This window comes from Quercus suber, unplaced genomic scaffold (genome assembly GCF_002906115.3).
Source record: "Quercus suber isolate HL8 unplaced genomic scaffold, Cork oak 2.0 scaffold_555, whole genome shotgun sequence".
Classification (NCBI taxonomy): domain Eukaryota; kingdom Viridiplantae; phylum Streptophyta; class Magnoliopsida; order Fagales; family Fagaceae; genus Quercus; species Quercus suber.
The window spans coordinates 56,651-200,829 of record NW_027070003.1 but is presented as its reverse complement, the minus strand read 5'-3'; the positions used below and the strand labels follow the sequence as shown (position 1 = coordinate 200,829).

At 34.8% G+C, this 144,179-nt stretch overlaps 10 protein-coding genes across 11 annotated transcripts; 9 read left to right on the top strand and 1 right to left on the bottom strand.

Moving 5' to 3' along the window:
- Positions 1-4,097: 4,097 nt before the first annotated feature.
- LOC112039355 (uncharacterized) lies at positions 4,098-11,514 on the top strand. Its single transcript, XM_024072230.2, has 10 exons — positions 4,098-4,322; positions 5,290-5,456; positions 5,573-5,637; positions 6,626-6,666; positions 6,794-6,882; positions 6,970-7,083; positions 8,162-8,239; positions 9,050-9,115; positions 9,900-9,980; positions 11,180-11,514. The coding sequence occupies exons 1-10, from the start codon at positions 4,193-4,195 to the stop codon at positions 11,312-11,314; spliced, it is 966 nt and encodes a 321-aa protein (XP_023927998.1). The 5' UTR covers positions 4,098-4,192; the 3' UTR covers positions 11,315-11,514.
- A 4,836-nt stretch (positions 11,515-16,350) lies between these two features.
- On the top strand, positions 16,351-20,576 carry LOC112039368 (transcription factor bHLH47). Its single transcript, XM_024072247.2, has 5 exons — positions 16,351-16,697; positions 17,287-17,395; positions 19,227-19,345; positions 19,548-19,675; positions 19,904-20,576. Exons 2-5 carry the CDS (start codon positions 17,328-17,330, stop codon positions 20,282-20,284), a joined length of 696 nt encoding a protein of 231 aa, XP_023928015.1. The 5' UTR covers positions 16,351-16,697; positions 17,287-17,327; the 3' UTR covers positions 20,285-20,576.
- A 2,454-nt stretch (positions 20,577-23,030) lies between these two features.
- On the top strand, positions 23,031-26,348 carry LOC136063685 (transcription factor bHLH47-like). The gene is made up of 4 exons (XM_065764404.1): positions 23,031-23,165; positions 24,999-25,117; positions 25,320-25,447; positions 25,676-26,348. The coding sequence occupies exons 1-4, from the start codon at positions 23,098-23,100 to the stop codon at positions 26,054-26,056; spliced, it is 696 nt and encodes a 231-aa protein (XP_065620476.1). The 5' UTR covers positions 23,031-23,097; the 3' UTR covers positions 26,057-26,348.
- A 19,139-nt stretch (positions 26,349-45,487) lies between these two features.
- Positions 45,488-46,635, top strand: LOC112039343 (uncharacterized). The gene is made up of 2 exons (XM_024072213.2): positions 45,488-46,207; positions 46,291-46,635. Exons 1-2 carry the CDS (start codon positions 45,488-45,490, stop codon positions 46,633-46,635), a joined length of 1,065 nt encoding a protein of 354 aa, XP_023927981.2.
- Positions 46,636-66,297: 19,662 nt separating this feature from the next.
- LOC112015363 (uncharacterized) lies at positions 66,298-67,462 on the top strand. The gene has a single exon (XM_024047763.2). It carries the CDS (start codon positions 66,312-66,314, stop codon positions 67,161-67,163), a length of 852 nt encoding a protein of 283 aa, XP_023903531.1. The 5' UTR covers positions 66,298-66,311; the 3' UTR covers positions 67,164-67,462.
- Positions 67,463-76,162: 8,700 nt separating this feature from the next.
- Positions 76,163-78,083, top strand: LOC112015368 (expansin-A10). Its single transcript, XM_024047772.2, has 4 exons — positions 76,163-76,270; positions 76,354-76,486; positions 76,587-76,899; positions 77,308-78,083. The coding sequence occupies exons 2-4, from the start codon at positions 76,357-76,359 to the stop codon at positions 77,609-77,611; spliced, it is 747 nt and encodes a 248-aa protein (XP_023903540.1). The 5' UTR covers positions 76,163-76,270; positions 76,354-76,356; the 3' UTR covers positions 77,612-78,083.
- Positions 78,084-82,594: 4,511 nt separating this feature from the next.
- On the top strand, positions 82,595-99,462 carry LOC112015362 (nuclear pore complex protein NUP214). Its single transcript, XM_065764392.1, has 14 exons — positions 82,595-83,199; positions 83,707-83,875; positions 87,499-87,635; positions 88,527-88,639; positions 89,247-89,386; positions 89,978-90,128; positions 90,296-91,358; positions 91,648-91,800; positions 94,113-94,170; positions 95,219-95,352; positions 95,438-95,562; positions 95,803-96,148; positions 96,740-96,932; positions 97,042-99,462. Exons 1-14 carry the CDS (start codon positions 82,786-82,788, stop codon positions 98,967-98,969), a joined length of 5,124 nt encoding a protein of 1,707 aa, XP_065620464.1. The 5' UTR covers positions 82,595-82,785; the 3' UTR covers positions 98,970-99,462.
- A 12,548-nt stretch (positions 99,463-112,010) lies between these two features.
- Positions 112,011-120,232, top strand: LOC112015370 (nuclear pore complex protein NUP214). Its single transcript, XM_024047774.2, has 3 exons — positions 112,011-112,192; positions 116,699-116,892; positions 118,210-120,232. The coding sequence occupies exons 1-3, from the start codon at positions 112,127-112,129 to the stop codon at positions 119,810-119,812; spliced, it is 1,863 nt and encodes a 620-aa protein (XP_023903542.1). The 5' UTR covers positions 112,011-112,126; the 3' UTR covers positions 119,813-120,232.
- A 1,098-nt stretch (positions 120,233-121,330) lies between these two features.
- LOC112015366 (RGS1-HXK1-interacting protein 1) lies at positions 121,331-126,624 on the bottom strand. Its single transcript, XM_024047766.2, is given in 8 exon segments — positions 121,331-121,600; positions 121,715-121,773; positions 124,457-124,521; positions 124,609-124,742; positions 125,086-125,138; positions 125,923-126,000; positions 126,162-126,228; positions 126,327-126,624. Coding segments are annotated over 8 exon segments (777 nt in total). The 5' UTR covers positions 126,558-126,624; the 3' UTR covers positions 121,331-121,510.
- A 1,989-nt stretch (positions 126,625-128,613) lies between these two features.
- LOC112015359 (uncharacterized) lies at positions 128,614-135,567 on the top strand. Of its 2 annotated transcripts, XR_010625302.1 has the most exons (7): positions 128,614-128,979; positions 129,091-129,284; positions 130,441-130,759; positions 132,768-132,863; positions 134,748-134,805; positions 134,916-134,968; positions 135,072-135,567. XR_010625302.1 is itself a non-coding variant. In XM_024047758.2 (6 exons), exons 1-5 carry the CDS (start codon positions 128,725-128,727, stop codon positions 134,769-134,771), a joined length of 888 nt encoding a protein of 295 aa, XP_023903526.1. In that variant the 5' UTR covers positions 128,614-128,724; the 3' UTR covers positions 134,772-134,805; positions 134,916-135,567. The 2 variants fall into 2 exon arrangements, 1 of the variants encoding a protein (XP_023903526.1); XM_024047758.2 differs by having other exon boundaries at positions 134,916-135,567.
- Positions 135,568-144,179: the final 8,612 nt, after the last annotated feature.

Sequence of the window (144,179 nt, the reverse complement as noted above, 5' to 3'; positions counted from 1 at the left end):
GTGTTCAAAATGTTGGATTTTTGGCTTGGGTGTGGCTATGTTTTTGCGTTGGGATTTTGGGGCTTCGGGTTTTCTATGGCTGGATGTGTGTGTGTTGTGTTGGCAGTGGTGTTGGTGGCTTGTGTTAAGCTATAAAACTCCGGCCATGGCAGTCATGGAATTTCGGCCATGGCAGTGGTGTTGGTGGCTTGTGTTGAGCTTTGAAGCTCCGGCCATGGGGTCATGGGTTTGATTCAGAGATGGAGAGATCGGGTGAGGAGAGAAGACAAAGTTTTACACCAAGATCGGGTGAGGAGAGAGGAGAGAAAGTTTGCTGAAAAATATATATATATATATATAGTGACGTGGCGGGTCAGGATTGGCTGGCGTAAAACACGCCTTTTATGCCAGCTCTTGACCTAATATATTCTCAAATAAAAAAGAGATCTTTGGTGTAAACTCATCGACCCTACGCCACATGATGGTAAAGATAATACTATGTGTACCATTAGAGCCTTTATGGCAATGGCGTAGCCACTTGAAGACTGAGGGGGTCTAGGCCCCCCGGGGGGGGGGGGGGGGGAAATTTTTGAAAAAAATATAAAAAAAAATTGAAAATATCCTAAATAATTTGAAAATTTTTAAGTAACTTTATTATTTTGGCCCCATACCTAGTAATATACATATATATTTAAGAAAGTCTAAAAATAAACATAATTTTCGTTTAAATAAAATACAATCCATAAATACATATATCAACAAAATACAATAATTAAACGGCCAAAATTGGGAATTAACCTTGTTTCCCAAACAATATAATTAGTAGGCACTATTTTCAAACTATATATATTACTAACATCTCGAGTTTAAAAAACTTGATTTAGGGCTATAAATCGAGTCTCAGAGATTCGATTTTTATGGTCTAATCACGTCTGATGTGGCATTTTTTCCAAGTGGTGTCCACCTGAAAATCGAGTCTCTAAGACTCGATTTATAAGCCGACCCTTTACATAACAACTATAATGTTTTAAGCACACCCTTTACAACCACCTTCTCATCAAAGAAAAAAAAAAACACAAACAAACTAGAAATAGAAACATGGGTTGTAGTCAGTCGAAGATTGAGATCGGAGTGGGTGGCTTCAGATCGGCGTGGGACCATGGGTGGGTAAGTTTCAAGTCGGCGTGGGTGGCTTCAGACCAGCATGGGTGGCTTTAGCTCAACGTGGGCCGTGTGTGGTCGTGGGGTGTGGGTGGCCGTCCATGCTCGTGGCTAGCAGTGGGTCGGGTTTAGATCACCGTGTGTTGAAAAAGCTAAGTAGATTGGGTTTTCTTGGTGGATTAGTTCAGAGATGAAGAGATTAAGAGACAACATTTATGATAGCTCTTCGCAATTCAAGAGACCCTTTGGCTCTTCTCCTGAAGACTCGTAAGTTTCTTTCTCTGTAACTTTGTTTTTTTTCAAAATTTTTGGTTTAACCTCTCTTATGTGTTTTGCTTGGTGAGTTTCTCTCTCTCTTTCTTCTTTGATGAGAAGGTGTAAAGGGTGTCCTTAAAACATTATACCTATTTTGTGGGTCGGCTTATAAATCGAGTCTTAGAGACTCGATTTCCAGGTGGACATCACATGGAAAAACGCCACATCAGACGTGATCAGACTATGAAAACTGAGTTTTTGAGACTCGATTTATAGGCCTAAATTAAGTCTTTTAAACTCGAGATGTTAGTAAAAAATATAGTTTTATAATAGTGCCTACTAATTATATTGTTTGGGAAACAGGGTTAATTCCCAATTTTGGCCCTCTTAAGGAGTGTAGGTTACATTTTTGAAAAAAAATGTTTAACTTTTATGTTATTTTATGTTTTGCGACTTTGCCCATTTCATAATTGATTAAAGATATTAAATCGATTTGTCAATCTTGTCTCAAGATTGTTTAATTTTAATTAATAAACTTTTGTTTATAGCACATATTGAGTTATAAAGTATCGTACATTATTATTTTACATTTCATATACAAAATATATATATATATATGGCCCCCCAAAAGATATATTTCTGGCTCTGCCACTGCTTGATGGGGCTATCATTGTGGGCACAACATATCTGTTAAAGCGTCATGTAAAGTAATACGAAGACTTCTACCACTAAACCACTCCCACAGTTTTTAATTGGTATCCAATTAGTTTCATATATTAGCTTCTCAAATTATCCAATGAAATTAAAAACTGTGTCTTTGTTCAAATGAAGAAATTCTGTGTCATGTACAATAAGCTATGTTGTGATATGGCATTATGGATGTTTAAATGTCAATGGCCTTTCTTTTTCTTTTTCTTCTTCTTCTTCTTCTTTTGTTTTACTCCTATTTTTGATAATTCAATAGTTATGAAAAGATTTAAATCCTTGACATCTTCCTTGTAAACTTCATTTCAATACAAATAAGAGAATAAAGAAATAAAAGTTTGAAAACCCTGAAAGATAAACTTAACAAATGCATAAATTCTTAAGTTTAAAGTCGAAGTTTCACTTGTCTAATCGTTTCACAGAAAATAAAATAAAAATTAGATTATCATGTGTAACAGACACTCTATACTTAGAGCATAATCACCATATTTTTCTTATCTAAATCATTTATATGTGCCAAGAGTCTTGTAATTCAATTGACATCTCTTATCGTTCCAACAAGAATATTTATGGTTTAAATTATTAAAAGAAAACAATCGAGGAATGAAGAGAATGGTCTATTTCTTTGTGAGAAAAAGACTGAGACTTGAGAGACTAAAATAAATGCTAAAAGATGAGTTTTCCCTCCCCAAAAAAAAGGGTAGAGTCATGCAACCCAATATTTCAACATGCCAAGTATGGATTAATCTAAATTTTTAAAACTAAAGTAAACTTTTGCCCCTAACTTTGAAGTTGTTTTCCTTTTGGTCAATGTTTTAAAATTTTACTTTGGCCATTCATATTTGACCATATTTTTGTATTGATGATTAAGGTTGTTCACAAGTTTGGCCAAGTCGAGTTTATATCCAACTCAAGCTCAAACCCAATCACTTGAGGCCTCCAAGAACTGCACCCGCTACTGATTGGGAAGAAGAGTCAATTTGGGCGAGTCGAGTCTCTTCGAGTATTGGTTGGTTGTCATTTGGTGTCAAGAAAAAGCAAATTTGGTTGAAATTTCATTGGGTCTCGCCAAAATCCTATTGAATTTTGGCGAGATCTCGCTTGATCTGGTTCATACTGAAAAAAGAGGCAAGAATAGGCAAAGAACAACAAAATTTAGTGCGTGGAGATTAGTCAGGTTAGTTGAAATTGGGTTTTCATGTAAGAACTTGCCAACCAACCGTCTGTGATTGATTTTTGGAAGGCAAAGACCTGTTGTCAATCATCATAGGCAGCTAGTCAATCGATTTTAGGGTCGAACCAATTATTTTGGGCAAATGGGTTGGTTCCACGAGTTGGTTGAATAGCCCTATTGGTGACGTTGTCTATATCGATAATACCTAGCATTATATGGGTGACACGTGCTAATGAACTGATGCCATTTATCTATCACTTAATGGTTAGATAGATTATTAACATAAATGGATGACAAAAACAATATAAAAAAAACTTACTATATGATCTATAAACTTATATTTTATGTATAATTTTAAACTACAAAAATTTATAATTTAAACAATTTATTGATGACATAGCTATTGATATTTAATTTTCAAGAAATTTTACAAGAATAGAAAAAAAAAATATAATCTAATAGTGAATTTGTTAAAATTCACTTTAAAAAATATATATATATATATATATATTGAATTAGACTACAACTAATTTTGTAAATAAACTTTATCCTAAAAGTTAATAAAATGGACAAGAAGTCTTTAACTCTAGTCTTTTTTTTAAAAGGTAAGAAATCACAAGGAAATTAAAAGAAGTAAAGCCTTTATATGGCAATCAAAAAATTTTTTTTTTTTTTTATAAGAATATGGCAATCAATTATCAGAAAATTAAATCAACAGTAACGAAAAAAAAATCAACAGTAACGAATTTATGAAAAAAAAAAAAAAAAACATGTTTCCAGCTGGAAAAAAAAAAAAAAAATCAAAAACTGTCCATGTGACTGTTGAACTTCTTCTTCACGGCCAGTTCATCAGCCCCTCACACACGTTACGAATATTTCCACCCTTTAGTCTCAAATGGGTGTATATAGCAGTACATCATGATCAGAGGACACAGATCAATAGTGAATAAGAATCACTCAAAAACTGTAGCTCTCATCTTTGTCCCCTCTGCTTTCCTCTTCTACTCTCTCTTCAACATGGCTTTCCACAACCAACCTTCATCTTCAGGTGAATTCTTTTTTTTTTTTTTTTGGAAACTTTCTTTTTTGGCAGTATTCTCTTTATCAATCTAATCAAAAACCATATTTGCAAATTTAATGATGTTTGGTTCCATTCTAGTTTGTGCTATTTTGGAAATTACCCACTTGCATTAAAAACCCAGATTTATTCATTCATTGTTGTTGTTGATTTTCTGCGTGATTGGTGGGCTAAGATTTTTTTAGTGCAAATTTCAGTTACTAGAAACTGGTACTTTTATATGCACTATTGATTTAGTTTGTTTTTCATCAATCTAATCAAAACCCACGATTGCTTATTTAATGATGATCTGTCGGTTTCACTCTACTTTATGCTATTTAGGAAATTACCCACTTGCATTAAAACCAGACCATCTTTTATTTTTCTCATTTGTATATTGTTATTGATTTTCTGTGTGATTTGTGGACTAAGATTTTTATACAGACTTGAATTTACCGGCTAATATTCTTTTTTGCCCCCAAAAAAAAAAAAAAAAAAAAGATCTTATGTATTTATGCAAATTTCAGTTACTAGAAGCTGACATTTATATGTGCACTATTGAATTAGTATTTTATTAATCAATCTAATCAAAACCCAGAATGACTTATTTAATGATGCTCGGTTTCATTCTACTTTATGCTATTTAGGAAATCACCCTCTTGCGTTAAAACCCAGACCATCTTTTATTTATTTATTTATTCATTATTATTATTGATTTTCTGCGTGATTTGTGGACTAAGATTTTTATACGGACTTGAATTTTTATACAAATTTGAGTTAGTAGAAGCTGATATCCATATATGCACTATTGAGTTAGTATTCTATTAATCAATCAAATCAAACCCTTAATTACTTATTTAATTTGAGTTACTAGAAGCTGATATATATATATATATATATATATGCACTATTAAAGTAGTGGTGGGTTTATGTTTAACTTGGGAGAAACTTGCATCAGATTCTGTAATTTCGAATGACGAGCAGAGGTCGAGGTTGTATGATAAGATGGAGAGGGATTTGGATGAGAACGGGCCTGCTTTTCTTAAACAAGGCGAAACATCTCAGTCATTGTCACTTTCGGATATTTTCACTTTGAAGGATGGACATGTAACACCCGTACTTAAGGTATGAATCGAACAAATCAGCTTTTTTTTTGGATTACATGGTACTACATTGTTAATTCTTGTTTCAATTGAGTGAGCAAATGATGGATTGCCTCTTTTGTGTGTATGTGTGTGTAGGCAGCAAACCCTCCTGTACGGGCTACTGTTTTGTATCTGAGCACTGAATACTCAGTGCACATCTCGTAAGCATTTCATTTTCTCATAATTCATGCTATTTTAGTTTGTTGTATGTTGTTATATGTTTGATCCGTGTATTATGATTTATTTTTAATGAATCTGTGTATTGTTTTTATTGTGATTTATTGCTAAGAAAATTTTGGAAGCTTTTAGTTTTAGAAATGATTGAAACTTAGGTGATTTAGTGAGAGTGAAAACACTGGGAATTGATGCAGCCATATAAAGTTCAAGTCCCTATTCTTAGGACTTGCCTGATATTCTTAGAAGTTGAGATGGCCAAACTAATTCAAACATGTTAATTTTTATTAGAAGGTGGCCAGTGGCCACTGTTATATGGCTTTCTATCCTCTGATTAATTGAATTCGCATGCTTCTTGGGTGTAGGAATGCTGTTTATCAACAGCTTTCTTTTTGTCAGCAGCCTTGTGATTGCAATGGGCAGTCACTTGTCATCCTTTTTGGGTTACTTACAGAAAGGGTTCCATCCAGCTTCCAATCTTTTCTCGGAAAAATCAACATAACTGAATGGATTTATTATGATATTGCATACATTATGGCCTGATAATGATGGATGCCATTGATGGGATTAATTATGCAAACAATTAGCATTATTTTAATATTTTTGTGCTTTTGATTTACATTTTTTTTTTTTCATCTATAAGATTATATAAAACACATGCGAATTAGTTCGTTAAAACCCATTAATCATGATGACGTTTTACTTGCAGTCCTGAAAAAATATAAATTTGAGCATCATAATAATAACATAATTATTAAGATAGTAAAAAAACTGTGGGGAAAAGGATGAAATTTCAGTTTTATATATTTTTTAATCACAGTGCCATAATTTTTACATTAGCATCTTAATCTCATAGGAAGTTTTATATAGTTTTTTTTCTTTTCTCTTTCCTTTTCAAATTAATACATGCTTGCTGCAGGGAGCAATTATATAGTAGTTTATTTTTTAATTTCACACATGCTTTGATTGCCACAGGGAGGCTGTGAAACATATTTTTAATCCGTACTTTGATAAAGGTAAGCTTTTAAATTGCTTACTTTTTCACATATGTGTTATTTGAATTTGAGTTGTGGTTACATTTTTAAATAAAATTATATTTTGTGCATTTTTTTTTTTTGGCATTCTTACCTGTATTTTGTTTAGCAATCTGGTTTCAGAACTCCAGCATGTACCATTTTAGCATGTTTCATGCTTCACATCATATTACACCTGTTCCTGCTACTGAAGATGAGGTAAACTTCCTTTTAGCGGGATCTTATGTTTCTATTTAATTCTTGTTGGAGTATCATTTGATTCTTGGACCTATTTTGGTTTTTCAGATAGAAGTGGAAGCAAGTGCTGTTCATGCTGTTGCAGATGATCTCTGTCCTTTAAAAATTGTTTTAGACAGGGTGGTTTTAACCTCAACTGGTGTGCTTTTGGGTTGCTGGCAGGTTACTTTCTGAACTTTTCTACACTCTTTGGGCTTTCTGCTACCTTTTGATGTAGCTATAATAGTATATTTTCACCCCTTAAAGTTTGGATTTTTGAAATTCTAAACCCTATTTTGGATGGAAACATAATGATTTCATGTAATTCCTAAGTCCAAACCTTAGTTGGTTAAATATAGCAATTGAAAATTTGCAGTCTTAATTGTGACAGGGCCAAATCACATGAGGGAAATTGTTTTTACCCTAAAATTTTTATACATCTCAATATGAGTTGCAACTTTGCTCTTTGGAATGGTGGTGTTAATTTTTTAGTTGACAAACATATACTACACTGCAGTACGGAATCATGAGAATTCTCCCATGTGATTGTAATAGCTGCAATTATATTGCAACTTCTTGGAATGTCATCCTTAGTTTGAGTAATATGAATTCCTCCATGAGGAGTGGCAGAGTGGGGTTGTGGGCAGAGTTAAAACAGCAACCAGTCCAACATAGGAGGTGGCGTATGATCTACCCTTACAGTGTTTAAGCTCTTGAAATTTCTTAACCCACAAAATGCAGAAGAACCTATAAAATGATTTTTTAAACTACTTTTTCACAATTCTATTTATTTTCATTTGTGGGTTTCTGAGCCAGAAATTATGATTTAAAATTGTTGTTGTCTGTTTTTTTTTTAATAATAAATTTCACCACTCACTGCTCAAGCTGAGCTATTACTTGGTGACAAAAGAAAAGTCAGTTATAACTTTGGCCTTCTTATATTTACCTCAGGGAGAAATATATCAATGTTTTTGCCAAAGCTTTATCTATAGTTAAAGGTTTTAAAACTTAAGCATTGAATTTTCATCTTACAAATCTTTTGTTTCCGTTAGTGGATGAATGTTACCATCAGATTGGTTAATAGCTAGGGAGATCAACCAGGTAAAGAAAGTCCTTTTATGTGGGAACCACTCTGTGTGTGACTGAAATTTTTAAATAGTATAGTTTTTGGAGAATTTCACTGTGAATCTAATGACTGAAGGATTTTTCTAGGTAATGAGATGTATCAACAGTTCATATAATGAATTATTATTTAATATAGGTAATCTCTGGGACAGATCCCATAATGATTCGTGCCAAGCTGAGGACTGCACTTCCACATGCGCCAGAAAAGCAACTTGTAAGAATAATATGAATCTCTTAATTCCTGTTGAAGAAATATATATATAATCTCAATGGCTTGAGGTATGAAATATGAATGTTTCATGCAGGGATTGTTCAGCACTTATTATTTGATGATTGATACTAGGATATTGACTCTTAAGATTTGCCATAGATGATTGTAACTGTTGCTTGACTTATGAAATTTTATAGGGCCTCTTTTTTCCTGGTCTTTATGGCTTACAGCCTAAACAGATACCTACATGCTTGGTTTGGTGTCTAAGGAGGCCATGGCCCCCCAGAAGTTCAGAACGTCCTTTCTGAAAAAAAATTTCATTTCCCTTTCTTAGAATAAGTTTGAAATGTCTTTTCTGGGACTCCTTTGTATGCCCCCCAAGGGCTTGAGTTCTAGAATTATGTATGTAAAAAGAAGAGGCCCTCAAAAATAATAGAGACTTCAAATCCCAAATTTGACGTTATCCTAGGCACTTTTCAAAAGAGCATATTTTTCTCTATGGCCTCACTTAAGGAAAACCCTTTTTGGTACGCTACTGCCTGGTGTTTTTTTAGAATATAGTGGCTGATAACATATGCATCCAATAATGTTGGTGTCCTTTTAAAAATAAAGTGATGGTGATTTATCCTTTGTTGGAACTCACTGCTGCATGGTGGGTCCTATCTTTATGTCCTGGCCTTATTGGTGCCTTATTCAATAGTATTGGTAGATGTAAACTGGATATCTTCTCTTCCTCAGGTTAAGTGGTGATACAATAAATGATGAGTATGTGGTTGCTATCATTTTCTAATCAGCAGTCTTTTTCTGCTACAGTATGATGCTGCTATTCTTCACACATCATTTGCAAGGCTTCTGGGACACCCCGCAGCAACTCCAATGGTAGTACATCATGAGTATCTCTGACTTCTTTTTGCATCTTAAGTCAAGATCAAGTTAGTGCTTGACACCACTCATTTTTTTTGTTGGGTAGAAACTAGAAACTAGGAAGGGATACTGCATTTAACTGAAAAGTGGCAATTGCAATTAACTAAGAAGTATATGCGTTGGCTGTCTCAGCTCTAGTTTATTAGAATCCTATTGAAACAAATGCTTGACATGCAGTATACTTTTCATGTCAACTTGGCACACCATACAAATGCAAAAGATATCAGCGCATTTTAGTGCACATGCAAGACAACTTGCACAAGGAATAAGCATTACTTTCATGGATTTGAACTATAGATTAGTTTATGGGTAACATTGATATGTTTTCTGTTTTTTATTTTGAACCCCTTTTTTTATAATAATTTTATGGGAGGTGTTTTGGGATGGAAAATGGCAGGTACAGGATTTGAGCAAAAAACAGAAGTAACAACTGAGCTTGAAATTATAGTATATACCTAAAGGAAAGAAGGCATCGGATGTAAAAGTCCAAAAAATCTTTCTTACTAAATTGTGTTTGTGGTCATGACTTGATTACTTGTAAGGAGTTTGATATAAGTGTCTTGGAAAATCTGGCATTTTGATCTCATTCAAAATGAGAGTTCAAGGAACATCTGTCAACTTATCAAAAAAAAAAAAAAAAGGAACATCTGTCAATTCTCATGTTAAGATGAATTGCATGTATATTTTCTTTTATGTACTTAGTTCTAAGTTTGACTCTCGCAATTGTTGTCATATTTAGGAGCTGCATAAAACTTCAGATGAAGTTCAATTCTTCCATGACCTAGTTGCTAAGCTAAGCAATCAAATCCGTGGAATGGAGGTAAGTTCTTATGTTTAATTATGATTGGCAGTTTATATTTGAAGTTTTGAATTACATAGTTGAAGCTGAATTGGGCTTTTTTTAGTAGGATGCAGTGCTATAGTTTCACCAATTTCTGTTTCTACTCATGTTAAAAGATTCCATTACGTGGGAATTTTAAGGCATATATTTGGAAGAATCGTTGCATGCGACCATGTATAAGTAACCTTCACTTCTTAGTCATCTGATAGTCTTTTGTGAATGTGGCATACCATTTGATGATCGCATCTAGGTCATATTGTACATTCCAGTCTGGTTGAGACATATATGGAATTATGGATTATGGGTTTACAGTTTCCCACTTTTCTTTCAAATCGATTTGAAGTACACCTTTTTCACAGATGTTCCCTGGTGGTTTTTTATTGTACATTCTAGCACTCACTATAATGATTTTCATTAGTAAAGCGTATATTTTCTGGAATAATGGCAACAACCAGTATGTCAATATCATTGGGACTGTATTATCCTTCCTGTGAAATTAAGTTGAAACTTCATTCTATATTTTTTGATAGTTTTGACTTTGAAAGTGAAAAATTATTCTAGAAACAAAAGAAGAAAAAGGTGCCTGCATGGTAGAATTGCTCTATGTCAGCACCTTTCATTCAAGGTAGATATTTGGTTATAGTGAATAGAAGATTCTCATAGCACTTCCTTTGCATTTTCAGAGACAAATCATTCTAACTTTTTATCAATTGGGGATGTATTCTCCTTTTCAAGATACCTTGTTGACAATAATGGTGGAAGTAAATGTTCAAATGGACATTTCTTGTGATCACCAAGCAACTTCTTTTTTTCCTGCAGCATCCTATAGAAGTTATCCATCTAGAGTCCTAGCACAGCTTTGGGATCAACTTTAGGAAGAATGACCTCAATAGCCACATTAGTGATATAAAATCTACCGCAACATAGACATGTTGAATTTTTTTTATTTCAACTTTGATGGGTTTTCAACTTTTGTTACTCTTCTGGTAATTGCTTCAAAGTATTTACCATGACCACCTAGACATCAGGACTACAGACTTCACATAAATGTTTACAACTTTTATACTTCTGGCAAGGCACATCCTTAGTTTTTGCAAACTCTTATTTTGATTCTTTTAATGATTTTTTTGCATGAAATTTATCTCTCATACGGTGGCATTTGGCCTATGAATATTCAGGCTGTGGTGTCTGAGCTCTGGTATGTGGAGGAATATGATGTGCTTGCTCTTGCATTGGATGGAAGAACGAAGATTCGCAGGTTTCAACTTGGCTGCTCAAGAACCCAAGATTCCAAAGCTGACAAACATAATTAAAAGCATATTTCATGGTATATATATATATATATAAACATATCAAAAGCATGTTTCATAGATTTACAGGATCTTTCACGATGGAAGTGTGTATTTAAATATACATTTTCGGTTAAGATGGTCCTAATATTAGAGAATCTCGTCATGGCTTACATTTCATGTCTCATTTCTATATTATGTGAGTATGCTTTTTGTTGAGTGTACATGTGTGAGTAAAGTTTCACATTAAATAAATATTAGAAGAATGAGTAGTTAATATAATATAATTAAACACATACTTATTAGGCCTAGACTTTTTGGGTTAAAGTGTATCTCTATATATTATATTAATTATTTAAGAAAACTTTCCAAAATGTTTATTTCTCCAACAAATGGTATTAGAGCTCATGGTGGTGTGGAGCAAAGGTGACAAAGTTATCAAGGTTCCTTTCGCAGTTGGAGCAGGAACGGGGTGTGTGTACTTGAAACCCTTTCGCAAATGGAGCATGGTGGGTTCCTTTCATAATTAGAGCAGGTACGGTATTTACACTAAGCAAGTCTATAAAGCCCACACAAACGATCTTAAAAAAAGCCCAACAAATAAAAGATATGTAGGGTTGACACATGAAGGCCCATGGATGATATACTAGTAAAGGAAAAAGGCCATTAGGTAAGGGGGAACGAGTAGGACTTATTCATGGCCCATAGAGAGGCAGAGACTCACGTGAGGGGAAGATTGTTGGGTGTACATGTGTGAGTAAAGTCTTACATTGAATAAATATTAAAAGAATAAGTAGTTAATATAACATAATTAAACATATACTCATTAGGCTTAGGCCTTTTGGGTTAAAGTGTGTTTCTATATGTTATATTAATTATTCAATGAAGCACCCCAAAGTATTTATCCCCCCAACACTTTTGACCCCAATTAAATTGTTGATTGAAAATCCCAAAATTAAGGAAGCCATCTTCTCCAAATCGCTCAAATCCCCAATACTTGATGGTTTCTAACCTCATTTTTCTTCTAGAGATTTTGGGATATCATAAGGAACATGGTTTTTTTTTTTTTTTTTTTCATAACTTAAATTTTCCGGAGCAGGAAAATGCCATGTAACCTTAACTTCATCTCCATCCTCCTCTACCTCACCCAAAAAATTGATCACCCTGAAAAGGTAACCAATTCTCAAACTCATTGGTACTCTTGGAAGTGTCACTGGTGAATTTTGGTTAAGAGAGAACTTTCCTCAAACAATTTCATTCCCCCCTAACCTCCAAAGCCAACTTCATTCCTGAAGGGAAAGGGAAAGCTAGGAAATCATTTCATTCCAAAGCCAACTTCATTCCGAGAAGGAAAGCTAGGAAATCATTTCACTCCATGTTAGTCTTCAAAAGTAAATAAAAATATATGATAAAAGTTGCATCTTTAATGTTATGATTACACCAAGTGAATGTGTGTATATATAATCAACATGTTATATATATCTTGCCTTATATTATATAATATGTACAATATCATATCATATATTATATAACAGGTTTGACTACACCAACTTTCATATTTTATATATATAATATTTCTCTTTTTGCTATGTGACATTCTGTAGTTCTTAATATGGTTATTAATATAGTTTGCTCTAAGCGAAAAAAAAAAATGCAAGAGTTTAAAAATACTATTTTTATTAGAATTTTATTGCCCAAAGTTTTTTTCAATTAAACATAAGTACTACACGTCAGAGAGCTTGCTTTGGCTATGTAACGCATTATAAGTACATTAATATTATTGGCATAGATTGCTTTAAATAAGATTTTATTATGAAAGTTTCAAGAAATATAAATATTATTCTAATAAAAACCCAATTCCAAAAATCTTTAAAAATTAAAAAAAATTATTTTTAATTTTTAGTGTGCTTTCGTTATTATTTTATTCTCCAATTCTAATAATAGTATTAAAATATTTGTAGTTACACCTGCACCAGAGGAGAATGAAGTTATAGTAAACTTTATAATAAAAAAAAACTATTGTCAAATTTAAAACTATAGTGTTTTGTGCGCATGGGATTAGTATCACTCCATGATAATTGGCAGCAATATAGGAGTATTATAATTGTTGTTATTGTGTGCTATTGTATGTGGAGGAATATGCTACATGTGCATGACTTGAGCACAGTCAGCTAGCCTTTTTCCACTCTATTGCTTATAGTTTTAAGTGCGTTGTGCATTGGTGGATTGAAATGAAAAATGATGAATACATACTTGTGGATAGCACACGCTTTCTTTGTACGAGTGTGACAAAACCATGACAACAAAGTACTGCAATATAATAATAGCATGCTCTCTAATCAATACAAGTTTTAGATAAGTATGGTTCTGTGTGTATGCCACACTCCCTCTTGTGGGGAAGTTAATATTTGTTGGAATAGTATCCACAAATCAATAGGTGAGATTGAAAATGTTAGAATGAGAACTAGTTTATTTATTTTGAATTGAGTAAAACTATTCAAGACTGAAGAGATTATCTATTGTACAAAAAATTAAAAATTGAATTTTGTATGGGTGCTTTTAGGCCATTTGTTAATGGATTATTTTAAGAAACTTTTAATATCATTTTTATGGGAAATATAAAAAGGTAAGTTTCATTTTTTTTTCTTTTTTTCCTATAAAGAGTTTCTAAAAATATTTTCTAAATCAATGCTTTGAGGGCATTCGTTAACTTTTCCCTTAAAACTCTAATTGTGAAATTGGGAAAAGTGAGAGTTATTTAATGAAACATTAAATTATAATAAAATAAATTTGCATTTCTAAAATTTATAAAAATTGTGGCAATTTTAAAACAAAAGTTGAAATCATAATTTTTAGGTTAAAATTGTGAGTTAAAAGCATTATTTTAAATTCTTTCTTAAACATGTTAACATGAAATCATGATTTGAACTTGTTTTTTAAAAAATAATTAAAAAAAAAAAAGCTAGAAGTTTCAAAAAGCAAGATGGTCATAAATTGTATTTTAGTAAAAGAAGAAATGCACTTTACTCTTTGTACTTAGAGCAACATTACTTTGCATTTCTAACCTTTCCAATATTACACTTTATGCATTTGTGTGAGAAAAGTGAAAGCATTATCAATATGTGTGACACAATTTGGAACCCTATGCTTTAAACATTCGATTTGTCACTATTTAGTACAAAACACACACACAACCTAGTAAAATTAGCACTTTCAACTTGCTCTCTTCCTATTCATTTTGCTTAATATATTAAATATATAATTAGGCTTCTTTTTATAGTATCTTTTGAAATTATGCTATCAATAACATAAAAATGCTACTAAGTGTATATTTGGTATTAATTTATTTTATTTTATTTTATTTTGTTAAAATATGCTTAAGTATTCTTGTATTCTCAATAAAATGAGAAAAAAAAAATGAAGTTTCAAAAAGTTGTACGTAAGAGCTAAAACCTAACTAAAAATGCTGGACACAAATGAATACTAAATTAGAATATAATAAAAGAATTAAATTAAAATATATATCATCTTTTTTGTGTTGTATTTTACATTAAAGCGTATCATGTATTTTTTACATATGTATTTATACTTTTTTGTCTCAATTTTATTCTTATAAGATATTTCAAAACGTTTTGTAAGGTATGAATAAATAAAATGCACATGAAATCCAGATAATATAAAATAGTCTTGCCCAATGGGTAAAAGACTAGTCTCACTCCACTATTTGTTCTTTTTTTTCTTTTTTTAATACAAAATACTATTTTTTGTAGATAAATGATATGTCCATAACATTTCATAAAAAATTATAAGTGGTAGATTGTTATTAGTTATTATAGATGGCAAAAAAGTAATTTAAGTAATAGATTCGAATTAGAACCAATAATAACTTACTATCTATAATTTATTGGTTTCTCAAAAAAAGAAATCTATAATTTATTGTGAATATAACATTTTTCAATGCTCAAAGGACACTGGTTTATTAAATTTTAAAAAAATATATAAAACTAGTTTTTTCATAGCTTTTTAGAGTTTGTTTATTTGGAAGATTTTTGTTTTTTTTTTTCAAAACAGTATAAAAACAATTTTCAATAAATTGAAATTGAAATTAGTTTTCAGATAATAATTTTTATATTGTATGTGTTTGGTTTCCAATTTTATGAACAATTCTCAAAATACTAAAAAAATGAAAAGTGTTTGGTAGACCATTCCTATTTTTGAGCTTTAAAAAAAAGAAAAAAAAAAGTAACGTGTAAAATATGTAGCTTACTTCTTTTTTTGTACGGATAATGATAAGGAAATAAAGCTATATACTTTTTTTTTTTTTTTGGATAATGATAAGTTTTAAATTTGAGGTGTGAGAATTTCTTTTTGTGGTAAAATTAAGCTTGTTAATGTAAGAGGTAGAAGAGTTTGGATAAATATATAGGGTTATTTTTTTTTTAATTTATTTACAACTATGTCATTAAAAACATTTTCTTTATCTTAAAAAATGTGTTAGCCGTATTCAAAATCCTATTTTAAACAAGGAAAAATAGGATACAATTTCCTGAAAACTTTATGTAGAAAACATAATCCAAAAAATAAATTCAAATGTGGGACTCACCATTTTATGGATGGCAAAAAAAAAAAAAAAAAACTATATTTAAATACTCTTACCAAACATACTCTGATATCAAAATTTTTCTCAAATAATTTATTAACAAATTTTAGATTTATGAATAAGATCGTTAAACATATTTAGCTAGTTTAACCCAGTGGAGTTGGTTGAATGTTTGGACACTCGGTCTCAAAGTGATTATCTTGAGTTTAATTAGGAGTTTTTTAGTTCAAGTCCGAGCACTAACATTTTAAAAAAACTTCCTAAGCTAGCGATTTCCCTACTATGGTCTACCCGTCACAATCAATGATTAGTTAAAGGAATTTAGCCATGAGGGGGGATCCATATCCAAATAGCTAGAAGACAGACAAAGAAAGAAAGAAAGAAAGAAAGAAAGGAAAACTGCACATGGCGAGCTGTGTGTGTATGTGAGGTCACATAAAAACCAAAACAAAAACGCTAATACACACACACGTCCTGGTTCATTGCACCAACCCGCCACGCGCTCTCGTGTGTCTTCAACACTCCTGCCACACACGCCCACTCCTTCTTTTTCTTTTTTCTTATTTTTGTTCTTTCTTTCTTCCTTAAACACCTTACAACCTACGCTCTTTTTTTTTTTTCATCTCTCTCTCTCTGTCTCTGTCTCTGAGTTTTTGTTCTTTAATCTCCTCGAAAATTCTACGATCCATTTCATCTGTACTATTTATTTATTTATAAACAAAGGTTGTTAGGGACCGTTTTCTTGTGGAACTGTTTGTGGGTTTGACTTGTAGACTTCCTGGCCTTTGGTTTCTTTTTGATCTCCAGGTATCAATAATTCAATATTGTTAGCTTTTGCTTTTTGATCTGTGGTTTTTTTATATTTAATTTGCTTGGGGTTTATCTTGTGATTTCATTTCTGGGTTTTTAGCAACTTTTCTGTTTGGTTTCTAAGAAACTGGAATCTTTTTAGTCATTTTGGTTCCAATCAATATGTAGAATTAATCCAAGTCTTGCCCATCTCTTTAATGGGTTCCATTTTTTTTTTTTTGGGTTCTCCTGGAAATGAACCATAAAAGTTTTTATTTTTTATTTTTTTGGTACTGAAAATGAAAAGGATACATAGTTTTCTGGGAAAGAAACCAAATAGAAGCTGATCGAATTAAGAAGCACCCATGTTTGGAAAATAAACAAAGTCTCTGTTTTTTTACATAACTGTTTGATGCATATACTGTAGAATAGTAAATTAGATAATTTTTCTTTCTCCAAAAAAAAAAAAAGATAATTTTTCAGTCATAATATGTATATATAGGTATGTATGTATGTATGTGCGTGTGTGTATGTCTTTACTCTTTTTTATTTAGTTATCTGCAATAATAAAACAAGAAAGTTTGACTTTTTTGGTTTGTGATTTTAGGGGATTGATCCTTAGCTGGATTTTAATTTATTGGGACTAGCATGAGTTCAGAGGCTCAAAGTCCATTGGTGGACAATGTCAATGTGGTGACGGAGGACTCCATAGACAGGTAATTTGCTTATAGATCCTAATTTTGTTGCTGGATGGTAGTGTGATTCTAACTATGAGATATATGTTGTAATTTAAGCAGTGCATCTTAGTGCTTGAATTATAGATTGATGGATGATGTATATTGAGTAGTATGGAATGTACACATGTAGTTACTACATGGTTGGTTTTCTCTATTTGTTAACTAGTGTACATGAAACTGCAAATTACAATTTAAGAGAATGTTTTACTTGAGAGAAGGTATTATTAAAATTAAATGCAATTGGGTATAAAATGTATAGACCTGTAAGACTTTAATTAGGAGAATGATGTTATGGGTTGGACATGCCTTACAAATGACCAGTTATATGAGTTTACTAAATTATTGCAATATAACTCAATTCTTTTGGTGCTCCCACAAGCCCCTTCCCCAACGAATGAAAGGTTAAAATGTAATTTTCCAATTGTTAAGTTATAGGTGCACCTAGATCCTTTGGGTCTTGAATTTATGATGTCACCCTCCACCTATTCTTGGGATAGAGGAGGAGGTGCTGTTAGAGCCAGAGCTTATTCTTATTAAAGGTATACAATTTAATGAAAGGTTGATGTCAATTAGGTGCCATCATTCATTTTGAGAAATTTGTGAGTTCTCTGTTAATTTGCAGTATACCGCTGGGAAATTTTCAATATCCTTTAAAGTTGGTGGTAGGTGGATTATATCTTGTGTAAAAAATAAAAGGAAACCTTAAATATGCTTTGACAGAAAAAAGAAGCGACGAACATTTATGAACTTGAAATTAGTTTGCCGTAAATAACTTTCTATCATCCATGTCAAGGAGGAAGAATAAGAATAAGAATAACAATTTGATTCAACCCCATTTCTGAAGAATAACAATTTGATTTAAAAATTTTATTCCATTTTTGATTTTGTGCATTCTATCTCTGTTTGATTTGTTTGTATTTGTTTCTAGTATAGTCTGTTCATCATCATGAACATGACATACTTTTTTTTAATGAAGATGCCTGTTACCTATAAAAAAAAGGGGGTTTATGTGATGTTATGCTGGCTTAGATTGTCTTCATGATTTCTCCAAATTCTGGATTCACCTTTTCTGTCAAGCTCTAATTCAAATTCATAGTGTTAATATGAGGCTACTGGGGGCTCTATCTATCTAAAGGAGGTATGGACCCCTCCCATAGTATGGTATGGTACGATTCAGTTGAGGAACCCACCTTTCTATCACATGCAACATGAAGAACAAACTCTATATCTATTCAGGCTATGTTATCTTTGTTTACCAACCTTTAGACATCTTGACATTGTCTCAATCTTTTCATCTATTACTATTAGCTAGTTTTTATTTTGCATTCTTTAAGGCCCCCTTCATTTATGTTTTCCTTAATACTTTTGTTGGAGTAGCACACTTGAGTTATATTTGGATGCATTGTTCTGCATAAGCAGGCATCTTTGGCATATTCCTACAGATGCTAAATGCTTATAACTTTTTCCTAGCAACATACGTTTTGGCAATAACCAGTGTGCATGCTAAGTTTTTGAGACTAGTTGGTTATAACACATCTAAGTGCTTAGCCCGTCAGGGGTGAAAAGCCCTTGGATTACCAAGTAACTAGTTCTGGCGGGTTGAGTCAGTTACCCATAGGAGTTTGATTAACAGTGAAGATTGTTGTACAGTATGCTTTGCGACGTGCAACTAATCTGAGTGAAGTTCTCCTATGTCATCAAAAAAAAAAAAAAAAAAAAAAACATCTAAGTGGCTTCACATGGTTTGCATATTTGGATGAAAATAGCTAGGGCACCTTGTGTAGATGCCTTAAAGCTGTTTGTGTCGCAGGGATTGTCCTGGCAAAAAGAATAAGGGGAAAGTTCCTAAAAGAATACAAAAAGCCGAGAGGGAGAAATTGAAGCGTGAACATTTGAATGATCTATTTCTCGACCTGGCCAGTGCTCTTGGTAACTTCCATTCTTCTCATGATATTTCTTTGCCACCTACATGTTTTAGATTTATAAAATTCCACTGTCAACATGTTTATTCTAATCAATCTTATAGTCTTGATTAGCTTTTTGGTCTTCAGTATATAAACAGCAGATGTTTTTGTGTGATGATGGATCATGGTGATAGATCATTACTTATGTCAAAAATTTTCTTGTGTAGAACTGACCCAACAGAACAGTGGAAAGGCCTCTGTACTTTGTGAAGCTACTCGACTGTTGAGGGACTTGTTAAGCCAGATTGAGTGCCTCAAAAAGGAGCACACATCTCTCTTGTCTGAATCTAAATATGTAATTTCCTTAACTATCTCTGACTGATCTCTGGTAAATAGTTTTATCCCATGTGTGACGTTATCCAGTTTAAGTGGTCGAAACATAAGTTCATCCATTCAAGTTGTATTTTTATTTTCTACTAGTTACTTTGAGCTGATCCTCAACCGTTGTCCTTTTTGTGAAAGAGGCCTGTTAGTCTTGAATTGCTAAGAAGAAACTATATGAAATTAAAGTTGTCTTGAACAGGTGACCGTTGAGAAGAATGAGCTGAGGGAGGAGAATTCTGCCCTAGAAATCGAGATTGAAAAACTGCAAAGTGAACTAGAAGAGAGAATAGCCCAATCTAAACCCGACTTGAACGTACCACCTCCCGAATTTCAGCAACCAGAACTGACTTCACATTTCCCGGGAGACTGTGTCAGATTGCCTGCTGTTGAACCCTCATCACAGCAAGTACCTGCTGTCTTTGTCCTCCCCATTTGTCCAGAGGCATTGCCTGATGTTACCCAGCAGACATTTAAGCCCAACTCAAATCTGAGCAAACCACATGCCAGGTATCCCACTCCAATGGATTCATGGCCATCCCAACTTCTTGGGGAGCAACCAACAGCAAGGAAGGAATTTTAACTTAGTGGTAGCAATTCCAATACTGGGGAAGGTGGCCTTGAAGGCATTTAAAACTTTGGGGGTGCTCACTAGTCTGTAGCTTAGCAGTTCCTCATTATTTTTGTTTTGGGGGTGGGGGGGAATGTTAATTGGTCATGCATCAGGAGGTTTGTGTATCAATATAGAGAGTGGTTATTAATAGTGTCCTTGATGTGTAGTGGCTAATGTTTGATGTCTGGCCACAGCAGGTGGTGGCTGCTCACCAATGCATTATAATTAGAAAAAGTTACAACATAGTGGGGTTTACTCATTATTTGTTGACTGGTCCATGTAACCTCTCTCTCTCTCTCTCTCTCTTTCTCTTCTGGGTTATTGTAGGTAATATTTTTTTTTCCCCCAAAATTACAAAGAAACATTGAGGACATAGCTAATTACAGAGTCTACTTAAACCAAATAAGAATAATTAACCTGACCATTATATTAAAGAGTATATAGACAAAGACAAGACAGGTAGTTCATAAAAAGAGAGAAAAAAAATCTACCTATTTGTTTAGAACTTATTCCACAAGTTTTACAATTTTAAACATCACTCCAATTTTCATCCTTACCTTATAAGCGTAACTACTTGTCTCTTGGCACTCTTGCGTAAGCTTAAGAAAGGAAAAATTGGTGAGCAGTTGAAAAATAATCCATGCAAGGTTATGAGTTTTAGCTAATTTAGGCTGGTGATCTTACAATATCACTGCAAATATGGAGAATTAATAAGAACAATAGAGTTATAGTTGTTGGGCCTGAATTTTTGAGCATATCATGTCTTAATGAATAACATTTTACGACTTAGATGCCGTGTAGGAAGCATATGAAAACATACCTTCAGGCCAACATAAATTTAAGTTCAGCACCTATTTTGATCATTGCACTAGTGAGTTCTAGAAAAGGAGTTAAACTAGAAAGTGAATATCATGGAACACCCTTCTTTTTTGAAAATTTTCTTCTTCACGATGAGTGCTCAACTTATTGGGGCCTAAAAGAAGGTCGTTGTTTATGTTAAGAGTACCAAGAGAGCTTTTTCTAACTTGATCTCTCCTAAGCAACAGGTAACCAATAATGTTTTCATTGTTATTATGAATAATTTTAAATTTTTTTTTCTAGTAAAATGTTTGCTCTTTTGCTCTTTCTAGTAAAACCTAAGTGAAAATTTTTATTTTCTTTTATAGATGACAAAATAAAATATGTTTCAGAATTTTAACCATGATCATGACATATTTTCTTCATGAGAAATATAATATAAAATATGTTTTTTTTATATTTAATATGCTTGGGGTTTATTTTGTGATTTCCTTTCTGGGTTTTTAGCAACTTTTCTGTTTGGTTTCTAAGAAACTGGAATCTTTTTAGTCATTTTGGTTCCAATCAATATGTCAAATTGGAATTAACCCAAGTCTTGCCCATCTCTTTAATGGGTTCCAGGGTTTTTTTTTTTTTGGTACTGAAAATGAAAAGGATACATAGTTTTTTGGGAAAGAAACCAAATAGAAGCCGATCGAATTAAGAAGCACCCATAGTGGGGTTTATTCATTATTTGTTAACTGGTCCATGGAACCTCTCTCTCTTTTCTAGGTTAATGTAGGTAATATTTTTTCCCCCTAAAATTACAAAGAAACATTTGAAACGTAGCTAATTATAGAGTCTACTTAAACAAAATAAGAATAATTAACCTGACCATTATATTAAAGAGTATATAGCCAAAGACAAGACAGGTTGTTCATAAAAAAAGAGAAAATAAAAATCTCCCGATTTGTTTACAACTTGTTCGACAAGTTTTACAATTTTATATAATTTAATTTGCGTAGGCAAGGGTACAGTTGTTGCAGCTGTTGGTTAGCACTGGGCACAGAGGCCAGATATGAGAATATGCCTCTGTTGCTATGTGGCACTGGCACTGGGCTTGTTAGTGAGTGTTGCGTAGCTATAATAAAAGCATTGGGCTTGCCATATGCTATCCCTACTCTACCCTACTTCTAATACATACTTTTTGCATTTTGTCCCCAACCCCATTGCCCACTTTCTTTTGTTTCCACTCTAAATTTTATCCTCATTTTTGGGAACACCTTAACTTTGTCATCTGTAGACATGGCAAAATGGGCGGATCGGGTCAGGTTCGGGTCGGGTCAATCGGGTCGCGGGTCAAAACGGGTCATTTTTAAACGGGTCAAACGGGTCGCGGGTCAAGTCGGGTCGCGGGACGGGTCGAGTTGACCCGTATTTTTCAAACAAGTTTGTTTTTTTGGAAATAGATGCAATTTGTCAATTGTTTTTGAGTTCTTTAACTGTGATTAGATTCTCATTGGTGATACTGTTACCGCTTATCAATTACTACTAAACACTTGATACCTAAATTTGGTGCAACTCTTGTTCCAGCTTTCTAGAAGCTAATCTTAGTATAATTTTTGATCTGTTTAAAGTAGGAAGAAAAAATGAAGGTGACAAGTAAAGAATAACAAACTATAATAGAGTACATAACATATTAAGTGAAGAAGAATAAGTAAATATTTTATAAGAATTACATCTCAATCTCAATTTACTCAACGTTGGTAGACGTGGCAAAACGGTCGGGTCGGGTCGGGTCGGGTCGGGTCGGGTAAAAAAAAAAAAAGATAATTTTTCAGTCATAATATGTATATATAGGTATGTATGTATGTATGTGCGTGTGTGTATGTCTTTACTCTTTTTTATTTAGTTATCTGCAATAATAAAACAAGAAAGTTTGACTTTTTTGGTTTGTGATTTTAGGGGATTGATCCTTAGCTGGATTTTAATTTATTGGGACTAGCATGAGTTCAGAGGCTCAAAGTCCATTGGTGGACAATGTCAATGTGGTGACGGAGGACTCCATAGACAGGTAATTTGCTTATAGATCCTAATTTTGTTGCTGGATGGTAGTGTGATTCTAACTATGAGATATATGTTGTAATTTAAGCAGTGCATCTTAGTGCTTGAATTATAGATTGATGGATGATGTATATTGAGTAGTATGGAATGTACACATGTAGTTACTACATGGTTGGTTTTCTCTATTTGTTAACTAGTGTACATGAAACTGCAAATTACAATTTAAGAGAATGTTTTACTTGAGAGAAGGTATTATTAAAATTAAATGCAATTGGGTATAAAATGTATAGACCTGTAAGACTTTAATTAGGAGAATGATGTTATGGGTTGGACATGCCTTACAAATGACCAGTTATATGAGTTTACTAAATTATTGCAATATAACTCAATTCTTTTGGTGCTCCCACAAGCCCCTTCCCCAACGAATGAAAGGTTAAAATGTAATTTTCCAATTGTTAAGTTATAGGTGCACCTAGATCCTTTGGGTCTTGAATTTATGATGTCACCCTCCACCTATTCTTGGGATAGAGGAGGAGGTGCTGTTAGAGCCAGAGCTTATTCTTATTAAAGGTATACAATTTAATGAAAGGTTGATGTCAATTAGGTGCCATCATTCATTTTGAGAAATTTGTGAGTTCTCTGTTAATTTGCAGTATACCGCTGGGAAATTTTCAATATCCTTTAAAGTTGGTGGTAGGTGGATTATATCTTGTGTAAAAAATAAAAGGAAACCTTAAATATGCTTTGACAGAAAAAAGAAGCGACGAACATTTATGAACTTGAAATTAGTTTGCCGTAAATAACTTTCTATCATCCATGTCAAGGAGGAAGAATAAGAATAAGAATAACAATTTGATTCAACCCCATTTCTGAAGAATAACAATTTGATTTAAAAATTTTATTCCATTTTTGATTTTGTGCATTCTATCTCTGTTTGATTTGTTTGTATTTGTTTCTAGTATAGTCTGTTCATCATCATGAACATGACATACTTTTTTTTAATGAAGATGCCTGTTACCTATAAAAAAAAGGGGGTTTATGTGATGTTATGCTGGCTTAGATTGTCTTCATGATTTCTCCAAATTCTGGATTCACCTTTTCTGTCAAGCTCTAATTCAAATTCATAGTGTTAATATGAGGCTACTGGGGGCTCTATCTATCTAAAGGAGGTATGGACCCCTCCCATAGTATGGTATGGTACGATTCAGTTGAGGAACCCACCTTTCTATCACATGCAACATGAAGAACAAACTCTATATCTATTCAGGCTATGTTATCTTTGTTTACCAACCTTTAGACATCTTGACATTGTCTCAATCTTTTCATCTATTACTATTAGCTAGTTTTTATTTTGCATTCTTTAAGGCCCCCTTCATTTATGTTTTCCTTAATACTTTTGTTGGAGTAGCACACTTGAGTTATATTTGGATGCATTGTTCTGCATAAGCAGGCATCTTTGGCATATTCCTACAGATGCTAAATGCTTATAACTTTTTCCTAGCAACATACGTTTTGGCAATAACCAGTGTGCATGCTAAGTTTTTGAGACTAGTTGGTTATAACACATCTAAGTGCTTAGCCCGTCAGGGGTGAAAAGCCCTTGGATTACCAAGTAACTAGTTCTGGCGGGTTGAGTCAGTTACCCATAGGAGTTTGATTAACAGTGAAGATTGTTGTACAGTATGCTTTGCGACGTGCAACTAATCTGAGTGAAGTTCTCCTATGTCATCAAAAAAAAAAAAAAAAAAAAAAACACATCTAAGTGGCTTCACATGGTTTGCATATTTGGATGAAAATAGCTAGGGCACCTTGTTTAGATGCCTTAAAGCTGTTTGTGTCGCAGGGATTGTCCTGGCAAAAAGAATAAGGGGAAAGTTCCTAAAAGAATACAAAAAGCCGAGAGGGAGAAATTGAAGCGTGAACATTTGAATGATCTATTTCTCGACCTGGCCAGTGCTCTTGGTAACTTCCATTCTTCTCATGATATTTCTTTGCCACCTACATGTTTTAGATTTATAAAATTCCACTGTCAACATGTTTATTCTAATCAATCTTATAGTCTTGATTAGCTTTTTGGTCTTCAGTATATAAACAGCAGATGTTTTTGTGTGATGATGGATCATGGTGATAGATCATTACTTATGTCAAAAATTTTCTTGTGTAGAACTGACCCAACAGAACAGTGGAAAGGCCTCTGTACTTTGTGAAGCTACTCGACTGTTGAGGGACTTGTTAAGCCAGATTGAGTGCCTCAAAAAGGAGCACACATCTCTCTTGTCTGAATCTAAATATGTAATTTCCTTAACTATCTCTGACTGATCTCTGGTAAATAGTTTTATCCCATGTGTGACGTTATCCAGTTTAAGTGGTCGAAACATAAGTTCATCCATTCAAGTTGTATTTTTATTTTCTACTAGTTACTTTGAGCTGATCCTCAACCGTTGTCCTTTTTGTGAAAGAGGCCTGTTAGTCTTGAATTGCTAAGAAGAAACTATATGAAATTAAAGTTGTCTTGAACAGGTGACCGTTGAGAAGAATGAGCTGAGGGAGGAGAATTCTGCCCTAGAAATCGAGATTGAAAAACTGCAAAGTGAACTAGAAGAGAGAATAGCCCAATCTAAACCCGACTTGAACGTACCACCTCCCGAATTTCAGCAACCAGAACTGACTTCACATTTCCCGGGAGACTGTGTCAGATTGCCTGCTGTTGAACCCTCATCACAGCAAGTACCTGCTGTCTTTGTCCTCCCCATTTGTCCAGAGGCATTGCCTGATGTTACCCAGCAGACATTTAAGCCCAACTCAAATCTGAGCAAACCACATGCCAGGTATCCCACTCCAATGGATTCATGGCCATCCCAACTTCTTGGGGAGCAACCAACAGCAAGGAAGGAATTTTAACTTAGTGGTAGCAATTCCAATACTGGGGAAGGTGGCCTTGAAGGCATTTAAAACTTTGGGGGTGCTCACTAGTCTGTAGCTTAGCAGTTCCTCATTATTTTTGTTTTGGGGGTGGGGGGGAATGTTAATTGGTCATGCATCAGGAGGTTTGTGTATCAATATAGAGAGTGGTTATTAATAGTGTCCTTGATGTGTAGTGGCTAATGTTTGATGTCTGGCCACAGCAGGTGGTGGCTGCTCACCAATGCATTATAATTAGAAAAAGTTACAACATAGTGGGGTTTACTCATTATTTGTTGACTGGTCCATGTAACCTCTCTCTCTCTCTCTCTCTCTTTCTCTTCTGGGTTATTGTAGGTAATATTTTTTTTTCCCCCAAAATTACAAAGAAACATTGAGGACATAGCTAATTACAGAGTCTACTTAAACCAAATAAGAATAATTAACCTGACCATTATATTAAAGAGTATATAGACAAAGACAAGACAGGTAGTTCATAAAAAGAGAGAAAAAAAATCTACCTATTTGTTTAGAACTTATTCCACAAGTTTTACAATTTTAAACATCACTCCAATTTTCATCCTTACCTTATAAGCGTAACTACTTGTCTCTTGGCACTCTTGCGTAAGCTTAAGAAAGGAAAAATTGGTGAGCAGTTGAAAAATAATCCATGCAAGGTTATGAGTTTTAGCTAATTTAGGCTGGTGATCTTACAATATCACTGCAAATATGGAGAATTAATAAGAACAATAGAGTTATAGTTGTTGGGCCTGAATTTTTGAGCATATCATGTCTTAATGAATAACATTTTACGACTTAGATGCCGTGTAGGAAGCATATGAAAACATACCTTCAGGCCAACATAAATTTAAGTTCAGCACCTATTTTGATCATTGCACTAGTGAGTTCTAGAAAAGGAGTTAAACTAGAAAGTGAATATCATGGAACACCCTTCTTTTTTGAAAATTTTCTTCTTCACGATGAGTGCTCAACTTATTGGGGCCTAAAAGAAGGTCGTTGTTTATGTTAAGAGTACCAAGAGAGCTTTTTCTAACTTGATCTCTCCTAAGCAACAGGTAACCAATAATGTTTTCATTGTTATTATGAATAATTTTAAATTTTTTTTTCTAGTAAAATGTTTGCTCTTTTGCTCTTTCTAGTAAAACCTAAGTGAAAATTTTTATTTTCTTTTATAGATGACAAAATAAAATATGTTTCAGAATTTTAACCATGATCATGACATATTTTCTTCATGAGAAATATAATATAAAATATTTTTTTTTTATATTTAATATGCTTGGGGTTTATTTTGTGATTTCCTTTCTGGGTTTTTAGCAACTTTTCTGTTTGGTTTCTAAGAAACTGGAATCTTTTTAGTCATTTTGGTTCCAATCAATATGTCAAATTGGAATTAACCCAAGTCTTGCCCATCTCTTTAATGGGTTCCAGGGTTTTTTTTTTTTTGGTACTGAAAATGAAAAGGATACATAGTTTTTTGGGAAAGAAACCAAATAGAAGCCGATCGAATTAAGAAGCACCCATAGTGGGGTTTATTCATTATTTGTTAACTGGTCCATGGAACCTCTCTCTCTTTTCTAGGTTAATGTAGGTAATATTTTTTCCCCCTAAAATTACAAAGAAACATTTGAAACGTAGCTAATTATAGAGTCTACTTAAACAAAATAAGAATAATTAACCTGACCATTATATTAAAGAGTATATAGCCAAAGACAAGACAGGTTGTTCATAAAAAAAGAGAAAATAAAAATCTCCCGATTTGTTTACAACTTGTTCGACAAGTTTTACAATTTTATATAATTTAATTTGCGTAGGCAAGGGTACAGTTGTTGCAGCTGTTGGTTAGCACTGGGCACAGAGGCCAGATATGAGAATATGCCTCTGTTGCTATGTGGCACTGGCACTGGGCTTGTTAGTGAGTGTTGCGTAGCTATAATAAAAGCATTGGGCTTGCCATATGCTATCCCTACTCTACCCTACTTCTAATACATACTTTTTGCATTTTGTCCCCAACCCCATTGCCCACTTTCTTTTGTTTCCACTCTAAATTTTATCCTCATTTTTGGGAACACCTTAACTTTGTCATCTGTAGACATGGCAAAATGGGCGGATCGGGTCAGGTTCGGGTCGGGTCAATCGGGTCGCGGGTCAAAACGGGTCATTTTTAAACGGGTCAAACGGGTCGCGGGTCAAGTCGGGTCGCGGGACGGGTCGAGTTGACCCGTATTTTTCAAACAAGTTTGTTTTTTTGGAAATAGATGCAATTTGTCAATTGTTTTTGAGTTCTTTAACTGTGATTAGATTCTCATTGGTGATACTGTTACCGCTTATCAATTACTACTAAACACTTGATACCTAAATTTGGTGCAACTCTTGTTCCAGCTTTCTAGAAGCTAATCTTAGTATAATTTTTGATCTGTTTAAAGTAGGAAGAAAAAATGAAGGTGACAAGTAAAGAATAACAAACTATAATAGAGTACATAACATATTAAGTGAAGAAGAATAAGTAAATATTTTATAAGAATTACATCTCAATCTCAATTTACTCAACGTTGGTAGACGTGGCAAAACGGTCGGGTCGGGTCGGGTCGGGTCGGGTCGGGGGTCAAAATGGGTCACGGGTCAAACGGGTTACGGGTCAAACGGATTGCGGGTCAAATGGGTCGAGTGAAACAGGTCTGACCTGTTTTGCCATGTCTAGTCATTTGTTTTACTTTAATTTTTGAAGAAAAAGTAAGAAGTAAAGTAAGAGGTAATGTAATGCAGTTAGTTCACCAATTTTTTGGTTTTATATTTTCATATTTAGAACACAGTTTTTCTAAAATTGTATTTGAAATCAGTTGTCAAAACACAATTTTACTGCATTTTTTGTTTAACGCCTGTTTTAGAAAATAAGTTCTCAAAACTAAAAAATGAGAAAATGGTGTTTGGGAGCAATTTTGCGTGTTATAAGAATTGAGAACCGACTTAATTTAGTTCTCATTTCTTATAAAACACTAAAAACTTAGGCCCTGTTTGGTACACTATTTCAAAAAAAAAAAAAAAACACATGTTTTTAAACAACATTACATGTATTTTCACACACTTTTTCACCCACACATATTTTCACACATGTTTTCAAACAATAAAACACATATTTCTAAGTGCATGTACCAAACGCCTCTTTATTTCCTATTTTCAGTCTTGTATAGTAAAAGTTGGATTCAGATTTTTGAAAACAGGAAAACATTTGCCAAACAACATTTCTCTTGGTGGAGCCCATGATTTTTAGAAAATGAAAACAAACAAGTTGAAGACACCTTCACCGAGGCAAAGAGTATTGAGTTGGAATTTCAGCCAAAATGGGAAATTAGCCATAATTTTTAAACATTATAATTAGTAGGCTAAGTTTTCAAACTATATTTTTTACTAGCATCTCAAGTCTAAGAGCCTCGATTTAGGGCCTATAAATCGAGTCTTTGAGACTCGATTTTCATGGGTTGATCACGTCTGATGTGGTATTTTTTTCCACGTGGCATCTACCTGAAAATCGAGTCTCTAAGACTCGATTTATAATCCCAAAATAACTACAAAATATACTCAGAAGACCCAAAATACAGAAACAGCAAAAACGCAGAAAGAAAGAAAAAAAGAAAGAGAGAGAGAGAAGAAGAAGAAGAAGAAGAAGAAGAAATGGAGATCAAGCTCAAGCCGACCTAGGCCGCGCCAAACCCAGGTCGCAGCGCGACCCAGGTCGGCGCACGGCCCAGGTCGCAGCGTGGCCTGGGTCTCGCACGGCCTTTCTGTTTTTGGGTTTTTTTTTTTTCCTCTAATGAACACATATTTTCAGAGTAACTGAGGTCACTAAAGAACTCGAAGAAGTCGATGGAATCATTGTTGTTGTTGTTGTGGTTGTTGTTGTTGTCGAAAATAATATTTTCTTTGTTGTTAAGGTTAGAAGTCTTCGATGGAATTAGTTGTGGTTGTTGTTGTTGTCGAAAATAATATTTTCTTTGTTGTTAAGGTCAGATATGGATGTAAATCGAGTAGATCAAGTCTTAGAGACTCGATTTACAGGTAGACACCACGTGAAAAAAGTGTCAACTCAGACCCGATGAGAACATGAAAATCGACCCTCAAAGACTTAATTTAGAGGCCCTAAATCGAGTCTCTTAGACTCGAGATGCTAGTAAAAAATATAGTTTGAAAACTTAGCCTACTAATTATAATGTTTAAAAATTATGGCTAATTTTCCATTTTGGCTTGGAATTCCACACCAAATCCCTATTATTCTTTAGAAAATAATTTAGAGCCTATTTGGTTAAAATTTTTTGTTTTATGTTTTCAAGTCTAAAAAATAGTTCTAAAAAATTGTAAGGAATAAGTTTTCAAACACAGAATTTTGCCTCATTTTTTGTTTGGTACCTATTTTAGAAAACAAGTTCTCAAAACTAAAAACAGGAAAAATGATGTTTTATATAAATTTTTAGTTCCCAAAATTACATGTTATTTTGACAAAAGTAACAATATAAAATTGTTAGGACTACAAAAACCCTCTTAAACAAACCCCATAAATCCACCACCGTGACTACGTCCTACCACACCAAAACAAACCTAGAAATCTCTATATTAACAACCTAAAATCACAAAAATCATATCATTAGATATAGTTATGTCCTTAGAAAACACCAAAATTGTTTCATGTTTTGAATTTGGAATTTTGAAATTTTGAAAACCAAAAACTGAAAATACTTGTCAAACAATATTTCTCTTTATGTGGTCTAGGGACGGAGTTAGGACTTGAAGTTAGGAGGGGCAGCTTTGTTGTTAGTTGCACGTGGCGACTCTAGCATCTGAATCAGTTGCTTAACAACTAATTTTTTTTTTTTTTTTTTTTTTAATGTATGCGTCCAACTATGGACAAAATTATTTTGTTAAAATTTTTTTAACGGGTCATGTTGTTCGTTTTGGGTAAAATTGGTTGATTGAGTTTAATTGTTTTTAACTTTATTGGTAATTTTTGTTGTTGAATAATTTTTTTGGGCTTACTTATTTTACTTTAGATTTTAATCTGGCCTTTAAAAAGAGAAAAATGCTTGAATTACAAACTTTTTTACAAATTATTATTGTGGTGAGTAATTATTAGTAAGTAAAAATGCGATGTGTAAGTGATAAACCCGTGTGCAAACCAATAAAATTTTACTACCGCAACAGTTGTAAAAATGTAATAGAAAAGTTTGTGACTAGAGTAGTACTTTTAAAAGAATCAATGATAATGTTAAGTGGGGTAAAGTGTGATTTTATATAACAAAATTGCTAAAATGAGTGCCTATATATATTAATTTAAAAAACAAAAATAGGGGGGCCACTGCGCCCTCGTCCAAGTCTTCCTGACATGGTCCACAGTATTTCTCTTTTATTTGTGGTATTCTTTTGGTGAATAGTTTCTGAAGGTACTATTGATAAAGATGCTGTCTGGGTTTATTTGATGACCTAGGTGGAGATTTCAGAGATGTGTGTCCCAATTATGGAATTTTGTTCTTCACTTTTCAGTGCTGCGATCTTTTGTGCAGCGATCTTCACCTATTTTAAAAAAAACAAATGTATTATATGTTCACATTATTTTCACAATATGACAAGTTGTTACTGGTTATTATTTTTGGGGCAAAAAAGTAATCTTAGTATTAGGTTTAAATTTGAACCAATAACAACTAACCATCAATGATTTGTTGTAAAAAGATTGCAAAAATATTATGAATGTAGTACCTCTCTCCCTTAATATAATTTTTACTTTATCTCCCCTCCAAGCAAAACATTCTCGGACCAACAAATTTAAATTTCCGTACTGCATGGATAGATTTGGTACGTGCCACCTGTCTCACCTCGACAGGTTTGTAACCTAATTTTTATATTATTATTATATAACCTGGGGATCCAAATCCCTTTAAAGCATCTTCTGCCCCACCTTTTCTTAAAGCTGCTTCTTCTCCACTTTGACCTGCTTCTTCTCCACTTTGAGCTCCTCCTCCTCCAAAAATGCCATCCGTTTCTTTCAAACCAACCCTCAACCCCCACAAATTCCATTTCTCCAAAGCTCCTCATCAGAACTTTCCTTCTTCCTAACTCTATTTCTCCAAATCTGCATCTCATAGCAACTTTACTTCTTCCTTGCTAAGTTTTCCAAATAGTTACAACTCATGCTCTTTGAGTTTAACCAAGAAATGTTATTGCAAAGTTGGATTGTACGAGCATTGGGTATCCTCTCCCTTTTCTCTCTCACTACAAAAAAAAAAAGAGTCTATCCCAGCGTTTGCAAAAGCACTAGGATAGCCCTAAAAAGCGTCGGAATAGGCCAAAAATGCCTATCTCGGCACATTTTTCCCTAGCGCTTTAAACCGTCGCTCAATGACAGTTGGTATAGGGTCGCCGGACCTGTACTAGCACTTTTCAAAAGTGCCAGGATAGGTCTCGACGCATTTTAGACCTTGTTCTAGCTTTTTTTACATATATCGGGATGGTTTTGAGCAACAGCTTTGAAAACATGTATCGGCGTATTTCAGGGCCTATACCGACACTTTTTAATTAAAAAAAAAAAAAGTGCTAGTATAGGTCTATCTATACCAGCGGTTTTATAACTGCCCTTATAGGGTATTTATAAAATATGAATACAACTTATACCAATGCTAAAGCGCTGACATAGGCAGTACCTATTCCAGCATTTTCGAAAGTAATGGTATAGGTCTTCAATGGATAAAATAACAAGGCCTATACCAGCGCTTTTAAAATGTTGTAATAGGCCTTGCTTATGCCATACCATATTACAGCAGTTTGTAATTAAAGCGCTACAATAGGGTTTTATTTATTTATTTATTATTATTATAGTACCTGTAATGAACCTACAATTCATAACACATGTAATCTATACTTTATAGAACCTACAATTCATATTTTCCAATAGCAAATACAATACCACTTTAAACCAACAAACCAAAAATATTTAATTACATCATATTAATAATGAATTGGTTTAAAGTGGTACAAACACACACCCCGACAGGTTTGTAACCTTAAATTATATTATTATTATTATTACATTGGGATCCAAATCCCTTTAAAGCATCTTCTGCCCTACCTTTTCTCAGAGCTACTTCTACTCCACTTTGAGCTCCTCCTTCTCAGAGCTCCTCCTTCTCAGAGCTCCTCCTCCTCCTTCTTCTCAGAGCTCCTCCTCCTCCAAAAATTCCATCTGTTTCTCTCAAACCCATTCTCAACCCCCACAAATTCCATTTCTCCAAAGCTCTTTATCACAACTTTCCTTCTTCCCAACTTTATTTATCCAAGTAATGGTATAGGTCTTCAATGGATAAAATAACAAGGCCTATACCAGCGCTTTTAAAATGTGTAATAGGCCTTGCCATACCATATTACAGCAGTTTGTAATTAAAGCCTACAATAGGGTTTTATTTATTTATTTATTATTATTATAGTGCCTGTAATGAACCTACAATTCATAACACATGTAATCTATACTTTATAGAACCTACAATTCATATTTTCCAATAGCAAATACAATACCACTTTAAACCAACAAACCAAAAATATTTAATTACATCATATTAATAATGAATTGGTTTAAAGTGGTACAAACACACACCCCGACAGGTTTGTAACCTTAAATTATATTATTATTATTATTACATTGGGATCCAAATCCCTTTAAAGCATCTTCTGCCCTACCTTTTCTCAGAGCTACTTCTACTCACTGACCCCTTTCAGAGCTCCTCCTTCTCAGAGCTCCTCCTCCTCCTTCTTCTCAGAGCTCCTCCTCCTCCAAAAATTCCATCTGTTTCTCTCAAACCCATTCTCAACCCCCACAAATTCCATTTCTCCAAAGCTCTTTATCACAACTTTCCTTCTTCCCAACTTTATTTATCCAAGTAATGGTATAGGTCTTCAATGGATAAAATAACAAGGCCTATACCAGCGCTTTTAAAATGCTGTAATAGGCCTTGCTTATGCCATACCATATTACAGCAGTTTGTAATTAAAGCGCTACAATAGGGTTTTATTTATTTATTTATTATTATTATAGTACCTGTAATGAACCTAAATTCATAACACATGTAATCTATACTTTATAGAACCTACAATTCATATTTTCCAATAGCAAATACAATACCACTTTAAACCAACAAACCAAAAATATTTAATTACATCATATTAATAATGAATTGGTTTAAAGTGGTACAAACACACACCCCGACAGGTTTGTAACCTTAAATTATATTATTATTATTATTACATTGGGATCCAAATCCCTTTAAAGCATCTTCTGCCCTACCTTTTCTTAGAGCTACTTCTACTCCACTTTGAGCTCCTCCTTCTCAGAGCTCCTCCTCCTCCTTCTCAGAGCTCCTCCTCCTCCAAAAATTCCATTTGTTTCTGTCAAACCCACTCTCAACCCCCACAAATTCCATTTTTCCAAAGCTCTTTATCACAACTTTCCTTCTTCCCAACTTTATTTATCCAAGTAATGGTATAGGTCTTCAATGGATAAAATAACAAGGCCTATACCAGCGCTTTTAAAATGCTGTAATAGGCCTTGCTTATGCCATACCATATTACAGCAGTTTGTAATTAAAGCCTACAATAGGGTTTTATTTATTTATTTATTATTATTATAGTGTCTGTAATGAACCTACAATTCATAACACATGTAATCTATACTTTATAGAACCTACAATTCATATTTTCCAATAGCAAATACAATACCACTTTAAACCAACAAACCAAAAATATTTAATTACATCATATTAATAATGAATTGGTTTAAAGTGGTACAAACACACACCCCGACAGGTTTGTAACCTTAAATTATATTATTATTATTATTACATTGGGATCCAAATCCCTTTAAAGCATCTTCTGCCCTACCTTTTCTCAGAGCTACTTCTACTCCACTTTGAGCTCCTCCTTCTCAGAGCTCCTCCTCCTCCTTCTTCTCAGAGCTCCTCCTCCTCCAAAAATTCCATCTGTTTCTCTCAAACCCATTCTCAACCCCCACAAATTCCATTTTCCAAAGCTCTTTATCACAACTTTCCTTCTTCCCAACTTTATTTATCCAAGTAATGGTATAGGTCTTCAATGGATAAAATAACAAGGCCTATACCAGCGCTTTTAAAATGCTGTAATAGGCCTTGCTTATGCCATACCATATTACAGCAGTTTGTAATTAAAGCCTACAATAGGGTTTTATTTATTTATTTATTATTATTATAGTCCTGTAATGAACCTAAATTCATAACACATGTAATCTATACTTTATAGAACCTACAATTCATATTTTCCAATAGCAAATACAATACCACTTTAAACCAACAAACCAAAAATATTTAATTACATCATATTAATAATGAATTGGTTTAAAGTGGTACAAACACACACCCCGACAGGTTTGTAACCTTAAATTATATTATTATTATTATTACATTGGGATCCAAATCCTTTAAAGCATCTTCTGCCCTACCTTTTCTCAGAGCTACTTCTACTCCACTTTGAGCTCCTCCTTCTCAGAGCTCCTCCTCCTCCTTCTTCTCNTGGTATAGGGTCGCCGGACCTGTACTATCGCTTTTCAAAAGTGCCAGGATAGGTCTCGACGCATTTTAGACCTTGTTCTGGCTTTTTTTACTTATATCGGGATGGTTTGAGCAACAGCTTTGAAAACATGTATCGGCGTATTTCAGGGCCTATACTTGCGCTTTTAATAATTTAAAAAAAAAAAAAAAAAGGCGCTGGTATAGGTCTATCTATACCAGTGGTTTTATAACCGCCCCTATAAGGTATTTACGAAAATATGAATATAGCTTATACCAACACTTTTAAAAGTGCTGGTATAGGTCTTCAATGGGTGAAATAATATGGCCAATACTAGTGCTTTTAAAATGCCATAATAGGCCTTGCTTATGCCATACCCTATTCCAATGGTTTGTAAAGCTTTGCAATAGGTTATTTATTTATTTATTTATTTATTTTTTTAATTATTATTAATTTTATAGCACCTGTAATCTATACTTTATAGAACCTACAATTCATATTTTCCAATATCAAATACAATACCACTTTAAACCAACAAACCAAATATATTTAATTACACCATATCAATAATTACATCCCAAATATCTAGATTATTATACAAAAAATAATACATCCCAAGTTTATAGAATTTTATAATAAAGTTTCCAACTATAACATATATAGATCAAAGTTTAAAACTTTATTATAAATATCAAAATGTCCAAGTAGTTACTCCAAAATAAGGTCCACCGTCTACATCATTATCACCTAATGCGTGTCATCGGATGATACGCGGTTATCACTGAAAGAATGGACATCCGCTGCCAAATCATCATCACCATCCTACAATATAATAAATGCATAATGGATTAGTTTACATCAATGTATTAGCAGTTTGTTAGTACCACCATTAAATCACATCTATTTATAATTATTGTGAATGTCGAATTTTATATCAATCTATAATATAAAACTCATGAATCCATGCAGTTAATAAATTCAAAACAACATTAAAAGAAAAAAAACTATAGCTTTGAATAGTTTACTAATGAGATGGTTTTATCTCCTATCATTTTGAATAGTTTTGGACATTTTTTGCGTTTATAGGGCATTTCGGTCACTTTTTTTATTTATGGGGGTAATTTGGTATTTTTCAAGTAATCGAGAGTATTTTGGTCTTTTTCGATGTTTTTTTGGGGGGTAATTTGGTCATTACTTAAGTTTTAGGAGGGTATTGGTCATTTATTATGAGAAATCTCTAGTCCACCGCTTTTCAAAGCGCCGGGATAGGTATGCCCCATAATGGAATGGAGTAGTCCTATTCCAGCGCTTTTAAAAGCACCAAGATAGATCTCCTCAATAAGGAAATAGAGTAATCCTATCCTAGCGCTTTTAAAAGCGTCGGGATAGGTATACCCCATAACGGAATGGAGTAACCCTATTCCAGCGCTTTTAAAAGCGCTAGAATATGGTTAACTTATATCCCAGCGCTGTATGGACAGATTTGGTACGTGCCACTTGTCTCACCCTGACTTTGTAACCTTAAATTATTATTATTATTATATAACCAGGGGATCCAAATCCCTTTAAAGCATCTTCTGCTCTACCTTTTCTCAGAGCTGCTTCTTCTCCACTTTAAGCTCCTCATTCTTCTCAGAGCTGCTTCTTCTCCACTTTGAGCTCCTCCTCCTCTAAAAATGCCATCTGTTTCTCTCAAACCCACCCTCAACCCCCATAAATTCCATTTCTCCCAAGCTCCTCATCACAACTTTCCTTCTTCCCAACTCTATTTCTCCCGATTAGCATCTCATAGCAACTTTTCTTCTTCCCTGCTAAGCTTTCCAAATAGTTACAACTCATGCTCTTTGAGTTTAACTAAGAAATGTTATTGCAAAGTTGGATCGTACGAGCACTGGGTATCCTCTCTCTTTTTCTCTGTCACTACAAAAAAAGGGGCTATCCCAGCATTTGCAAAAGCCTTGGGATAGCCCCCAAAAGCGCTGGAATAGGCCAAAAATGCCTATCCTAGCACTTTTTTTTCCTGGTGCTTTGAACCGCCACGCAATTACAATCGGTATAGGGTCGCCGGACCTGTACCAATGCTTTTCAAAAGTGCTAAGATAGGTCCCGGTGCTTTTCAGACTTTGTTTTGACACTTTTATTTGTGTCGGGACAGTCCTGACTAACAGTTTTGAAGACCTATACCGGCGGATTTCAGGGCCTATACCTACGCTTTTTAATATATATATATATATATATATAAAGCGATGGTATAGGTCTATCTATACCAGCAATTTTTATAACCGCCCCTATAGGGTATTTACGAAAATATGAATATAACTTATACCAGCACTTTTAAAAGTGCCGGGATAGGTATACCCATAATGGAATAGAGTGACCCTATTCCAATGCTTTTAACAACGTTGGGATAGGTTAACTCTATTCCAGTGTTTTTAAAAGCGACAGGATAGGTCTCCTCCATAAGGGAATAAAGTTATCTTATTCTAGTGCTTTCGAGAGCGCTGTGATAGGGTTAACCTATTATAGCACTTTAAAGTGCTGAGATAGGTTCTTTTCAAATGAGAAAATGATTAAAAAAAATATCGGTAATTTTGACCTATAGCGGCGATTTGAAAATGCTGCAACAGGGCTTCCTATACCAGCGGTTTTGGAAACCGCCGCTATAGGTCTCATATTGCAGTGATTTATGAAGCGCCGGTGTTGAAATGCTGTAATAGGATTTCCTATACCAACAGTTTCAAAAAGCACTGCTATAGGCTTCTGTATTATGGTAGTTTTTAAAAGTGCCAGGAAAAAAACACTACAATAGGACGATTTTTTTGTAGTGTCTTTGTTCTTTTTTCTCTCTCTTTTTCTGTGTTTTTCTGTGACGAAGCCGCTCTTGCAACTATTTCTCCTACCATGTATTGTGTGTGTATATGTATATTATTATTTTCCTGTCGTGAACATAATACAAATACAATAATATTTAGATATTGTTTTGTATGTTTTTGTTTAGATTCGGGTGTAATGTGAAGGGATATAATATAATATATATTTGGGGGTATTGATATATTTTTATTAGGGCATTGCTCCAAATTAAATAAAAAATAAAAAAATAATTCATGTTTCTATTGTTCTTGATTACTGCTATTTGTAGTGGGTTTCGGATTCATTTTTCTTTGATTTGAATTTTATTTATTTTAGAACATAATATATATTTGCTATTTTGTTTTTTTTTTTTCTTAGCTGTTGGTTTGAAGTTTGTCTTAGGTTGTTGTGTGTTGGAGTTAGTGTTGTGGTGTATGTATGTCTCTGGTAGTGTGTGCTGTATAGTATTTGTAACCTTAAATTATATTATTATTATTATTATTATTATTATTATTATATAACCTGGGGATCCAAATCCCTTAAAGCATCCTCTACCCNATAGGTTAACTCTATTCCAGTGTTTTTTAAAGCGACAGGATAGGTCTCCTCCATAAGGGAATAAAGTTATCTTATTCTAGTGCTTTCGAGAGCGCTGTGATAGGGTTAACCTATTATAGCACTTTAAAGTGCTGAGATAGGTTCTTTTCAAATGAGAAAATGATTAAAAAAAATATCGGTAATTTTGACCTATAGCGGCGATTTGAAAATGCTGCAACAGGGCTTCCTATACCAGCGGTTTTGGAAACCGCCGCTATAGGTCTCATATTGCAGTGATTTATGAAGCGCCGGTGTTGAAATGCTGTAATAGGATTTCCTATACCAACAGTTTCAAAAAGCACTGCTATAGGCTTCTGTATTATGGTAGTTTTTAAAAGTGCCAGGAAAAAAACACTACAATAGGACGATTTTTTTGTAGTGTCTTTGTTCTTTTTTCTCTCTCTTTTTCTGTGTTTTTCTGTGACGAAGCCGCTCTTGCAACTATTTCTCCTACCATGTATTGTGTGTGTATATGTATATTATTATTTTCCTGTCGTGAACATAATACAAATACAATAATATTTAGATATTGTTTTGTATGTTTTTGTTTAGATTCGGGTGTAATGTGAAGGGATATAATATAATATATATTTGGGGGTATTGATATATTTTTATTAGGGCATTGCTCCAAATTAAATAAAAAATAAAAAAATAATTCATGTTTCTATTGTTCTTGATTACTGCTATTTGTAGTGGGTTTCGGATTCATTTTTCTTTGATTTGAATTTTATTTATTTTAGAACATAATATATATTTGCTATTTTGTTTTTTTTTTTTTCTTAGCTGTTGGTTTGAAGTTTGTCTTAGGTTGTTGTGTGTTGGAGTTAGTGTTGTGGTGTATGTATGTCTCTGGTAGTGTGTGCTGTATAGTATTTGTAACCTTAAATTATATTATTATTATTATTATTATTATTATTATTATATAACCTGGGGATCCAAATCCCTTTAAAGCATCCTCTACCCTACCTTTTCTCAGAGCTGCTTCTTCTCAACTTTGAGCTCCTCCTCCCCAAAAATGCCATTTGTTTCTCTCAAACCCACCCTCAACCCCCACAAATTCCATATCTCCAAAGCTTCTCATCACAACTTTCCTTCTTCCTAACTCTATATCTCCAGATCTGCATCTCATAACAACTTTCCTTCTTCCTTGCTAAGCTTTCCAAATAGTTACGACTTATGCTCTCTAAGTTTAACCAAGAAATGTTATTGCAAAGTTGGATTGTACAAGCACTGGGTATCCTCTCTCTCTACAAAAAAAAAAAAAAAAGGGGCTATCCCAGCGTTTGCAAAAGCGCTGGGACACCCCAAAAAGAGCTAAAATATGCCAAAAATGCCTACCCCGGCGCTTTAAATTGCCGCGTAGTGACAGTCGGTATAGGGTCGCTGGACCTATACCAGCACCTTTCAAAAATGTTGGGATAGGTCCCGGTGCTTTTCAGACACAGTTCTAGCACTTTTACTTGTGTCGGGACAGTCTTGACCAACAGTTTTGAAGACTTGTACTGGCGGATTTCAGGGCCTATACCTCTGCTTTTTAATAATAATAAAAAAGTGCCAGTATAGGTCTATCTATACCAGCAGTTTTAAAACCGCCCCTATAGGGTATTTATGAAAATATGAATACAACCTATACCAGCACTTTTAGAAAAACTGTGTTCTAAATTTGAAAACATAAAACCAAAAAATACTGCATTACATTACCTCTTACTTCTTACTTTTTGCTCAAACATTAAAGTAAAAGAGATGACAAAGTTAGGGTGTTCCCAAAACGAGGATAAAATTTAGAGTGGAAACAAAAGAAAGGGGGCAATGGGGGTGGGGATAAAATGCAAAAAGAATGTATTAAAAGAGGGTAGAGTAGGGATAGTAAATGGCAAGCTCAGTGCTCTTATTATAGCTGCGCAACACTCACTGACTTGCCCGGTGCCAGTGCCCCACAGCAACAGAGGCATATTTATCATATCTGGCCTTTGTGCTTAGAGGAGGATTTAGGGGTGTTTGCCTTTTGACATCATTTCTTTAGAACTTGTCTTTTAAAAAAAAATTAAATTAAAGAAATCGTTCTAAATTGGAGAATTTTTTTTGCAATAACTAAAATTGAAGAAATCGTTGTAATAACTTGATATCAATTATTTTGCAATCTATTACAATAGAAATTTCAAAGTGATAGCTTATTGCAACAAATATATCATTGCAATAGCTAAATATAAATTATTTTACAATTTATTGCAATGACAAACCTGAAGGTTCAACAAATATATTATTACAATAATCTAATAGTAACCATCTATTGTAATGAAATATGTGAAACAATTATCTATTACAATGAAAATATTGTTGCAATAACTTAACCCAAATTATTTTTGTCAATTATTTTCAATCTATTGAAATAAAATTTGTAAAATAATAGCTACTGCAAGATATTCAAGGTAATAAATTGATAATTGCAATCGCAAATATATTATTACATCAAAATTGTCATTAAGATATTTAAAGTTTATTGCAACAAAATTTTTTGTAGCACAAAAGTATTACCGCAAATTTTATTGCAACACCTTGCGTAAACTATTGCTATAACTCTAATGTTATTGCAATAAATTTTTTTTTTTTTGGTAATAAACATTTTTTGGTTGTAGTATCCTGGTCCTCTTAATTTCTTTAACATGGTTCAAAAGTTCAAACTACTAAAGAAGAAAGAAGAAGAAAAGCAAAATGAATTACATTAACTTCATCAAAGGCTATGGCAAAGTACACAAGACATCGAACTCCAACATCAATCTCCAAGCCCAAACACAATCACTATCAACATAATACAATTGTCAAAATGAAATAAAACTACATAAAACTAGGGCCAGACAACCATCGAAAACATCATAAGAACTAAAAGATTTCATAAAGAAAGAAATTCATGCATCCTGTGTCTAAAAACTAGGGCTTGTCTAGATCAGCCAGACTAGTATTTTTTTTCCAAGTCGCTTTCAATCACTAACTAATACTACTTTGCTTCTAATGGTTGAATAACATTTCTTCGTTAAAGTTAGAGAGCTTGAGTTGTAACCATTTGGAAAGCTTAGGGAAGAAGGAAAGTTGTAATGAGATGCAAATCTGGAGAAAAGGAGTTTCAGAAAGCTTAGGGAAGAAGGAAAATTGTGATGAAATGGAGCTTTGGAGAAATGGAATTTGTGGAGGTTGAGGGTGGGTTTGAGAGAAACGGACGGCATTTGGCGGAGGAGGAGGAGCTCAAAGGTAGGTGAATAAGTGGAGAAGGAGATATAAGAAAAGGTGGTGAAAAAGTGGAGAAGAAGCTCTGAGAAAAGGTAGGGCAAAAGAAGCTTAGAGGAAAGGTGAAAAGTGTGTTAAAGGGATTTGGATCCATCTAGGTTATATAATAATAATAATAATGTAAAATAAGGTTTCAATATTGTCACAACAAATCATAGGTGGTTAATTGTTATTGGTTCAAATTTAAACCTAACACTAAGATTACTTTTTTGCCCTAATAATAATAACCAGTAACAACTTGCCATATTGTGAAAATGATGTGAACATATAATACATTTGTTTGAAAAAAAAAGTGAAGACCGCTGCACTAAAAAGTGAAGAACAGAATTCCATAATTGGGACACACATCTCTGAAATCTCCACTTGGGTCATCAAAAAAACCCAAACAGCATCTTTGTCAATAGTACATTCGGAATCTGTCCACCACAAGAATACCATAAATAAAAGAGAAATATTGTGGACCATGTCAAGGACGGAGGGAGACTTGGATGAGGGGGCAATGAACCCGTATTTAAAAAAAAATTAATATATATATATATATAGGCACTAATTTTAGCAATTTTGTTATATAAAATCACATTTTGCCCCCACTTAACATTATCATTGATTCTTTTAAGAGTACTACTCTTGCCACAAACTTTTTTATAACATTTTTACAAACTGTTGCGGGAGTAAAATTTTATTGGTTTGCACCTGGGTTCATCACTTACATCGCATTTTTACTTACTAATAACCGCTCACCACATTAATAATTTGTAAAAAAAATTGTAATTCTAGCATTTTTCTCTTTTTAAAGGCCAGATCTAAAATCTAAAGTAAAATAAGTAAGCCCAAAAATATTATTCTACAACAAAAATTACCAATAGTAAAGTTAAAAACAATTAAACTCAATCAACCAATTTTACCCAAAACAAACAACCTAACCTGTTAAAAAATTTTAAACAAAATAATTTTGTCCATACTTGGACGCATACAAAAAAATACCAAAAAAAAAAAAAATAGTTGTTAAGCAACCGAGTCGAATGCTAGAATCGCCACACGCAACTAATAGCAAAGCTGCCCTCCTAACTTCAAGTTTTGACTTCGTCCCTGGACCACATAAAGAGAAATATTGTTTGACAAGTATTTTCAGTTTTGGTTTTCAAATTTTCAAAATTCCAAATTGAAAATGTAAGGAGACGTTTGGCAACCTAAACCCAAAATGTATGGGATCTTGGCCTAGTGAGCCCAGTATAATAAATTTGTAAAGAGTGAGTTGGAGAATTAGGCCCTAATGAATTTGACAACAGCTAGTATGGATTTAAAAGATGATTAAGCACGAACAAGGAAAATAGAGCTGAATCTATTTACTGTCCAAGGAGATCTTTATATATATATATATATATAAATCAATAACAAAGGGGTATAAATACGATTTTGGTTGCTACAGAACTCTTTTCATATTTTTCCAATCCCTCTCTCATGGAGGGTCTCTCATATTATATAGCTCCCTTTTGACCATCTTGATCCTATACTTGTTGATCATCTGAGCCCTGACTTGAGTGTCTGTCCCATCAGACACTCTCTTTGGTTTTTTGTGAGTCGTAGTAGCTAAGGCAACATTGTTTAGGGTCTTCTTCACATAAATGCAGCCAAAAAAGTAGCTGCAGTGTATTTAATGTGATGGTAGCAGCTTTTCCTTAGATATTTCTAAGTTCCCATCACCCTTATACGTGTATGATGCACGTCCTTATCGCTAGGGCCTCCTGGAAGGTCATCTTGATTGTTGGAATACATATTTAAGCTGCATTCATCATATCCGAGGAGAAGTTCCTCCTCGGACCACCCTCCATTCGTTCCTTACTTATGAGACTTTAAAATTAGAAACCCTCATAACTATTTGTCTTTTCTCAGACCATTTAATGTCTTCGAACCAAGCCCAAGGCCCAATATATGATTCTGGGCCCCTATCCCTACAGAAAACATGAAACAATTTTTTGGTGTTTTCTAAGGACATAACTATATTTAATGATATGATTTTTGCGATTTTAGGTTATCAATATAGAGATTTCTAGGTTTGTTTTGGTGTGGTAGGACATAGTCACGGTGGTGGATTTATGGGGTTTGTTTAAGTGGGTTTTTGTAGTCCTAACAATTTTGTATTGTTACTTTTGTCAAAATAACATGTAATTTTGGGAACTAAAAATTGATATAAAACATCATTTTTTCAGTTTTTAGTTTTGAGAACTTGTTTTCTAAAATAGGTACTGACGGATATTTGAGAAAGGTCGTCTATAGTAACGATGATCTATTCTGCGTCTTTGTAGAGACGAACATAGGGGCAAGATCCCGTCATCACAATTGGCAAGGCATATGCACATTAATAGCACAGCTAAGTGCCAGCCAGACAACTGGCATTCTATAACTACACTGGGACAGTTGCAAGAATAGGAACGGTGCAACGATCATCCGTTACGTCTTAACTGAGACTGTCATTGCCCATTAAATGCAACGGTCAGAAGAGAAACGCTCGACCCAGCATTTAACGAACATAATTACACCAACCTAGAAAAGGATATAAAAGGTGAGCCCAGGGCAAAGGTAAGGGACAAGCAACAAAACACGAGAGAAAAGAGAACTGTGAGAAAGTTAAGTTTGGGATTACATAATCTGACTTAAGCATCGGAGTATTCCCAGCTAGCCTCACGCCGGCGAAGTTACCCCTTTGCTTTCTTCTTATGTTGACAGCAGGTCCCAGAGGTCGTCCATCGCACTGACGAGGAACATACTAACGAAGCACATTTCCTGCTTCATCAGTTTGGTGCCGTCTGTGGGAAGCGACCATCGTGTTCCTACCAATAAAGTTCCAGTCTAGAGATGGACAACGAAGCAGTAACGCCTCTAGACCCCGTGGTGATGGCTCAACAAATCCAGGCTTTGACAGCAAATGTGCAGGAGTTAATGAAGCAAAACGAAGAGCTGAAACGACGAGCCCGTCTAGAGGGAAGCAACACTTCGCTTCATCGGTGGAGTCGAAGCAAGCATGATGAGGAAACCAGTAGCTCTGCGAATAGCAAGGGAAAGGATGCAACAGAGTACATTGGATAGTCTATACCTAGCAATGACAGTTTGATGCAGAATCTAAGGAAAGAGCTCAATGAAGTGAAAAATGCCATGAAGGGAAAGACGGCAATGAACTTGGATGGCATGCTGAAACGAACGGACTCGCCCTTTACGCCCAGTGTCTTGGAGTGCCCCCTACCTCCAAAATTCCGTCTGCCACAACTAGAGTTCTATGATGATATAAAGGACCCCCTTGACCATATAGGAGCCTTCAAAACCATCCTGAACCTGCAACAAACCCCGGACGAGGTTATCTGTAGGTCGTTCCCTGCCACCCTTAGAGGGGTCGCAAGAGTTTGGTTTAGCAAGTTGCCAGCGTCTTCCATAAAAAATTTCGAGCAACTCAGTGACTCCTTCATTCACCATTTCATTGGCGGACAGCGGCACAAAAGGCCAACCTCTTACTTGCTAACAATAAGACAACAAGAAGGGGAGAGCTTGAGGGATTATATGAAGCGGTTCAATAAGGCAGTATTGGAGATCTACGAAGCTGATGATCAGGTCATCATGACTACCTTCCAGGCAGGGCTCAATAATCCCGACCTTATCTTTTCATTGGGCAAAATGCCACCAACCTCCATGACGGATCTACTGTTCAAAGCCCAGAAGTATATGAATGGGGAGGAAGCCCTTACGGCCAAGGGCTTAATGGGAAAATGGAAAAAGGACGAGACCAGTGAGTCTCATGGTAAGAAAAGGGATCGCAAGGACTCGTATTCAGAGACAAAGGCCAGCAAGAGTAGTCTTGACACCTCGAGGAAAAAAAAAAATTCACTCCATTGGTTATGCTTGCAGACAAAATCCTAATGCAGATAAAGGACGAGCCAGGGTTGAAGTGGCCAAAGCCATTGAGCACATCCTCGAAGAAACGTGACCCAAAGAAGTATTTTCGTTTTCATAAGGATCACGGTCATTATACTGATGAGTGTCACGATCTGAAAGAACAAATAGAGGAATTGATCCAGCGTGGAAAGCTTCAAAAGTTTGTTAAAAGGGATCATCAGCCTCGACTAAGGGCTGAGGATAAAAATCATGACAATGCGAAGGACGATAGACGAGATCATCCAAAGCAAGTCGTGGGAGAAATACAGACAATAGCTGGAGGGCCCGTATTAGAAGGCTCATACAAGTCTTTAAAGAAGACGTATTACAGATAGGTCAATAGTGTTCATATGAAACATCCGTCCCAGAAGTATTGACGGTCCTATGATGACGACATCACATTTTCTGAGCGAGATGCGAGTGGAATAAAGTAACCTCATGATGATCCACTTGTCATCATTTTGGGGGTGGAAGGATTTGCCACAAGGAAGGTGCTAGTGGATAATGGAAACTCGGCAGATATAATGTAAATGATGGCCTACCAACAATTGAAATTGGATCCTAAGAGGCTTAGATCCTTTAATTCTCCACTGGTCAGTTTCAACGGAGATAAAATTTACCTAAGGGGAATCGTCACGTTATCCATTACGGCTGGAACATACCCAACGCAGGTGACAATTCAAGCAAATTTCTTGGTCGTTGATTGCCCGTCGTCCTATAATGTCATCTTAGGATGACCCACACTGAACAGGCTCAAAGCAGTAACATCGACTTACTGTTTGAAGATGAAGTTTCTGACTCCAAACGGGGTAGGTCAGGTATATGGAGAACTATTGGCTAGAGAATGTTATCAAGCAGTACTGGCTTCAAAAGAAAACCATGCATGGGTAATGGAAGAGGAACCAAAAGAATCGTCCTAAGAGTTGGAAGAAGTGCACCTGGTAGACGGGGACACGACGAAAGTGACAAAGGTGGGGATAGGACTTAGCATCGCTTTGAAAAGCAGGATTATGGAATTCCTCAAGCAAAATCTAGATGTCTTTGCTTAGAGCCACGAAGATATGCTGGGGAGAGAAAATGAGGTCATCGAGCACAAGCTGAATGTCGACCCTGCCAAAAAACCCGTCAGCAGAAATGACGAGTTTTTGCCCCAGAACGGAACAAAGTAGTTATGGAAGAAGTAGAGAAGCTTTTGACAGCTGGATTCATTAGGGAAGTATATTATCCCGAGTGGTTGGCCAATGTCGTCATGGTGAAAAAGTCCAACGGGAAATGACGCATGTGCGTAGATTTTACAGATCTCAACCGAGCTTGTCCTAAGGACAGTGTTCCCCTCCCTAGGATTGATCAGCTGGTGGACTCAACGGCAGGCCACGAGTTATTAACTTTCATGGATGCATTTTCAGGCTATAACCAGATCCGCATGAGTAAGGAAGACCAGGAGAAAACTGCATTTGTTACCTGTCAGGGGTTATATTGTTACAAGGTCATGCCTTTTGGCCTGAAGAATGCAAGAGCTACATACCAAATGTTAGTAAACCAGATGTTTTGTAAGCAAATCGGAAGAAATATGGAGGTTTACGTTGACGACATGCTCGTAAAGAGTAGAAAAGCAGAGCAGCGTCTAGACGATCTCAGGGAAACTTTCGATGTGTTAAGGAAGTATCAAATGAGGTTGAATCTAGTCAAATGTGTATTCGGGGTGTCATCTGGTAAGTTCTTGGGTTTCATGGTCTCGTAGAGGGGCATAGATGCTAACCCTGAAAAAGTCAAAGCCATATTGGATATGACGTCACCAAGGAGTGTGAAAGAAGTTCAGAAGTTGACAGGACACATAGCAGCCTTAAACAGGTTTGTGTCCAGAGCGACAGACAAGTGTCTCCCATTCTTCAAGACTCTGAAGCAGGCTTTCCATTGGATAGACGAGTGCGAAGTAGCTTTCCAAGCTCTCAAAAGTTACTTATCCAAACCGCCATTGTTAAGCTTGTTCGTCGAGGGGGAAGATTTATTCTTATACCTTGCCTTCTCTGAAACAGCAATAAGCTCGACACTTATTAGAGAAGAAGTCCAAGTTCAAAGACCAGTTTACTACACAAGCCAAGCTTTCCAGAGGGCAGAAGCAAAATACCCCAGGATGGAGAAGCTAGCCTTTGCTTTGATTGTTGCGTCAAGAAAGCTCCGTCCTTACTTCCAAGCACACACGATACTGGTAATGACGGACCAACTGCTACGAAAGGCCATGGGCAGGCCAGATGCAGTAGGGAGAATAGTTCAATGGGCGGTAGAATTGAGCCAGTTCGACGTTGATTACAGGCCTAGGACAGCAATTAAAGCCCAAGCACTGGCAGATTTCGTTGCTGAATTCACTACAGTCGACCAAGATCCAAAATTAGGACATTGGATGATATACATGGACAGATCAGCGACATCGGGCATAGGCGGAGTAAGTGTGATTCTCTTCTCCCCAGAAAATGACATCATCAAGTACGGGGTAAGACTCTAATTCCTTGTGACAAATAATGAAGCAGAATATGAAGCCGTCTTGATAGGCCTGCGGTTGGCAAAGGCTTTTGGAGTAAGGAGCCTGATATTGAACTCTGATTCGAAACTTGTGACCGGACAACTGAACAATGAATACGAGGCTAAGGAGGACAGAATGAAGAGGTACTTGGCTTTGGCTAATTAGTTAATTTCTAACTTTGATGATGTCAAGATTATCCAGGTGCCCTGGGAAGAGAATTCTGAGGCAGACGAGGTTGCTAGACTGGCATCGTCAAATACCAGCAAAGGACGACCAGATTTGTTGTTGGAAATACAGTATCTCCCAAGAACAGGAACGGCGCAACGGTTATTCGTTACGTCTTAACTGAGACTATCATTACCCATTAAATGCAACGGTCAGAAGAGAAACGCTCGACCCAGCATTTAACGGACATAATTGCACCCACCTAGAGAAGGATATAAAAGTTGAGACCGATGCAAAGGTAAGGGACAAGCAACAAAACACGAGAGAAAAGAGAACTGTGAGAAAGTTAAGTTTGGGATTACATAATCTGACTTAAGCATCGGAGTATTCCCAACTAGCCCCACGCCAGCGAAGTTACCCCTTTGCTTTCTTCTTGTGTTGACAACAGGTCTCGGATGTCGTCCATCGTACTGACGAGGAACGTATTGACGAAGCACATTTCTGGCTTCATCAAGTACCAAACAAAAAATGTGGTAAAATTGTGTGTTTGAAAACTTATTCCTTACAATTTTTGAGAACTATTTTTTAGATTTGAAAACATAATTTTTTTTTTTTGACCAAATAGGCTCTAAATTATTTTCTAAAGAATAATAGGGATTTGGTGGGGAATTCCAACTTGATACTCTTTGCCTTGGTGAAGGTGTTTTCAACTTGTTTGTTTTCATTTATAAAAATCGTGGGCCCCACCAAGAGAAATGTTGTTTGGCAAATGTCTTTCTGTTTTCAAAAATCTGAATCCAACTTTTATCGTACAAGACTGAAAATAGCAAGGTTTTCAAACCCGGATTAGACCGGGAGGTCGGATCGTGAAAATCGGGAACCGGATTGAAATCCAGTTTTTTAAGCATAAAGAACTGGGCATATGTGACAATTCCGTGAACCCCTACAACCGGGGTTGGACCGCACGAACTAGTGGCAAGAACCATGCGGTCTAGCCCCTTAACAATTTATTTTATTTTTATTTTTATAAAAACAATTTAACACAATTTTATTCTACTTAATTAAATTATCCATTTCTTACAAGGAATAAAAAAATTATAATTAAAATCTTTCAAAAATATTCAACTTTACTTCAAAAATTAATCATAAATTTTAATGTTCTCATGGTTATTATTTTATTTTATTAACTTTCTTATTTAATTATTAAATATATGCTTGAAAATCATTAAATTTCCCTCATATATATAGATATATTAGTCAATTTTGCTAGTTTTATAAATTTAATATCTACATTTAGGCTTTAATTAATTATTAAATTAATTATGACGTCACCACGGTTCGACCTTGGTTCGACTTCAAAAACCTTGAACCTCTCCATTTTACGGTTCAATGAACGGTCTGAGTTTGAAAACCTTGGAAAATAGGAAATAAGTTTTTAGTGTTTTATAAGAACTGAGAACTAAATTAAGTCGGTTCTCAATTCTTATAAAACACAAAATTGCTCCCAAACACAATTTTCTACCCACACAAAAGACATGAAAACACACAGCTAATGTTGCCATGAATCTAATGAACCGTGGCACTGTCAATTAATGAAGGGGTGTAGTGGTGGAATTTGTTACAATTTCTTGTCCTAAGGACTGCGGGCTGAGGCTATCTAAGTAACACCCTCTGCCTTCACCTTTTTTTCAAAATCCGAGGGCCTCGTTCATGGCCTAATGCAAATGACGTACCATATTATCATTTACTGAAATTAGTAGAGATATGCATTGTTACTACATACTTGATCCTTATTTTACCAATTCAGATCTGATCTCCATCCTCCCACACATATGCTTGCTACTTTTTTTCTTATTTTATTTATTTATTTATTTTGTGAGAGGAATATGCAATAAAACTGAATGTAAGAATTACACTATTCTTTCAATGTGGTTGGTTATAAATAAATACAAAGTAAAAAAAAAAAAAAAAAAAAAAAAAAAAAGGAAGAAGATAATTTACTTTAAATAAAATTCTACCACCAAATTTCAAGAGTTTCAATTAAAAACTATACTTCAACCAAAATTTTACTACCAAAAGTTTTAAGAATTTTTTTTAAAGTTATATCTTCTATATATATATATATATATATATATTTTTTTTTTTAGTGATTCGAGCTTACACAATGTGCTTCCGTCACATAATTTAAAGAGTGTTTTTTTTCCCTTTTCCCTCTCTCTTTTTAGTTTGATTATGTCTCGTATCTTTTAATTATATATATATATATATATATTAGTGAAACGTTTTTTTCTTAAATTCACGTGGGGTTCTTAATTAACTTATGCATTTTAGCATATTATCAGTAAAGAGAGAGAAAAAAAAAACCCTAATTTTTGAACAAAAAGTAAGAAGTGAGAGGTGATTTACCGTTACCAATCCAATCCAATATTAGCTGTCTCCATCATATCGGATGTTATTAGGCACCTCATAAGAACTTTGTATTTGTAGAGTGACCATCGCACTAATGGTGCTAGGTGATAATGTCATTTTTTAAAGAAATAAATAAATTGGTCCATGTTAGATTATTCACTATAAAAAATGAGCAGTATTATGGTACTACAAATTTTACTACATTAAGTACATTTTTTTTTCTCTAAAAAAAAATGCTACAAATTTTTTTGAGAATAACATTAAGTTACAAATCTATGTGACACCAATAAAAAAAATGCAATTCAAATATTCATTTATGAGGTGGTTTAAGCCCATTAATAATATTTATTATTATATTAGTTTGTAAGTATTATGTAGTAAAACATGTAGTACTTTTTTGCACTTTCCATTAAAAATATGCCACTTTATTAGAACAGTGGAATAAAAGTTAACGAAATGACATAAATTAATAGTTATATAATGGCAAAGATAACCAAAATGGCCCCAGATGATGGGAACTGTTTCCCTCTAAATTAGTTTGGAAAGAAGAAAAAAAAAAAAACCCCTTCAAACTCCTTATATATTTTTATTTGATGTGAATTTTGAAAATCTAACAATTAGATTGCATGTTCTTAATTATCATATCTTCCATACTTGCAAAATTTCAAGAAGATCAATAACTATCTTATTAATTAAATGTTTAAATTTCATATTTTTGTATTATAAAATTATGCATTATAAAAAAGTGATTGACCAAATAGTAAATAAAATCCGATTTAAACGAAATTTTACATGAACATTAAAAACATACAATCAATGGTTAGATTTCTAAAATTCAATCAGAAAGCATCAAATTAATATAAGGCACATCGGACTTATAATGGGAGGCAATTGATAAGGATAGAAATAAGATAAATAAGTACACGTTAGTTGAGTCCAACTTAATTAGAAAAATAAGTATTGAACACATATCTTGGACAACTCTTGATCTCAATCAAGGTAAATAGTGAAGGCAATAATTATGTACACGAAGAAGGTTAAAAATAACTAACAATCTCAGCTAATATGCCACCATTATTCAATAAACGGGCAAGACATAGCAAAGGTAACACATTGAATACTAGTAAACGCTCTAAGTTAATTTCCAAAAAAATGGTAATCTAACAAAACACCAGTGTGCTTCCTATTGTTTTTCTCATTATAGGTGTTCATTGCTCAAGTCAAAATTGCACCATAATTTGCATCATCAACTACCATGAGATAGTTTTTTTTTTTTTTTTTTTTTTTGAGATAATATAGTTAGAAGACACAAGGGTTGCACCATAATTTGCATCATCAACTACCATGAGTTTTTTTTTTTTTTTTTTTTTTTTTTTTGAGATAATATAGTTAGAAGACACAAGGGATATGAAAGGAGGGAGTGAGAAGACAAGACTTACAACATTAGCACTTTCTACCATGAGATAGTTGTGTCAATAATCTTGCACACATATTGAATAATTAATTCGGATATGAAAGATATAGTGATCAAAAAATCCAATTTGAAATGCCAATGATTTAAACTCGTAACTTAGATGTCAAAATACCAAACCTACCAATATGATCATACTAGTCTCTCAATGCATATTTAAACAAAACTTTTTTTAGAAAGATATTTAAACAAAAACTGAGTGCCTTAACTTGAAAGATAAAAATAAGAATATGAAATAATAGCTCCAAATGTTCGAAATAGAAAATTGTCCAAACTAGTAATATTAGATATTTTGAGATATAGTACAAAGTACACACACAATGCATAGAATTTCCTATTAAAAAATGCAAAGAATTGGTTGAGTCATATCTTACTATGTTATCCAAAATTTGCAATCCGCTACACTTGGTTTAGTTCTATCTATCTATCTTCTTCTAAAAAAAAAAATCTTCTTCTCACTCCTTTTTATTTACTTATTTTATTTTCCTTTTTTGGAGAGAAGAAACACCAAGATAATCATCTGATCTTGATGTAGAAACTGCTTAACAGGTATTACAGCATTGCCAAAAAATTAACTAGTATTACCATAAAATTAAATAAGAAGAAGAAGAAGAAAATAACATGTCTTTTTCTTTTTTCTTTTATTTATTTATTTAAGATAATAGTATACTAATGGTCTAATTCTACCAAGACTCAAATTACTAGTGGTATATTCCCTCAAAATAAAATTACTACTGTTCTTCCACACTCAAGCATCAGAACTTCGAAAGAAGAATACAATCTCTAGGATTTGGAATGATGAAGGAACTTGGTGTGAAGACAAAGATAGCATAGCTGCGGCTGCCATCTCTTATTTTGAAAACATTTACACCACCTCTAACCCAAGGCAGATTATGGAGGTTACAAGTACAATACCTACATGGATCACAGCTGAGATGAATTCAGAACTTACAAGGGATGTAACCAGAGAAGAAGTCTGGTCAGCCTTTCAACAAATGCACTCAACCAATGCTCTTGGACCAGATGGTATGTCTGCTATCTTTTATGAAAAATATTGAAATGTTGTTGGTACAAATGTTACAAATATGGTGCTCAATGTCCTTAAATATTTCTAAGGCTGAAATCAACAAACCAATATCACACTTGTGCCGAAAACCAAAAACCCCACTAGAATGTTAGAATTTTGTCCAATTAGTCTGACTAATGTTGTATATAAACTCATCTCTATAGTCCTTGCCAATCACCTTAAAGTTGTTCTCCCGTATATTATATCTGAGAATCAAAGTGCTTTCCTTTCAGAATGTTTAATTATAGATAACATTCTTGTTGCTTTTGAATTGATGCACTACCTTAAAAATAAAAGGGATGGAAAAAAAATGCTTCATGGCGGTCAAATTAGATATGAGCAAAGCTTATGATAGAGTAGAGTAGAGTTTTATAGTGGAAGTTATGCGAAAGCTTGGATTTCATGAAAAATGGATTGATTGGATTATGCATTGCATTTCTACCGTATCCTATTCTGTGCTAATTAATGTCATTGCGCATGGCAACATAGTCCCTTCAAGGGGACTACGCCAAGGTGACCCACTATCATCCTATGTCTCTTTTGCTGTGTATAGAAGGTTTCTCGGCACCAATCAATAATGTAGCAAACAATCAAACCCTCAATGGTCTATCCACTTGCAGAGGATGCCCCCAAGTCACTCACCTCTTCTTTGCGGATTACAACCTCTGTTCTGCAAAGCGTATTACCATGAAGCCCACAAGCTTGTTGAAATCTTGGAGCATTATGAAGCAGCCTCATGACAAAAGATTAACGCTAACAAATCCTCAATATTTTTTAGCCACACCACTGACCAGGAAACTAAGAATGAGGTCTTGAACATTCTGGGACCTATGCAAGACACAAGACATAGCAAGTATCTTGGCCTTCCCTTAATTATTGGAAAATCCAAAAATGAAGTTTTTGCAGAAATCAAGGAAAAAGTGGGGAAAAAGCTTTCGGGGTGGAAGGAAAAAATGCTTTCTATGGGTGGGAGAGAAATTCTTATCAAGGCAATAGCCCAAGCGGTCCCCATATATACAATGAGTTGTTTCCAATTACTAAAGGGCTTATGTGAAGAACTTGAAGGCATGACGAAGAATTTTTGGTGGGCCAAAGACATCAAGAATCGAAAATAGCTTGGGTGGTATGGAAAAAGATGTGCAAGTAAAAACTAGATGGTGGTGGGATTTCGTAACCTCCAGGCTTTCAACCTTGCTATGCTAGCAAAGCAAGGATGAAGACTTCTAGCTAATCCTAGCTCCCTTATTGCCCGAATCTACAAAGCGAGGTACTACCCTCATGGAGATTTTTTGAAGGCAAAGTTAGGCGGAAATCCATTGTAAACTTGGCGAAATATTTATAATAGCTTAGAAGAGGAACATGGTGGAGAGTTGGTAACTGGAAGATGATACACATTTGGGAAGACAAATGGCTCCCCACACCAACTACATATAAAGTTGTTTCTCCCATTCAGATTATTGATGATTGCCCTATGGTCTCCTCCCTCATTAACAAAGACACAAAGTGGTGGAAAATTTTCATGCTCAGAAACCTATTCTTGCCCTTTTAAGTGGAAATGATTCTTAGAATTCCCGAGTTACAATCTTCCTGAGGACAGCATTTTATGGACTAGAAATAGAAGAGGTGAATTTACTGTCAAGAGTGCTTACTATGTTGCACTCAAAATGATCGAAGCACCTGATGAAGGTGAGAGCTCCGCTGGTGATGTTAGGACCCCACTTTGGAAAAAAAATGTGGCATTTGAAGATCCCCCCAAAGATTAGGATATTTTCTTGGAGAGCTTGTATGAATGCTCTGCCCACTCTACAAAATCTTAGGAGAAGAGGAGTCAATACTGATAAGCTTTGTCCCCTCTGTAATGAATCTATCAAATGCACCACACATGCCCTCTTACTTTGTGAGAAGGAAAAGGAAGTCTGGAGTAATTGGCTGGCATGCCAGGTTAATCTTTTGGCTGTGAATCAAGATGTCTCAGTTATTGCGATGAAGCTGCTGGCAAATGGCACCACTGAAGACCTTGAAATTAACCTTTTTTGTCACTGCGTGGTCAATTTGGTACAACTAAAACCAAGTAGTGCATGACTCACAGGGTAGTCCAGCAGAACAAATTTGGGGAACTGCCAAGTGTCTCATTTATGATTACGAGGGAGCTATCACTGCCACCCTCTATTAGCAGCAACCTGTCATTGTAGGTTGGGCAGCACCACATCCTGGCATCCATAAAATTAATGTGGATGGATGGAGCAACATCAGAGGATGGTAGACAATCAAGTATTGGTGTAGTGATTAGAGATTGTAGAGGATTGGTAGCAGCAGCGTCTTGTAATCAACTACCCGCTACTTACTTAGTGGAAGTGACACAGACAATAGCTGTGGAGGCAAGGATTTTGCTAGCTAGAGAACACTGCAGCTCTCCCAGATTATAATTGAATCTATCTAATGCACTTAAAATTGTTGAATCCATTAACTTGGGAACCACTATTGGAGAAGCAGGTCATGTTGTCCAAGGTATTCAGTCTTTGCTGGGCTCTTTTAGTAATTGGAAGATCCAACACCTGAAAAGAGATTACGATGGTGTAGCACGTGAATTAGCTCATTTTGCCAGATCGTCTGGATTGTCACAAACATGGATTTTCATAATGGCTTCTAAGCCGCCCTGGGCCTTGGCAATGCATTTTGGTTCACTTAAAATATTTTTAATTGGAGTTATGAGTGCCCTTAAAATATGTGCATCATGGAACAGTTTATTTATTTCAAAATAGCCCTGTATCTCTGGTAATGTATACAATTTAAAACCATTTAAAACCATGGCCTCTGTAATGTACACAATTTATTTCAGCTTCTTCATAAGACTGTAAAGAACTTATAATCTGATTTCAAGCCCTCTAGTTATGACAGTTTTGCATTGACTCTTACAGTAAAATTTTTGAGTAAATTGGAGAAATCGGTGACCAAAAAAAAAATCTGGAATATGAAGAATATACTAGTACTTGTGTCATTCAATTCCAATTATGTGGACCGTAGCGGTGGTTCTTCCTAACTTCGATTCAAATTTTAATATTTCTAGGTACTAATTGTTAAAACTTATAACATAATTTTGGCTCTTAATTTTCATTTTGTACTTGACCAATCTGGTTTTCTTGCCTCACAGGTGGTTAATTGGAGGTATCTCTTCACCTTAAGCAAGAACAAAAAGGTCGTTTTGTGTGTGTAGTGTAGAACTTGACAGGGATTTCCAATTTTTGGATAGTTGGGCATGCCTGCGGGTCAAACATGCAGTAAAAATCTATGTTGGTTTGCCGAATTCTCATCCCTCATTACTCAATTCTCATCACTCATTTTACTCACTTTTGCTGAGACCCACATCATTTCTACTGGTTTTCTTTCTCACTTTCCATCACTCATCAAAACTCTAAAAAAGAGCTCAAAATGAGTTAGAGTAAGTGAAAATGAGAACACAAATTAAGAGTTTCTGAATTATGGATTATGAATTACAATGGAAATGTTGTAATTCTTCAGAGCCAAGTGGGTTCGACTCGTAAGTCAAGTCACACCTTTGCGATTTGAAAGCACCATACTAGGTCCAACCCGAAAAGAAAAAAAAAATATTGTTTAAGAAGATTGTTGATACTGTATTTTGTCCAACTCTAAATTTTGATAGAAGTTTAGCCCTACATTAAAGGATTTCATGGTTTTAATGGTTAAAAACAATTTTTTGCTGATTTTTATCAATTCTTATGGTTGGCTAAATTTGATCGAGCTTAAATTGAAATCTAACCATGTAATTAAACTAATTTTGATGTTATATTTAAAACCATGAAATTTCATGTAGTTTGATTGGTCATGAGCGAAAACCACACTTGGTTTGAATGAGATATCATTAATTGAACAAAATTACTCATGTTATATTTAATTGTAGAAAAGTACATAATTTCCTATGAAATGAATGCTAAGATTTTAGTGTAATTTTGAGGAAAAATTGGTACTAAATATACCATTTAGGAAAAAGTGTTGTGAAAATACGCGTTATGTTATTTAAACAATACAACCATACAAACCCTAATTTTCACTAGGTCACACATATGATTATTTGTTTTTTTTAACAACCAAATTAATTTCTTTTATTTAATAAGCATGTCAAGATTTATTGGGTTTGTTTGGTTGTATTATTTAAACAACAGTTTTTGTTGTTTAAACAGCACAACACATATTTCCATAACACTTTTTCACTCATACCTATTTTCACAATATTTAAATAATGTTATTAAAATAATATTACCAAACCGGCCCTAAATTATTAAGTAAGTCCATGTTCTAATCCTTTGCACCATCGGTGAATTAAGAGTTATGTAGCCTTTGAAAAAAAAAAGTGTTGTGTAGCCTTAAACCTAGGAGAGCCCATTTAAATAGATATGTTTCTCCCGTTTCACATGTTCACAAAGATAGAACAACAATCTGCCAACTTCCTCCTGCCAACTTCCTGTCCAAATTTGGAATTTTGCTAAAAGATATCTTCAAGACTTCAAAAGCGCCTCAACAACTTTCTCTTATCATCAGTCTCTGACAGATAAAAAATGGACAAAACCCCCTCTTGGGGTCTTCAAAATCAATGTTGATGGAGCTATGTTTGAAAATGGCAGAATGTCTAGTGTTGGAGTAGCTATTAGAGACTCTACTGGAATATATGATCATTGTTGCTTGGTGCAAATACCTTCAAGGTCAATACTCTGTGATAGAAACAGAAGCTCTTGCTATAGAGTGTGGTGTCCTATTAGCTAGAGATATGGAGCTTTCTCATAGTATCGTTGAATCTGATGCCTTAGCTACTATCCAAGGAATCTCAGTAGCTGAAACTGAGGGCAGCCTCGATCATGTGTACCAAGGAATCCTCACCATTCTCTCCTCTTTTAGTAGTTGGAGTATTAAGCATGTGAAGAAGGACTACAACAGAGTGGCACATGAGCTTGCTCAATTTGCAAGGAAGAATGTAGAGGTGTGCAAAAAACGGACAAACTGAAAAAACCAGTTGAAACTGACCAAACCATTGCCAAAATTTCGATTCAGTTTTGGATTGATTCAATTTTGGTTTTTGGTTTTTAATTTTTAAAAACCGAAAATTTCGGTTCGGTTTTGGTTTTAGGTTTGAATACACCAAACTGGCAGAAACCGAACCGAACATATTATAATATATTTTACATAAATTTTTTAATATAAAGTCTATATTTGCAATTTGGGCCTCCGTTAGGTATTATTTTTTTTTTTTTTTTTAAAAAGGCCTCATGTTAGTTTGTACATTAGTTGGGGCCCCAGCCCTTTCATTTTATTTTAAAACATTAGGCCCATTTGGGCATTTTTATTATTATATATATTGTGATCAGATCAGATCAAATCCGGCCTCTACATTCTATGATTCTTTCTACTTGGGGCTACCGGCTTTTGTGGGTAGAGCAAAGAAACAAAGTTTGTTTATATCAAGGAAAGAATATAGAAGAGACTTCAAGGATGGAAGGAAAAACTCCTATCACAAGTAGGGGGAGAGGTGCTAATAAAATCCGTGATCCAAGCCATCCCAGCCTACTCTATGAGTTGCTTTAAACTCCCTAAAGGTTTGATAAAGGAAATTGAGACTATGATCCGTAAATTTTGGTGGGGCTACAGTGGTGATAGTAGGAAAATCCATTGGGTAAAGTGAGAGCGTCTTTGTCAAGCTAAGGAAGTGAGAGGCATGGGTTTCAAGGAGATTGAGAAATTTAACGAAGCTTTACTAGCCAAGCATGTATGGCAGATGTTAAAAAACCTGGAGTCACTTTGCCATAGAGTATTTAAAGCTAGAATTTTTCCAGATTGCTCTATTCTTGAAGCCACTAATTCGACAAATGGCTCTTATGCATGGAAGAGTGTTTTAAGTGCACAGGATGTGGTACGGAAAGGCATGGTTTGGAGAGTAAACTGGTGAGTATAAAGGAGGACAAGTGGCTGCCAGGCAAAGTTTATAGAACAGTGAGTTCACCGCTCCCTTCTATTCCCCCTGATGCAAAGGTGAGTATGTTGATTGATACTGAGACTGAAGCCTGGAAAGAGGAGGAGGTCAGACACATGTTTCTGCCTCACGAAGCCAAAAATATATTGAGTATCCCCCTAAGCACTAGACTGCCCCAAGACAGTATCATCTGGTCTAAAAATCCTTCGGGTGTATTCTCTACTCGAAGTGCATATCAACTGCTAGCTAGTGATGCTTTAGCTAGCAGTCCTGGTAGCTCAAATCCGCACCCCCAGCGTCTGCTTTGGGGAGGTGTTTGGACGCTACGAACTCCCAATAAGGTGAAGCATTTTATTTGGCGAGCCTGCAACAACTCACTCCCAACGATGGACAACCTTTTCCGCCGCCAAATTGTGGCCTCTGACCGCTGCAATATCTGTAAAACCCACCCTGAAGACATTCTGCATGTAGTGTGGGGCTGTACAGAGGTGGCCAACCTTTGGAAAGCACTCACCTGGGCTCAACATGCGGTCTCCCCTCCACCGGGGGATTTCACTAACCTTTTCCCTAGTTTTTTGCAGGTCAGGGACGATTATGGGGTAGAGTTTTTCGCAATCACATCTTGGTTGCTCTGGAACAGACGAAACGCAATTCGCCTTGAGCGCTCAACTCGCCCACTGAACCAAGTGTTGTCCGTAGCTGGTGAGATGATGCGCGAATTCCTCGATGCCCAGGATGAAGTCTCAATGACACCTCAAGATTCAACTCAGCCTCACTGGAGTGCCCCGACACAGACTCGGTATAAGGCCAACTTTGATGGTGCTCTGTTTTCATCCACTGACGCAGCTGGCTTGGGTGTGGTCATACGTGACAACGTAGGTGCAGTCATTGGTGCACTTTCTATGCGTATCCCGCTCCCTCAGTCAGTGGCAACAGTGGAGACACTAGCTTGCAGACGTGCAGTCCAGTTCGCAGTCGAGATCGGCCCCCATGAAGTGATATTTGAAGGAGATGCAGCAGTGGTCATCCAAGCAATTAAGAACAGAGAAGCAGACCAGTCAGCGCATGGTCACATAGTTGGTGACATCCAAGACCAAGTTTCCCTTTTAGCTTTTTCTGATTTTTGTTTTGTCCCTCGTTCATGTAATAGAGCAGCTGATGCCTTGGCTAAACGGGCTAGAATAGGTCCTGAATTTCAAGTATGGTTGGAAGACTATCCTGAGGACATAGCCCATTTGGTTATGGCTGAAGTATCCTAATTTTCTTTTGGTTTCAATAAAGCCCAGCCCAGGTTTTGGGTATGGTTTCTCCAAAAAAAAAAAAATCATTGTTATTTAAAAGTTAAAACCCATTAGATTAACTAATTACGATTAAACTAAATAAATTTCTATTAAACTAATTAAACTATAAAAATAAAAGTGGGAAACCCTACCCTACATACCCCCACACAGCCACACTTTTTCAGTTTTCTCTCCCAGAGAGCAGCACACTCCACTCTCCAGTCCCTCTCTCTCACGGTCTCTGCCTCTACCGCCGCCTCCCCAGTCCCTCACACAGAGCAGATATCTACAGTCTAGAGTGATAGATCGTGTGAAGGTGAAGCCAGATCGACGGTCAGAAATCATCCAGGTGTCAAGTTCTTCACCTTTTCTTTTTTTTTTTTTTTTTTCCTTCTCCCGTATCGGTGCATCTATCACCTTCTCAAATGCTTGTTAAATGTTGCCTATGCAATGCCTCTCTGTACATGTTCACAGAAACATCCAACACACATTGTCATGGCAAAATCCGAAACCCGCACAAACACATGTTCAGCTGCACACACTGTCAAAGCATGTTTCTGAACATAAAAGTTCTTGCCTTTCTATCAGTTTCATACATGCCTACAGATTTCTCACACCCATTACATGGTTGCATTTTAAACACGGAACACACACGGCTACACATGTTCAAGTTGAAATTTACATACACAACCAGTCATAGCAAGCCCGAGTAACCCAAAATCAAAATACCCGAACAAATCCAAAAAACCCTCTCTTTCAAACCCCAGAAAAATTATGAAACTTTCACAACCAAGATAAACCCAATCATCAAGCACAAACACCATTCGGCCATACCCAACAAAAATCCCTCCTTGAAAACCCAAACCCAAATCTCCAAAGACACTGACCAAAAAGAGAGAGCTTTGAACAGAAAAATAAAGAAAACAAAATAAGATAAAAAGTGAGAGAGATAGAGAGAACCCAGAAGAGCCACTGTGATGGTGGCTCGCGGTGGCCTGTGATAGTGGGTCTGGCCATGGTGGATTCTGCCATGAGAGGCAGAGAGAGAGCTACGGTGAAAAGAGTCAGAGGGAGAGAATTTGAGATTAGATAGTTCGGCTCACTTGGAGCCAGACGCACACTAGGTCCATCTCAAACTTAAACCCAGCGGGCCCACGTACCCTAGTCTACACCTCTTTCGTTAAAACAAAACCGAAGACCAGGCCAAGTTATACTTTCCTTGGTCCAATCCGAAACATACAAGGAGCCCGGCACACTTAGGGCAAACTGGTCAGCTCAGCCCATTCACAAATAAAATGCAAATCCACTCTCAACCTTGGCCCAACTGAAATTAAGCCCAATTTGAAATTACATTTTAACCCTACCTCACAAAATTACTTTTTTTTAACCCCAAACTTTCCAAAAAATTAGACTTTCAACCCCAAAACTTTCTCAAAATTGCTTTTTGATCCCCAAGTTTTCAAAAATTGTACAAAGACCCTTGAAGTCACCAAAAGTAAAATGACCTTTTAAAAATAATAAATTTGTCAAATGACTTTGTTTTCACACTTTAAAGGAATTAAAAATTTTCTTGTTATTTTTTTGTGTCTTTTCTGTGAGATATAAAGGCTTTGGGAAAATTAATTGCAAAGATTGCATTTGGTATGCTATGGTGTAAGGTTAGCTATATTTAATTCTCTATGCAATTTACCTTCCTAGTGTATGCCATGCTATCATATACTTAGTAAATATTTTTGTAAAATAAATTGTTCACATGCCCATGCATTAAGATAATGTCACTTCTCATGTGTCATAGATACATGCCAATTTTCACATGCCATCTTAGGGTAGATACATGTCACTTTTCACATGTCATCCCAGGATAGATACGTGCTATTTTTCACGTGCCATCTTAGGATATACACATGTCCTTTCTAACATGTTATCCTAGGATAGATACATGCCATTTTTCACATGCCGTCTTAGGATAGATTATACATGTCATTGTCATCTTAGGGTAGATCACATTTCATTTTTACATGTCACCAAACTCACGAGATACATTCTCAATAAAGTGTTATTAAACCATCTTAATTATACTTCATTACACTTGCTCTCCTTAAAGAGCATAATACTTACGGATGACCATTTATTGGGTATGGGTTGGATAGTTTACCTATGGAAACCTGATTAACTCACCCAATTAGTACCCATTCCCAATTGTTATTCAGTTTGTTTACACATGTATTCCCATACTTGATCCAAACCTGATTTCAATAAAATCACTAAATATGCTCAAAAACTGCTAAAATTGCCAAAATATTCCCAAAATCTCTAAAATGAGAAAAATATCTGTGAAACCTCTAAAATGACCAAAATACCCCAAAATTTTTAAAATGACAAAAATACACGCAAAACCTCTAAAATGACTAAAATACACCCAATATCTCTAAAATGACCAAAAATACCCCAAAACCTATAAAACCTAAACCTCTAAAAAGACCAAATACCCCTCAAAATATGTAAAATGTCCAAAATACCCCAAAACCTGTAAGAAGACCAAAATACACTTGAAACCTCTTAAATGACCAAAATAGAGGTTTGGGGTATTTTGGATGTTTTTTAGGCTTCAGAGTTATTTTGGTCACTTTTTAGATTCTAAGGGTATTTAGATCATTTTTTAGATTACAAGGGCATTTTTGTCATTTTCTTAATTTTTAGGGGTATTTTAGTAATTTTTGGTTTTGGGCTATTTCAGTAATTTTCTAAGTTTTGAGGGTATTGGGCATTTTTTCCTTACTTCCTTTATCTTCGCTAGATATGTGAGGTTTGGTGGTGGTTGTTTGGTGTTATTAGGGTCACAATATTATTTTTGTGTCTTGCTCTGTCATGGGTTTAAAGGGAAGGGAAAGAGGTGTTATTTTGCTAATGAGTAGTTGGCTGTCCTGAAATCAGACTATGGATAGTCCCTTGGAGATTTTTAGTGGACGACTTAAAATCTTAATCATGTGAAACAGAGATGTAGTATAAGGAGGTAGTTTCAGCGTCTCAATGCTTGACATATTTGGGTTTGTGGTTCGAAGATCTGAGCTTATTTTTAAAAGTTCTAGCATAGGAGTTATTATCTATCATGATTTCTTAAGTTCAGCTGTAAGGCTTGTTCTCTTAATGAATTATTGCTATTATAATGCCTATGTTGTGGTAGAACATGAAGTTTTAGTAGGTTGGATTGGAAGATAATTTTTATACTACTACTTTTTTTTACGTTTTTGTTTAGATTTTGGTATAATGTGAAGGGATATAATATAATATATATTTGGGGTATTGATCTATTATTATTATTAGGGCATTGCTCCAAATTAAATATAAAAAAAAAAAAAATTAATTCAGCTAACAATTTTATCTCCCCTATCTTGGATGACTGCAAAGTGCTAATTTCCCACATGCCTCAGATTCAGATTAATCATTGCTTCCGTCAAGCTAACCGCTGTGCTGACAGTCTTGCTAGATTGAGTGCCAGTCTTAGTCCTGATTTCTCTTTATTTGATAGTCCGCCTGTGGACATGATGAATGTGTATGAGGATGACCTCAATGGGATGTACTTCGATAGATTATGTCCTGATCATTGTTTTTCTGCTTAGTTTGTTTTAATGAATCGTCGTTTACCAAAAAAAAAAAAAAATCTTGACGTACAAATGGAAAGCATTTAAATACACAGATTCCTGAAGTTATGTCCAACAATATAGATGAGATGTAAAAAGACAGCGGACAAACTGTTAAAAGTGTTACTGTTAATCACCAAATATATTCCTTCACATAGACAGGTTACTAAATACTAATTAATATCGATCGGCATGCTTCATCAGATAGCATCTAGTTCAAGTTTAAATTATTAGATAAATTTCTGCACTCTGCACTAATATGAAATATATATCATTTTTAAATGGTTAATTTATAAAATACTCATGGTGAAGTTGACAATTGGTAAACTTTAGTATTTACCAGCAAAGCACAAGAAGTTCTCTATCATCTAATTATGAAGGTGTACTGGTCCATTGAAATCTACTAAGAGTAGCGTGACCCCACCCATGACATTGCTTCTGGAACAAAATCTAGGTTAAAGTTTTTAAAAATGAATTAAAATTCTGCAAAAAAAAAAAAAAGCATTTTTAAATGAACAAAAAAAATTAAATACGTATAAGAAAATTTCAACACTAAAGGCAGAACTATATGTATTAAATTGTTTCTTTTTAATATATCCCAATTCAATAACAAACATGTTATAGTATAATTTTTAAAGATACGGAAAAATATATTTTTGGTTTTAAATATTCTCCATAAATTTTAAATTAATCATTTTTAATTTTTTTTTAATTTAAAATAATATCTTTGGTCATTGCATCAACATCCGTTAAATGTTTCTAACAGAACAACAATGTGGTCAAACTAAAAACTAACACATTATTGCTGACAAGTTAGGGACTAAAAGTAATTACTTTAAATCTCAAGAACTAAAAGCAATTACTTTGTTTCTCAACAAAAAAAAAAAAAAAAAAGAAGCAATTACGTTAAATTTCAAGAACTAAAATCACTTATGGGTGCTAAAGTTTAGAGATTAACATTATATTTTGTCCTTAAAAGATATTGACAAAAATATAAGGTATTAAATAATTTAGTGTAGTCATATCAATATATATATTCAAGCAAAATGATAAACAAAATACTTTATTTATCTTCTTCTTATTATTATTATAATTTGACATGGATTTATCTAAATTTAATATACATACGTGTATTGATGACTATTGTACTGCATTTTGCTAACTATAAAGAAGGTTAGTTTGAGAGTAAATGATCCTCATGTGTCTCAACCAATTCAGATGAAACTGATAATTAGAGTCATGAATCACTGCATAGGTCTAAAGTAAAGAGCTCTCAGGATGGTACATACTTGAAATACTTGTGAGTTTGACCCTTCATTTGTCATGTGAGTGCTATTAACCCACACCGCTCTCATTCATCCCCATTCACAAGTTTCATAATTTGTCTATCAGTACAAGTAACCTTTATCTATTGGAGCAACTAGCAAATTAAAATCAAACCCCCCATCATGAAATAGTGAATCACATAGTGAACACCAATGAAAGATCTGTCTTTCTTTCTCCTCAAGAACTCTCTAGGAGCCAAGATGAAGAAGGGAATCAGAACTAATTTTTGCACCGATGAGGGCTCAACCTCCACTCTCAACCAACAGCACAATAACAAGGCTAACCATGAAGATTTCTCCAACATGGTCAGCCCATTTGTGACTGCTAATGCTAGGTCATCAGGACAAAGTACAACATTGGAGGAGATGTTAATGCAGTTGGAATTAGAAGAAGAGATTGCCAGAAAATCGAAACTGAGCGAGTGTAATGTGGGAATATTGCGCGGTAGGATGTCATGTGTGAACAACTCTGACATCTTAAGGTCTGCTAGGAATGCATTGAATCAGTACCCTCGTTTTTCTCTCGATGGAAAAGATGCAATGTATCGGTCTTCGTTCAAGAAACTGAATGGTATCGAAAAGCCGGGAAGAAGATCATCAGCAAACTGCTGTGATTTCAATTCTTCCAAGTGGTCTTTGCCTCCAACTTTAGCAGGAGAAAGAGTTGTGTGGTGCAAACCTGGAGTGGTGGCTAAGTTGATGGGTCTAGAGGCCATCCCAGTGCCAATATTAATGAGTGGCAAAGATGGTAACAGAGATAAGTTGAAGTCTATTATAAAGAGGCAAAACCTCAGGAGGAGGAGTAGTGTAGAGAGGCATGAAGACATGGAGATAAGAAGAATGGCTATGGATATTAAAGGCAGTGATGGAATTAGGAGATCAGGGAGGGTAGGTTCTTGTTCAAGTAGTGGATACTGTGTGGTGAAGCCGATTCCAGTGGAGCCATTGCCAACAAGAACAGTTGCAGGTGCAGCAGCAGCATGGCCAACCAGGCACTTTGTTTAATTAAGTTCTCAGTACTTTTCATCGGAAACTCAGTTTGGAGCTTTGATCATGGGTGCCAAGAGTTGTTGACAATCAGATCAATGTCCCACAGTGTAGCTTTAAGCATTTAATTAAGTATTTAGATATGCAACATCATCACATTGAAACAATCGCTTATTTTAGTTTGTAGTTTTGTACACGTTGTAATAGCAATTTTTTTTCTTAGGACAATTTCTCTTTATATATTAGGTGTATTCTTGTACCAAGATTGTAAGGATAATATTAAAAATATTATTAATTTTATTTAAAAGAAGTTTACATATGATAATGAATGTAATCGGGGTTATATTAATAATTTAATAAATAAAATTTTTTATTATTTTGAATTTTAGAGTTCACTTCAAATTATAATACCCTAGTCATATATTTTTGTTTTGTTAGAGCATTCACAATAATAAGGTTGCTAAAAATATATAGTTTTTTAATTAGTTACTCAAAACACTACTTTATCTATTATAACACCTCACTTTATAATACACTCAATATCAAAGGTTTTATTTTAGTATTCAACACATTAAAATAATATATCCAACACAATAAATAACAACCATAATTATCAACATATTAAAATATTTTTTTATATAACTTTAGAACTACAGTAAAGTGTCAAAAAGTGTCATCTTTGACACTTGTAAGGGCCTTTTTTGCGTACTATGCGTTGAGCTGGGCTACCTCCTACGATAATGGGCCCGAGTATTCTGAGTAGGAGAATTGAGACTGGTTCAACTATAACTCATTTTGAGCCGGCTTGTGCCAAACTAGGCCTCGTCTGCCAAGAGTGTACTTATGGCAGGTAGAGCTGTTTCAAATGATTTACGGCAGACAGATATGATAACAACAGAAAAACAAAAATACAGTAACCTTTTCTTAATAAAAAATGACTAAGTAATCCCTATTTATGACAATCACAGTGATAACAATGGCTTTTGTAAAAGAAGTAAAGGATTAAGTGACAATATGAGTTAATCAAAAAATAAATATCAAGTCAAGTTTGGGTCCGTATTGGCAAAGACCAAAGAGGAAGAACACCTCCTCTCAATGCAACTAATCTCCCAGGAAAAAGATCCTGTTGTGGGGATTAATGACTTTGAGAGAATCGGACCTAAATGATTAGTGCCCAAAGGAATCTCTTTTGTTTATTTGCCTCAAAAAGAGTAGGATTTCGAAGGGGAGAAAAGGAAATTGACCTACTGGTGCATGCCCATTGTATTATCTTTCTTTGTTTTCTGTTTTCTCTCTTATCTTTTTTTCTTTCCCTTGTTTTCCTTTTGTTTTCTTTTACTTCGTGATACCCTATGTTTTTCGATCCTTTATGGGCATACTTGCCGACCACCAAAGAGTTCGTCTGTGTGCCACTTACCCTCACTAGACAAAGGCAGGTTTGTTTCATTTGTTAGTTCGCCGTGGCATCCTTTCCTGCCACGGTGTAAATGCTTTCTCTCTCTTTCCCTCATGGCATGCACCTAACGGTTCCCCCCTCAACCTTGCCTCTTTTGGGTGGTATGTTATCCCAATAAGACGTACCTCCCAAAAGGGCTTGGGCAGGAGCAGCAGAATAAGTCTTTTCCCCTCTCCCCACCACCAAACTATACCCCCCTTACCTTTTACCTCTTACCTCTAACCCATGACCTCACCATGTCCCATATTGGCTGGGTACAAGTTGGTGGTGCCTGGGCCTTGCGCGTGTTTCTCTTTCATGTATGTCCAAAATCTGCCTGCTGCTCATACGTTTGCTGCGGTCTGGAGCTTTGTTTGCATAGTCTGCTGCACCTCTTCGTTCTTTTATGTGGGCCGTTTTATAATTCATTGTTCCCTTTAGGGGCTGGGCTTCATTTGATACTGGGTTTCACATTTCTTCCAGCCTACTTCTTGATTGTCATCATGTCCTGCCAAATTACTTTTGTCATTCTTACTGTATTGACCTGATCCTGCAGGCCCCTTTTTAGGCTTGCTGTGTGTTCTTTCCCATGACTATGGGTTTTCTTACTTATGGGCTCCTGTGTCCTTTTTGTTTTTCTTTGGACATCCTTGACTCATTTGCTTGCATTGGGCTTCCTTGACCCCTTTTGTTTTTTAACTTTGTGTTTCCATGGGTTTTTACTAACTTCATTGAGCTTCCACGGCCCAACTACCTCATTCTCATCTTTGGGTTTTGTGGACTTGCCATCAATCCCCTACTCTCTTTGTTTACATTGTTTTGGGTCTGCCGCAGCCCATTCTTGCTTTTCCATATCGTATACTACCCATGGGTTTGTTATTCGCTATTTCTCTCTTTTCGGGCTCTTTTGAACTCACTTGCTTTCTCAAGGCCCATTCATTTATTTTATGAACCTGTGATTCATTATTCCTGCCGCTTAGGCTTAATGGTTCTACTCTATGCTTGTCATTTCTTTGCTACCTGTGTTGCTGGGTTAGGCTCTCTTCTTTTATTCGGGTTCCACAAAAAAAAGACCTTCAACAACACTTTAGTATACTATAGCTTAGTTGTCAAAATTTTAACAATAGCACTCTTGCTGTAGCATGTGTTTTTGGAATGAGTTACTAAAAAATAGTTTTTTTTTAGCTTTTAACATTCTTATAAATGCTTTTATAATCTTTGTATAGGGTGACAACCAACCAAGTCAAAATAAAGTTTCACCCAATCTTTTACCCTTTACTAGAAGTGTAATTATAATTTGAAAAAATGTTATTAAATTTTATCAAACTGACATTATAATCCACATGTTTATTGTCATATCAGTAAAACAATAAACAAATTTTTAAAATTATTTTTTGTACAAATTTTTAAAATTATTTTTTGTGTTGTGTTTAATAATTAATTGGCACATCAATTTAAAAGGTATGCAGAATAAAATTTATAATAGCTATAACATCATTCTTGTAACTTTTACTCAAGGTGTCGCTCAATCTTATTGATCCCTTGTTTATTTCAACTTGCTCCAATGGGCAAATATGCAAATAATCATTGAAATTTAACGTCACAAATTGAACATTCTTTCTCCCCTAAGAACAAGATGAAAAATCTCATAGGGGCCACTACAGAGTGTAATGGTAAAAATCCAAAGTTGTAAAGTGAAAAAAGTAAGAAAAATCACGTTATTTTCATATTATATATATATATATATATAATAAAATAAAATTTGTATCTTACATGTTATAATTACGTCAAGTGAATGCCCTCTTTATTTTTCATTAATTTTTTCATTTTTTATTTCATCATATGGTGCACTATAATTAATTATGATTTGATTTCACCATATGGTACATATTCTCCAATTAACACTATTTACCAAATGTTTCTACAATTTTTTTAATAAAAAATCATTGCTTATATTTTAATTTTAGGTATTACATCTCTTTTTTTATATGAAATTATACATGTCGTATTTACATTACATAATACATATAAAAAGTATTACTTGCTATACAACATGCTTCCATCATCTAAGTAAATTAATATTATTAACATAATTTTCTTTAAGTGATATATTGTTACAAAAGTTTTTAAAATAAAATTATAATATTACTCCAATAAACTCTATTACCAAAAGTTTAAATAATGGGAAATAAGTTTTTAGCTGAGGAGGTGGCTAAATGTGCGTTTGGGAAGCGCGTTTTGCACTTCCTGGACGCACATTTGTGTTTCTCTTTTTTCTTTTTCTTTTTAATTTTTTTTTCAGCATTCCAGACGAAAAGTTTGACTTTTTCCGTGAACAATGCACACTGTGCACTATTTATGGACCCACAAATTTCATATTTTAACTACTTTTTTATTAAAAATGGGTCCCACGGTACTATTCATACATTTAAAAATTATTTTGCTATAGTGTTTTCAGTTTTCAGTTTTCAGCTGTGTCTAAACGGACCCAATATATCTGCAAGTTCAAGAGTTGTAGGTTCAAATAATGATCATTATTGTGGGGGAGGTCTTATGCCATAAAGGGTTTAAGTAGGCTAGTAGTAACCACACCTACAACCTATGGAACCCACATAATGCGCAAGAAATGATGCATGTAACTTCCATGAGAGTCTGTTTTGATATAACTTATTATTGCTGAAAACTGATTGTTACTGAAAACACTGTAACAAAATAATTTTTAAATGTGTGAATAGTACTGTGGGACCCATTTTTAATATTTTATTATGAATAAAATTGTTGTGGGTTCATGAACAATGCATAAACAATACTGAAACAATATGTGAACAATATTTTTTTGTCTTATAATCAGTACATTTTGTCCCTAAACGCAAAAAAAAAAAAAAAAAAAAAAAAAAAAAAAAAAAAAAAAAAAAAAAAAAAAAAAAACGTGCTGCAGGATTCAGCAGAAAACGCTGAATCCAAACTGATACATAGGGAGAGTTTTGATTTTTTTTTTAAATTTTTTTTTAAATGATTTTTGGAAAGATAAAGAACAAGAGTAAAAACTTTTTTTTCTTTCTTTTAGACTTTTCTCATCACCCGAAAGATAAACTTTTTTAAGTGTCTGGGGCTCTTGCCAGGTAGCTAATTGGGGTTGGTGGTAACTGGTGTTAGTGTTATTCCTCATCAAAGCTGGGACCTTACCCATCAAAAAAAAAAAAAAATACCGGGACCTTGAGTTGGTACAAATTAATTAACTGGGATGTCTAGGCTACACTGTCAGAGTATCGGGTCATATGACTCTGGTCTGTATCTCCGTTGCACTAATTATGCCACCAATCCTCTCCTTCTGCATGTAAATGATAATTAATCATTATTGGAGATGACCTTATAGGTATTCAGGAGCTCAAACAGTTTATTAATTAATTAGCAATTCGAAGTGAAAGAGCTTAGCTCTCTCTCAAATACAATTTATTGGTCTTGAGATCTCTTCACTATTTGATGAGTATTACATGACACATTGTCAACTGGTTGGGAGCATCATCCATCTTACTGTTATATATTCGACCTGAGAACTTATATGTTGTCTATCATGGCTTACACTGGACTTAAATAGATCATTGTACCACTGAGCATGCGTTTGCCTAGGGAGTTTTACGTGTTTTGTGTTTTTCTTTGCTGGACTCACGGCACTGTTCATGAACCAGCCAACTTGTGAAAAACGCATAAACAGTATTTTGCCTTTTAAAATTTATTTTGCTACAATATTTTCAATAATAAGTTTTTAGTAAAATAAACGGTATCCAAACAGACCTTGATTTGCGCAAGATGAAATAGACTATTATGGCTTGATCTAGCACAAAGGCAGGGCATCGTGCCCTAGTAGACATCGCTTTTAAGGTCTTTTGGTTAGATGGTTAATTACAAAAGAATATGAGTGTTTCTCTTCTTTTTTTTCTTTTTCTTATATACTGTGACAGCAAAAGCGCTTTTCAAAGTACAGCAAGTTTAATGTCTTTCATGAACAAAATAAACACGTTGAGATTGACTGTCACTTTGTCTATGATCATCATCTTCTTTAGGGCTCTTTACAGTTTCATTTTATCATCAACTCTCATGATCATCTTGCTGACCTCTTCATAAAATCATTCTACATAACATTTTTGCGATCTTGTATCCAAACTTAAGCAATTTTTTCTCAATCCATCTTGAATTTGAGGGGACAGTTAGAACATTCAAGTCCAAGCCCGTATAAGCCCATGGCCATATTGTACAATCTATAGTACTATTCCATTATTTCTGTGTGTTCTTTAATTACTACAGCATTTTGTACCATATATCATTGTCTTGTTAGTCTTAGATTAATTGATTAATTCATGACCTGTATATAGGTCCCTATGTACTGTTCATATGTGATTCAATAAAATATTCATGATTTCAACAAATAGCAACAACAACAACTGGAAGAAAAAAAAATAGTAAAGAAATTTATTGAGTGGACAGTGTAAGATGAGCCTGCATGTGGTCCTATTTATGTGATTAGCATAATTTAGCATGGCTGGTAGTAAAATGCGCCGTAAAACGATGAGCCCCATAACCACAGAAGTGTGATAGCTTTCACACAATCACACCTAATGCAGACTTGTATAATAACATGTACTCCTACTTCATAATAAAATAGTACATAGAGGAAAGTTGCTTATCTGCCACTACTATGACATTTCGTAGAAGACTGGAAGTTATATTTTAGCCTTTAGAGTTGCAATAAAATTTCAACACTCTGCATTAACAACTAAACATATATGAATACCAAATCACCACATAGGTCCAATGCCTGACAGTACCTTTTTTTGGTTTTTGTTACTTTTTCACATGCTCGGCTTTAACTCCTTTAACTGAAAACTATATAGAAGCCCATGATGCAGGTAGCTGCAGTGCAATGGGGTAAGCTTAATTTTCCTTATCCGCTTGCCGACCAAAAAAGTTATAAGGAAAAAGGTGAACATTTTAGGAGCTTCTACAGATAATAGGCATGCTCGTTCATGCTCCTGGTTTTGTTAACCTGTAAAGCGTACACTAAAATACTGCAACAGCATGAAACTAATGAGGATTATCAGATGGGTACAGCTAAGATTGCTTAATAAAGAGAAGGAAAAGTTTGTCTTAATTAAATAAAAGGGAGTGAAAGATGAGAAAAAAAATTAAAGAGAAGATTTGTCATCATAATAATTTGAGCTGGATGGTTTGCCACATGCTAACCACTTTGATCCCATCCATACGATCCTAAATTTGAGGGAGTCAAGTTTCCTGCTGTTTTATTATAACTATAAAATAGGATTCTTTTCTCAGTGTTGGTATCAAAAGTCAGGGATGCCAATGTATTATTTACAACTACCCAAAAAACTAGGGGTGATATAAAGTCAAAGTGAAGCACTCCCCCATAACCCCATGTGCCTAGTTAGGGCATCAAATTCATACTAAAATATACATAGAAAGATAAAGAACTATTTGATACTATTCCTCTGAAAAATTAAATAATATGAAAAACAAATTATATTCCTTGACAGAATTGGTTAATTAATACATTCGAATTAGGCAGCTAGTCAAAGAGAGGAAATACAGATACTTCATTTTTGTTTGGTTGGAGAGATAAAAAAGTAGAAAGGTAGAACATATTTTAGTTTTCCTTATTTTTGTTTAGTTAAGGGTGAAAAAGTGAAGGGATGGAAAAAATGAATTGGTATAAATGTAATCATATAATATTGTTAAAAAATGATGTCCAATTAAAACAAAAACATGACCAAAAAAAAAGAAAAGAGACAATCACCCAAAATTATTAAAAAGGAAAAATCATGCCCAAAAAAGAAAAAGTAAAAAAAAAAAAAAATCACATCTAGTTAAACCAAAAAAAGAGAGAGAGAGAGAGAGAAGAAAATAAGAAAATAAGAAGAGCAAAACAAAAGAAAGAACCCACAACCTGATTCATGCTCAAAAAAAAAAAAAAAAAAAGCTCACAAACCTGTATCATGCCCAGGGAAAGCAAAAAAAAGAAAAAGAAAAGCAACCAACAATGAGTAGTTCAATTATTGACGGCAACTATTCATCTCTCTTCTATTTTCTCCCTACATTAGAGAGATAGAATTTTGGTGTGCGAGGGGGAAAAAACACCTGAGCTCACCAATTTTTCATCCTCCCCTTCACTCCAATCAAACATACATATAAAATCAGTTTCTCTTCACTTATCTCTTTCCTATTTTCTATCATCCCTATTTTATCCCAATCAACACCTTAGGGTGCTAGACCAGTGTTTTATCTATATTGTTCCTATGTCATACTAGTGTTGTATTGGTCATTTCATATTATAATTTTTCAAAAATTTGCTCTTGTGTATAAGTAAAGGAAAATAAAAAGGAATAAATGGTATTCCAACTTCTTCCTCTTGAAAGGAATCGAAGAATAACAGGCCAAAAAGACTTCCCTAGTCACCGAACTATGTGTTGTCCACTTGCAGATGTTTTTCAATATGGTCCATTTAAAGAAAAGTGTATGCGAGCATCTATTTTTATGATCTTCAGTTGATCAGGTTACCTAGCTATTAAATGAAGTTTAAAATAAGTAGCAGGGGACAATTAACTTTCTCAGCTAGTATGCGCAAGCTCTTGCAAAAGGACCTAGCTAGTGCAAATACTACTATTCAATAATGCACTTTCCTGCTTGCTGCGTAAATATTGTAGAAGGCGAAGCAATGGAGTTTGGAATTTTACGAGGAAAAGAATAAATTCAGTCTACTTTAGATTAACATACAACATTACAGATATGATTCTCCCTATATATATACATTAAGATTAGGTCATCCAACAGTCTATATTTTGACAAGAGCCAGTGGAACTATAATCTCAATGTTAACGAGAACATAAAGTTTTAGTATTTCACTCTTATGTTCCACCAATAATAATATATCATGTCTTTTTTTATTTTCTTTTTCAATTTTAGTTACTTTATAAGGGATAAAAATATATAAAAAAAAAAGTTTAAAAAATGTTGTCAACTTTTTTTTTTTTGATAAAAAAGATAAGTGAGCGGGGTGACCATTATGGCAAATCCCATAGACGTAACTATTGAGGCACTCACCCGATAAAAAATATTAGATTGAGCCATAACTACTACTGTCTGGGGTGACAATAGACCTTACCTTAACCTCACGAGAAAGCTAGTACCCTTACACTAGTGCAGGAAAAAATCCTCACGTTTCACCCATTGGGATTTGAACATGAGACCTCAAGTTACGTTGGACTCTTGATTACTAGAACATAGAATTTTTATTAAAACATAACTATATGCATTCCCAAGGATTCTTGGTTTTCAAAAATGATGGTCAAAGGTCCACTTAGACCGCAAAAATAGGCAGGCCAGGAGCAATTTGAAATTTATTACAAAGTGGATTCTTTTCTTATACTATAATTCTGTATTTGGTTATTTTAACTGTTTCAGTTTCAGTTGGTTGTTAAGATTCTATTCTCTCCCATTTTTCTAATGTCAAATTTTTTCGACATATTCTTATATTTTTATCTTCCACCTGCACCGTATACGCATCTATATAAACAAGTCCATTCTCCATTCCTTGTACCATTGTCAATATACTCTCTCACTAGCTAGTTAGTTTCCTCTCTCTTGTCCCCGGCTTGCTGCATTTACTTCTTTGACCACTGTAAGGCCTTGTCTCCTCTATTAATTGTTAAAATCTCAAATGGGTCCTCTCATTTAATTTATTTCTTTTCCTTCTTTGAACAGGAAATGGATTTCCTTAAATGTACCATAGTAGCCCTTCTCATGATCATGTTGAAGACTGTGGAGGGCGATGGAAGTGGGTGGACAAGTGCACATGCTACTTTCTATGGAGGTAGTGATGCTTCTGGGACAATGGGTAAGTATTTGATATTATGAGAAAAGCAAGAAAATGAAAGTTGTAAGATGTTGTATAGTGAGAGATCTTCAATGGTCTTAAATAATTTTGGGTCATGCAGGTGGGGCTTGTGGCTATGGGAATCTTTACAGCCAGGGGTATGGGACAAACACAGCTGCATTGAGTACTGCTCTTTTCAACAGTGGGTTGAGCTGTGGAGCCTGTTTTGAGATTAAGTGCGAGAATGACAAAAATTGGTGTTTACCAGGCTCCATTATCGTCACTGCAACTAACTTCTGTCCACCAAACTATGCTCAAGCTAATGACGCTGGAGGCTGGTGTAATCCTCCCCAGCAGCACTTCGATCTTGCTCAGCCTGTTTTCCAACACATTGCTCAGTACAAAGCAGGAATTGTCCCAGTTCAGTACAGAAGGTAAGCATACCATCTTTGCAATGGAAACCATTTACAGTAACTCTAAAATACATATATTTTCTCACATTTTCTTTTTCATAACTGTTGCATTGAGAAATAGTGTTGAGGACAATATTTTTCATAACTGTTGATATGATTTGTTTATATATACATTAATCACATCAAGTCATATTAACAGTTATAAAATATGTTTTGTCTTAGTCTTATCAATAAAACCTTGTCATCTCAATAAGTTATGAAAAAGATGTTATATATTCTAATAAAGTTATCTCTAATTTTTTTTAAAAATTCTTTTAGGGTGGTGTTGACTTTATGTAAGGAGAAACAAAGAAAGGGACACCAATGTATCCATTTATGTGTTTTATTATATTCTAACTTGTATTGATTTTATTGTGATTTATTATATAGGGTTGCTTGCAAAAAGAGTGGTGGGATCAGGTTCACAATCAATGGACACTCATACTTCAATCTTGTTCTCATAACCAATGTGGGTGGAGCTGGTGATGTTACTGCTGTGTCTATTAAAGGCTCTAACACCGGTTGGCAGGCCATGTCCCGGAACTGGGGTCAGAACTGGCAGAGTAACTCATATCTCAATGGTCAAGCCCTCTCTGTCAAGGTCACAACTAGTGATGGACGTACTGTGGTCTCCATCGATGTGGCTCCTCCCAACTGGTCTTTTGGCCAAACCTACGCTGGAAGCCAGTTCTGATTCAGCCAACTCAACCACTGCTAATCAAAAACACACCTCCAAATTAAGCCTATTACCTCTAACTTTAGTGTGACTTTCTTCTCTACTCTTTTCTTTTTTAATTATACTACTATATAAGGTATATATGGTATTCTAGTATCAAGGGGGGCTTTTTTTGAAATAGCTCTCCTTGGACTTTGTCCAAGTGACTATGCTTTTGGCCTTTTGTAGCAGTGAAAATGCATGGCACTCTCTATTAAAGGTCCTCTGTCTACGGAGGGTATCTACACACTGTACTAGTGTAGAATGCCTCTAGTAAGTTTATATATTTCTTTTATTTTTCCTTTTTTAACTTAATGTGTTAATTGTACTGTGTGACTATTGGGGCATCATTTTGGCTGAGGTGAACTTGGCTTGTCACCCGCCCAAAGATTTGCTTTTGTTTGTTATCTGATGACTTGAGGTGAGACAATGAGATTGTTTGTTGTTGGGATACTGCAAAGCTAACTTTTTTCTGCTTAATGCATTGAGTGAGCGATTGAAAGCTTGTAAACAGCTTGTCAGCTGAAATATGTCCTTTATTATATATATATATATATATATAGAAAATAAGTATTTGGAGTGTGTTAATGGAAACAGAATGTGTTTTAATTTTCTTGTATGTTTATGGATGAAAATATATTTCTTTCATGTACAAGTTCACTGCAATTTGCATCCGCAATAATTTGCAACTTACAGGCTAAAATATGAAGGCATGTACAATGCTAAATCCAAGGAGAACTTGCATTAATATTTGGAAAAGAAGAAGTTTGCCAAGTGCATGTAACAAGTTAATTTGGTAGTTGGATATAAATTACAAGAAGTTAGATTTGTGAAACCAATGTCTTGGTAATGATTCTCAAAAAAAAAAAAAAAAATGTCTTGGTAATGTGACTTTAAACAATCAAACTTTCACGCTGTTCTTGAAGATAATGCAAGTATTAATGACAGCACAGCACTCTCCGCACTTGGAGATCCCACCTAGTGCCTTAGCTCCACGCTTCTGACCGCAAATTCACGTGCCACTCTTAATTCAAGTGCCTCAATTAGGGCTTCTGAATTTTCTATAATAATATTCTTGGGAGCCTCAATGAGTTCCCTCCCTATATAATATTCCCCTAGATGATGCCTTCCATTTCCAGCTCTTTTATCTTACGCCTTTGCTGCGTTCTTATCTTTTTGTATTTAGAAATTGAGAACTATTAACGAGAGTTTTAGGACACTGGTTAATAATTTATTTAAAGAAAGTTTTTATAGAAAAAAAAAGTAATTAATATTTTGACGACTTTTTTCATTTCTCATAAAAGTGGTATTAAAACTTTCTTAAATTGGATTATTAACGAATGCCCTTTGTTAGCATGACCCTTAGAAATTTAGCAATAATAATAATATAATACATAACTTATGTAATTGGAACAACAATGAGTCAAAAAACATGTCAATAATTGAAAAACATTGTGACTTTATACTTATTGTTAGAAATTATAGCATTGTGAGCCTCACAAGTAACAAGTGAACTGTTTAATATTAGATATTAGATGGAACTTCAATCTATATAATATTTAAAAGTTGAAGAGTAGTATTTCGAGCACTCCACATCATCGCCCACATCACCATTTTTTTTATTAATTTGTTCCTCTAATTTTTTGATAATATTAAATATATTAACCGATTGATTTACGCATTCATCTTAAACATTTTTTTTCCTAATAATATGTTGGACGATTTTAACTTTACATGTACTTTATTTTATATGTTCGCCTACTTTAATTTAGAAAGAACTCCTTGCACACTTTTTTTCTTCATTATTCTTATTCAATTCATTGCCTCTCTATTTCACAACGGTGTATGGCCACGACAACTAGATAGGATAATGAATTATAGGCTATAAATGGTTACTTGGGCTATATGGGTGCTTGAAATATGCTGATATATGAATCCACACAACTCCATTTTACCATAATTTATGACTAGGCCATGAAGCTGTTGACATCCTATTAGCAAAACAATTTTGCATGCAAGGCGAAGCTTTAATTGGGAAATATTTTAGTACTTTCAATGCTTTGTAATGACTACTAAAAAATATGAAAAATTACCTTCCAGATTTTTTAAAAAAAAAATATCTATTGTAACGCTTTCTTTTCAATCCTTTTTACAGTACATCAATAAATTTATATAACTTCAAAAAAAAAAAAATGGTATGTACACGTGTAAATTTTCCTTACCTAAATTAATGTTTACGATTGTTAGTGATAAGTGCCTTTAAATTTGGCACATTCAGTCCATTTTGGTCCATTCAGTCTACTTTGGTCATTTCGGTCTATTTTGGTCCAATTCAGTCTATGTCGGTCTATTCAGTCTACGTCGGTCCTTTCGGTCCACTTCGGTCCATTCAGTCCACTTTGGTCATTTCAGTCCATTCAGTCCACTCCGGTCCTTTCGGTTCTTTCATTCTACTTCGGTCCTTCGGTCCAATTCGGTCCTTTCAGTCCACTTCGGTCCTTCTGTCCAATTAGGTTCTTTTAGTCTACCTCGGTCCTTTTGGTCCAATTTGGCTCTTTTGGTCCATTCGGTCCAATTGGTCCACTTCGGTCCAAAAGACAAAAAGTAATATTATTATTTTTAATTGTTTAATTTAATGATTTGTGGTATTATTTATTATTTTTGTTTATGTTCCCCCTAGATGATATTATTGTTTTAACTTTTGAGTGAACTATACAATTTTAGAGTTTTGATATGATATATATAATTTGAATTTAAAGTCCAATTGAGGTTTTTTTTTTTTTTTTGGTATAGGGGTAAGAAATTTGAAGATTATGGTATTAAATTTAGTATCATAATCTACAGTCTTGTAATGTATAATTTATTCAATAGAATTCTATTTCATATGAAGATTGCGAAGCTCATCTTATAATGTATATATAAATTATTTAACATACCATGGCAGAAATTCATCTGTAAATAAATTTATTGCCCTCTCCGTTCTCTAACAATAATGATCATATATATTTTCATATAATCAGTCAAACTAGTTAATATGATAAAACAATGCCATACAAAGTAGCTTTTTATGTTGAAGACTCTTGTTATGTGGTTGGAAGAAGCACAAACTTTTATTGAACACACACACACACACACACATATATATATATATATATATCGATACAAAAAATTGTAAATGCCTCATGCATTGTGTAGACCTGCAACTAGTTGTGATAATAACCAGTCCATTAGCGAGGTAAAGTGCACTAATTTTCATTTTTGATCTCATGTTATCCAATAACAAATGTTATACACGGTCAATGAAAAACAAGTCGGACATTCTGGCCTTTTGCCCTTAATTTTTAAAAAATTTAGCAATATGCCCCTGTTTTGAAACTATATAGGCATATGCCCCTGTTTCGATACTCGATTACCCTAAAATCGAGTTTCAACGCAAAACTCGATTGGTTTAAAGTCAAGTTATGCCCAATCAAACTCAAAATATATATATATATATATATATTTGCATAGAACTCGACCTCTAGGAAGTCGAGTTTCATGTAAATTTTTTATAAGATACCAATTTCAGCGGTCCTATAGCGGCATTTTTAAGCCCTATAGTGACGTTTTTAGCCCTATAGCGGCGTTTTTCTGTAAAAAAAAATTTTGTAACTGTCAATTCCAGGTTCAATGGCCCTATAGCAGTGTTTTTTAATCCCTATAGTAGCGTTTTTCTGGAAAAAAAATTTTAAGTGTGAATACCAGATTCAGTGGCCCTATAGCGGCGTTTTTTAATACCTATAGTGGCGTTTTTCTGGAAATTTTTTTTTATAAGTGAGTGAATACTAGGTTCGGTGGCCCTATAGCGACGTTTTTAAGCCCTATAGTGGCATTTTGGAACTTAATTTCCATGTACTCGAGTTTTATGCAATTTTTTTTTTTTAAAAAAGTTTGATCGGGTATAACTCGATTTGAAACCAATCGAGTACTTTAAGTAACTCGATTTTAGGGTCATCGAGTATCAAAACAGGGGCACGAACCTATATAGTTTTGAAACAGGGGCATATTGCCAATTAAAAAAAAAGGGGGGGGGGTAAAATGCCAGAATGTCCAAAACAAGTCATGTAGAATTGTTTTATGTCATTTTAGCATTTACACTCTCTAGTCTTTTTTTTTTTTTTTTTTTCATATTGCCAATTAAAAAAAAAGGGGGGGGGGTAAAATGCCAGAATGTCCAAAACAAGTCATGTAGAATTGTTTTATGTCATTTTAGCATTTACACTCTCTAGTCTTTTTTTTTTTTTTCTTTTTCTATTTTTAATTTTTAATTTTGAGAAACACACTTTATTCTTGATTTTTTTATTGTTTGGTTTGAGTGAAAAGGAAATGAAAAGAAAATGGGGATGTGGATGAAGTTTTTTACCCAGACCTGTTTTCTTTCCTTCTAAATTGGAAAGACAAAATGACATTGAGAAGAAAATATAAAATTATCCTTACATTTTTTATTACTATACTTTTAATGATAAAGACATAATTGTAATTTACTCTCTATTTTTCATTTTTTCCATCCTCTCTACCAAATATACGCATGATGAAAAACACAAATACTTTCAATCCTCCAACTTTAACATCGTCACAACCAAATAAATCACTCCAAAACACCGCTACCATCAAGTACCACCATGGCGACCACCAATGTAACCACACCGTAACCCCCATGCTATTACCACACCTATAACTCTATTCACCACCACTATACCTATATTAAATATTGATAACTTGATTAAAATACTAAATATTTATAGTAATTTTGATTTTAACCTTTAATTTTTAAAATTGTTGATTTAGATCTCTAATATTTGACACCATTTCTAATGTTGTAATTTCATCCATTTCAAAATTTCAATTAGTGACATGGACCTTGAAATATCCAAAAGAAATAGTAACTACTTTTTTCACAAACATTTTTTTTCCTAATTTCCTGAGCTTGCATTTTTCATAATGGTAGCGTAATAATAATGCACCGAGTTTAGTAATTCGTAGCAATGACGCTAAGTGGAGCGAGTTTTAGGTCACTCGTCACTCACTCTTCCCGCCCAAATCCCAAAACCCTCTCTCTCTCTCACACTCTCCTTTCTCTGCTAGCTTAGCTTAGCTAGGGTTCTTCAACTGCAATGGTCTCCATCGATGAGATCAATACCAAAATGATAGAATTACAAGACGAAGTTGAAGGCGAATGCGTCAACAACACCGACTTCTACTTCGATCAAATCGGCGAACCCCTCCCAATCAAACCCTCCGACTCCGACCCCATTTTCGATCTCCAAGCCCTTCCCTCTCAGCCACTCGCCGTCTCCGAACACCACCGCCTCATCTTCGTCGCGCACTCCGATGGATTCTGCGTCGCCAGAACCAAGGACGCTATCGATTCCGCCAAGTCCTCTCCTTCTTCCATTCAGGAATTGAGCATCGTTGATGTTCCGATTGGCAAGGTTCACATCTTGGCTCTCTCCACCGATAATTCAACCCTCGCTGCCTCTGTTGCTTCTCATATCCACTTCTTCTCCGTTTCTGCGCTTCTCAATCAGGTAATTCGCTTCAAATTCCTTAACACTTACATGCCTAAATTACATCTTATTGTTTCCGATAATGCACTGGTGAGAAAGCGCGAGGTGATTTGAGTTAACGGAATGAAAAAAATAACAGAGAGCATGACTTCTGATAGAATAACTTCATTGAATTTGATTCTCCTTTTTTTTTTTAGTTTGAGTTGCATTGGTCAATGTAGCCATGTGTTTGAATTCAATTGGGGAACCTAAGGTACTACCTTCACCTAAGGAACTGTACCTTTTGCTCAATAGAACGAGCGCTAACTAGAAGGATTCATAGCTGACCGAAAATTTTTGGGACTAAGGCTTGGTTTATGTTGTATGTTTTAGAATGCCTCTTGGGGTTCCATCTAAATGCACTTGTTTACTTCAATTTGTATTTAAGATTGTTATTCTCAGTGCCGTATGCTATGGTATTCATCGCGTTGTCAACTGAACTGAAAATTATATTTTTGTCAATTTTCATTTCCACTGCCCATTATGCAGGAAGTTGAACCATCTTTCTCTTGCTCTGTTGATGAAACGAGCTTTGTAAAAGACTTCAGATGGAGAAAAAAGTCAGAAAATTCTTATGTTGTTCTTTCGAATTCTGGGAAGTTATATCATGGAGCCGTGGATGGGCCATTTAAAGAAGTAATGGATAATGTTGATGCTGGTATGTGATATTTAATTGACTTTAATTCTCTGATATGGTTCACGTACAGTTTTCAGTAATTACTCTGTCAGACAAACACTTGCATCTTTGTCTCTCTAACGAATAAGTTACATTATTATCATGGGAGTGCTATTATGTTGCTACGGCTTTCATTATTTTAATGTAATCTGCAAGAACAAAAGTTTTGTTTTTTGTTTTTTGTTTTTGTTGTTTTTTAATTATTATTGTTAATTTGTTATGAATAGTTTTTTCCCCCTTTGAAAATGGGATAGGCAAGACAAGAGCAGTGACACAAAGTCTGCCTACCGAAAGTTTGTATAATATCTACCACTTAAAACTGACATGCAATATAAAATTATGCCTGCCTACTAAAGGTTAAATCTAAAAGCCGTTGATGATTTATATGGTTTTCATATCAACATTTTTTTTTGATAAGTAATATGACTTATATTCAACAATAAAAACGCAAACAGCCATTACAAGTGTTCATGATGGTGAACACAAAACAACAGCAAACAAAACAACAGAAAACAAAATAAGAGGAACAACTTAAGTGGCACTACTAAGGGTAGAAAAGAACTCCACAGCAGAAGAACAGTTTGAATAACCCCAGCACTTAGCCCATTCAAAAAGAGTATTTTGGCTGAGCGCTTGTAGCTGATCAAGCGTTCTCTCCAGATCCTCAAAAGAGCGCCGGTTCCTTTCCAACCAAACAACCCATATCAAACACCCAGGAACCATATTCCATACGTTTGAAGCATATTTTCCCAACCAATTACTCCAACAAGACACCAAACTCACCACATTATTGAAGGTAATGTGCAAAACTCTTCCATGGTCAAGTAGGCTGCCAGGCTCACCTGTGTAGTAGCATTAAGTCAAAATATAATTTGAAGTATTATCTATTGTTTTGTGATATTTCTTGTTGGAGTGTGTTTGCTCCTTTTAAGTGTTAGAGCAAGATTTATTGGAAGAGTGCTCTTTGTTTTTACCAATGATAATGAATAGGCACTTAGTAGCGTTGCTTTTTTAAGGGGTATCCAAAAGAGAGCCCGTATTTTGTATGTAAAATGGTCCTCATAGACATCTTATATATTGCTAATCTTAGAAATTTTGGGATATATCTGGAACCAATCAATGATTTCCTGGGAAATGTAATTTCAATGCTGGACATGAGTGATAGCTATCATCCTAGGGCCTCAGCATTTTAAGAGACCTCACCTCTGTACTTCATTGCATTTTCTACACTAGTCAATATGACACTTTTCCCACAGCACAGCACTGGGAATCACCTATCCCAATACCTTTTGAACTTTAAAGAAACCTCTGGATACATCAGTTACCAAATGAACAAGTAACAAATTGTTGTCCAATCTTTACATTAAAGCTGTGCTCCATATTAAAACTGAAAAATTCTCATCTTTAGGGGCATTGATTTATAGCTCCCCTTTCCCCCCCCCCCCCCCCCCCCCCCCCCTCTTTCTGATTCAGTTATTATTTCTGTATTTTTTTTTGTTCAGTTTATACAGTGACAAGAATGTCCTTGTAGTTTATGCCTTATCAGAATTCCTTGCATATACATGTCTTATTCTTTTAATTTTGTAGCATGTAAACTTTGATGGTTGGCATTTGTCAAAGGTGGCAAAACAAGTGGACTAATTCTTGGGAAATTGATTACAAAACGTGGAGAATAAGATCCATTACCTGAATTGCATTATCAATACATTTTGTTCTGCAGATTGCTGATTGATTTTTTTTTTCTCCATTTTTAGTCAAACTCTGCATGCAAACTTGATTTTTCTTACTTTTCTTTTTCAAACTAAATGTAGCTTAGAAATTTCCTTTGATTCTTGCGTGCTTGCGGAATTGGATAAACCCTTAAATCTTTAGAGCTGAGTTCGCATGTAAGTGGATGGAAAAATGGTTCTGCCTTAGTGGTGAGGGTGTTCCTAAACAAAGCTGAGTGATTAATGAGGGTTTGGAGCTAGTATGAGTTTATACTAGTGATTTATCAAAAACTCAGAATTAGTATGTAGTTGCCTAGATTATTCCTCAGGTTAGTTGTTGTTTAAAGGTTTTGTTTGCTGTGTAACTTCAGTTGTTGATGAACATAGCATGCTTAATTTTTCTATCAAAACCATGACCACGCTCTCCTCCCCTTTCTTTATGGTGGGAAGAGGTTCCACTTTCCATTTAATCTCATTGGCTGATGCTTAATTTTGATGTCTCTTGTTAAAGTATGGCCATTCTTCACATGTGGGTGAATGGAACAGTGCTTCTGCCTTAGTGTTGAGGGTGTTCTTAAACAAAGCTAAGTGATGGATAAGGGTTTGGAGCTGGTATGAGTTTGTACTAGAGATTTATCAAAAACTCGGAATTAATATGTAGTTGCCTTGATTATTCCTCAGGTTAGTTGTTTAAAGGTTTTGTTTGCTGTGTAACTTCAGTTGTTGATGAACATAACATGCTCAATTTTTCTATCGAAACCAGGACCTCACTCTCCTCCTCATTCTTTATGGTGGGAAGAGTTTCCACTTTCCATTTAATCTAAGTTTATTGTCTGATGCTTAATTTTAAAGTCTCTTGTTAAAATATGGCCGTTCTACTTCTTCCTTTTTATCTTATTTGATATTTTTCTTTAATTTTTTTTAACATTATTAAGCACTGAAACTAAAATATATCTTGAATAATTGCACCAGTGGATTCTATCAGGTGGGTTCGTCCAGATTGCATTATTCTAGGATGCTTTCGACTTACTGCAGATGGCCAAGAGGAAAATTACATTGTCCAAGTTATCAGAAACAAAGATGGCAAAATTACTGATGTTAGTAACTTGTTTCTGGATACAGACCAAAAATTTTATTTTAAGTTTTTTTTTTTTTTAAAAATAAATATAAGATGAGTTAACCATGTGTATTTCCTTTCTGCTGCTTAAGCTTTTGTTCATTACAATTGGGTTGCTGTAAGGGCCAATATAGTGGCCAAATTCATTGTTTGCGAAAGTAGAGATACACTCAAATATGTTTGTCTTTCAAGTTGGATTAAATAATTTCCATTAAAAAAAAAGTTGGATTAGATAATAATGAAAATTATTCTTGGGTTGAAATTTATCTACACTCATGTTGTGGTGGAGGCAGTACCTAGCTCTATAAGTTCAGCGTGGTATACCTTTCTTAAGGATGTCAAGGGTAGGGCTGCAAAACTATCTCCACCCCCCCCCCCCCCCCCCATTACCCCCTTCCCCNAAGTGATGGATAAGGGTTTGGAGCTGGTATGAGTTTATACTAAACATTTATCAAAAACTTGGAATTAATATGTAGTTCCCTTGATTATTCCTCAGGTTAGTTGTTGTTTAAAGGTTTTGTTTGCTGTGTAAGTTCAGTTGTTGATGAACATAACACGCTCAATTTTTCTATCGAAACCAGGACCTCACTCTCCTCCTCTTTCTTTATGGTGGGAAGAGCTTCCACTTTCCATTTAATCTAAGCTTATTGTCTGATGCTTAATTTTAAAGTCTCTTGTTAAAATATTGCCGTTCTTCTTCTTCCTTTTTATCTTATTTGACATTTTTCTTTAATTTTTTTAAACATTATTTGAGCACTGAAACTAAAATATATCTTGAATATTTGCACCAGTGGATTCTATCAGGTGGCTTCGTCCAGATTGCATTATTCTAGGATGCTTTCGACTTACTGCAGATGGCCAAGAGGAAAATTACATTGTCCAAGTTATCAGAAACAAAGATGGCAAAATTACTGATGTTAGTAACTTGTTTCTGGATACTGACCAAAAATTTTATTTTAAGATTTGTTTTGTTTTGTTTTTTTGTTTTTATTTATTTTAATATTAGATGAGTTAGTCATGCGTATTTCCTTTCTGCTGCTTAAGCTTTTGTTCATTGCAATTGGGTTGCTGTAAGGGCCAATATAGTGGCCAAATTCATTGTTTGCGAAAGTAGAGATACACTCAAATATGTTTGTCTTTCAAGTTGGATTAAATAATTTCCATTTAAAAAAAAGTTGGATTAGATAATAATGAAAATCATTCTTGGGTTGAAATTTATCTAAACTCATGTTGTGGTGGAGGCAGTACCTAGCTCTAAAGTTCAGCATGGTATACCTTTCTTATGGATGCCAAGGGTAGGGCTGCAAAACCCCCCCCCCCCCCCCCCAACTACCCTTTTCTCCATGGCAAGAGGGTGTTGGGGAGGTGGTAATTAGGATCATTGAGTTTAATGCCATTTGTGGTAGTTCAAGTTTATTCTTTTGATTTATGTTTACATTGCCATGTCCATGACTGCTGGAATCTCACAGATGTCTTCTCTAGCAAAATTTGAAGTTGAAGGATTTTTTTGATTTTGTGATCAACTTTTTTACCTATTCATGATTTATAATGGGCCAATCAAGTTTTCAACCCCCAAAGACTATCTTATAATACAAGTAATAGAATTAGGGCACTAACAGGGCAACCTTGTTCGCATGCCACTATTGAGAAAAATCTCATGCACTAAAATGTTCAGGGACTGCAAATTGTGGGGTCCCCAACTCGTCATGGTGCTACATGATAATAGTAGTTTTGCAAATGTATTGTATTTTCTTAGAAAGTATCAACTGTTGTTATGAACATTGATTTTGTGAAATCTTTCTTGTAGGCTTCTTTTGAGCCAGTTGTACTATCCTTCAATTATTTGTTTGAAGGTTTTTATGATGACATTTTACCCTTTGGAAATGGACCGCACTTATTCTTGAGCTATTTAGAACAATGGTATGTGTTGTTAATTTCATATCTGAAGTTTTTTTTTTTTTACTATTTGACATTTAGAATTAGGGGGAAAAAGTACTTTCCCCCCTCTATGTTTGGGGTAGTTCACAATTTCCCCCCTTATCTTTGAAACAAGCCAATTTTCCCCCTCTATGTTTGGAAAATGAGCAAATACCTCAAATCCGTTACTTTTTCAGTTAAATTCAGTTAAATCCAATGGAATCTTTTCAAGAAGCTATTAGTCATACACCACAAGGAAGAGAAAAGGTTGAAGATTGCATTGTTATTTTCTTGGATTGCATTTTTAATCGTTGTGTTTCTGTTGGATTTAACTGAAAAAAGTAATGGACTGGGGTATTTGCCCATTTCCCAACCATAGGCTGAGCACTTTGGTTCATATTGTTTCTGAGTACCTTTTTACATCTCAATTTATCAAAATTGACCATTTGCTTAAATTTTCTTTCCTTTACGTTCTTTATTCACAATTTTATACGCTACAAATATTTTTATTACTTTCTAATGAGTATTCATTTATATCAATTGTAATATTACCATATTATTCTATCTCGGAACGGTGATGGCTAACTTTTACATTTGTATGTTAGAACAGTGAGCTCGCAATTACTGCTAACAGGAAGAATACAGAGACGCTTATTGTTTTTCTTAGCTGGTCACTAGGTGATGAGCTCAATGAAGTTGCATTTATTGATATTGAACGAGAAAAATGGAAACCGAAGATTGGGCTTCAAGGTGTATTTTAGACTAAGAGCAAATGGATAAAGTGATTATTTCATTTTACATGATTCTTTTTTCCAATTAGGAACTATTAATCTGTCATATTTAGTTGTATATCCATTACATAAAAATTCACTTTCTACTAGGAAATTTGAGTTGCCTTTCTAATTCTTTAGGAACCCCCAAAGTCTTCTATTTATCCTCTAAAATGCTAGATTACTTGAAGATCCTACATAAACATTCGGTTGCTGCTACTTCAAAGGCCATTGTTTTTCTGAGCTAATGTGTCTACTCCATGGCCCTCATCATAGTGTTTAAATGACTGATTATTGCATCTATGATTAGGATTTTTGTACTGATATTTACTAGCATAAATGGCTTGCTAACCCAGTTTCTTCAAGTGCCTTGCTACTTCTCCGTCTTTCTTCTCTCTCTTATACTCACACACAAATAATCATGCACAATTACACACACATGCACAGATGTGTGTATTCATGGGCTTTTTGTGTCTTGTTGGTTATTTATTGGATTGACTTTATTTATGTTTGTTTCAGGACTGCGTTATCATTATTTAATTTAAGTTTGCTCATACGGACATTGTTTCAGATAATGGTGATGATAATTTGATCCTGGGGCTTCGTGTCGACAAAGTTTCACTCTATGAGAAAGTCAAAATCCAACGCATAGGGCTCTCACCATATTGCATTCTTCTATGCCTTACTCCGGAAGGAAAGCTTGTCGTGTTCCATGTGGCCAGGTAGTTCTCTGTGATGTGATGTGTTTCACATCTCCCTTAGTGTTAGTTATCATGAGGCTCATTTGTTATCATACATGTTGGTCTCTAAGTACCTTTAAGTGGCATTGTTTCAACAATTTCTGTGCAATGTTTGTCTATATTCCACATTAAATTAAGTTTTTATGTAGTACTAGAGAAACTGCAGTTCCACCTGAGGTTATTTCTGCCCCTTCTGAGGAGGAAGATGAGGTAGTGGATACTCATGCAGTAGTATCTGTACAATGTGATCTATCCAAATCTTCACTTGGATTGGACAAACCAGAATCAGAGCATGTGTCTTTGGGTTTTCGGTTCCAGGAGGGGACCGAAAAGGAACTTAACATGAAAGGAGTTGGTGAGATTTTTAAGAGAACTGATCCAAAGCCTTCTGATTCAGTGTCTGCGGTTGTTGCCAGTCCAGTATCCTTTAATGACAGTTTATTGAAGAACCGGAAAGTTGAATCCCAGCTAAATTCATTGTCCTTTGAAGCTGATAGACAACAAACTGTCCCTGTTACAAAGCTGTTCCAAGACACAGATGGTCAACCAATACAGCCTTCCAGCCAGCAAAGCACAAAATTAGACCAATCATCTAATAAAGATTCTTTTAACATGGTTAGTGACTTAAGCAAGACTGGAACTCAAAAAATTGGATCTAACCCTGCTTTTGGAGTAAATAGTCCAGCTGATATCCCTGGGCAATCAGATCATAAGAATTTATCAAATAGTGTTGGGACAAGCGAGGAATTTCTAGGAAATATTAGATCAACTAGCTTACAGAGTGCTTCATCTCAGTCACGGTCAAGTGGAAATTTTGTCTTTGCAAAAGACAGTAATGCAAGATCCTCACTTTTTCCTTCAGGTTCTATTCAAGGCAACCGAACTGAAAACTCTGGCCTTTCTTATGGTGCTTCAAATGTTTCTGGAGGCCTAGCTGTTAAACCTTTTCATTTAAAGGATTCCACTGGTACATCAACTTCAGTAAATTCTTCTGGTAGACCAGTTCATATTGGGGGACAGAGAACTTCAGTAGGGGCAGGGAATATTGAATCATCACCCTCTGTTCATAGCTTACAAACGTCTTCACAGGAAAAGTTTGCTTTGGGAAAGTATGGCAACCATAATGTACATCCTTCCAAGGAAAATTACAGGACTCAGCCCCCGTCAGCCATGCCGAATTCTGAACCAAACTCATCAAAACAATTTGGAAATGTAATGTACATGTCTTATTTCTTTCAAATTTGACTAGAATTTGAGTAAGAGTTGAGAGTTAGCTTTAGGGGGTAGCATTTTTTAAGACTAACACAAATGCTGTCCCAGCTATGACTGAGTTAAAGGTTGATTATGCTATGCTAATATGTTCACAAGTATGATAGGACATCCGTGCTAACTTTTTAAAAAGTTTTGGGATAATAGTCTTATTCTCAAGTCTAATTTATTTTTCTATCACCCCTTGGAAGACCCAATTCCTCTTACTGTTCCTTTTTTCTCTTCACTCCAGATAAACGAGCTGACCAAAGAGCTTGATACACTTTTGGAATCTATAGAAGCCGAGGGTGGTTTCAGGGACGCCTGCACCATCAATCAGAAAAGTTCCGTTGAAGCATTGGAGGAAGGCATGAGGACACTTTGTGAGAAATGCGGAATATGGAAGGTAGTGTTTCATATTTGACTCAATTTTGGTAGGTGAGATCGTAAAATGTTTTTTCATTTAAAATCTAATAAATACAAAAGACATATCTTTTCTATTCCTATTTTTATATTTGCAAACTAAAAAAAAAAAGTATAGAAATATGTCAACTAGATGTGTATACATATAAGGGCATAAAGGTAAAAACATACATTTTCCCTTTCCCTTCCATTTGCAAAACAAAAAAAGGATATATATCTGTTCTTTTTTTCTTTCCATTCCTCCCTATATCCAAACACACCCAAGGGAAAATATTTTTCTTTCCTTTTGCTTATCCTTTCCCTTCTCTTTCTGTAGGTGAAACCAAACATATTTTTTAAGTGGAATATAATGGGAGAGGAAAAATTCTTCAGTCTTGTTGTTTCGATTAGACCTCAAGGGAGATAGCTTTTGCAAGATAAAGTGAGATGGCAGTGGCCTAATAAAAGTCAGCCCAAACCTAAAAACAATTACTTGGGAATGATTTTAGGAAAAAACCTCAAAGTAACTTAAACCCCCCTTTTCAAAAAAAAAAAAAAAAAAAAATTCTAGTATAAAAAAAATAGTTACTTTAAGCAGAGCTAAAAGTCTTACAACAATAAAGGTCCCTTTGGATCTAGCGAATCTAGGAGATTGTGGAAATCATTAGACAAGGGACTAGATGAAGTAAAAAGTACTTGTATGTGTTAAAATTTTTGCTGAACATTGGCTTTAAAGGGAACTTGGGAATGCCAAATGCTCTTAATCAGACTGTCGATGAGAGAGGATGGAATTTAGAAAACACATACGTGTGTGTGTAAGAGTCAGTCAATGTGGATATGTATGACTCTAATTTCTATTACATCCCCCCCGTTTAAGTTAATAAAGCAGCTCTAGAAGCTTGTCCGTGTTAACTGTCTCTCAGTCTTTCATATATTATCTGAACCTGGGAAACAAGATGGTTTCCCGCATCATTTTGGTTATGAGAAACTAGACTCTCTGTCTTTTGCTGTATTAGATTCACTAGATAGCCAATGCTTTTTAGAGTTTTCTAAATACTCTCTCCAATATTGCATTTGCCAACCTCAAGATGGATGCGTTTAGAAGACAAGCCTAAATTGATTTTTAGAATCTTACTTGTCATGAGGATTTATTTTTAAAGAATAAGGCCTTAGAAAGGGAAGCAGAAGGTTGTTTCTAAATACAGAACCTGAAGTTGCAGATGCAGAAGCTTTTAGATGGGCTGTTGTGATATCTAGGCAGTTACAACTGAACAAAGTGTGTTTTGCTGGGGTTTCTAAGCTGTGTGTTGAAGCTATAATTCCAAAGGTGGAGTTGCTAGTTGGCAATCTTCAGCTGTTAATCTGGGATTTCTCTGAATCCCTTGTTACCATTTACAAGAGAAATGCACATATTTCACTTTGCTAAAAGATTCCTCGACACTTCTAATTTTAACTTGTATTAAACCCCAGTGAAATTGAAAATAATAAAGTGAAGCTGGTGAGGGAGTTTGATAAGAGTAGCATCTTTCTGTAAAGATGCTTCTCCAAAGACCTAGCCACACACACCCAAAAAAAAAACCCTACAAATTTTTTTAACATACAACCCAAAGGTCAGTCAGAACCTAACAAGTAAAAATAATTTTATTAGGTAAAGAATCTCCTAGAACTGGTATGTAAAGGCATTCTACATGCGATTCATGTATTAAGCAAAAGATTGCAAGTATAGTTCCTTCCTAAATATTTGTCTCATAACCAGCTGGAAATATCTCAAAATATTTGTCTCATACTACAACTGGAATGAGGACACTTTACAAATGATCAAGTTGTCAGTTGTGGTGGTAAATTATTGGTTTCTCTCAAAATGGGTATGAGTTTACATGAGTTGGTGAATTGGTAATCATTGAAGCAAACTTCTTTGCTGACTTCTGGTAGTTGGATCAGGGCTTTGCTGACTTAAAAAAAAAAAAAAAAAAAATTGGATTAGGGCTTTGCTGAATAGAATAATTTTCCTTTTCATTTGTTTTGCTCTTGATGGTATTGTTTCACACAAACTCTTCTTCCAGTTGTCTGACTGTACATATCACAGTGAACATTTTCCTTGTGTTTGTAGTACATTGTTCGTAGAGCTGTTCATATTTGGCAGATTATTAGCTATATAATTTTGTTCGTGTGTAACTTACAATAAAAAATATTTATATTCAACTTGTTTGAATTTTAGATAATTTCCCTTTTGGTATAACATATATGCTTTCTGTTGCTGTAATTCTGAAATTCTGTCACTGATATTTGAATTTTGGTTTTCTCTGGACTTTTTAGAGCATAATGGATGAACGACTTGGTGAGATCCAAAATCTTCTTGATAAAACTGTACAAGGTATTGTTCTGTTGGAAAATGCATCATTGGAATTAGCAGTATTTTATTTATTTTTTATTGATTTCGGAACCTGAAGAGAGATATATTAGATATTGTTATAACATCAACTAGAGGGGTCCTGGCAATAAGCTCTAGCTCAAATGGCATCTCTTCCTCTTGTAAAGTAATGTGGAGGGTGAGATCATGAATTCAAGATCCATTGGGAGATTGTAATTACCAATTAAAAAAAGAAAAAGAAAAAGAGGGGTCCTAGCATGGTCAAATCTAAGGTTCTCACTATCTCCTAACAGTACAAGTGCATCTAATGCGGTTGTATTACAGTGCTGTAATATTTTCTCTAGCACTCAGATAAATTGTGTGGAAGCTTGTGTTAGAGATGAAATTATGGTTCTTGAAAATTGTGATATGGAATAATGATGGTAGTGTATTAAAATGGAATTACTTGGAAAGGAGTATGTCAAAAACATTGTCAAGATGTGAAAAAAGATAAGGAATGTGTCATAAAGTTCAAAAATTACAACACACTGTCAAGGAAGTGGTTTCTCTGAAACCTTAAATAAGGTTTCCCATAGTATCAGAGTTGAGAAGGCCTGAGGTGGACTTTGCTCTGGGGAGAAGAGATGAAGGTGGACAACTAGCTATACCTATTAAGTTCTTGGTAATTGATCGGTCTGCACCAGTGTGCTTGAAATTCCTTATGACTTCCGCGTTGATGTTCAATGAGTTCCAGATACATTAGGCCCTTTACAATTATTACTCTATAATCATTTTTACAGTTTCTTTTAAGAACTGAGTTAATTCTATGTGATATTTTATTATCTTTAGATAAACTATATTTCCTCCCATAGGTTTTATGAGGTAGTAGAGACCTACCTCTATTTCGAAATGAATGTCCTGTTTAACTTTTAATTTGTGTGGCACTTTCCCTTCCATTCAGCACCATTGATGTAATTTGAAGACAACATCGTCCCATAATATCTCAATACCTAAATTTCTCTTGTTTGTTACAAATTGATTTAACTTACTGATAATTGTCTGACTGACTCAGTTTTGGCAAGGAAAATATACATGGAAGGCATTGTTAAGCAAGCTTCTGATAGCCGACATTGGGACCTCTGGAATCGCCAGAAGTTGAGTTCTGAACATGAGATGAAGCGTCGTCATATATTACAAATGAGTCAGGTAACCTTTCAGTTATTTTACACTAGACATAGACGTTTACTTCCTGAGTTTTCAATAAAATTTTGTATCTTTCTCCCTGTCCCAGGATTTGACCAATCAATTAATTGAATTGGAAAGGCATTTCAACAACCTTGAACTCAATAAATTTAGTGAAAAAAGTGGATCTCATGTAGGTTGGAGAGCTCAACAGAGTAAATTTAGGCCTTCAAGGTATGATAAATGCAATTTGTTGTCTTTTGTTTAGGAAATACAATTGATATCATCCTACTTCAATGTAAATTCCAAATTTTACTTCCAACTAAAGAATGGCCATCTTCACATCGATCAATATATTGTATACTTTGAGGATGCCAATAGCAGGGTAAATTCACAAGGCTATTTAGTTTTAGCTCTCTGAACCTAAGTGGATTAATTTCTAATTTTTGCCTAAGCGACACATTCTTGTTGCAGACAGACTCCGTCCTTGCATAGTTTACACAGCACAATGAGTTCACAATTAGCAGCTGCTGAGCAACTTTCTGAATGTCTGTCAAAACAAATGGCAGTTCTAAATATAGGAGCACCTGTAAAACAACAGAATGTAAAAAAGGAGTTGTTTGAAACAATCGGGATCCCCTATGATGCCTCATTCAGCTCTCCAGATGCAACAAAAGTTAGGGATACCCCTTCAACTAAGAAACTCTTGCATTCTTCTGGTTCTACTGCTGCTAAAGATGAGTCTCGGAGAAAACAATTGAGTGCTAAGAAGAGTTCTGAACCAGAAACAGTGAGGAGAAGGAGAGACTCATTAGATCGGGTAATATTTCCTGACTGTTTCTATATTTTGTTTCCCAAAAAATTAAATAAGCCACTTTAATCATTATATGTTGTACTCCTTGCCAATTGATGCTCACTTTTAGAGCTCAACTTTGTCTGGCTGATGTTAGTTAGACTTTGAAGGCCAAATCTTTACCAAATTTGCGAAAAGAATCTGCTGTTGTTATTGATGTGATTGACTAGCATATTGTTTTGTCACTAGTTATATATAGAGTTTGTTTAGATTATTCTGCTTGTATTTGGTGATTTCCTGCAAAGAAGAATAATAGAAACATCTCTCTTCAGGTGAAAAGCATTAGTACTTTTAACAATGTTATACTTCTTGTATCGTTTTCTATCTATCAAGGGAGACATATTTAGATGTATGCACTTAGGGATATGTAGAATGAAGGTGAGAATCTCTTGAATAGATAACTCAATCCTCTCATTTCTCTTAATTTTCGAACTTGGGTAAAGTTCAAGTTAATTTTAGCAATTTTCCCAAGCAGTTATGTGTAAGAAAATCTTTGCTTCTCACCAATTAGTGCTGAACAATCAGACTGACAAGTTTTTTCCGATAACCTGCATGCAGAGTTGGGCTAAGTTTGAACCTTCAAAAACAACTGTTAAACGGATTCTTTTGCAAGAACACCACAGGGCAAGCATGAATGGGTCATCCTTTCTAGTGGATAAGCAGCATTTTAACCCTCACACGCTTAATGTTTCAGCAGCTGAGCGCCCACTGGTTCGCATAACCCCTTCAACCTATTCGTCTCAAGACAAAGGTCAGCCAAACCAAGTGAAAACCACAAAGTTTTTTTGACTTACGGTTAGAAGCTTAGTAAGAAACAGTGGCTGATCATTGCTCTTCTATTTGAATTGTGTATTCTGCAGGCATTAAGGATACATCTACAAAACAAGCCTCTAAGAACCCAATTCAATTCACTCGGGCGAATGAGCTTCCAGCACCATCACCATCTGTGGGGCTAAAGTTTCCTACATTGCAAACAGACAATGTTTCAGCATTGTCATTTCTGTCAGCGTCTGAATTTTCACCTGTAATAGGAAAAGATCGCACGAGGGAAACTCGCGATATCACCATAGGACATTCCTTCAGCGAAAAAACTTACAATCCTGGTTCAGTTCCATTAAATGAGGCCAAGTCTATGGTGCAGTCTGAAACTAACCAACATCAAAAGCCATCGATATCCACAATGTTCCCCACACAAACAGTGTCATTGCTGAAGAAATCCAGTGAAATGTTTAATTCAAGTAGCAAAGAAGCTACGCTTACTTCCACAATTGGAACTATTAAGGATAAGGCTTCAACTACAAAAAGTTCACTTTTTGAATCTGGAGAAAATTATGACTCTCCATTCTCTTCCACATTTGGTGTTTCTGCAGTGCCCACCCTGAGTGGAAAATATCAGTTTCCTGCAGGCAAAAGTGAGCCTGGTGAAAATGTGCTAGTTTCGTCTACATCTTTGGTACTTTCAGCTCCATCATCTCCAATGATCAAGTCAATGACAGCTCCTCAATCCTCATCAGCTACTCCAACCTTTTTATCTTCAATGCCCCTGAGCAGACCTTTCACCACTTCTAATGCAAGTGCAGATGCTATCCTAACAGTGCCAACATCCTCATCATCAGCTTCCCCTTCTTTAATTACCTCTTCCTCTGGCTCCTTTTCCTTGCAGGCTTCTAAAACATCAGTGCCCTTATCTACTCCAATATCCGAGTCTCCTAAAACAGAGCTTCAACCTCCTACAGCCAAATCTAGTTTGAAAACAGATAAGGATGCTAGTAAACAAGTATCATCTCTTCAGTCTGAGCCTCCCAAAGGTGAAATTGAATCGAAGCTTGAACCTTCAGTAACAACTGACCCTACAATTGAAATTTCAACCAGTCTGACATCTGGAAGCCAGGCCAGTTTCAGTAACATGGCAAACCTTGCACCTAATGTGACATTGAATGCTCAACCAGCACAGCCATCTACTGTACGTGTTCTATTCCCAACACCACTCCCAACTTCTGGAAGCACAACTGGAGAAAAAAATGAAAGTTTGGATGTTGCAGAAACAGAAGAGGATGTGATGGAGGAGGAGGCTCCTGAGACAAGTAACACAGCAGAACTTAGTTTGGGATGCCTTGGTGCATTTGGTATTGGCTCAACCCCTACTGCAACTGCTCCAAAATCAAATCCATTTGGTGGTCCATTTGGTAATGCATCATCAAGTCCGATGAGCTCAGCATTTGATACGACGGTTCCTAGTGGACAGCTGTTTCGTCCTGCATCTTTTAGCTTCCAGTCTCCCCAGTCTTCACAACCATCTCAACCAACAAATTCGAGTTTATTCTCTGGTGGTTTCAGTACTGGAACAACAGCTCAAGCTCCAACTCAAACTGGGTTTGGCCAGCCAGCACTGGGTTCCGTTCTTGGGTCTTTTGGACAATCAAGACAGATTGGCACCAGTCTACCAGGTACAGGTTTTGGATCTCCCGGTGGTTTTGGTGGTGGCGGCTTCACTGGCACCAGTTCCCCTGGTGGGTTTTCAAGTGCTGCTACTGGTGGTGGCTTTGTTGGTATATCATCTACCGGTGGTGGGTTTGCTGGTGTGGCTTCAGGGGTTGCTGGATCTGCAAGTGTAGCTTCAGGTGGTGGGTCTGGGGGATTTTCTGGTGGTGGATTTGCCGGTGCTCCCTCAGCTGGTGGTGGATTTGGGGCTTTCAACAGCCAACAAGGAAGTGGTTTCTCTGCTTTCAGTGGAAGCACAGGAGGAACTAGAAAACCTACGGAGCTCTTCACACAGATTAGAAAATAGTTTTATAGGGTTATGGCTAAAAACTCGTTGGAAGCTTAATTTGATCACAAAAGTCTCATTCCAATGAAGGCAGTTACTTGACAACCACCTAAAAGTGGTAAATGATAGATTCATTGGGTCATTGGCTGTTGATCTTATCATGATATGTGTCATAAGATTCCTAATAATGTACATTGATATAAACTTCCAATAGGTTAAAGTTTTTTTGTTTTTTTATTATTTTTAAACACAAGTGTAGTAGCAAGTAGCAAGTCAAACTAATTTAGCTACTCCTAAGTGTGACCGGTGGTTGTCCCCTTTTTTCCTTGCATGACAGTACCTGTACCGAAGGAGACCATGCAAAGTCAGGTGATTAGCCATGTTGTTTGGTAGGATCAGTAGTAAGTTCAATGTACACTTCTCTAGTGTTTCTTATTGATGAACGACCAAAACATGCATAGTTGAAAAGTGAGCTCGTCTGAATAAGAACAGATCAAGTCATTTATTCATCAAAGTTGTTTTGCCATTGTTAGTTTGTAACAGTTATTTAGTTATTGGGATTTGGTACGTAGAGAATGAGATCGTAATAGTAGCTGATATATAATGTAATTAAGGTGCTCATCAAACAGCAAAGGCTTGTGGGCCCCCTGGCTCTAATTTGAGTCTACCAAATGCAGCCCATATGTGCACCGATGTGGAATGCGTATGAAGCATGAACCTACGTTTGCATGGAGTATGGAGTTTCGAGAGTATTTGTTAATGTGGGGTGGGTTTCGTGGGGGAGCCATGCAGGTGCTAAACTTCAAACCCAGGACAAAAGCCTTTTAAGCAGCTTCTCTACAAAATTCTGTCCTAATCTATTTCCTAAACTATCCCAAGCATTAAGCAATTGACAATGACAATGCACATGTGGCTAACAAAATTGAGAAGCTGCAAAGGGATTTTTTGTGAGGTGATTCTAAGATTCGTTTGTTGGGATGGGATAAGGTGTGTATACCTATTGCCAATGATGGTTTAGGAATTAGGAAATTAATCACTTTCAATAAAGGCCTACTAGGGATGTGGCTTTGGTATTTTGGGGTCGAGGAGATTTGGCTTTGGAGGAGGGTGGTAGTTTTGAAATTTGGGAAAAATCTTTTGGGGGGGGGGGGGGGGGGGTACTCTTACTATAAAACAAAGACCAAAATAAAAACATCACATTGAACAAACATATTGAGAGTAACATTCCTACAGTCTAGAGAATGGCAACCATAAAACAATTTATAACAAACATGATCAAATGCCCAACTCAAATAATTTTAAAATATATATATATATATATTTAATAGTTTTAAGACCATGAAAACTCAATCTCGTTCATAATGAAAACTCATAATTGAACTACGTTTTTTTTTTTCCTAATAATGAGATGGGAATAAAAAAAAGAAAAAAAAAAGAATAATACAAATAGCAGAACTCATTTTCAGTTTATACCCTTTGGACTTGGGCTACCAATGTTCACCTCTCATCTGCTTTAGTTTCGTTTGCAAGCTCTAGAGTCATTATCTATCTCTTGCGCTCACTTGATTGGGTTTTGGTAGACGAACTTGAGCCATGACCAAAAGAACGGAAAAAACACTCAAGAAACTATCGCATTGAAAGCCATACCGATCAATTTGTAAACAGAGAACAATTGAAAATTTATAGAAAAAAATGAGAGGTAAGGAGGTGAGGGAGGTTGCAATCTATCGGTGACTATAAAAATTCCATATAATAGCAACATCTCAAGAGTCTGGGTTAATGGAAAGACACATGATAGATGTGGAGATAAAGTATTAGTGACTATAAGAATTCCATATAATAGCGGCATTTCAAGAGTCTGGGTTAATGGAGAGACACACGGTAGATATGGAGATAAAGTATTGGCGACTATAAGAATTCCATATAATAGCAACATCTCAAGAGTATGGGTTATGGGTTAATGGAGAGACACGCGATAGATATGAAGATAAAGTAACACCTGAATTTAAAAAGAGACTCAATAAATGGCAATCGATAAAACAAAAAATAAAATAATAAAAAAAAATAAAATAAATGATGACACGGTGTTGATGTGGCTTAATTGGAGCGTAACAACATTAAACGCTACGCTTCAGCTTTTAGTAATATATAAATTTGTTTTATCATAAATTAAGTGGTTCTTCTTCCGTTGTTTTTCCATGGGAAAGGTATTTGGAAAGTTAAAGCACCTGGGCATGTCTCTTTCTTTGTTTGGACAACCGCATGGGATAGGATTCTCATGGGCAATAATTACATTGTGGAAAGGTTTATTGGCTGTAGAGTTTTGTCTTTAGAACTTTTGGGATTTCGTGGGTTCCTTCACGTTTGGTGGCAAGTTTTCCATTTGGTTGGTGGAATTGGTTGGAGAAGTACTCATCTAACATTTGGAATTTAGTTCTGTTGTGTTTGATGTGGTGTATTTGGAGGGAATGCAATCAGCGGACTTTTGAGGACTTAGATAGATGTGATGACTAGCTGCTTGCTCTCTTTTCTAATTCCCTTTTTGATTGGTCTTGGACTTGGGGACTCACATCTAGTGATTCTCTCCCTTTGTTTCTTAACTCTCTCTTTCTTTGTAATTAGTTCTTCTTTTATGTTTTTGCTTTTCTCTCATTTTTTGTACTTTTTGATTTGTTTTGTGCTTCTCTGCATATAGCAATTTTTTGAATATACACCTTTCTTACTTACAGAGAGAGAGAGAGAGAGAGAGAGAGAGAGAGAGAGAGAGAGAGAAGGGTACTATCATATTAAGCTATCTTATTAATCACAAAGGAACCCCCAAATCAGAAGTCTTCATTATCCATTTGAAGCAACCTGGATTTGATGGGGGGTTCATTATGACAACTAATGATGATGCAATTTAAATATGCAAAAGCATTAGGAGAAAAATGATAGCATATAAGAGGACAATGTTTAACTTGCCTCTACTCGAAGTTTCAAAGCCTCCCCGCCAGGAATTTCTCGCAACCCATCCATCAAATCTAAAACAAAATGTAATAACAAAATAAGTACACCGTGCATGATACAAGGAGCTCAAGAAATAAAAAGATTAAAGACGAGAAGTTTTCTATTAGGTTTAACTTGAGGGTGAGGCCTAATTTGAATATTCCATGTTTCTTGGAAATAGGCAGCCACTGCTTTGGAACCTTTCACTTTCTTAAATTCCAAGCATCGCCTTTAATTTTAGGAAGTGTTACTATTAGCTATAGTTATGGGCTTATGGCCCATGGGTCCTATCATGAGTTCACTTATTGCTTTCTTTCTTTCTCTCTTATTTTCTTTAGTTATGAGACACAACTAGACCGAAACAAAGCCATTAACAACACCAATCAATCCGTAAAAGAAAATGCAAAAGTTACTACACATTTTACTACAAAATGTTTACAAACTAACATGGCAATGAATGTGATTGGTAGACTTCAACATAATAAATGAACGTTAGAGTTTCAGTTTATTTTGTTTTATTTTATATTTTGTGTGATTGAAGACACATTAGTTTGTAAGAGTTATGTAGTAGAATTTGTAGTATCCCTAGCATCACTCATCCACAAAATCCTATTAGCAAAACCTAACTCAACATTCCACCCCTTGAAAACCCAAAAGCTCCAAAGCTTTCAATGTTGATCTTGGAATGTTGTTCACAGTTCTCACCACAGCCACCAAGACTTGCTTCCATACTTTTTTTTGAACCCTGCTTCCATACTTTTTTTTGAACCCTAAGCCATAGCCATTTTGTTACACCATTAAAAGCACAAACCTCTAGTATTTCTTTCTTAACCTTTTCCCACCATTTTCCCCTCTAGCCAGTAACCCTACATAAAGCATCCTAATTTGCAGCTGCCTGAAAATTCCTGCACCCTCCAATTTGACTTTTGAAATTATTCCAATTGAAGAACTTTTTAATCCTTAACCTTGTAGTGGACAAATCCGAAAATCTAAAGCCACTATTAGCCAACCTATATTGAGCACAGCAAAACTAAACTCCAAATAATAAGCCATCCTACATCAGCTGCATCAGCTAGTGCATTAAATATAAAACAAGTGAACATTATACACCACATATTCCCAACATCAAGACCACCCCCCCCCCCTCTCTCTCTCTCTCTCTAAAGAAACAGAAAAGGACAAACAAAATCACCTAGAAAGAGAGGGAAAATAGGAACAAATAGCCGTGTACCTATTTAAGGGAACTTAAATCACTTCTTCTACTTGAGCTCAGTATGGCCTTACTTCATATCCTTTTCAGCAAGTTATGCCCTTTCAAGCAATTTTTTGCTCTCCTTCATTAGATCAACTGAAATGTTATACTCCTTTACATTCTTCTCTGCTTTAACAAACTGTGCCTGCATATGTATTCATAGCCACCAATTAGTTANTGTTCACAGTTCTCACCACAGCCACCAAGACTTGCTTCCATACTTTTTTTTGAACCCTGCTTCCATACTTTTTTTTGAACCCTAAGCCATAGCCATTTTGTTACACCATTAAAAGCACAAACCTCTAGTATTTCTTTCTTAACCTTTTCCCACCATTTTCCCCTCTAGCCAGTAACCCTACATAAAGCATCCTAATTTGCAGCTGCCTGAAAATTCCTGCACCCTCCAATTTGACTTTTGAAATTATTCCAATTGAAGAACTTTTTAATCCTTAACCTTGTAGTGGACAAATCCGAAAATCTAAAGCCACTATTAGCCAACCTATATTGAGCACAGCAAAACTAAACTCCAAATAATAAGCCATCCTACATCAGCTGCATCAGCTAGTGCATTAAATATAAAACAAGTGAACATTATACACCACATATCCCCAACATCAAGACCCCCCCCCCCCCCCTCTCTCTCTCTCTCTCTAAAGAAACAGAAAAGGACAAACAAAATCACCTAGAAAGAGAGGGAAAATAGGAACATGTTCAAAATTGGTGATGAACCACTTTGCTTTCCTTTTGCATCATCTCACTCACTACCTAGCTAAAGAAGATCACACGTTAAATAAAAATCACTATCAAACAACAATGTACTTGAACAGAATTTTTAGGCTTTTATTATTTTCTTTCTTTCCAGGAGTTTTAAACATCTAGAAGTGGAAACTTACAAAGGTCACAATAAGAAATAGAACATCTTCTGTCTTATGGGAATTTATTCTATATTTTCTACTTTACAACCATATATAAGTCCTTCTTTTTATAACTAAGAACATGATATGGTGAAACAGAAATTTTTTTAATAGGTAAGTCACACAAGCACCCTTACCCTTGACCATTCTTATTGGCGCAAGACAAAGCCTTATATTGGATACACGAACATTTCGATGTAGATCTTAGGAATTCAACACTAAATTATATTTCTTGATGAGATCTTGAAGGATTCTTGAATATTAGATGTTTTAAGGGTTAGGTAGATTTAGGTTATAAAAGATTGGATTTTGAATGTGTTTCATGACTCTTTGGTAAAATAGTGAATAGAGTGAAAAATGAGTTTAGATTGGAGAAGGCAATCAAACCCTCAAACTTAAATAAGGTGTTGGATTTTATAACAATCAATCTCACTATTTCTTGCTTTTATTGAATACATAAAGACTTTTTTATATCATTGTTACACCTAGAGAGGGTAGGATCTAAATAACTTTTCCTTTGAAAGACAAGTACTCCCAATAATAAAGAAGCGTAATTAAGAACTTCTAAATTAAAACCATAGACATATTTTAGTTAATGGTCATATAGTTATCTATATTAATATTGAAATACATGAAGCCTAGGACCAGGGTTCTGAGTACTAAACTAAGTTGCAATTGCAAATTATGTGGGGAGATACTGAAACAGTTATCTATAGTATTCATAGGCGAAGGAAGCATCTATTTGAATTTAACTGAAAGATACCTTAAGGATCGATTTAGATTTAGACAAAACTCTTAAGGATCGATTTAGATCAGATTTACGAGGCAACAGTAGCATATGCAACTAATTTAAAAGTACATGATAAAAGTTATCTATCCTTTAAAAAAGAAAAAAAAAAGTTGTCTAGACTGATCAAGAGTTCATTATTCAAAAAGACATGCAAGGAACCAGACATCACCTGAATAATGCACTTACACACATGTACGTAGGAGGTTCAACAATCCAACAATACAGCTGATTACACTTTAGCTTAAAGTCTCTAACTTCATAAAGTACAAATATAAAGGGAGTGAATTGTGAAAGTGAAAAATGGGTAAAGAGGAAAGTTAGTCGGTGAAGTGACCTGTAAAGTGTGGAGATGAGTGGAAGAGTTCTGATGAAAAAACTTTGCCTATTCTCTAATCTTTCTAATTCAACTTTCAGTTAAAAATAAACCTCCCCACTCCCCCCTCCCCCCCAAAAAAAAAAAAGCAGAGGCATATATATATGTTGCTAATTTGGCTTGGTATTTCTTCTTGTTCTTGCTCCTCCCGCCAAAACCAACACTTTTCGACTGAACTGAAAATTATATTTTTGTCAATTTTCATTTCCACTGCCCATTATGCAGGAAGTTGAACCATCTTTCTCTTGCTCTGTTGATGAAACGAACTTTGTAAAAGACTTCAGATGGAGAAACAAGTCAGAAAATTCTTATGTTGTTCTTTCGAATTCTGGGAAGTTATATCATGGAGCCTTGGATGGGCTGTTTAAAGAAGTAATGGATAATGTTGATGCTGGTATGTGATATTTAATTGACTTTAATTCTCTGATATGGTTCACGTACAGTTTTCAGTAATTACTCTGTCAGACAAACACTTGCATCTTTGTCTCTCTAACGAATAAGTTACATTATTATGATGGGAATGCTATAATGTTGCTACGGCTTTCATTATTTTATTGTAATCTGCAAGAACAAAAGTTTTGTTTTTTGTTTTTGTTGTTTTTTAATTATTATTGTTAATTTGTTATGAATAGTTTTTTCCTCCTTTGAAAATGGGAAAGGCAAGACAAGAGCAGTGATACAAAGTCTGCCTACTGAAAGTTTGTATAATATCTACCACTTAAAACTGACATGCAATATAAAATTATGCCTGCCTACTAAAGGTTGAATCTAAAAGCTGATGATGATTTATATGGTTTTCATATCAACATTATTGAAGGTAATGTGCAAAACTCTTCCATGGTCAAGTAGGCTGCCAGGCTCACCTGCGAAGTAGCATTAAGTCGAAATATAATTGGAAGTATTATATACTGATTTGTGATATTTCTTATTGGAGTGTGTTTGCTCCTTCTAAGTGTTAGAGCAAGATTTATTGGAAGAGTGTCTCATTGTTTTTACCAATGATAATGAATAGGCACTTAGTGGTGTTGCTCTTTTAAGGGGTATCCAAAAGAGAGCCCTTATCTTGTATGTAAAATGGTACTCATAGACATCTTATATATTGCTAATCTTAGAAATTTTGGGATATATCTGGGACCAATCAATGATTTCCTGGGAAATGTAATTCCAATGCTGGACATGAGTGATAGCTATCATCCTAGGGCCTCGGCATTTTAAGAGACCTGACCTCTGTATTCCATTGCATTTTCTACATAAGTCAATATGACACTTTTCCCACAGCACAGCACTGGGAATCACCTATTCCAATACCTTTTGAACTTTAAGAAACCTCTGGATACATCAGTTACCAAATGAACAAGTAACAAATCGTTGTCCAATCTTTACATTAAAGCTATGCTCCACATTAAAACTGAAAAATTCTCATCTTTTGGGGCATTGAATTATAGCTCCAGCTTATATGCGCCCCCCCCCCCCCTCCCCCCCAAAACAAAAAAAAAAAGTTGTATAGTTTCCATTGCTAATTAAGTTTTTGCTTCATCATAGTTGAATGGAGTGCAAAAGGAAAGTTTGTTGCTGTGGTAAGGAAAAATGTCCTTAGCATTATGTCCTCAAGATTCAAGGAGCGGTTCTGTATGTCACTATCATTTAAGTCGTTGATTGGGGATTCTGACTGTATTGCAAAAGGTTTGTTCCTTCTTTTTAGTTGAAGCTCCCGTTCATAGATTGTCAATACATTTTTTCCTGCAGATTGCTGATTGATTTTTTTTTTCTCCATTTTTAGTCAAACTCTGCATGCAAACTTGATTTTTCTTGCTTTTCTTTTACAAACTAAATGTAGCTTAGAAATTTCCTTTGATTCTTGTGTGCTTGTGGAATTGGATAAACAATTAAATCTTTAGAGCTGAGTTCACATGTAAGTGGATGGAAAAATGGTTCTGCCTTAGTGGTGAGGGTGTTCCTAAACAAATCTGAGTGATGAATGAGGGTTTGGAGCTAGTATGAGTTTATACTAGTGATTTATCAAAAACTCAGAATTAGTATGTAGTTGCCTTGATTATTCCTCAGGTTAGTTGTTCTTTAAAAGGTTTTGTTTGCTGTGTAACTTCAGTTGTTGATGAACATAACATGCTCAATTTTTCTATCAAAACCAAGACCTCCCTATCCTCCCCATTCTTTATGGTGGGAAGAGGTTCCACTTTCCATTTAATCTCATTGGCTGATGCTTAATTTTGATGTCTCCTGTTAAAGTATGGCCATTCTTCACATGTGGGTGAATGGAACAGTGTTTCTGCCTTAGTGTTGAGGGTGTTCCTAAACAAAGCTAAGTGATGGATAAGGGTTTGGAGCTGGTATGAGTTTATACTAAACATTTATCAAAAACTTGGAATTAATATGTAGTTCCCTTGATTATTCCTCAGGTTAGTTGTTGTTTAAAGGTTTTGTTTGCTGTGTAAGTTCAGTTGTTGATGAACATAACACGCTCAATTTTTCTATCGAAACCAGGACCTCACTCTCCTCCTCTTTCTTTATGGTGGGAAGAGCTTCCACTTTCCATTTAATCTAAGCTTATTGTCTGATGCTTAATTTTAAAGTCTCTTGTTAAAATATTGCCGTTCTTCTTCTTCCTTTTTATCTTATTTGACATTTTTCTTTAATTTTTTTAAACATTATTTGAGCACTGAAACTAAAATATATCTTGAATATTTGCACCAGTGGATTCTATCAGGTGGCTTCGTCCAGATTGCATTATTCTAGGATGCTTTCGACTTACTGCAGATGGCCAAGAGGAAAATTACATTGTCCAAGTTATCAGAAACAAAGATGGCAAAATTACTGATGTTAGTAACTTGTTTCTGGATACTGACCAAAAATTTTATTTTAAGATTTGTTTTGTTTTGTTTTTTTGTTTTTATTTATTTTAATATTAGATGAGTTAGTCATGCGTATTTCCTTTCTGCTGCTTAAGCTTTTGTTCATTGCAATTGGGTTGCTGTAAGGGCCAATATAGTGGCCAAATTCATTGTTTGCGAAAGTAGAGATACACTCAAATATGTTTGTCTTTCAAGTTGGATTAAATAATTTCCATTTAAAAAAAAGTTGGATTAGATAATAATGAAAATCATTCTTGGGTTGAAATTTATCTAAACTCATGTTGTGGTGGAGGCAGTACCTAGCTCTAAAGTTCAGCATGGTATACCTTTCTTATGGATGCCAAGGGTAGGGCTGCAAAACACCCCCCCCCCCCCTTAGGCATAATTAATGTCAAATTATATATATATATATATATATAGGCTCAAATCGTTCAACTATAGTGTTCATCACTGCCAACAACTCAAATAAGCCTCCTAGATTGCAGGCCCAAATCAAGAGAAGTGATAAAAAAAACCATGCCTGGGTGGTTTAAATTGAAAACATATGGAATCTCTTCTATTTAATTGCGGGAACTTTTTGAGGACATTCCATAATTCTTCAATGAAGCTTGTTTACCTTAAAGCAAATCAATGTGCAGATGGATTTGCAAATTAAGTTGGGAAGCTCTCAAACTTTAGATTTTGTAATATTCATAACCCATTGATTGTGGTGGTTCATCTGTTGACTTTTAATAAGAATTTTAATGCACCTTTATTTTGTGGAAAATATTAAAATATTATCAACTTTTATAAAAGAAACTAAAATGACAATTTATGTAATGGAGGACTTGAGATCACATAAAATTATAACAAGTTAACAACAATTATTGATAAAAAATAAAAAAATAAAAAAAAGTAAACAACAATTAAGTTTCAAAATTTTGGAATTGTTTTATTTTTGCTAATTTTGGAATTGTTTATGGCTCTCTATTTAACTTATTAATTGAATGATTGATGTGTACATTAACAATTAAGACCATAATAAATAAAATGTTAATTTGTGTTTAAATAATGTCTTCTCAAATATTTTAATTTTTAGGGCCTTAACAATAATTTTTAGGGCCTTAACAATTTATTGATAAAGATTTGACAAATAAGACGTGTGACGGAAGCTACTAGGAGAAGATACCAGTCATATACCAACCCACTTGCTTAGACGACATGGACTTACATTTAAAAAGGAACCCCATATTTAAGGAAATTTATAAATAATTCGTGGTTCAGACTTCAGTCTCATGACTGTCAGTATGCCATGTGATATTTGAGGGTACAGATGATGACACTTGTCAGATCAAAAGAACCAATTCAAGCTTGTGGTCTTTTTTCTTTTTCTTTTTTGGCTAAACATTTGGGTCTATTGTCTTGAACTTTCTTTGTGCTTGACTGACTAGAATTTTACGAATCATTCATTAAGATTTGTACCCTTTTCCCTGTTTAAACTTTGAAGACAAATCATTTTATGGGTTGTATAAAATGTATCATTGTCTTGTTAATTAAGTCATCCATATCTTGGTGCAAAATTCCAAATTGACATAAAGCTTAAAGAAAAATGGAATGCATGACATAAGCATAAGCTCTTTGAAGTTTTGATCCTTATCCAAAAGAAAGTAAAAAATGGGAGAAAAAAAAATGCATACACAAACAAATAAAATAACTCTACAATCCTATCACAATTCACAACTCACAAGTCTTTTGGATGATTTATATATGTTTGAAAACTCTTCCAGACACAAGTGTTTCTGTTAACCATTTTTATCTCCTCAATTCATGCCCTTAATGAACTTTATTAATTCTCCAAATTAAAACTCAATCATGAGAAGTTTAAATTTAGTACTATCGGTAATAAATTTTTTGAGAAAAAGGATAGAAAGAAAGGCAAGAGTAGCATTACTGTTAAAGTTCTTTCGATTTGTGAACACAGGTTGCTCTACATGCCAAAAAGTAATAAAGAAAAATTTTGATATCAATCAAAATCCTGAAGAACTTATGTCTTAAACTGTCTAGGTGCTTTTCCACAATTCCTCATTACTGTAAATACGTGGAGATTTCTATAATATGTTCGTGCCACTCAGTATTTTTCTTCAAGGCAAGGACAAAAATATTAAAGAACGTATGGTTAAGAATCTTACAAAAGCAAGCAACTTTTGCTTAAAAATACAAATATCATACTTAATTTTTTTTTTGGTGAGTTTCAGTTTTGATAATTAACCTTTTTGTTTGATAGTATGTTTGTGTGTTAATTTAATACATGTGTTATGCATATCAAAACGTTTATTATTCAACTATTATCTTCTAATATTTATAACAAAAATATTCACTATTCAAATTTTTCCACTCTTAAATATTTTTTTTAGAAAAAAAAAAAAACTATATATCACATGAGTGCTACTTTTGTCAATTGGTAGATCCATATAATTAGTAGTATATAAAAAGTATTTATCACTCACAATTACACAAATTAATAAATTGTAAAATTAGGTATGTTTCTAAAATTATTCGATGTAATCAACTCCATTAAAATTTAATAGAAGATTTTGACATGGCGTTTTATTTGTCAAAATAATAATATCCACTGACAGATTGCTTAAATTGAAAATGCAAGAATATCTCAAAATTTTATATTATTTCTTTTTAAAATGCAAGGATTAGACTAAGGGTCCGTTTGGTTCCCGTAAAATATTTTTTGAAAAATACTTATTTTCCGGAAATGTTATTTTCCAGAAAAGAAAAATATTTTCATGTGTTTGGTTGTATTATGAAAATTATTGTGAAAAATATTTTCATGTGTTTGGTTCTATTAGGAAAATGCTATTTTCCTACCATTTTTTCACATTTTCCGGCAACAACAACAACAAATTCCGGCGGCAACAACAACAACAACAACAACAACAAATTCCGGCAACAACAACAAATTCCGGCAACAATAACAACAACAACAACAACAAAAAATTTCAGCAACAACAACACTGTCGTCAACGAGATCGAGGGCGATGGTTCGAAGTCGAGGTCGAAGGCGATGGTTCGAAGTCGAAGGTCGACAAGATCGAGGGCAATGGTTCGAAGTCGAGGTCAAAGGCGATGATTCGAAGTCGAAGGTCGAACACGATGGTTCGTCGGTCGAAGGTCGAAGGCGATGGGTCGTCGGTCTCGGTCTGGGTCGACGGTCTCGGTCTGGGTCTAGGTCGAAGATCGATGGGTCGTGGGTCTTCGTGGGTCGACGGCGAGTGGCGGTGGGTCGTGGGTCGACGCCGAGTGGCGGTGGGTCGCCAGAGCTGGGCTCTGGGTTCGTGGCTCTCTCTTCTTCTTCGTGGGTCACTCCGTTTCTTCCTTCCTCTCTCTCTGTTTCTTCCTTCCTCTCTCTCTCTCTCTCTCTCAATTTTTTCCGGAAATACTTTGAAGTGAAAATGGGTACTGAAAATGATTTCCGTTGGCCATACGATATAAATAATAATAGGTAAACTAAGTAAATTGATCTAAGTGCTATACCTTATCTAAAAAAAAAAATTAAAAAAAACATAGTTAATTTAATTGTCTTAAAGAAGATGAACTACTTTAATTATATGGCCAATACACATGTACATAGGAGGTTCAACAATCCAACAATCAACAAACTAACAATACAGCTGATTAAATTTTAGCTTAAAGTCTCTAACTTCATAAAGTAACAATATAAAAAGAGAGTGAACTGTGAAAGTGAAAAATGGGTAAAGAGCAAAGTAAGTCGGTGAAGTGACCTGTAAAGTGTGGAGATAAGTGGAAGAGTTCTGTTGACAAAACTTTGCCTATTCTCTAATCTTTCTAATTCAACTTTCGGTTACCAAAAAAAAAAAAAAGCAGAGGCATATATATATATATATATATTGCTAATTTGGCTTGGTATTTCTTCTTCTTCTTGCTCCTCCCGCCAAAACCAACACTTTTCGGTTGGGTTTTTTCTCAAACACTCTGTTTGCATATGATGCCTTTCCTACGCGATTACGACAGGCTTCAATCCTTCGCCGTCATCCTCATCTACATTCAGGTTTCATTTTCTTGGTATCCAAACACTTTTTTATTTTTTATTTTATTTACGGTTTCTTTTGTTGATTAATTGGATATTTTGNATGGGTACTGAAAATGATTTCCGTTGGATTAGGGAAAATTGGAAGTGATTTTTCGGAAAATTTTATTTTCCGGAACAGCCAAACACGCAAAAACGTGGAAAACCATTTCCGAAAATCATTTACTCTCAATTCATTCAAACGCAGCCTAATACAAAAAAAAAAAAAAAAAAAAAAAAAAAAAAAAAAAAAAAAAAAAAAAAAAAACGGGAAGAGTGGTTATTACATAGGACAAATCAGCAGCAACTTAAAAAGGTATCGACAATGGACGTCACCCTCAAATTTTGATCCTTGGAGGTAATCTCCAAATCGTGTAAGTATCCAACAGCTACCAGAGTTGCCTTTAATTTTTTTGTCCAGGACAAGGTCGTAATATATGCATTATATATTGGCTTCTGACTCTAACTCTATGATTCATTTTGGCTCCATATGGGACTTTAGTTTATGGTTTATACACTTGGGCTAAATCTAATGCAACTTCAGAAACTTATTGCCAAAGTTTTATCCAAAATAATAATAATAATAATAATAATAACCTTATTGCCAAAATTTTATTTAAAAAACAAGCCGAAGAACTTATAGCTAAAGTTTCTTATCAATACAAATATCATTCCAAGTTAATTGCTCTTTGTTTTTTTCTTTTTCTTTTTCTTTTTTTAGGGGGGTGGGGGGGTTGTCTAGCACGGCGTTAGTTGTGCTTTAATTATAAACCAAAATTTTTTTAATTAATTTAATTTACCTTTAAATTTTCTTTTATACCCTAACTTAAATTTTGCACGCTCTAACGTAAATCAATCTAGCCCAAAACTAAGCAACACAAATCAATCTATCTAAAAACCAACCAACAACATAGATAGCAGATCTCTCTCTCATAAATCTCTTTTCTCTATTTGACTATCGGTATCTTCAACTTTAAGAGTTCATTTGGTTGAAGAGGTGGAAAAGTTAGAGGATAGAAAATAGTGGAATGATAGAAAAGTTGGAGGATAGAAAAGATTTTAATTTCTCTCATTTTTGTTTGGCTGGAAGTGAAAAAGTGGAGGAATGGAAAAAGTAAGTTTTATAAATATATCCTTGTTAAAAATGATGGCCAACTAAAACCAAAAAAAAAAAAAAAATTGACAAACAACCAAGAAAAATATAATCACCCAATTTTTTTTTTTTTAAATCATGTCCCAAAAAAAAAAAAGGTCTAAACCAAAAAATAGAAGAAAAACAAAACAAAGCAAACATTGTCATGCCCAAGGCCAAAAAAAAAAAAAGAAAAAAAAAAGAAAGAAAGAAAGAACACGCAACTGCAACGCCCCGTGGAAAGCAAAAGAAAAAAAAATGGGAACAAAAAGTTTTCACTTGTTAAAAAAAAAAAAAAAAAAAAAAAAAAAGACGACATAGAAGTCAGCCCATGTACAACTTGCACATAGGCATTTTTGTCATTCAACCATCAAATTTTCTTTCACCAAGTTTTCTCTTCATTTTTGTGGGCCAATAAGAAAACTTTTTGATAGGCTCAAAGAGAAAACATCCTTTAAAAAGTTTTCCTTTCTTAATTTCTCTCTTTTTTATTTTTTTTTTATCCTCCCTAAAATCCACTCTACCAAACATACCCTAAGTAAAGAGGGAGTGTTTTGTGAGTTGTAAGTGTATCTCTTTTTATTATAAATTTATATATTATTTGTGTGAGTGTGTGTTTGATATTGATTGCATGTGCTATTTATTTATATTTGTGTAAATATGTGCATGTATAATATAAATATAATATAATTTAACAATTAGAAAATATAAAGGGTTTGTTACATGTGTGTGTTGTTATCATGTTATAATAACATTTTGTTATAAAATTAGTGATTCAAAAAAATAGTAAAGTTAATGAATCTTCAAACATTTGATTGATTAAGGAAACATATAGTGTATTATTTATATTTGTATGGTTGGGTGTGGCTTTTTAGGCCAATAATTAATGCAATGCACGTGAGTTGAGTTTTTTTTTTTTTTTTTTTTTTTTTTTTTCTCATTCAGTTTAAAATATTTTTATAAAAATAATAATAAAAAATAATTACAATTGCATAAAAATAAAAATAAAAATATTATATGATGATGTTATAAAATGTGATCTCCAAAATCGTCCATATGGTACGTCCGTGGAAAAAGAACGGAGGAAGGGCGCAACAAAAAAGCCGTCCGTCCCATCAAGCCTCGCCCGTCATGAATTAAGGACGGACGAGGCCTCGTCTGTCCCAAATGACGAACGAGGTAAACATTCAACTTTGAGCCAAGGCTCGTCCATCCTTAATTAAGGACAGACGAGGCAAACATTTTGAACTTGCAAGTTTAGTTCTTATCCATGAACCAAGACCTCCATTATTTGTGATGAAGAACCGGTCCAGATAAAGTAACTTCCATGGAAGTTATGGAAGTTACCTCTGACTTTAATGAATTCCTCGACAATAGGAACGGTTATCAGAGCAAGTAACCGTTCCATGTACACTATATAAACGTTTCTCTACGAAGAGGTAAGGGATTCGGATTTTTTTCGACAGAACAAAAGAAAGTCTTAGAAATATCTCTCTCTATTCCAGCCCACTGACTTTACCATCAGAGGACCCTAGACCGGCCTCCACCGGTCTTTCTCTGATTGGATTCTGTTTTTCAGGACTTAACCTTCAAGATCATCAAAGCCTGGAGATTTTCAACCCACTAATTTTCCAGGATTATCAGTTGGCACCGTCTGTGGGGAAGAAATATTTGTCGCTCTTGAACTTGTTTAGTTCTATGATTTCTTTCTCTCATAAAGGGTTGAAATGGTTCGAACAAGATCAAGGGCAACTAGCCCAGGCCCTCAACAGAGTAGAGACGCATCGAGTAATCCTCATCGCGATCGCCAATCTGCACCGGATATGCAGGCATCATCTGTCCAACATATGCACTCTATGGCGACTGTGATGGCGGAGTTAACTCACCAAAATCAGGAACTACGGAGAGAGGTTAATTTAAGAAGGTAGACACATAGAGAGCATGAAGAAGAAGGGCAAATTCGAAGTCAAGAGGGCAAAGAGAACTTTCAACATGGGAGTCAATCAAGGGATACCACTTCACGAAGGGTATCCAACTTGAAAAAAGAGTTGGATCAGATGAAAAAGGCCATGGACGAAATGAAAGAGAATATGAGAAGGGCGAACCCAATAGAGGATTTGGTTCATAGAACTGATTCTCCCTTTACGGCATCCATCAATGGCCATCCCTTGCCACCAAAGTTTAAAATGCCGTCTTTAGATTCATACGATGGGAATCGAGATCCTTTTGACCACATTGCCACCTTCAAGACCACTATGCATCTTCAAGGAGTTCTAGACGAAATAATGTATAGAGCCTTTCCTACCGCTCTCAAGGGTCCAGCCAGAGTATGGTTCAGCAAATTACCCCCAAATTCAATAAGTTCTTTTGAAGAATTAAGCAAGTTTTTTGTCAATAACTTCATAGGGGGTCAGCGACACAAACGTTCTACTTCCAGTCTGTTAACAATAGAACAAAGGGAAAATGAGAGTTTGCGATCGTTTATCACTCGATTCAATAGGGAATCCTTGACAGTGGACGAGATGGACAACAAATTGTTGTTAGCAGCTTTCCACAACGGAGTCCATTCGGATTTGTTCATCCATAAACTTTATGAGCAAGAGCCACAAACCATGGCGGAGCTCGTCCATTCAGCTTAAAACTTCATGAACGCAGAAGATACGATTATAGCTAAGAAAAGAAAGAGGACAGAGAAATGGAGACAAATCGCCACCCAGAACAAGGCTCTCGTCCAAAGAAGGATAGACGGACGACAGAAGAGACCAGGACAAGAAGACAGGACCATCAGCACGCAACCAGCAATATACTCCATTGAACATGCCACTTGAACAGGTCCTTATGCAAATCAAGGACGAGCCTTCCCTGAAGTGGCCAGAGAAATAAAGGGAGATCCCAACAAGCGCAACAGGAACAAGTATTGTCGCTTTCATAAAACCATGGCCATGACACAGATGAGTGCTTTGATCTAAAGCAGCAAATTGAGAATCTCATAAGGCAAGGGAAGTTGAGAAATTTCCTTGGACGAGATCACAAGAATGAGAAGTTGAAAGGGAAAGTAGATGAGTCATCACTACCACCACTGGGCGAGATATAAGTTATCATTGGGGGAAGTTTGGCAGAACGGTCATCCAAGACGAAGAAAGCATACTTGAAGGAAGTGCAAAGCGTCCAACTTTCAGGACGATCGCCAAGGCGAAGTCCACAGACGAACAACCGATTACTTTCACGGACGAGGAAGCTGAGAGAATCCAATCATCCTCATGATGACGCTATTGTCATCGCCCTACTCATTGCTGATTACACAACTAGAAGAGTGCTAATATTTTTGATAATGTAAAAAAAAAAAAAAAGCACAGATAGGTTGCGCGTTGATTGGATCTCTGGGAGCGTTGTACAACGGAGTTTTGCTGATTAATCTGGGGATAGCGTTGTTCGCATTGGTGGCCATAGAGAGTCGCAATCAGAAACTTTCGCGTACCTATGCTGTTCTTCTCTTCTGTGCTCTCCCTCTCGATGTTTCTTGGTTCATCCTATTCACTCACGAAATTTGGTCTCTCCTTTCTTTTTTTTCAACTTTTTTATATTACCCGTTTTCATTACATTTTTCATTCCTGTTTATATACATATTGTTCACTCTCGTAATCTTAGGAGAAAAATGGTCGAATAGCCCAAATTATTCTGCTGTGTAACTCGAGTTTCATAAAAAATAGTGATCAAGTCACATAGCAAATTTGATGGTTATTTTGTAGCTATTTTATATGGTACTTGAGTTACACGACAAATTTGAATTTGTAAAACTCAAGTTTTAAAATTGTGGTAAATCACTAATTATTTTACAAACAGTGGTAGATTTATAATTATTTTGCAAACAATAGTAGAATACTAATAATTTCTGCCAAATATGGTATTTATTATTCGCTTTCAATCTATGCAATTTCAAATTTGGTTTCTTTAAAAAGAAGGGAAAAAAAGTAATAATTAATAGTACTTAGCACAGATAATCAAAAAAAAAAAAGGTACTTGGCACAAAATTAGGGTAAGTTAGCTTGGTCTTTGTTGAGCTTCAACTTTAATTTTTGGCTTTTTGTTAACAGGTGCTATTATGCAATCATTATGAATGGGTATCAATAAAAATATGGAGTTTAGAAAGAAGGTGGCTTAACCCCATTATAAAATAATACTTTAATGGGTACGCAAGAACACCTGTTAACGCAATCCTTAATTATTTAGGGACTTAAATACAATTTCTTAGGTGTTGTTGTGCCTTAAGTTCACTAATTGAATTCAACCACATGTTTGTATTGGCCAATATAACTAAAGTAGTTTCATCTTCTCAAAGAACAATTAAATTTAACTATGTAGATGTTTGAATTTAACTGGGGAGATAAGGTATAGCACTTAAGACAATTTTCCTTAGTTTTACCCTATTATTTATTATTATATCTATGGAGAAACATCATTTTCGTCATCATCATCATCAAATTGCTCTATTAACCCGTCATATATGCCAATGCTTTCAAAAGATAATCAGTTTATTCATACTCTATTTACAAAATTTTGCATTTGTTTGGACAAGTCTTCTAGGTTGTGTCTCTTACATTAAGCAATCTTTGACATAGCTGTGGCCCCTCAAAAAATTAATATTTGATTTCATTGTGTAAGCATTCACTCATGCAGCAGCACGTGGTTGTTTCTACTGTCTACATCTTCAAATGTTGGCACAAAACCTAGTTGCAAAATAATTTTATAATCCTTGTAGTCTGTGTTTAAATGTACCATTATGTGTGTGTGACTCTTGAGCGTTTGTTACATTTTGATTAAGTGATGGTAATGGCTATACTGATCTCTCAATTTTATGTGTATGCAGGAACATTTCTTCTGAGGATTATGGGATATTCATTATCTTTTCATTAAAACTCACTCTGGCAATGCAAATCATTGGGTTTACTGTAAGGTTGTTGTCTTCATTGTTATGGATTCAGATTTACAAGTTGGGGATTTCATATGTAGACACTACAGGTTCTAGAGAAGCAGATTATGATTTAAGAAACAGTTTTCTGAGTCCTGCAACTCCTACTGTAGTTAGACAAACCTCAGATTCTGATTACATTTTGGGAGGCTCTATCTTTGATCCTGCTTATTTCTCGTCCCTCTTTGAAGGTCAAGAAAATAGATGTTCACATGCGAGTAAAAGTGAGCCTGGTGAAAATGTGCTAGTTTCTTCAACATCTTTGGTTCTTTCAACTCCATCATCTCCAATGATCAAGTCAATGACAGCTCCTCAATCCTCATCAGCTACTCCAACCTTTTTATCTTCAATGCCCCTGAGCAGACCTTTCACCAGTTCTAATGCAAGTGCAGATGCTAACCTAACAATGCCAACATCCTCATCATCAGCTTCCCCTTCTTTAATTACCTCTTCCTCTGGTTCTTTTTCCTTGCAGGCTTCTAAAACATCGGTGCCCTTATCTACTCCAATATCCGAGTCTCCTAAAACAGAGCTTCAACCTCCTATGGCCAAATCTAGTTTGAAAACAGATAAGGATGCTAGTAAACAAGTATCATCTCTTCAGTGTGAGCCTCCCAAAGGTGAAATTGAATCGAAGCTTGAACCTTCAGTAACAACTGACCCTACAATTGAAATTTCAACCAGTCTAACATCTGGAAGCCAGCCCAGTTTCAGTAACATGGCAAACCCTACACCTAATGTGACATTGAATGCCCAACCAGCACAGCCATCTACTGCACGTGTTCTATTCCCAACATCACTCCCAACTTCTAGAAGCACAACTGGAGAAAAGAATGGAAATTTGGATGTTGCAGAAACAAAAGAGGATGAGATGGAGGAGGAGGCTCCTGAGACAAGTAACACAGCAGAACTTAGTCTGGGAAGCCTTGGTGCATTTGGTATTGGCTCAACCCCTACTGCAACTGCTCCAAAATCAAATCCATTTGGTGGTTTCGATACTAGAACAACAGCTCAAGCTCCAACTCAAACTGGGTTTTGCCAACCGCAGCCAGCACAGATTGGATCAGGACAGCAAGCACTGCTATCCGTTCTTGGGTCTTTTGGACAATCGAGACAAATTGGTACCGGTCTACCAGGTACAGGTTTTGGATCTCCTAGTGGTTTTGGTGGTGGTGGCTTCACTGGCACTAGTTCCCCTGGTGGGTTTTCAAGTGCTGCTACTGGTGGTGGCTTTGCTAGTATATCATCTACCGGTGGTGGGTTTTCTGGTGTGGCTTCAGGGGTTGTTGGATTTGCAAGTGTAGCTTCAGCTGGTGGGTCTAGGGGATTTTCTGGTGTTGGGTTTGCCGGTGCTCCCTCAGCTGGTGGTGGATTTGCCGGTGCTTCCTCAGCTTGTGGTGGATTTGGGGCTTTCAACAGCCAACAAGGAAGTGGTTTTTCTGCTTTCAATGGATGGAGGACCGGAAAACCTTCCGAGCTCTTCACACAGATTAGAAAATAGTTATATTGGGTTTTGGCTAAAAGCTCATAGGAAGCTTAATTTGATCACAAAAGTACCATTCCAATGAAGGCAGTTACTTGACAACCACCTAGAAGTGGTAAATGATAGATTCACTGGGTCATTGGCTGTTCATCTTATCATGATTTGTGTCATAAGATTCCGAGTCATGTACATTGATATAAACTTCCAATAGGTTAAAGATTTTTGTTTTTTATTTTTAAACACTAATGTAGTAGCTAGCAACTAGCAAGTCAAACTACTTTAGCTGCTCCGAAGTGTGACACTGGTGGTTGTTCCCCTTTTTTTCTTGCATGCCAGTACCGGTCCCAAAGGAGACCATGCATAGACTGGTGATGAGCCATGGTGTACACTTCTCTGGTGTTTCTTATTGATGAACGACCAAAACATGCATAGTTGAAACGTGAGCCCGTCCAAATGGGAGCGCAGATCAAGTCATTCATTGATCAAATTTGCCCATTTTATATATATGTACTTGTTTTGCCATCGTCAAAATTATTTAGCTATTGAGATTTGGTACGTAGAGAATGAGATCGTAATGTAGATAATATAACGTAATTAAGGAGCTCATCAAATAGCAAAGGCTTGTGGCTCCCCTGACCTTAATTTGGGTCACAAATGCAGCTCATAAATGCACCGATGTGGATTGTGTATGAAGTACGAACCTGCATTTGCGTAGGGCCGGATTGTCGAGTCTTTGTTAATGTGGATTGGGTTTCTTGGGGGAGCCGCATGCAGGTGCCAAACTTCAAACCCAGGACAAAAGCCTTTTTAAGCAGCTTCACTACAAAATTCAGTCCAGAGTCATTTTTATTCTTAGCTTCCTCAGCTATTTCCTAAACTATCCCAAGCAATCGACTAATCCTACAAGTGCAATCTCTTGTCTCGCGCATTTGATGAATGAAATAGACAAATTTGATGAATGAATGACTTGATCTGCTCCATTCAAAGAGCTCCAACTAGAGTGGATGTGGTTGGCATTAGGAATTTAAGCTTTTAATTATGAGAAACTATTACGCACTCATGCACAACACCTCCCTCTTACAAAAAAAAAAAAGGGAAATCTCATGTGCAGGAAGCATAGATTGAACCACCTTTTATGTGATGGAAGGACAATGCACAAGTACACATAATCATTTCTCCTGTTTCTCAGTGTTTTTGTACTACTACTACTAGCTGAAGGTGGGAAGGGCTCTGTCGTATTAAGCACTTGTAAACCAATCGCCCCCTCAGACAAATTAATGTATCTGACTCCATTTCCCATGAGTCTTAACGTCGTCATCTTCCCTTTCGGGATTTCAAAGTTTCGTGACTTGCACTATTCCTTGACACAGATCAGAAGTTGGCAGCCATTATAATCTCAAAGAAGTATTCAGTTGATGCCTGCCAAGAGAAATGATTATACTGGGAGAGGGAGAGGGGTAGTGACAAATTATCAAGCAGAATTATCTGCTGGTGTTTGTGTTCAACAATATAAAGTAACCAAAAAGTATAAAAAACTAAGCCAACTGAAACCAAAATCGATTTTAACTATCAGAACTACAAATGTCGGAAAATGAAAGTCCCAACATCCTCCCTTATTACACATCTCCTTTCCTTTTGCATTACAAGGGTTGAATGAAGAAGGGGAAAAAATGGGGGAGCAGGAGGCAGGGTTCATCAAGATATTCTTCTTATTAATCACACAGGAACCCCCAAATCAGAAATCTTCATTATCCGTTTGTTTATTGCAGTCCTCTGCCGCTTCAGATGTGCTGTCATAGTAGCAACCTGGTTTTTAAGGGGGCAACAATTTCATTATGACAACTAATCATGATGTAATATAAATGTGCAAAAGCATTAGGAGAAAAATGACAGCATATATGAGGACAATGTTTGACTTGCCTCTGCTCGAAGTTTCAAAGCCTCCCTACCAGGGATTTCTCGAAGCCCATCCATCAAATCTAAAACAAAATGTAATAACAAAATAAGTACACCACGTAGGATACAAGGAGCTCAAGGAATAAAAAGATTAAAGACAAAAGAAGTTTTCTATTAGGTTTTACTTTAAGGGGAGGCCTAATTTGAATACTTCATGTTTCTTGGAATTAGGCAGCCACTGCTTTGGAGCCTTGCACTTTCTTAAGTTTCAAGCATCGTCTTTAATTTTAATAAGCTTTACTATCAGCTATAGTTATGGCCCATGGGTCCTGTCATGAGTTCGCTTATTTCTTACTTTCTCTCTTATTTACTTTAGTTATGAGACACAACCAGACCAAAACAGTGCCATTAACAACACCAATCAGTCCATAAAAGAAAATGCAAAAGTTACTACACATTTTGCTACAAAATGTTTACAAACTAATGTGGCAATGAATGTGATTGCTAGACTTCAACATAATAAATGAATGTTGGAGGCAAATTAGTTTGTAAGGGTTTTTACTCATCCATAAAATCCTAACTCAACGTTCCATCACTTGAAAACCCAAAAGATCCTAAGCTTTCAGTGTTGATCTTGGACTGCTGTTCACAATTCTCACCACAGCCACCAAGACTTGCTTCCATACTTTTTTTGAACCCCAAGCCATAGCCATTTTGTTACACCATTAAAAGCACAAACCCCTTATATTTCTTTCTTAACTTTTTCCTGCCATTATCCTCTCTGGCAAGTAACCCCACATAGAGCATCCTAATTTGCGGCTGCCTGAAAATTCCTGCACCTCCAATTTGACTTTTGAAATTATTCCAATCAGAGAACTTTTTAATCCTTAACCTTGTAATGGACAAATCCCAAAATCTAAAGCCACTATTAGCCAACCTATTTTGAGCACAGTAAAATCTGAACTCCAAATAGTAAGCCATCCTATATCAGCACCTTCAGCTAGTGCATCAAATATAAAACAAGTTTTTTTGATAGGTAAGAAAAATCAAATATAAGACAAGTGAACATCATAAGCCATCCTACATCAGCACCTTCAGCTAAGGCATTAGATATAAAACAAGTGAACATTATACACCACATATTCCCAACATCAAGACCCCCCCCCCCTCCCCCCCCCCCTCTCTCTCTCTCTCTCTAAAGAAACAGAAAAGGACAAACAAAATCACCTAGAAAGAGAGGGAAAATAGGAACATGTTCAAAATTGGTGATGAACCACTTTGCTTTCCTTTTGCATCATCTCACTCACTACCTAGCTAAAGAAGATCACACGTTAAATAAAAATCACTATCAAACAACAATGTACTTGAACAGAATTTTTAGGCTTTTATTATTTTCTTTTCTTTCCAGGAGTTTTAAACATCTAGAAGTGGAAACTTACAAAGGTCACAATAAGAAAATAGAACATCTTCTGTCTTATGGGAATTTATTCTATATTTTCTACTTTACAACCATATATAAGTCCTTCTTTTTAGTAACTAAGAACATGATATGGTGAAACCAAAAAGTTTTTTTAATAGGTAAGTCACACAAGCACCCTTACCCTTGACCCATTCTTATTGGCGCAAGACAGAAGCCTTATATTGGATAACGATACAAATTTTGATGTAGGATCTTTAGGAATTCAACACTAAATTATATTTCTTGATGAGATCTTGAAGGATTCTTGAATATTAGATGTTTAAGGGTTAGGTAGATTTAGGTTATAAAAAGATTGGATCTTGAATGTGTTTCATGACTCTTTGGTAAAAATAGTGAATAGAGTGAAAAATGAGTTTAGATTGGAGAAGGCAATCAAACCCTCAAAACTTAAATAAGGTGTTGGATTTTTATAACAATCAATCTCACTATTTCTTGCTTTTATTGAATACATAAAGACTTTTTTATTATCATTGTTACACCTAGAGAGGTTAGGACTCCTAAATAACTTTTCCTTTGAAAGACAAGTACTCCCAATAATAAAGAAGCGTAATTAAGAACTTCTAAATTAAATTGAAAAAGAACTTACAACATAAAATAAGATTTATGGACTTTTGGTATAGCCAAGGACAGCCGAGTCTTGAAATTTAGGAATTTATCAATTTGTCCTTATTCTAGTAAAGTAAATTAAATCTGATCAAGAAACTTTCTAAAATAAAGAAACTTTTTTTTGAGAAAGTAAAATAAAGAAACTTAATAGTAAAGACTCAATAAAAACTAAAGTAGCCTATTAAAGGTGCCAAGAAAACCCCACATCAAAACTAGACCACAATTCTTAAATCTTTTGATTTTTAATCTTATTTTTCCTTTAACTTTTTACTGTTTGCATCACTTATGAGAGAAGATTTCATGTATGTTTGGATAGTGGCAAACGTCCCACATTTTGTGTTCAGCGTTTTTTAGTGGGTCCTGTGTATTGTTCAAGGGATTCGCAAGTTTTTTTTTTTTTTCTTCAGAAAAACAACTTTAAAATTAGATCCCATGGTACTATTTATATATTTAAAAATTATTTTGTTACAGTGTTTTCAGTTTTCAGCAATAAACAGTATCCAAACAGACCCCAATGTCATTTGAGCTAAATTTCATTGGTAAAAGTTTATCAAAAGCAAACCTTGAATGGGCTACAGACCAGACCACCGCACACATTACAGCCAAGCTAAAGAAGAATGCCCGATGATGGTCCTTACCACCTCATTAACCAAAAAAGAAAGAAAGTCAAGAATGCAGGCCTGCAGCTTGAGTTTCAACCTTGTAGATTGATTTCGCAAGGCGTTGAATTTGACTTCCAGCATCCCTACACATATTAGTTGGTGTCATCAGATGCAATAGAAACAAAAATAGCCGTGTACCTATTTAAGGGAACTTAAATCACTTCTTCTACTTGAGCTCAGTATGGCCTTACTTCATATCCTTTTCAGCAAGTTATGCCCTTTCAAGCAATTTTTTGCTCTCCTTCATTAGATCAACTGAAATGTTATACTCCTTTACATTCTTCTCTGCTTTAACAAACTGTGCCTGCATATGTATTCATAGCCCACCAATTAGTTAACCATAGACATATTTTATAGTTAACGGTGGTATAGTAGGTATACCAAGTTATTGATGTAAACCCCAAGATATTATTAATATTATTACAGCAAGGGATAAAGAAAACAGGGGGAAAGAATCCAAAGAAAGGAAAATGTATCAAAAGTTTAGAAGAATACAATCCTTAATATTGAAATACATGAAGCCTAGGACCAGGGTTCTGAGTACTAAACCAAGTTGCAATTGCAGATTATGTGGGGAGATACAGAAACAGTTATCTATAATATTCATAGGCGAAGGAAGCATCTATTCGAATTTAACAGAAAGATACCTCCTCACTTTGTAGTCGACCAAATGTATGACGAAACAAGAACCTTCTTGGACCTGCAAACAAGAAAAAACTCTTAAGGATCGATTTAGATAAGATTTACAAGGCAACAGTAGTCTTGTCCACCCTTTAAAAAATAAAAGAGTTATCTAGACTGATCAAGAGTTCGTTATTCAAGAAGACATGCAAGGAACCAGACATCACCTGAATAGTGCACTTACATGTGCGTACATAGGAGGTTCAACAGTCCAATAATCAACAAACTAACAATACAGCTGATTACATTTTAGCTTAAATCTCTAACTTCACAAAGTATAAATATAACGGGGACAGGACAAGGGAAAAGTGCCAAAAGATATAACCACCTTTTAGTCTAAACAAAAGCACTAGAATCCGTTTAGCATAAAATTACAAGAATGAGGATTTTAAAAAAGACCTTATTGGATTGATTGTCACTTGTTAGCCATGGAGAACCTTTCTTTATTTTCTATTGTTGATTTATTAGATTTATGTAACTTTTGTAACTCATTGTTTGCCCCAGTATATTTCCTGTATACTTGGGTGACTTGATTTATACAATTGTATTACTTATCAAAAAAGAGACCCCATTAAAAGAGTGTAAATTAGGCAGGAAAAGTGTTCAGTAGAATCTGGCAGTTGCTTGTATAATTACTCTAGTTTTGAAAGCCCAAACATCAGTTTTAATTATATAAGTGGAATCATCAACCCCACTAATATTTCAACATCCCTCCCTCGCCTTATTATGTTTGTTTGAATAGAGTATAATAAAGATGAATGAATGAAAGTAATAGTAAATAGTTGATAGTAGGTAGTAGCTACCTGGAAGAAGAATGAAAGCAGAGGTTAAGGCAATCCCAGCAGCCTCAGCTGGATGTTCCCTCACACGCATCACCTCATCTGAAATCAACATCATCAACATCATCAGCATCAGCATCATCATCATGATTCATCAAGTGTTGTTAGTCTTAGTTTAGTTAGATCAGATGGCCCAAATAAAATAAAACCCATTAATAAAAAAAGACACAAATACTGATTATAGTTTAGAGAGCTGAGTTGACCTTTAATTTTGGAGACGAAAGCATCTTCATAGCTTCTATACTGAGATAAAGCATGTGGTACAAAGTCCTGTAACACCATTGATGACCCATATTTGTTTTTTTCAAATTGCTTGGCTTAAAGAGAGTGAATTGTGAAAGTAAAATATGGGTAAAGAGTGAAGCGACCTGTAAGGTACGGAGATGAGTGGAAGAGTTGTGTTGGAGAGAACGAGTGGATTCGATCACAGTGCGTTGCAGATCCTCTGCCATTGATGCTATTGATGTTGAAGAAGAAGAAGAAGATGATGATAAAGCTTCCTTCTTTTGCTGCTGCTCTGAAGAATCTGATGCTGACACTGATACTGGTGCTGGTGCTGAAGCCGAAGCTTCTTCACCGCTCGACGCCGTCTCTGCCATTTCTTCCTCTCTTTTGGTTTTGCTTTGTTTTGTTTTTTTGTTTTTTTGTTTTTTTTTTGCTTTGTTTGGTTACTATATTTGAGCCTCTAATATAAGTATAAGCCCATAAAATGTCCACATTGAGCCCATATATTTGGAATTTGGGCTTTAGACAAGCCCAAGTTGGAACATTGTAGCCCATTAAGGAGAAACCTTGAATTTTAGGGTTTTTACAATGTGCAATTATTTAAGTGTATTGGTCTAGATCATGAAACATCTAAACCCAACTTGACTCAACCCATTCCATGTGAGTTGGATTGCATTGGGTTGGGCCAACCCATGCACATCCCTATTTATGTCTTTTACTTAGTTACAATTTAAACTTTTTTTTTTTGGGTACAATGAAAATTATTACAATATTTGGATTAAATGAATATTGTAGCAACTTGCAAGGCCCACTCACCCTTGTAAGAGTGTGTGAAAAAAGATAAAATAGTGCATTTGATATAATCTATGCATCCACTCACTCCATCAAAGAAAAGAAGTAGAATTCTGATGGGATAAGCATCTTTCTTCCTACTCCACCACACAAATGAGTGGTAGGAAAGAACCCCAGCCTCTATAAATAGGTTATCTCTCCTGTCACAATGGGGGACAAAAATTGGAGAGAAAAGAGAGTGTGTGAAGTGTAAATCTCATCTTGTAACTACTTTTATCGATTGACCCTCCTTCTATTGTAGATTTTCTCCCCATAATCTTTAAATTAATTGTAACAATCATTCCTGTTATTCTTTAGCATTTTTTACTCACACACAAGTGACAAATGATATGGACTTAAATCTAGCTTGCACCAAAAAATCTTCCTCAAATGATAAAAAAAGTAGTAATCATTATGAGTGGATACCATAAGTCTTAAAATTTAAACCCTACTTAAAATAAAAAAATAAAAAATCAAACAAGCGAGTACTATTGAGAACTTTGCCTATTCTCTAATCTTCTATTCAACTTTTAATTTATAGAATTTTGATAACTATGGTTCAAAATTACGTCTAAATTTCACTCTCCATTATCCAGATAAAAACTAGCAAAAAAGTCTTGCACTAGATTACCACCCCTACCTTCATGATATCTCAAAACATTATGTTCCTATTTACTACACATTTTTATTATTATATATAATTGCACTAACTAGTTACTACACATATGAGTTAAGAACAGTGCAACAAGGAGCATAATAAGAACTTAAGAAAATCAATTGTACCTGCAGTTGACTAACATCATTTTACGGTGTTGATAAAAAAATAAAAAATAAAAAAAAGGGGGGGTGTTGTGTATCATCACTTGAAGAAACTAGTCATTAAAATGCCATTTGTTTCTTCAGTCTTCACTTGCATCATGTGACTGTACACTTCTATTATTTTTCTGGCCTACTTAATGTCACTGTGCACTTGATGGATTTGATTCAAAGGTCAAGTTACGAGTATATGCTCAATCTCTTAGCAAACAAAACAGAGTATATGCTCTTTTGCTTTTCAATTCAAAAACTCATCTGTGCAACCATGTGTTTCACTTTCATACCTAATGGTCAAAGTTAAGTTAATTACCATTCTTCGAATCACTTAAGCCGAGTTAAATAACATAAATTACAAGTTATAAACATACACGAAAATATACATACTTTAATTATTACATTAAATTAAAGCCTTAATTGCAGGATGAAATTGGCACATTAAACTCATTAAAAAAGAGAAACTTTACATTTACCAAATTTTCACGACGAAAATTTTCACAATAAAATATAGGTGTCAAGTTATTATTTATTATTTTAGTGGACAATGAAGTAATTTTAATAGTAAATTCTTGTTAAAAAACCGTAAAAATCTGCCACTTAAAATTTAAGTATTGCGAAAATGTTGTTAACGGAATACTTCTTTTAAAAAATCATTCAACCATAACATGCCTAAACAATAAAGAAAAAAAATGAAATAATTAAAAAAAAAATGAAAAAAGGAAAGTTAGTTTAGAGTAAGAACAAAATGAATGAATGAATGAAAAACACTCAAAACAGAGCAAAATAAAACGCATTTGGGGGCTGTTTCAAGTTTCCATCGCTCGCTAAGCAAAGCAGTTAAAAATAAAAACCCCACAAAAAAAAAAAAAGGCCAGTGGCAGAGTCATTAATATATACATGTTGTTGTTATTGTTAATTTGGCTTGGTATTTCTTCTTCTTCTTCTTCTTCATCTTCATCCTCCCGCCAAAACCAACACTTTTTCGATTCCGTTTACTCTGTTTGGATTGGAACTTTGATAAACAGCAAAGGCGGTGGGTGGGTGAGGCATATGATGCTTTGTTGTTGTCCTTCTTTTAGAGAGCAAGTACTGCCTTTCCTTCGCGATTACGACAGGCTTCAATCTTTCGCCGTCGTCCTCATCTACATTCAGGTCAATTTTTCTCGGCACTCAAACACTTATTTAGGGTTTCTTTCTTTATTAATTTAATTAAAAATTTGATTTTTATAACAATGTTGAAAAAAAAAAAAAAAAAAAGCGCAGATTGGGTGCGCGTTGATTGGATCTCTGGGAGCATTGTACAACGGGGTTTTACTGATAAATCTGGGGATAGCATTGTTCGCTTTGGTGGCCATTGAGAGTAGCAGTCAGAAACTTGGGCGTACCTATGCTGTTCTTCTCTTCTGTGCTCTCCTTCTCGATATTTCTTGGTTCATCCTCTTCACTCACGAGATTTGGTCTCTCCTTTTTTCTTACCCATTTTTCATTTTCTACCGCATTGCAATTTTCGTTTCTGTTTATGTACATATTGTTCACTATTGTAATCTTATACGCATTTCAATTTTTGTGCAATTTCAAATTTGGTTTCTTTAAAAGGAAAGGGAAAGAAAAAGTAATAATTAGCAGTACAAAATTTGAGTAGATTAGCTTAGTCTTTGTTGAGCTTTCACTTTAATTGTTAATGGATTCCTTGATAGGATGCATGAACACTTCATTTGGGGTGTCAGACCTGTGTCCGTGTCAGTGTCCGTGCATCCTAATTTCCTTGTGCACTAGTTGAGGAAGCTTTAAAAGGGTCCTACCTGCATTGGGAAATAGTAAAACATGATAAAACCATTGACTTTAGACTGAAAATGGTTCGGCTCCTTATTAAAAGCCAATCGACTGCATTGTAAAATTCCACTTTAATGGGCGCACAAGTGCACCCATTAATGGCACCCTTTATTATTTAGGGACTTAGATATAGTTTCGTAGGTGTTGTACCGTAGTTTCACTATTTGAACTCAACCACATGTTTGTATTGGCCAATACAACAAAAATAGTTTATCTTTTTAAAGAACAATTAAATTCAACCACGTGGTTCGTTGGCTAATGCAAGCACATGGTTGAATTTAATTGGGGAATTTAAAGTATAGTATGTAAGGAACTATACCTTAGTTTTAGCCAATTATTTATTATTATAGATATGGAGAAACATCATCATTGTCGCCTTCGTCATCAAATTGCTTTGTTAGCCCGCAATATATACCAATGTTTTTAAAAGATCAGTTTATTCAAATTCTACATACAAAATTTTGCATTTGTTTGGACAAGTCTTCTGGGTTCTGTCCATTACATTAAGCAATCTTTGACATAGCTGTGGCCTCCCAAAAAATTAATATTTGATTTCATTGTGTAAGCATTCACTTATGCAGCAGCACGTGGTTGTTTCTACTGTCTGCATCTTCACATGTTGGCAGAAAACATAGTTGCAAAATAATTTTAGAATCCTAGTAGTCTGTGTTTAAATGTACCATTATGTGTGTGTGACTGTGAGTGTTTGTTATATTGTGATTAAGTGATGGTAATGGCTATACTGATCTCTCACCTGGTGGAAATTGTATGTGCATGCAGGGACATTTCTTCTGACAATTATGGGACATTCGTTATCTTTTCAGTAAAACTCACTCTGGTAATGCAAATCATTGGGTTTACTGTAAGGTTGTCGTCCTCGTTGTTATGGATTCAGATTTACAGGTTGGGAGTTTCATATGTAGACACTACAGGTTCTAGAGAAGCAGATTTTGATTTAAGAAATAGTTTTCTGAGTCCTGCAACTCCTGCTGTAGTTAGAGAACCCTCAGATTCTGATGACATTTTGGGAGGCTCTATCTATGATCCTGCTTATTTCTCGTCCCTCTTTGAAGGTCAAGAAAATAGATGTTCACATGGGGTAGGGTATACTTCACCTTCACACAATCAAATACCTATTTGAGTTTTCTTGGATAACATTCATGTGTTTGCTCATTGTGTTTGTGCATACATGCATACTTGTATTTGTATAAAATTTGGATATAGCTAGCTTTCAATTTCTATTAAAAAATAGAATAGGGTAGAACTATTATAAAAAATAACAGGAAAAGTAAAAAAAGTTACTAGATTTAAATGCTATTGATTACGCAAGTGTATCACTTGACCCATATGAGTATGCATCTTAAGTTATTTAATTAGTTGAGAAGGCCTAATGGAAAGTGTAATCTTCTGTTTATAAATGATTTCATTGATTTCTATGGATAAGAATTTTGGTATCCTTCAAAGGATCTGATAATGATTTGTTAAACTTATTCTTTACTAGTCAAGCAAAGACTTCAAAATTCACACATCAATTGTATAACTTGATGGTAGATACTGAAACTACCATGTTCCCACTCTACCTGGATTCTGGGTCCTTGTTTTTTACAACAACTAAGCCTTAGTTTTCAGAATCTTGAGATCGGTTATGGATCCTCAATTAGGTGGCCACATGTATTTGTTCTCATCATTATATTCTATCCAAAGTCATACCCTTTTGTTGCCTCCTTAATTGACATGTTTTTATTGCTACTAATTTTATTTTAGGTCTTCTACCTATATTTGTTCCCTCGACTTGAATTAACTCACTCTTCCACACTGATGCATTAATCGCTCTCCTTTGCACAGTGCTAAACTATTTCAAGCGATTCTCCCCCATCTTTTGATCAATAGGGGTCGCTCCTATCTTCAAGCGCCTACCCTCATTTTGAATCCTAACTTTTCTTGTATTTTTACTTATCCATCTTAATATTCTCATTTTAGTTACACCTATTTCATGGACATATTACTTCTTAACAGTCTAACACTCAGTACTATAGAGCATTGCTGATCTTACTACAATCCTATAATATGACACCAAGCACAATTCAATTTGCAACCCTCCTCCTTTTTCCAGGTTTGGGCTAGGGACAGACTATAAACAAAAATATATGACACTAAGAATAGACACAGGTGGAGTTATTCTGGGTACTTGTTTTTAGAACTAAAAATTATTAAATAGCCCACCTTTATTGATTTGTTTTGATGTCTAATGGCAAGATATAAGTTGCTTGCCTGAGGGAGGATTAAAGAGAAGAGTTTGATGAACTATAGGGGTAGTGAGTGATTTTTGCCACTGGATGGAGTGATACTTTCTTCTTCTTGTTAGCTTCTCCACCCTATTTCAACCAGCTGATAAGGTGCCAGGCACTAATCTTTCTAGTGAAACTTATAGTAAGAAAGCCAATGAAGCTTTTATTGCTTGGGTAGGCTGGTAGGGTAAGCCATATTTTGTGATACCTAGAGCTCTAATATTATTCATTACCATTGAAGTAATTCCTTCAAGTTAATTCACTCTAGGCCCATGTGTATTTATCCCCCCCAACCCTACCCCACCCAAAGAGTTGATCCACTCCTTACTGGCAGTGCCCTTGGGGATAAAGGTGAATAAACTACATTGACACTATCTGAAGTTCTCTACAAAGGGTCATAAACACTCATTATTTTGTAAGTGTGGGATAAAGTTATTTTAAAACCTGACTTATTAAAAAAAAAGTTATTTTAAAACCTGGTTGAGTATTTGGAGGGATGTTACCGTCATGCTAGTTATGAGGATCTGTGTTTGTACTCTGTTATCTTTGTTTTATTATAGTTTAATATCCTATAGATGGTATGCTGGTATCCCAAGCTATCTTCTGCTATGATGTAATGATTGAAACTGCTACTTTTATTTAGGAGTTTTGCTTTATTTTGTTTCCTATGTTTATAAGCCAATTCCAAAATTGAGAATTTGGGATTAAGGCTTAGTTGAGCTAAGTTGTGTTGTTTCCTTCAGTTTCTTCTGAGCCCTTTGATTTCATCTCTTATGTATATGATATTACTTTCCATCTCTTTCTGTTATTTGTTTGTAGGGTCGAAACCGTGGTATTAGAGACAATGGGTCTACTTCTGCTTCTGAATCTCCTCTGTTGAAACCATCTGTAAGCAGATCATTTCAGGCTGTAAATGTAAGTATCTGTTAATGCTTTTTTTCCCTTCTCATTTTCTATGGGCCTATTCTGAAATCATCAGTCTATATAAGTATAATCAAATTTTTTTACTGATTATCTACATTAGGAGTGTTATTCATCAGTCTGTAGAGAGTAGAGGACACTCAGCACACTGACTAACCTGAACTCAGTTGTTTGTTGAAGTAATAGGTTAAAATAAGACTGGGTCTAGAACAATTATCTGGCTTTTTAACATATTTTTGTTTGGTTCAATGTATTTATTGAATATGTGTAGTGCTTCATGTTACTGTACCTGTTGTTAGTTTCAAGGTTAATATTATTTTCTTAGTTCTTACCATTTTAGTTCACAAAAATTCTGACTGAAGGACCTAAAACTTCAAATGCATCTTCTTTTTTTTTTTTTTGGGGTGTCATCCCTATTTGGTAGTTTTGAAGGCATATCTAGATTTGGGGGCAATATTGTGTCTAGTTTGGCTTGCGTTTTGAGATTACAATTACTGTGACAATAATAAAATGCAGCTATTATCCTAATTAATGATCTGTTTAAATGATTATGTAGAATTTTAAGTGTTAGATTTAATGAATTATGAATTGTCTTTGTTCTTTCAGTTTAGCACAACCGCTAGTTCCATTGTTTTCGAAGTGCTAATAATGCGTTTGCATTTTGAAGGGGTTGCATGAGAAATGAAATGTTTGCCCATTTTGTATGAGTTGTTTACTCATTCAGTCTGGAACATATAAAATTTTGATTCCCTAAACTAGCTGTTGATGTTTCTTCAATCTTATTTTAAATTTCAAGTAAATAAAAATCACAAAAGTGTGAAGAAGAGTAGTTTGCTCTGGCCATGAGCTGAATAAGCACACCCACATGGTAATAGATTCTCAACATAAAACAACTTTATGTATATCTGTTCCCATTTTCTATGTCAATTGTCGTTTTTTATGTGTGTTTAGATTAACTTTTTTCTGATTTGCTAAAGTGGGCAAGAGTACAGCTGTATGTAGAAAAAGTAAGGCTTCGAAAACTTGTGCACAAAAAATTAGTCAATAATCTAAAAGAAAAAAGCTAATCCAAACAATAGTTAATATGATTCCTGACCCAAAACTGACTCCACATGAATGGACAACTTGTATGTTATTAAACAAAAAACATGGTCCTTTAGGTTCTTCAGGTTTCTTGTGTTATAAAGAAAAAGGTTCTTCTGGTTCCAGAGATCATATTCATGTTCTTTCCTGCTGCATCTGCTGTTTTCCTTGTCCAATCATCAAGAAATTTGAAAAAAAATTATCATCTTTCTGTTGTCATTTTGTAAATCTGAATTTCGTACATTTGTTTTTTGTTCTTTCTTTCTCTTGTTCTCTCGTTCAACTCTTTCCTAGAGATATTGTTCACCCATTTAGCCACAGGGTTACTAGGTTATATAGGTTTATTTTCTGCTCTTTTATACCTCTTGAAGTTTATACTGCAGATGTTATCTTCTGGGGAACTCATTCATCTCTTATGGATCATTCATGGGATTGGTCCATGCATTACTGTTGATTATGTGATTGCGCAGTTCACTTGGGTTGATTATGTGATTGCAATTGTTTTCAGACTTGACTTACATGCATCAATTTTCAACAAGATAATTTTTTTTTATATGTCGATAATTGGGGGTGGGGGGATTTGAACACTAGATGGAGGTGCTAGTTAAGCTACGAGGCTCTTGGCAATTTTTGACAATATGATTATAAAATTATGGATGTTGTCATGTTATCTTCACATATATTATCCTTATGATTATACTTATATAAAAAAATATTATCTTTATGATTATATGTATTCAGTCAAATAGAATGTAAATTCTGCTACTTGTTCTTAACCTGATATCTTCCTTGCAGGATGATATTTCAGCATTGGTTTGAAGTTGAGTACAGTATCCATGAAAATTTGTCCTTGGTATCCACTCTCCGTAATTATTGTTATGAGGTTTCTTCTGCTTAATGCGGCCAAGACTATGTGGGAGTAAGTTTTGTACAATCACAATTTTAGACATTTTTTTTTCCCAGGGTAGAAGTGCTGCTGGTCAAAGCGAAAGGAGAACCCGTGTCCAGTATATTCTGTGAGTGTGACAATGTCAAAAGGTTTTGCCATTTGAGAGATGTATTTTACTTCATTTTATGAGTTTTAATCCTGCAAAACTCATTCTGGCAAATCCTTCAAAGGTTTGGATCAGGATTCAAGACTTGCATATGGGTGTACTTTCCTGGCCATGCGGTCATATTGGCATGTCAGCTACACCTAGGCACTGCAGTTTAGCTCACAATGAACTCTGACTTGCCTGGCTGGGCTCGCCAATGTGGCGGAGTTCAGCAACCCCAGTCAGTGGCATTTTGTTCCCCAAGTCACATTGGTAGACCCTTCAGAATGTAGTGGCTTTTATTCTTTCTTTTGTTTTGTTTTCTTTTTATTTTCTTTTTTCGTGGGTTTGACAGCCTGTCCATGCCATGATGCATGAAATATATCTGCATATTTTCATAGAGGATGGTTACATCCATCCAATGTTGTTTATTTATTCATTCAATTATTGCCCATAAGATCAGAATCTAAAGAAGAAAGAACTTGGAGATCGGTGAACGAAGAAAAAACTCAAATTTCAATCAGATGTAGTCTTAAACATGTAGAGTATATAGAGGATAATGAAGAGACCTTGCTTAATTACTTAGGTGGCTTAGTATTTTATTTCTACTGCTATGGTATTGTACTGTTGTCTATAATGTCAATGCACAAGCACCTATGGTATGCTTTTGGATGGTTTATGTTATTATGTATGAGAAAACTGGAACCAACCAATGCACGGTTAACCGAGCAACTCAGACTGAGAATGTAAAGTAGTAACTTGGCAATAGTAAAGTGTTAATGCTTCAGTAATTTAAGAATTAAAGCAAGAAGACAAATTCTTCTCCGGTAATCATTGATGTATTTGTTTTTTCATGTTAATTTTCTTCCCTGCAAAAAATCACCCAAGTCGTACATCTTTCTTTGCCTGTCATGCACTTAAAGGCTCCCTTCTGTAGCAAAAGGTAATTTCAATTTTTTTTTGCTGTAAAATTATAATTTGAAGATCTTATTACTAGAATAGTTCAACTCGTGGCGGTAATACAAAAAAAATATATTGGCTGTCTTGATTTTTTAGTGGATTGATTATAAAATGGAGGAGAATGGACGATTTCATTCCATCCGTCAATTGGCAACTGGTAGTTTTCCACCCGAAGGAATCAAGTCGAGTGAGGCTTCAACCCCTATTCCGAGATTGACTAACCTATGAGCACCCTTGCTTTTTATAATTGTGGGATCCTAATCATTTCACGTTTAGCATAAATAAATAAATAAATAAAATAGGCTTAAATTGCGTCCAGCAATCATGCGACAACACGTGTCTTTAAATGATCATGTGTCAATCTCATATCATATTTATGCACAAAAGAACTACACTAAATTTTATTTGTATAGAAAATTCTTACATAATCTATAGCAGCGCTTTGGACTCTCACATAGTGGCTAAGCCCCATGGTGAGTCTCACGTTTGGGGCCCACCTCTTATGTGAGAACTTGGCTAGGTTGCACAAATACAGGTACGGTTGTGGATACGATGCAACAATATGGGCAATTTTTCAACCAAAAAAAAAAAATAAAACATAGTACAATAGATAAGAAATCATTACAACATGGTTATGATACCCAAAATAAAATATCCTTACTTCTTAAGGGTCTAATGCTTCAAAACTACCTAAGTTTTTTCCTATCCATATAAAAGTGTGTATATATGTATATATATGAAAGCTCATGAAATTTCACTGCAATAAAGTGGTTGGAAATACCAAAAAGTGCTAATTTGAGTACTATCACTTGGCAAGAGATAAGAGTTGGGTTGTTGATGTAATGTCTCAAATAGATAACGGGGTCCAGACTATAGGTTGTTGAAGTAATTTTCTCAAATGGAGAACGAGGTCCAGACTTAAAAAAAAAAAAAAAAAAAAAAAAAAAAAAAAAAAAAAAAAAAAAAAAAAAAAAAAATAAAATTAATTAATTAATTAAAGAAAAAGACCTAAGAAAAAGTGCCCCATATTTATTTTACCTTAACTCTATTGATTTGTCAGCCAGGTTATGATAAAATGCCGGACGGCAAAAGCATATCAATTTACATGGCGTTTATTGTATTGTATTTTATGGTATGGCCCCCATTGGGTTCAACAATTCAATTAGCCTGGATTGTTAATATTCCACTCTTTCTCTTTGGAAAATACTGTCACAAATTATTTTACAACTTTTAATAAACTGTTGATGTATTAGATTATTACTTATAAGTAAAAAAGTAATATTAATATTAATTCTAGATGAGAACTAATAAAAATTTATTATATCATTAGTTTGTAAAAATATTATAAAATAATTTGTATCTATAGTATTATTTTTCTATTCTTTATTTGAATCATTCACGTTTTTCACCCCCCAATTAAAGAGTGATTCACGTTTAATTGAATAGTTGGCACAAAAAAGGATTTTGATTCACGTTTATAGTCGTGGGGAAGTCTATTTCTGACCACAAGAAGAGCTTGCCATGTGGAAGTCAAAGAACGTAGAGATAAGGAAAAAACTTTCAGCCACTAAATTTTGGGGCCTGCCCTGCGAGGCTGCGACCGCTAGTTTTTTCTTTTTCTTTTTCTTTTTCCTTTTTTTAATAAGTAAGATTTGATAGTCTCAATAGACCCAAGAACTTGACTTGTGCCAAATACTTGAAATAATTATTATGATTTATGCACGTTTGCATTTAAAAAAACACACAATAATTGCACAAAATGGAGGGAGGAGATGGGATAGATGGGTAATTTTCCAAACCCTCTCTCCTCCCCGCATTTTCTCCCCATTTTGGGGGATATAAATTTGGTTGAGGGCATTCCCAAAATCCCCTCCCCTTTTTCCTCGCAACCAAACAAGCCCCACCCAAAATCCCCCTTGTTTTCCCTCCTTATTTTCCATCTTATCAAATCAATGCAACACATAGGGGTGCTAGTTTTGAGATGCACTCTAAATTAACAATAGATGGACTATAAAACATATGACTCAAGGGTTGTAACACTTCATCAACAAAGAAAAAAGGTTTATGCAACACAAATAGCGATGAATAATTAATAAACAAGGTAGCTAACTAGCTATATAACACAATGAGTAATGACTTAGCAAAGAATATCTTCTCACTTGCAATTACTATCTTATGTATCAAATATATCAATAATGTAACACTTCTTTCACAAGTCACAACATGTAAAAATTATATGTTGTGGGACAAAAGAAAAAAAAAAAAAAGATATTCAAATATATTTAACGTATGAGATATAATTTTTACTTTCCTGAATTAAGGATCGACTAGAATAATAATAGAAAGCTTATTAATAGGCATCATTGACTGGAAATTGTGGAGTTGTAAAGAGGGACTTTTTGTTAGGTAGATTTGTGTGTTTGCCCCTTCCTACAAGTAAGAAAACAATGATAGAAGAATTAAATGGGAAAGACTTTACTACTCCATGACTTTGGTTAGGGTCTGTTTGGATACCGCTTATTACAAAAAACTGAAAACACTGTAGTAAAATAATTTTTAAATGTATGTATAGTATGGGGAGACCCAGTTTTAAAATTGATTTTGTCAGATACTGTACTTACAGATCCCGTGAACAGTGCATGAGATCCAGGAAAATAAATACAGATGCACAAAACGTGTAACCTACCGCTATCCAAACTCAAACTTAATTCATTTTTTTTTTTTTTTTTTTTTAAAAAAAAAAAAAAAAAAAGACATAATTTTTACTTTCCTGAAGTAAGGATTGACTAAAATAGTAATAGAAAGCTTATTAATAGGCATCATTGACTAAAAATTGTGGAGTTGTAAAGAGGGACATTTTGTTAGGTAGATTTGTGTGTTTGCCCCTTCCTACAAGTAAGAAAACAATGATAGAAGTATTAGATGAGAAAGACTTTACTCCATGACTTTGGTTAGGGTCTGTTTGGATACTGCTTATTACTGAAAATATTGCAACAAAATAATTTTTAATTGTATGAATAATATCGTAAAACCTAATTTTAAAGTTGATTTTGCCAAATACAATACTTATAGATTCCGTAAATAATACATGAGACCCAAGAAAAAAATTGCAGATGAACAAAACGTGTAACTTGCCGCCATCTAAACTCAGACTAAGTTCAAAAATAATAATAAATAATAATTTAAAAAAAAAAAAAAAAGACTTTGGTTCCAACCTAGGACCATTTTAGTATCAAAAAGTAAAAAGACACATATTTCAAGGGAATAAAAATTAGGAATACACGCCATATTCTTTTCTATGCAAAGGAATGATTAGTAATTACGACCACCACATCAGTGTACAACGTCTACCTTGGTGGTGATCCAATCTCTTTTGGAAGTAGTTAAGAATTAAAATAGCATCCAATCTATTTTGGAAGTAGTTAAAAATAGGGTTAAATTTTTTTTTTTTTTTTTTTTGCTGAATAAAAATAGGGTTAAATTTATTCATTGAATAAAATGTTGGGAAATAAAGTTATAAATATAAACAAAAAAGAAACAAACGGGGTAGAATTTTTCTTTTCTTTTTGAGAATCAAATGGAGTAGAAAATGTTAAATTTGTACAAAAATAAAGGCCTCTTTCTTTTAGGTTCACAAATAAAACTTCCTTCAAATAAAAAGATAAAATAAATAAATAATTTCTGTGGGGGTAAAAGCCCAGAGTTATATAATGAGCCTAAGGCCCTAATAGAAGACTAGGGCTTGTCCGAAGAGGAGAAAGTGATTAAGAAAGGACCCAGGTGGGCAAAATATACTTGGAAATGAGTGAAGAGTATAGTCCGAAGAGAACATCAATGGTTTGAAGAGTATGATCTCCTCGGATATGGTGATTCTCAGTCAAGCAAGTACCTGGGTGGTTCAAGCAGCCTTCTTGACGGTTCCAATAATAAGGATAAACTTCAAGCATATACGGAGATGATAAGAACGGATAAATATCTAGAGGAAAAGCTGCTACCACCATATTAAATGTACTGCAGCAACTTTTCTTGCCGCATTAATGTAGAGAAGACTCTTGAACAGTGCACTTTCAACCACCACCACTCACAGAGAACCAAAGAAGAGGTCTGATGGGATATATACTCAAGTAGATACTCAGATGACTAACAAGTGTACGATCAAGATGATCCAAAATGCACTATATAATGTGAAAGATCCCCCATAAGAAGGAAAAAAAAAGGGTAGAGGGGAAAAGGAAGAGAAATTGTAGTACAAAAGACTGTTAGAGTTCAAAAATAAGATTATAATTTATGAACTATCTCTTCGGATGTTTATTCAGTCAGGCTTTATGAGTGCCTTTATATTTATTTATCTTTGAATCCCATACTTGCCGTTGTTTAATTCTTATTCAGCCTAGCTTTTTCACCCACTCTCTACAAATTCATTGTCTCGGGTTCATTAGGCTCAGACTCCAGATCTTTTGGGCTTGGGCCACCAAAATTGACCCTACAATTTCCTTTTATAATGACTAGGGGAAAAAAAACTAAATATGTTATAAGTGGGGTAAAAAAAAAATATTTAGATTTTTAAGTTTTTTTTTTTTTTTTTTTTTCTTTCCAGTCCTCTTGGTTATGGAAAATTTGCAAAGGCCTAAAGGGATTTGTGGTGGGCAAAAAGTAAATCAATTAATTGAGACTCGTTTTAATTATGCTACAGTTCATTCACACAATTAATTTATAAAGATGAGATGCAAGGTCAACTTTGAAATACTTGTTGTGTAACATGAAACAAAGATTAGAGTTAAATTTTCTATGCGAAGTGGAAATATTCCACTGGAAATTACATAGAAATTAGCTAAGTGTTTGTCCTTGGGTTTAGTCCAAGTATGTAGACACAATTGAATGATTTCTCTCTCTCTTTTGTTTTTCCTCCACTCTATCTCCCCTTCCCTTGATCCAGGTGCTCCTTAGCTTCATATAAATTAGCAAGGATGCAACTGGATCTTACATTTGGGGGGTTGAGATAATATTTTCTTGACACTTATCCCATCAAGACCTTGCTAGAAGGTTTATACAACAAAATATGAGCTGTGAAGAACACTGTTCATGGTCATTTATCCATTAATGTGGTTAGTTAAGTGGTTGCAATATATTTAATGCAGAGAGGATGGCTACCTTGTCCTTCATTTTTCTTTTCTTCCTTATTCAAAACTAAGTCACCTTTGTCTCCCTGGGGATTGCACCATGCTTCCTTCATTCCAAATTCTTGGTCTTCTCGAGGTCAAGTAGGACCCTCGGCATCGTCATTAGCAGTATCATCCTGAACTCCTTATTAGTTAAACAAGTCTTCTCCAAATAATTCCCCTCCTCAGAATTACTCTTGTTGCCTCTATTAATTGCCTTTAATCCTCGTCCCCCCATAGGATTTAAAAGATAAAAAAGGATAATACATATTACAATCAAAGTATAAAAAAAAAAAAAAAATGTCTCATATCCGGCAAGCTCGTGAATTGCATGATACAAACATGTGTATCATATTAATCATATCAAATCAAATGTATTGAATGTATCGTGCAGGACAGAAACAAATGGGTTTATAAATAGCTTTTGTTATTTTTTTTTTTTTTTTAGATTTCACCAAAGTTCATCAAATTATTGGACCTTTTTTTTTTTTTTTTTTTTTTTTTTAAAGTTCATCAAATTATTGGACCTTTTTTTTTTTTTTTTTTTTTTTTATGAAAAATTATTGGACTTGTTTTAACACAAATTCCTGATACCACTCAGTTAGCCTAATAAAATAACCACATCTTTTGCTTCTCTCTCTCTCTCTACAAAAATTGGACCACACACACTTCTCAATTTCAAGTCTTATTTATTTATTTATTTATTAGTCCTACTCTCTCTAAGTCCTTAAGCATGACCCAAACGGCAATCTAGAATTTCCATATTAAATTACTTTTTGTTAATGGATTATAGACAAGTATTATTATAAGAAAACATAATTTTTTTTAGGAACAAAAAATAGATTAAATTCAACGAATGTAATCACAAGTTAATCTAATTATTTTTTTTATAGTATTATTAGTTTTTAGATATGATAGGATTTGAAATACTAAATCGATTGCTATATATGTTATGAAAATAAACTATTAATAAAAACATCACCATAATATTACTAAATAGGTATATGCTTCTCTAGATATTTGGTAAATAGCTAATTATATGCATAAGTATTAATTAATTGTCATTAATTGAATATATTCTAAGTGTATAATAATTATATATTTTTTATAAAGTGTTATGTGTATTATATAATACACAATAAAATAAAATAAAAATTATGATTTAGATGGAAGGAAATGTGATATGGCTAAAGTGGGACACGTGTGGGAATTAATATGAATGATTCATTGATTGGAGGGACACTTTCACAACAATAAATAATTTCACAGCTTTGCAGGTCATAGTCAACATTTTGAAGACATGGAGTCATGGGTGATGATAGATGGAGCAGTACAGTAAGATTGAATAATATATTGTGCATTGCAGGTGCGGACACGTATCTAAAATTAGTGTAACTAGATGAATACGACTTCTTTTTTTTTGAAAGGATGAATACGACTTCTGTTTGTGCATTAACACATGTTTAAAATTAGTACATTGAGAGAGGGGTGGTGCTAGAAATTTTTATTTGGAGAGCCAAGTTACGACGCTAATATATTTATCAAGATAATTTTTACACCCATACACATATGTACACACATGCGCACTTTTTTATTATATATACACACACTTTTTTATTTGATAAGTTATATATATAAACACATCCAACAAAAAAAAAAAAAAGATCTTAGTATTTTTAATTAAAATTATTTTTTATGGCGATCTTTCATAAAATAAAATTCATTTTTTCCATTTTCATGGTCAAAATCTTAAAAAGTTTCATTTTAAATACAAATTATCAAATTTTATGCTAAAGTAAGTAAAAATCTTTCAATTGAACTAATGAAATTTTCAAAAACATGAATAATCCAAAACTTTGAGAAATAAGTTAGGCTCTAAACATATTTAAACTACCTTGTTTTAACATATTATATGGCAACTAAAGACACATTTCATGTGTAGTTTTAGTGACAAAAATTTTTTAATGAGTCAATGACTTGTTAATCGTCACATAACGGGTTGAAAAATATAGATTCAAATATGTTTAATATCAAATTTTATCAAATATTTAACAGATATAAAAGTACATTTTACAATAAAAAATAGAATTATGAAAAATAAAGTTATATCTCTATAACTATTAGACCAATTATTTTATTTAAGAGCGTTATTAGACTAATTCAAATATTTGGGAGGGGCCAACTCTTATTTTTGTAGACTAAATTTTGAAAACATACAAATAATTGTATATATATTAAAAATTTTAAAATTTTGGGGGGGCCATGGCCCCCCCACCCTTATACATGCCTCCGCCCCTGCATTGAGATGAATACTGATCCTGTTTAGTGTATTTGTATACTGAGCATGATAAGATGCAAACACATTTCTAGTTGGAGTTTTAATTACCAATTGAGGCTGTCATTATCTGTGCTAAGTGCTGACGTGGCAACAATATATAGCATATCCACATAAAGATGTCAGTTCAGTCATCACTATACCCACTCCCTCAGCCATGCCCAGCCCACAAGAAGTGTGCTCTCGGAGTCTCGTTACTCATCACCAAATTAAGGGTCTATTTTGTTTCTCTAAAAAAAAGATAAAAATAAAAGAAGGGTCTATTCAGATATAATTTATTTATTGAAAGCATTATACTAAAATATTAATTAAAAGACAAAATATTGTTCACTTACTACTGTGTTTTTGTGCTTTGGCTGGTTAATTTGTTCACGCATTTTTGTGCTATGGTTGGTCAATAGATAGTGTCATGAGACTAGTCAAAAAATACAGATGCACAATAACGTAGACGCGTTGCTAAACAAACTCACATTGCTTATTTTGCTGAAAATTGAAAATAATAAAAAAAATTTACTGTTCACTCTTTTTTTACTGTTTATATGCCTTAGTGCACTGTTTATGTCCCATAAATAGTGCATCGGGCACTAGTCTAAAAAAAAAAAAAAAAAAAATGCATACGCAAAACACGCTCCGTTTCATCTGTCCAAACCACACCTAAATATAAGTTATTTATTTATTTATTTTATATAGAATGAAAAACAGACAAAACATTGGCGGCCACCGTCACCACAGTCGCATC

What these genes read in the sequence shown, in the direction of transcription:
- LOC112015370 (XM_024047774.2), top strand. Translation starts at nt 112,127, where the DNA reads ATGATGCCTTTCCTACGCGATTACGACAGGCTTCAATCCTTCGCCGTC. An exon ending in TCATCCTCATCTACATTCAG is followed by an intron (nt 112,193 to 116,698) that starts GTTTCATTTTCT and finishes AAAAAAGCACAG; the next exon opens with ATAGGTTGCGCGTTGATTGG. An exon ending in CTATTCACTCACGAAATTTG is followed by an intron (nt 116,893 to 118,209) that starts GTCTCTCCTTTC and finishes ATGTGTATGCAG; the next exon opens with GAACATTTCTTCTGAGGATT.
- LOC112039368 (XM_024072247.2), top strand. Translation starts at nt 17,328, where the DNA reads ATGAGTTCAGAGGCTCAAAGTCCATTGGTGGACAATGTCAATGTGGTG. An exon ending in CGACCTGGCCAGTGCTCTTG is followed by an intron (nt 19,346 to 19,547) that starts GTAACTTCCATT and finishes TTTCTTGTGTAG; the next exon opens with AACTGACCCAACAGAACAGT. An exon ending in TCTTGTCTGAATCTAAATAT is followed by an intron (nt 19,676 to 19,903) that starts GTAATTTCCTTA and finishes TGTCTTGAACAG; the next exon opens with GTGACCGTTGAGAAGAATGA.
- LOC112015368 (XM_024047772.2), top strand. Translation starts at nt 76,357, where the DNA reads ATGGATTTCCTTAAATGTACCATAGTAGCCCTTCTCATGATCATGTTG. An exon ending in TGATGCTTCTGGGACAATGG is followed by an intron (nt 76,487 to 76,586) that starts GTAAGTATTTGA and finishes TGGGTCATGCAG; the next exon opens with GTGGGGCTTGTGGCTATGGG. An exon ending in GTCCCAGTTCAGTACAGAAG is followed by an intron (nt 76,900 to 77,307) that starts GTAAGCATACCA and finishes TTTATTATATAG; the next exon opens with GGTTGCTTGCAAAAAGAGTG.
- LOC112015362 (XM_065764392.1), top strand. Translation starts at nt 82,786, where the DNA reads ATGGTCTCCATCGATGAGATCAATACCAAAATGATAGAATTACAAGAC. An exon ending in ATATATTACAAATGAGTCAG is followed by an intron (nt 95,353 to 95,437) that starts GTAACCTTTCAG and finishes TCCCTGTCCCAG; the next exon opens with GATTTGACCAATCAATTAAT. An exon ending in AGTAAATTTAGGCCTTCAAG is followed by an intron (nt 95,563 to 95,802) that starts GTATGATAAATG and finishes TTCTTGTTGCAG; the next exon opens with ACAGACTCCGTCCTTGCATA.
- LOC136063685 (XM_065764404.1), top strand. Translation starts at nt 23,098, where the DNA reads ATGAGTTCAGAGGCTCAAAGTCCATTGGTGGACAATGTCAATGTGGTG. An exon ending in ACGGAGGACTCCATAGACAG is followed by an intron (nt 23,166 to 24,998) that starts GTAATTTGCTTA and finishes TTTGTGTCGCAG; the next exon opens with GGATTGTCCTGGCAAAAAGA. An exon ending in CGACCTGGCCAGTGCTCTTG is followed by an intron (nt 25,118 to 25,319) that starts GTAACTTCCATT and finishes TTTCTTGTGTAG; the next exon opens with AACTGACCCAACAGAACAGT.
- LOC112015363 (XM_024047763.2), top strand. Translation starts at nt 66,312, where the DNA reads ATGAAAGATCTGTCTTTCTTTCTCCTCAAGAACTCTCTAGGAGCCAAG.
- LOC112039343 (XM_024072213.2), top strand. Translation starts at nt 45,488, where the DNA reads ATGCAGAATCTAAGGAAAGAGCTCAATGAAGTGAAAAATGCCATGAAG. An exon ending in ACTCGTATTCAGAGACAAAG is followed by an intron (nt 46,208 to 46,290) that starts GCCAGCAAGAGT and finishes ATCCTAATGCAG; the next exon opens with ATAAAGGACGAGCCAGGGTT.
- LOC112039355 (XM_024072230.2), top strand. Translation starts at nt 4,193, where the DNA reads ATGATCAGAGGACACAGATCAATAGTGAATAAGAATCACTCAAAAACT. An exon ending in GAATACTCAGTGCACATCTC is followed by an intron (nt 5,638 to 6,625) that starts GTAAGCATTTCA and finishes TGATTGCCACAG; the next exon opens with GGAGGCTGTGAAACATATTT. An exon ending in ACCCCGCAGCAACTCCAATG is followed by an intron (nt 9,116 to 9,899) that starts GTAGTACATCAT and finishes TGTCATATTTAG; the next exon opens with GAGCTGCATAAAACTTCAGA.
- LOC112015359 (XM_024047758.2), top strand. Translation starts at nt 128,725, where the DNA reads ATGTTGTTGTTATTGTTAATTTGGCTTGGTATTTCTTCTTCTTCTTCT. An exon ending in TCGTCCTCATCTACATTCAG is followed by an intron (nt 128,980 to 129,090) that starts GTCAATTTTTCT and finishes AAAAAAGCGCAG; the next exon opens with ATTGGGTGCGCGTTGATTGG. An exon ending in AAAATAGATGTTCACATGGG is followed by an intron (nt 130,760 to 132,767) that starts GTAGGGTATACT and finishes ATTTGTTTGTAG; the next exon opens with GGTCGAAACCGTGGTATTAG.